We start from the raw sequence: 144,179 nt of genomic DNA on the forward strand, positions 1-144,179 counted from the left end.
ATGGTACATAGGTGGATCCAACCTTTTTCTGAAAAAATGGACTCGGATGATGAAGCTTTCGAAGGAAAAAGCTACTACTGTTCCAGTCTGGGCTAAGTTCTTCAATGTGCCGTTTGAATATTGGGATAGTGATGGGCTGAGCCGGATTGCAAGTGTCGTAGGTACTCCTCTGTTTATGGATCAACTTACTGAACAGGGGAGTAGAGTGTCCTTTGCCAGAGTCTGCGTGGAGGTTGAAGCAACATCCAATCTTCCGTCGATGTTTAAAGTAAATTGTGAAGATGCAGAAGCTGTAGTAAAAGTCGAATATCAGGGTTTACCCCCTAAGTGTGACCACTGTGTTGTTTTTGGGCATGACACTACCAAATGTGTTAAGACCCAAGTGGCTGCCCTGTTAAACCTTCAGAAACAAACAGAAGACAACCCAGACCCGGGATGGGAAACTGTCAAAGCCAAGGGTAAGAGAAAGGTTGATGTACCTGAGACAGATACTCCTGCAACTTCAAAGGAGGATGGCCTACCGAAAACTGATGTAAGACAGAGTATACAGCTAGAGCACATTCAGGAGGAGTTAGTGGAGATCGAAGGGGAAATCGTGGCTCAGGAAACTATCCCAGTACCATCGGCAGTGTCTACTCCAACTGAAGGGGAAATTGAGGTCCAAGAGATAGATGGCTTGAAAGCTTTGAAGAACAGTCTGATGGAGATCACCAGTTTGGTTCTTCCCAATGATGTAGAATTGCGGGCTAAAGTGGAAAATCTACTGGAAACCACCCCTGGTAGTTCGGCCACTAAGAAGGCTCAAGGTGGCACTAAGGCAAAAGGGAGCTCCTCTGGCAAAGGCAACAAGAGCCAGAGGAAGAAACGCAGGTAAATCCCAGTTTATCTGGTTGTGGGTTCATAATTTTTGTGATTTCCTATGTCTTTAAAAATTGCATCTTGGAATGTTAGAGGATTTAATAATCCTCATCGTCTGAAGGAGGTTAAAATTTTTTTGTTAAATGAAGACATTAAAATCTTGGGCATTTTGGAAACGAAAATAAAAGCCTTAAATGAACAGCAGATTTTTTCTGGTGTAAACAATTGGCCCTTTTTGACAAACTCACAACCTACTAAAACTGGGAGGATTTGCGTCTGCTGGGACCCAGATTTTTGTAAAGTTACAATGTTATCAGCTTTTGACCAATATATTTTTTGCGAAGTTCATGAATTTTCGTCTGATAACGTGTTTAAAATCTGTTTTGTTTATGCTGATAATAAGCCTGACATTCGAAAAGAGTTTTTTGAGTTTATGGCTACGACTTCCCATTTGCTGTCCAATACTCCTATCATGTTTCTGGGGGACTTCAATGCTATAAGGTACCCATATGAGAAATCTGGGGGCTCTATTAGCTGGTCTAGGGTCAAAGAGGAGTTTAATACATACATTCTGAAAGCTGAATTGATTGATCTTTCTTACGGGGGTTGCCAATTTACATGGGCCAATAAGAGAACTAGTGGGGATTACATCGCAACCAAAATTGATAGAGTGCTGGTTAATGAGGCTTGGTTGGATACCTTTCCTGCCTCTTTTGCCACATTTTTACCCTCTGGCATATCTGACCACTCTCCTGCTGTGGTTAATGTCTCTGACAAGAAATCTTCTTTTAAGAAACCTTTTAAATATTTTGACTTTTGGGCCAACCATGAGGACTTCAATACTGTGGTCTCTAGAGTTTGGAATCAGTATATTTATGGTGTTCCTATGTATAGGGTGTGCCAAAAATTGAGATATTTGAAGCCTGAACTTAAGGCTCTGAACAAGAGAGACTTTAGTGACATATCTACTAGAGTCCAAACCTCTAAGGGTGAGCTCTTCTCTGCTCAACGTAAGCTGGATAAGGATCCGAGTAATTGTGAGTTGCAGAAAATTGAGCGCACCATCTTTAAGCAGCATGTTGACCTCCTGGCTGTTGAAGAGAGTTTGGCTCTCCAGAAATCTCGGGTCCAGTGGCTTAGCCAAGGGGACAGAAATAGTAGCTTCTTCTGTAAAACCATAAAGGGGAATATCAATAGGGGTAAGATTTTGAATCTGGAGTTGATGGATGGCCAAAAATCTTCTAAAATAGAGGACATCCAGAATGCTTTTACAAATTTTTTTGCTGGCTTGTTTGGTACCCCGTTTGATGACCAGTATAATGGTTCTGCTAGAATTCAGTCCCTGGTTACGACCTGTGTTTCTCCTGATCAATCTATTATGCTTGCGAGCCCGGTTACTGACCAAGAGATCAAGGATACTTTTTGGTCTCTTAAGACCAATAAGGCTCCCGGTCCTGATGGTTTCTCTGCAGGCTTCTTTAAGACATCCTGGGCTATTGTTGGGAAAGATGTTACCCAAGCCATTAGAACGTTCTTTGAGTCTGGCAAACTTCTGAATGAAGTTAATAGCACTATCATAGCTCTCATTCCCAAAGTCCCCAACCCAGCGAAAGTGGGTGACTTCAGGCCTATTTCTTGTTGCAACACCATCTATAAGTGCATTGCAAAGATCATAGCCAATAGGATTAAGTCCGTTCTCCCTGATCTTATTGACCCTGTTCAATCAGCTTTTGTTCAGGGTCGGAGAATTTCTGATAATATTTTCCTGTCTCAAGAGCTTATGAGAGGGTATCACAGGCACTCCCCTACTCCGAAGTGTGCTATGAAGGTGGATATTATGAAAGCTTATGATAGTGTGAGATGGGAGTTTATACTTGATATTCTTAAGGCTATGGCCTTTCCTCCTGTAATGATTTCTTGGATCAAGGCCTGCATTACTAGCCCTTCCTTTTCAATCTGCATCAATGGTAGCCTTCATGGCTACTTTAAAGGTGCTAGAGGCCTCAGACAAGGTGACCCCATGTCCCCTTACTTATTTGTTTTGGCCATGGAAATCCTTGCCAAAATCTTGGCGGAGAAAGCTAAGCACCCTCTTTTTAAGTTTCATTGGAAGTGCGACAAGACTAAAATCATTAATCTTTGCTTCGCTGATGATCTTATGATCTTTAGTAGGGGTGATGCCTCTATTGTTAAGCTCATTATGGAAGGCCTTGAGGAGTTTTCATCCTTATCTGGCCTAATTCCTAATCCCAGCAAAAGTAACATCTACTTTTCTGGCTGTGATTTGGAGTTGAGAGGTTCTATTCTTGAGATTGCTAAGTTTAATGTTGGGACTCTTCCTGTTAGGTACCTTGGAGTCCCCTTAATTACCACTAAGTTGAGGGCTGCTGATTGTGGTTCTCTCATTGATAGGATTACCAAAAGAGTGAAGAGTTGGACCAATAAAGCTTTGTCTTACGCTGGTAGAAGCCAGCTCATTCAATCCATTCTCTTCTCTATGCAAGTGTACTGGTCCTCCCTTTTCATCCTTCCCAAGAAGGTCATCCGGGAGATTGAGAGTATTCTTAGAGCTTTCCTTTGGTCTGGTACTGATCTTAAAACTCATAGTGCCAAAATTGCCTGGGATTCTGTGTGTGCTCCGAAAAACGAGGGAGGTTTGGGCTTTAAATCATTAGAAATTTGGAATCGAGCGGCCATAGCTAAACACATTTGGTTTTTGTTTTCTGGTGGTGAGGGATCGATGTGGTGTCAGTGGGTCAAATCCTATTTATTAAAGGGAAAGAGTTTCTGGATAGTTAAGATTCCAAATGATCCCTCTTGGGTGTGGCGGAAATTATTGTCTCTTAGGAAGTGGGTTTCCCCACTGATTAAGCATAAGATTGGGTGTGGGGACACCACCTTCCTTTGGTTTGATAATTGGCACCCCATTGGTCCTCTGTGGAACAAATTCGGGGACAGAATTATTTACGATTCGGCCCTTAACAGTGATACAAAAGTCAGTAAAATCATTGAGGGGTCTTCTTGGAATTGGCCTTTTCCCAACTCGTGGGAAATTCAGGAGCTAATCTCCTCTACTCCTGAGTGCTTTCATCCTAATCCTTCCAACACTGATCAAGCTATTTGGAATCTTACCACTGATGGTAAGTTTTCCATTCAATCAGCTTGGAACCATTGGAGAAAGAAATTCGATAAAGTGGTTTGGCATAAGCTTGTGTGGGGCCCTCACAGAATCCCTAAAGTCAGCTTCATTGTTTGGGTGGCTCTCCACAATAGACTTTACACTGGTGATAGACTCCGTATGTTTGGCCTGTCTACTTGTTCTAAATGCCCCTTTTGCCTCCACTTGGAGGAAAGCCACTCCCACCTATTCTTTGATTGCATATTCTCTAGTAGAGTTTGGTGTGCCATTGAAGCTGCTTGTAACATTAAGTGGCCTGTCCTTGGCTGGCCTGAAAGTGTTATCTTTGCTTCTAAGGAGACTAGAGGTTACTCTTTGAGGGCGAATATCATTAGAAATGCATTCTTGTGTACTGTTTACATGATCTGGATTGAGAGAAATAACAGAATCTTTAACAAAGAGCTAAAACCTGAAGAGGTGGTCATTAAATCTGTTATCCAAATGGTTAGAAATAGAATGCTGTCACTTAAGAATATTCCTAGATCCAATGGTGACAAATGGTTTCTAGACAAATGGAGTCTGCCGGAGACAATTCTGAAGCCCCATAGCATCAGAAATAGGAGGGCTGCTGAGTGATGTGAGTTCACTAAATGTGGGTCGAGAGATGGTGAGCTTATATGAGAGTTTATGTACTAAAATTTTTTTCTTTTGCCGGTATTCTCGGGTGTCCCAAGTGGATCTATCTATCTTTGAGGGTCGAGTGATGAAAGTTACTTTATATGTTCTCCAATTACTTGTGGGTCGAGTGATGTTAGCCATAAACAGATTTTTACTAATGACTATATATACTGTAAATTTTTATGTGCAGGATAAGGAAGCTTATTTCGAGTGGTGTGAGCCCCTAAACTGTGGGCCGAGTGTTGAGAGATCCTACATTGAGTGTGCTGTTACTATGATTGGTCCTTGGTATCACTGGATATACTCACTTCTGACTTCTTCTACAGGGTCTATTACAATGTTTGAGCAATATGGTGGCTGCCTGGATAGGGATACGTGCTACGCGTCTGAAGGATGTAGCTGTTACGCAACTCCTATGCTGGGCAGATCAGGCTGCTGTGAGTACACTAAAATGTTTGAGTTCTGTTGGGGCTGTATGAACTGTTTTGGGTTCGATGGCACTATGGGTGGTCGTGTTTTCTGGCAAATGTTGATGGCTGCTTATAGCGCCTTTGTGGGTACTTGTCTTTCGTTTACTTTTATTTTATTTGAATGTGTATGGACTATGAGTGTTTTGCTTGGTTGTCACTCCTTTTGGCCTAACCGTGTGGGCTGTACATGGTTTAGCATGAGTGTCTTTCTTTCCTGTTATTTTAACTCATTACGGTTGGACATTATAAATGGTCTGCTGTGTTTAATTCCTTTTGGCCTATCCGTGCGGGATGTGCACGGCATTTCTGGTTTGTTGTTTTGTGGGTTTCGTACTGTGGACTTTGGTATGCCTGGTTGCTGTGCTTGGTATTCTCTCGACAGGTTCCTCTTTTGCATAGGACCAACATCTGTGGATAGCATCCTCGGTTCTCTGATAAATGGGACAGCCACGGGTTGGACTTCTCTTTCTTTGCTTACTGTGACCGCTGGAAATGTCCAGAATGGGAGGAACCTTTTGCTTCTTATTTATTTGACTATTTGGTTGTCAAAGCCTGATGTATGCTTGTTTATTCTTAGGTCTTATGCTTTAACTGCGGGATGTGCATGTTTAAGCTGGTCTGTTTGGTCCCGAACCTGTCTGATTGTGTTCATCTTTCCCATATGTTTATTATGGGACACATGAACATTTTTGTATGTTCGGGTCTGTGTCTTGATAGTTATTCTTATCATGTTTTATTTTGGTTTTGTTTGATGGTTGAGTGTTTTGGTTTCTTTCATTTGTTCTTGTATAGTTTTCGTTAGGTCCTGGGGTATGCCCCTTGTAGCTGTGTAAGTTCTGTTTTTTATTTATGTCTTATTCACCCAAAAAAAAAAAAAAAAACACTTGGACACTTATTCAGACCCTCTTGCATGGTTCGAACACTCGGACACTTATTCCGACCCTCTTCCATGATGGCAGATATGTAATTATGGTGTTTACTTGCCATTTCTTATGCAGTAGGGTATAGACACTCGGGCACGTATTCGGACCCTGTTGCTTGATGGCAGATATGTAATTATTGTGTTTACTTGCCATTTCTCTTGCATTAGGGTTTAAACGCTCGGACACACATTCGGACCCTCTTGCATGATGGCAGATACGAAAATTTGGTGTTGACTTGCCATTTCTCGTGCATTCGGATTCGGACAATCGGACACGTATTCGGACCCTCATGCAAGATGGTAGATATGTAATTACGGTGTTTTCTTGCCATTGCTCATGCAATTGGTTTTAAACACTCGGAAACTTGTTCGGACCGCTTGCATGATGGCAGATATGTAACTATTGCGTTTATTTGCCAATTCTCATGCATTAGAGTTCGACCACTCGGACACTTATTCGGACCCTCTTGCATGATGGCAGATATGCAATTATGGTGTTTGCTTTCCATTTCTCACGCATTTGGGTTTGAACACTCGGACACTTATTCAGACCCTCTTACAGGATGGCAGATATGTAATTATGATGTTTACTTGCCATTTCTCATGCATTAGGGTTTAAACACTCGGACACGTATTCGGACCCTCTGGCATGATGGCCTATATGTAATTATGGTGTTTACTTTCCATTTTTCAGGCACTAGGGCTCGAACACTAGGACACTTATTTAGACCCTCTTGCATGATGGCAGATATGTAATTATGGTGTGTACTTGCCATTTCTCATGCATTAGAGTTCGAACACTCGGACACTTATTCGGACCCTCTTGCATGACGGCAGATATGTAATTACGGTGTTTTACTAGCCATTTCTCATACATTAGGGTTCGAACACTCGGACACTTATTCAGACCCTCTTGCATGATGGAAGATATGAAATTACGGTGCCTACTTGCCATTTCTCATACACTAGGTTTCGAGCACTCGGACACTTACTCAGACCAAATTGCATGATGGCAGATATGTAATTATGGTGTTTATTTGCCATTTCTCATGCATTATGGTTTAAACCCTCATACACCTATTCAGACCCTTTTGCATGATGGTAGATAGGTAGTTATGGTGTTTACTTTCCATTTCTCATGCATTAGGGTTTAAACACTCGGAAATTTATTCGGACCCTCTTGGGTGATGGCAGATATGTAATTATGGTGTTTACTTGCCATTTCGCGTGCATTACGATTCAAACACTCGGACATGTATTCGGACCCTCTTGCATGATGGCAGATATGTAATTATGGTGTTTACTTGCCATTTCGCGTGCATTACAATTCGAACACTCGGACATGTATTTGGACCCTCTTGCATGATGGCATACATGTAATTATGGTATTTACTTGCCATTTCTCGTGCGTTAGTATTCGAACACACGGACACATATTCGGATCCTCTTGCATGATGGCAGATATGTAATTACGGTGTTTACTAGCCATTTCTCATGCGTTAGGGTTCAAACACTCGGACACTTATTCGGACCGTCTTGCATGATGGCTGATATGTAATAATGTTGTTTATTTGCCATTTTTCATGCATTAGGGTTTAAACACTCAAACACTTATTCAGACTCTCTTACATGATGGCAGATAGGCAATTATGGTGTTTACTTTCCATTTCTCATGCATTAGGGTTTAAATACTTAGACACTTATTCGAACCCTCTTTCATGATGGCAGATATGTAATCATGGTGTTTATTTGCCATTTGTCATGCATTAGTGTTTAAACTCTCGGACACTTATTCGGGTCCTCTTGTATGATGGCAGATATGTAATTATGGTGTTTAATTGACATTTCTCTTGCATTAGGGTTTAAACACTTGGACACTTATTCGGACCGTCTTGCACGATGATAGATATGTAATTATGGTGTTTACTTGCCATTTCTCATGCATTTGTGTTCGAACACTCGGACACTTATTCGGACCATCTTGCGTGATGGCAGATATGTAATTATGGCGTTTACTTTCCCTTTTTCAGGCATTACGGTTCGAACACTCGGACACTTATTCAGACCCTCTTCCATTATGGCAGATATGTAATAATGGTGTTTACTTGCCATTTCTTATGCATTAGCGTAGAAACAATCGGGCATGTATTCGGACCCTATTGCATGATGGCAGATATGTAATTATGGTGTTTACTTGCCATTTCTCTTGCATTAGGTTTAAACGCTCGGACACATATTCGGACCCTCTTGCATGATAGCAGATATGAAAATTTGGTGTTGACTTGTCATTTCTCGTGCGTTCGGATTCGGACAATCGGACACGTATTCGGACCCTCACGCGTGATGGTAGATATGTAATTATGGTGTTTTCTTGTCATTGCTCATGCAATTGGGTTTAAACACTCGAAAACTTGTTTGGAGCCTCTTGCATGATGGCAGATATGTAATTATTGTGTTTCTTTGCCATTACTCATGCATTAGAGTTCGAGCAGTCGGACACCTATTCGGACCGTCTTGCATTATGGCAGATATGCAATTATGGTGTTTGCCTTCCATTTCTCATGCATTTGGGGTTGAACACTCGGACACTTATTCAGACCCTCTTGCAGGGTGGCAGATATGTAATTATGGTGTTTACTTGCCATTTCTCATGCATTAGGGTTTAAACACTCGGACACTTATTTGGACTCTCTTGCATGATGACAGATATGTGATTATGGGGTTTACTTGCCATTTCTCATGGATTATGGTTCAAAAAATCAGACACTTATTCGGACCCTCTTGCATGATGGCAAATATGTAGTTATGGTGTTTACTTGCCATGTCTCATGCATTAGGGTTTAAACACTCGGACACGTATTCGGACCCTCTGGCATGATAGCCTATATGTAATTATGGTGTTTACTTTCCATTTTTCAAGCACTAGGGCTCGAACACTAGGACACTTATTTAGACGTTCTTGCACGATGGCAGATATGTAATTATGGTGTTTATTTTCCATTTCTCGTGCGTTAGGTTTCAACACTCGGACACTTATTCGGACCCTCTTCCATGATGGCAGATACGTAATTATGGTGTTTACTTGCCATTTCTCATGCGTTCGGTTCAAACACTCGGACACTTATTCGGACCCTCTTGCATGATGGCAGATATGTAATTATGGTGTTTACTTGGCATTTCTCATGCATTAGCGTTCGAACACTCGGACACTTATTCGGACCCTCTTGCATGACGGTAGATATGTAATTATTGTGTTTTACTAGCCATTTCTCTTACATTAGGGTTCGAACACTCGGACACTTACTCAGACCCTCTTGCATGATGGCAGATATGTAATTACGGTGCCTACTTGCCATTTCTCATGCATTCGGGTTTAAACACTTGGACACTTATTCGGACTCTCTTGCATGATGGCAGATATGTGATTATGGTGTTTACTTGCCATTTCTCATGCGTTAGGTTCGAACACTCGGACACTTATTCGGACCCTCTTGCATGATGGCAGATATGTAATTATGGTGTTTACTTGCCATTTCTCATGCATTAGCGTTCGAACACTCGGACACTTATTCGGACCCTCTTGCATGACGGTAGATATGTAATTATTGTGTTTTACTAGCCATTTCTCTTACATTAGGGTTCGAACACTCGGACACTTACTCAGACCCTCTTGCATGATGGCAGATATGTAATTACGGTGCCTACTTGCCATTTCTCATGCATTCGGGTTTAAACACTTGGACACTTATTCGGACTCTCTTGCATGATGGCAGATATGTGATTATGGTGTTTACATGCCATTTCTCACGCATTAGGGCTTAAACAATCTGACACTTATTCGTACCCTCTTGGAGAATAGCAGATATGCAACTATAGTGTTTATTTGCCATTTCTCATGCATTAGGGTTCGAACACTCTGACACCCATTCGGACCCTCTTGCATGATGGCAGATATGTAATTATGGGGTTTACTTGCCATTTCGCATGCATTACGATTCGAACACTCGGACATGTATTCGGACCCTCTCGCATGATGGCATATATGTAATTATGGTATTTACTTGCCATTTCTCGGGCGTTACGATTCGAACACTCGGACACGTATTCGGACCCTCATGCATGATGGTCGATATGTAATTGTGATGTTTACTTGCCATTTCTCATGCATTAGGGTTTAAACACACGAACACGTATTCGGATCCTCTTGCATGATGGCAGATATGTAATTATAGTGTTTACTAGCCATTTCTCATGCATTAGGGTTCAAACACTCGGACACTTATTCGGACCGTCTAGCATGATGACTGATATGTAATTATGTTGTTTATTTGCCATTTTTCATGCATTAGGGTTTAAACACTCAAACACTTATTCAGACTCACTTACATGATGGCAGATAGGCAATTATGGTGTTTACTTTCCATTTGTCATGCGTTAGGGTTTAAACACTCGGACACTTATTCGGGCCCTCTTGCATGATGGCAAATATGTAATTATTCGGACACTTATTTGGGCTCTCTTGCATGACGACAGAGATGTGATTATGGGGTTTACTTGCCATTTCTCATGCATTATGGTTCGAAAAATCGGACACTTATTCGGACCCTCTTGCATGATGGCAAATATGTAGTTATGGTGTTTACTTGCCATTTCTTATGCATTACGGTTTAAACACACGGACACGTATTCGGACTCTCTGGCATGATGGCCTGTATGTAATTATGGTGTTTACTTTCCATTTTTCAGGCACTAGGGCTCGAACACTAGGACACTTATTTAGACCCTCTTGCATGATGGCAGATATGTAATTATGGTGTTTACTTGCCATTTCTCATGCATTAGAGTTCGAACACTCGGACACTTATTCGGACCCTCTTGCATGACGGCAGATATGTAATTACGGTGTTTTACTAGCCATTTCTCATACATTAGGGTTCGAACACTCGGACACTTATTCAGACCCTCTTGCATGATGGAAGATATGAAATTACGGTGCCTACTTGCCATTTCTCATACACTAGGGTTCGAACACTCGGACACTTACTCAGACCAAATTGCATGATGGCAGATATGTAATTATGGTGTTTATTTGCCATTTCTCATGCATTATGGTTTAAACCCTCATACACCTATTCAGACCCTTTTGCATGATGGTAGATAGGTAGTTATGGTGTTTACTTTCCATTTCTCATGCATTAGGGTTTAAACACTCGGAAATTTATTCGGACCCTCTTGCGTGATGGCAGATATGTAATTATCGTGTTTACTTGCCATTTCGTGTGCATTACGATTCAAACACTCGGACATGTATTCGGATTGCATGATGGCAGATATGTAATTATGGTGTTTACTTGCCATTTCACGTGCATTACGATTCGAACACTCGGACATGTATTCGGACCCTCTTGCATGATGGCATACATGTAATTATGGTATTTACTTGCCATTTCTCGTGCGTTAGGATTCGAACACATGGACACGTATTCGGATCCTCTTGCAAGATGGCAGATATGTAATTACGGTGTTTACTAGCCATTTCTCATGCATTAGGGTTCAAACACTCGGACACTTATTCGGACCGTCTTGCATGATGGCCGATATGTAATAATGTTGTTTATTTGCCATTTTTCATGCATTAGGGTTTAAACACTCAAACACTTATTCAGACTCTCTTACATGATGGCAGATAGGCAATTATGGTGTTTACTTTCCATTTCTCATGCATTAGGGTTTAAATATTTAGACACTTATTCGAACCCTCTTTCATGATGGCAGATATGTAATCATGGTGTTTATTTGCCATTTGTCATGCATTAGTGTTTAAACTCTCGGACACTTATTCGGGTCCTCTTGCATGATGGCAGATATGTAATAATGGTGTTTAATTGACATTTCTCTTGCATTAGGGTTTAAACACTTGGACACTTATTCGGACCGTCTTGCACGATGATAGATATGTAATTATGGTGTTTACTTGCCATTTCTCATGCATTAGTGTTCGAACACTCGGACACTTATTCGGACCATCTTGCGTGATGGCAGATATGTAATTATGGCGTTTACTTTCCCTTTTTCAGGCATTACGGTTCGAACACTCGGACACTTATTCAGACCCTCTTCCATGATGGCAGATATGTAATAATGGTGTTTACTTGCCATTTCTTATGCATTAGGGTAGAAACACTCGGGCACGTATTCGGACCCTATTGCATGATGGCAGAGATGTAATTATGGTGTTTACTTGCCATTTCTCTTGCATTAGGTTTAAACGCTCGGACACATATTCGGACCCTCTTGCATGATAGCAGATATGAAAATTTGGTGTTGACTTGTCATTTCTCGTGCATTTGGATTCGGACAATCGGACACGTATTCAGACCCTCACGCATGATGGTAGATATGTAATTATGGTGTTTTCTTGTCATTGCTCATGCAATTGGGTTTAAACACTCGGAAACTTGTTCGGAGCCTCTTGCATGATGGCAGATATGTAATTATTGTGTTTCTTTGCCATTACTCATGCATTAGAGTTCGAGCAGTCGGACACTTATTCGAACCGTCTTGCATGATGGCAGATATGCAATTATGGTGTTTGCTTTTCATTTCTCATGCATTTTGGTTTGAACACCCGGACACTTATTCAGACCCTCTTGCAGGGTGGCAGATATGTAATTATGGTGTTTACTTGCCATTTCTCATGCATTAGGGTTTAAAAACTCGGACACTTATTTGGACTCTCTTGCATGATGACAGATATATGATTATGGGGTTTACTTGCCATTTCTCATGGATTATGGTTCAAAAAATAAGACACTTATTCGGACCCTCTTGCATGATGGCAAATATGTAGTTATGGTGTTTACTTGCCATTTCTCATGCATTAGGGTTTAAACACTCGGACACGTATTCGGACCCTCTTGCATGATGCCAGATATGTGATTATGGTGTTTACATGCCATTTCTCACGCATTAGGGCTTAAACAATCTGACACTTATTCGTACCCACTTGGAGAATAGCAGATATGCAACTATAGTGTTTATTTACCATTTCTCATGCATTAGGGTTCGAACACTAGGACACCAATTCGGACCCCCTTGCATGATGGCAGATATGTAATTATGGGGTTTATTTGCCATTTCGCATGCATTACGATTCGAACACTCGGACATGTATTCGGACCCTCTTGCATGATGGCATATATGTAATTATGGTGTTTACTTTTCATTTTTCAAGCACTAGGGCTCGAACACTAGGACACTTATTTAGACGTTCTTGCACGATGGCAGATATGTAATTACGGTGTTTATTTTCCATTTCTCATGCGTTAGGTTTGAACACTCGGACACTTATTCGGACCCTCTTCCATGATGGCAGATACGTAATTATGGTGTTTACTTACCATTTCTCATGCGTTAGGTTCGAACACTCGGACACTTATTCGGACCCTCTTGCATGATGGCAGATATGTAATTATGGTGTTTACTTGGCATTTCTCATGCATTAGCGTTCGAACACTCGGAGACTTATTCGGATCCTCTTGCATGACGGTAGATATGTAATTATCGTGTTTTACTAGCCATTTCTCTTACATTAGGGTTCGAACACTCGGACACTTACTCAGACCCTCTTGCATGATGGCAGATATGTAATTACGGTGCCTACTTGCAATTTGTCATGCATTCGGGTTTAAACACTTGGACACTTATTCGGACTCTCTTGCATGATGGCAGATATGTGATTATGGTGTTTACATGCCATTTCTTACGCATTAGGGCTTAAACAATCTGACACTTATTCGTACCCTCTTGGAGAATAGCAGATATGCAACTATAGTATTTATTTTCCATTTCTCATGCATTAGGGTTCGAACACTCGGACACCCATTCGGACCCTCTTGCATGATGGCAGATATGTAATTATGCGGTTTACTTGCCATTTCGCATGCATTACGATTCGAACACTCGGACATGTATTCGGACCCTCTTGCATGATGGCATATATGTAATTGTGGTATTTACTTGCCATTTCTCGTGCGTTACGATTCGAACACTCGGACACGTATTCGGACCCTCATGCATGATGGCCGATATGTAATTGTGATGTTTACTTGCCATTTCTCATGCATTAGGGTTTAAACACACGAACACGTATTCGGATCCTCTTGCATGATGGCAGATATGTAATTATGGTGTTTACTAGCCATTTCTCATGCATTAGGGTTCAAACACTCGGACACTTATTCGGACCGTCTAGCATGATGACTGATATGTAATTATGTTGTTTATTTGCCATTTTTCATGCATTAGGGTTTAAACACTCAAACACTTATTCAGACTCTCTTACATGATGGCAGATAGGCAATTATGGTGTTTACTTTCCATTTCTTATGCGTTAGGGTTTAAATACTCGGACACTTATTCGGACCCTCTTGCATGATGGCAGATATGTAATCATGGTGTTTATTTTCCATTTGTCATGCATTAGTGTTTAAACACTCGGACACTTATTCGGGCCCTCTTGCATGATGGCAAATATGTAATTATGTTGTTTAATTGACATTTCTCATGCATTAGGGTTTAAACACTTGGACACTTATTCAGACCGTCTTGCCCGATGACAGATATGTAATTACGGTGTTTTCTTGCCATTGCTCATGCAATTGGGTTTAAACACTCGGAAACTTGTTCGGACCCACTTGCATGATGGCAGATATGTAATTATCGTGTTTATTTGCCATTTCTCATGCATTAGAGTTCGAGCACTCGGACACTTATTCGGACCCTCTTGCATGATGACAGATATGCAATTATGGTGTTTGCTTTCCATGTCTCATGCATTTGGGTTTGAACACTCGAACACATATTCAGACCCTCTTGCAAGATGGCAGATATGTAATTATGGTGTTTACTTGCCATTTCTCATGCATTAGGGTTTAAACACTCGGACACTTATTTGGGCTCTCTTGCATGACGACAGATATGTGATTATGGGGTTTACTTGCCATTTCTCGTGCATTATGGTTCGAAAAATCGGACAGTTATTCGGACCCTCTTGCATGATGGCAAATATGTAGTTATGGTGTTTACTTGCCATTTCTTATGCATTACAGTTTAAACACACGGACACATATTCGGACTCTCTGCCTGTATGTAATTATGGTGTTTACTTTCCATTTTTCAGGCACTAGGGCTCGAACACTGGGACACTTATTTTGACGTTCTTGCATGATGGCAGATATGTAATTATGGTGTTTATTTGCCATTTCTCATGCATTAGGGTTTAAACACTCAGACACGTATTCGGACCCTGTTGCATGATGGCAGATATGTAATTATGGTGTTTACTTGCCATTTCTCATGCGGTAGGTTCGAACACTCGGACACTTATTCGGAACCTCTTCCATGATGGCAGATACGTAATTATGGTGTTTACTTGCCATTTCTTATGCGTTAGGTTCGAACATTCGGACACTTATTCGGACCGTCTTGCATGATGGCAGATATGTAATTATGGTGTTTACTTGCCATTTCTCATGCATTAGCGTTCGAACACTCGGACACTTATTCGGACCCTCTTGCCTGACGGTAGATATGTAATTATTGTGTTTTACTAGCCATTTCTCTTACATTAGGGTTCGAACACTTGGACACTTATTCAGACCCTCTTGCATGATGGCAGATATGTAATTACGGTGCCTACTTGCCATTTCTCATGCATTCGGGTTTAAACACTTGGACACTTATTCGGACCCTCTCGCATGGTGGCAGATATGTGATTATGGTGTTTACATGCCATTTCTCACGCATTAGGGCTTAAACAATCTAACACTTATTCATACCCTCTTGGAGAATGGCAGATATGTAACTATGGTGTTTATTTGCCATTTCTCATGCATTAGGGTTCGAACACTCGGACACCCATTCGGACCCTCTTGCATGATGGCAGATATGTAATTATGGTGTTTACTTGCCATTTCGCATGCATTACGATTCGAACACTCGGACATGTATTCGGACCCTCTTGCATGATGGCATATATGTAATTATGGTATTTACTTGCCATTTGTTGTGCGTTAGGATTCGAACACTCGGACACGTATTCGGACCCTCATGCATGATGGCCGATATGTAATTGTGATGTTTACTTGCCATTTCTCATGCATTAGGGTTTAAACACACGGATACGTATCCGGATCCTCTTACAAGATGGCAGATATGTAATTATGGTGTTTACTAGCCATTTCTCATCCATTAGGGCTCAAACACTCGGACACTTATTTCGACGTTCTTGCATGATGGCAGATATGTAATTATGTTGTTTATTTGCCATTTTTCATGCATTAGGGTTTAAACACTCAAACCCTTATTCAGACTCTCTTGCATGATGGCAGACAGGCAATTATGGTGTTTACTTTCTATTTCTCATGCGTTACGGTTTAAATACTCGGACACTTATTCAGACCCTCCTGCATGATGGCAGATATGTAATCATGGTGTTTATTTTCCATTTGTCATGCATTAGTGTTTAAACACTCGAACACTTATTCGGGCCCTCTTGCATGATGGCAGATATGTAATTATGGTGTTTAATTGGCATTTCTCATGCATTAGGGTTTAAACACTTGGACACTTATTCAGACCCTCTTGCATGATGATAGATATGTAATTATGGTGTTTACTTGCCATTTCTCATGCATTAGCATTCGAACACTCGGACGCTTATTCCGACCCTCTTCCATGATGGCCGATATGTAATTATGGTTTTTACTTGCCATTTCTAATGCATTAGGGTATAGACACTCGGGCACGTATTCGGACCATGTTCCCTGATGGCAGATATGTAATTATGGTGTTTACTTGCCATTTCTCTTGCATTAGGGTTTAAACGCTCGGACACATATTCGGAAGAGCATGATGGCAGATACGAAAATTTGGTGTTGACTTGCCATTTCTCGTGCATTCGGATTCGGACAATCGGACACGTATTCGGACCCTCATGAAAGATGGTAGATATGTAATTACGGTGTTTTCTTGCCATTGCTCACGCAATTGGTTTTAAACACTCAGAAACTTGTTCGGACCCTCTTGCATGATAGCAGATATGTAACTATTGCGTTTATTTGCCAATTCTCATGCATTAGAGTTCGAGCACTCAGACACTTATTCGTACCCTCTTGCATGATGGCAGATATGCAATTATGGTGTTTGCTTTCCATTTCTCACGCATTTGGGTTTGAACACTCGGACACTTATTCAGACCCTCTTGCAGGATGGCAGATATGTAATTATGGTGTTTACTTGCTATTTCTCATGCATTATGGTTTAAACACTCAGACACGTATTCGGACCCTGTTGCATGATGGCAGATATGTAATTATGGTGTTTACTTGCCATTTCTCACGCGGTAGGTTCGAACACTCGGACACTTATTCGGAACCTCTTCCATAATGGCCGATACGTAATTATGGTGTTTACATACCATTTCTCATCCGTTAGGTTCGAACACTCGAACACTTATTCGGACCCTCTTGCATGATGGCAGATATGTAATTATGGTGTTTACTTGCCATTTCTCATGCATTAGCGTTCGAACACTCGGACACTTATTCGGACCCTCTTGCATGACGGTAGATATGTAATTATTGTGTTTTACTAGCCATTTCTCTTACATTAGGGTTCGAACACTTGGACACTTATTCAGACCCTCTTGCATGATGGCAGATATGTAATTACGGTGCCTACTTGCCATTTCTCATGCATTCGGGTTTAAACACTTGGACACTTATTCGGACCCTCTCGCATGGTGGCAGATATGTGATTATGGTGTTTACATGCCATTTCCCACGCATTAGGGCTTAAACGATCTAACACTTATTCGTACCCTCTTGGAGAATGGCAGATATGTAACTATGGTGTTTATTTGCCATTTCTCATGCATTAGGGTTCGAACACTCGGACACCCATTCGGACCCTCTTGCATGATGGCAGATATGTAATTATGGTGTTTACTTGCCATTTCGTATGCATTACGATTCGAACACTCGGACATGTATTCGGACCCTCTTGCATGATGGCATATATGTAATTATGGTATTTACTTGCCATTTCTCGTGCGTTACGATTCGAACACTCGGACACGTATTCGGACCCTCATGCATGATTGCCGATATGTAATTGTGATGTTTACTTGCCATTTCTCATGCATTAGGGTTTAAACACACGGACATGTAACCGGATCCTCTTACATGATGGCAGATATGTAATTATGGTGTTTACTAGCCATTTCTCATCCATTAGGGCTCAAACACTCGGGCCTTTATTTAGACGTTCTTGCAAGATGGCAGATATGTAATTATGTTGTTTATTTGCCATTTTTCATGCATTAGGGTTTAAACACTCAAACACTTATTTAGACTCTCTTGCATGATGGCAGATAGGCAATTATGGTGTTTACTTTCTATTTCTCATGCGTTAGGGTTTAAATACTCGGACACTTATTCGGACCCTCTTGCATGATGGCAGATATGTAATCATGGTGTTTATTTTCCATTTGTCATGCATTAGTGTTTAAACACTCGAACACTTATTCGGGCCCTCTTGCATGATGGCAGATATGTAATTATGGTGTTTAATTGACATTTCTCATGCATTAGGGTTTAAACACTTGGACACTTATTCAGACCCTCTTGCATGATGATAGATATGTAATTATGGTGTTTACTTGACATTTCTCATGCATTATCGTTCGAACACTCGGACACTTATTCCGACCCTCTTCCATGATGGCCGATATGTAATTATGGTGTTTACTTGCCATTTCTTATGCATTAGGGTATAGACACTCGGGCACGTATTCGGACCTTGTTGCCTGATGGCAGATTTGTAATTATGGTGTTTACTTGCCATTTCTCTTGCATTAGGGTTTAAACGATCGGACACATATTCAGACCCTCTTGCATGATGGCAGATACGAAAATTTTGTGTTGACTTGCCATTTCTCGTGCATTCAGATTCGGACAATCGGACACGTATTCGGACCCTCATGCAAGATGGTAGATATGTAATTACGGTGTTTTCTTGCCACTGCCCACGCAATTGGTTTTAAACACTCAGAAACTTGTTCGGACCCTCTTGCATGATGGCAGATATGTAACTATTGCGTTTATTTGCCAATTCTCATGCATTAGTGTTCGAGCACTCGGACACTTACTCTCGGACCCTCTTGCATGATGGCAGATATGCAATTATGGTGTTTGCTTTCCATTTCTCACGCATTTGGGTTTGAACACTCGGACACTTATTCAGACCCTCTTGCAGGATGGCAGATATGTAATTATGGTGTTTACATGCCATTTCTCATGCATTAGGGTTTAAACACTCGGACACGTATTCGGACCCTCTGGCATGATGGCCTATATGTAATTATGGTGTTTACTTTCCATTTTTCAGGCACTAGGGCTCGAAAACTAGGACACTTATTTAGACCCTCTTGCATGATGGCAGATATGTAATTATGGTGTTTACTTGCCATTTCTCATGCATTAGAGTTTGAACACTCGGACACTTATTCGGACCCTCTTGCATGACGGCAGATATGTAATTACGGTATTTTACTAGCCATTTCTCATACATTAGGGTTCGAACACTCGGACACTTATTCAGACCCTCTTGCATGATGGAAGATATGAAATTACGGTGCCCACTTGCCATTTCTCATACACTAGGGTTCGAACACTCGGACACTTACTCAGACCAAATTGCATGATGGCAGATATGTAATTATGGTGTTTATTTGCCATTTCTCATGCATTATGGTTTAAACCCTCATACACCTATTCAGACCCTTTTGCATGATGGTAGATAGGTAGTTATGGTGTTTACTTTCCATTTCTCATGCATTAGGGTTTAAACACTCGAAAATTTATTCGGACCCTCTTGGGTGATGGCAGAATGTAATTATGGTGTTTACTTGCCATTTCGCGTGCATTACGATTCAAACACTCGGACATGTATTCGGACCCTCTTGCATGATGGCAGATATGTAATTATGGTGTTTACTTGCCATTTCGCGTGGATTACGATTCGAACACTCGGACATGTATTCGGACCCTCTTGCATGATGGCATACATATAATTATGGTATTTACTTGCCATTTCTCGTGCGTTAGGATTCGAACACACGGACACGTATTCGGATCCTCTTGCATGATGGCAGATATGTAATTACGGTGTTTACTAGCCATTTCTCATGCATTAGGGTTCAAACACTCGGACACTTATTCGGACCGTCTTGCATGATGGCTGATATGTAATAATGTTGTTTATTTGCCATTTTTCATGCATTAGGGTTTGAACACTCAAACACTTATTCAGACTCTCTTACATGATGGCAGATAGGCAATTATGGTGTTTACTTTCCATTTCTCATGCATTAGGGTTTAAATACTTAGACACTTATTCGAACCCTCTTTCATGATGGCAGATATGTAATCATGGTGTTTATTTGCCATTTGTCATGCATTAGTGTTTAAACTCTCGGACACTTATTCGGGTCCTCTTGCATGATGGCAGATATGTAATTATGGTGTTTAATTGACATTTCTCTTGCATTAGGGTTTAAACACTTGGACACTTATTCGGACCGTCTTGCACGATGATAGATATGTAATTATGGTGTTTACTTGCCATTTCTCATGCATTAGCGTTCGAATACTCGGACACTTATTCGGACCATCTTGCGTGATGGCAGATATGTAATTATGGCGTTTACTTTCCCTTTTTCCGGCACTACGGTTCGAACACTCGGACAGTTATTCAGACCCTCTTCCATGATGGCAGATATGTAATAATGGTGTTTACTTGCCATTTCTTATGCATTAGGGTATAAACACTCGGGCACGTATTCGGACCCTATTGCATGACGGCAGATATGTAATTATGGTGTTTACTTGCCATTTCTCTTGCATTAGGTTTAAACGCTCGGACACATATTCGGACCCTCTTGCATGATAGAAGATACGAAACTTTGGTGTTGACTTGTCATTTCTCGTGCATCCGGATTCGGACAATCGGACACGTATTCGGACCCTCACGCATGATGGTAGATATGTAATTATGGTGTTTTCTTGTCATTGCTCATGCAATTTTGTTTAAACACTCGAAAACTTGTTCGAAGCCTCTTGCATGATGGCAGATATGTAATTATTGTGTTTCTTTGCCATTACTCATGCATTAGAGTTCGAGCAGTCGGACACTTATTCGGACCGTCTTGCACGATGGCAGATATGCAATTATGGTGTTTGCTTTCCATTTCTCATGCATTTGGGTTTGAACACTCGGACACTTATTCAGACCCTCTTGCAGGGTGGCAGATATGTAATTATGGTGTTTACTTGCCATTTCTCATGCATTAGGGTTTAAACACTCAGACACTTATTTGGACTCTCTTGCATGATGACAGATATGTGATTATGGGGTTTACTTGCCATTTCTCATGGATTATGGTTCAAAAAATCGGACACTTATTCGGACCCTCTTGCATGATGGCAAATATGTAGTTATGGTGTTTACTTGCCATTTCTCGTGCATTAGGGTTTAAACACTCGGACACGTATTCGGACCCTCTGGCATGATAGCCTATATGTAATTATGGTGTTTACTTTCCATTTTTCAAGCACTAGGGCTCGAACACTAGGACACTTATTTAGACGTTCTTGCACGATGGCAGATATGTAGTTATGGTGTTTACTTGCCATTTCTCATGCGTTAGGTTTGAACACTCGGACACTTATTCCGACCCTCTTCCATGATGGCAGATACGTAATTATGGTGTTTACTTGGCATTTCTCATGCATTAGCGTTCGAACACTCAGAGACTTATTCGGACCCTCTTGCATGACGGTAGATATGTAATTATTGTGTTTTACTAGCCATTTCTCTTACATTAGGGTTTGAACACTCGGACACTTACTCAGACCCTCTCGCATGATGGCAGATATGTAATTACGGTGCCTACTTGTCATTTCTCATGCATTCGGGTTTAAACACTTGGACACTTATTCGGACTCTCTTGCATGATGGCAGATATGTGGTTATGGTGTTTACATGCCATTTCTCAAGCATTACGGCTTAAACAATCTGACACTTATTCGTACCCTCTTGGAGAATAGCAGATATGCAACTATAGTGTTTATTTGCCATTTCTCATGCATTAGGGTTCGAACACTCGGACACCCATTCGGACCCTCTTGCATGATGGCAGATATGTAATTATGGGGTTTACTTGCCATTTCGCATGCATTACGATTCGAACACTCGGACATATATTCGGACCCTCTTGCATGATGGCATATATGTAATTATGGTATTTACTTGTCATTTCTCGTGCGTTACGATTCGAACACTCGGACACGTATTCGGACCCTCATGCATGATGGCCGATATGTAATTGTGATGTTTACTTGCCATTTCTCATGCATTAGGGTTTAAACACACGAACACGTATTCGGATCCTCTTGCATGATGGCAGATATGTAATTATGGTGTTTACTAGCCATTTCTCATGCATTAGGGTTCAAACACTCGGACACTTATTCGGACCGTCTAGCATGATGACTGATATGTAATTATGTTGTTTATTTGCCATTTTTCATGCATTAGGGTTTAAACACTCAAACACTTATTCAGACTCTCTTACATGATGGCAGATAGGCAATTATGGTGTTTACTTTCCATTTCTTATGCGTTAGGGTTTAAATACTCGGACACTTATTCGGACCCTCTTGCATGATGGCAGATATGTAATCATGGTGTTTGTTTTCCATTTGTCATGCATTAGTGTTTAAACACTCGGACACTTATTCGGGCCCTCTTGCATGATGGCAAATATGTAATTATGTTGTTTAATTGACATTTCTCATGCATTAGGGTTTAAACACTTGGACACTTATTCAGACCGTCTTGCCCGATGACAGATATGTAATTACGGTGTTTTCTTGCCATTGCTCATGCAATTGGGTTTAAACACTCGGAAACTTGTTCGGACCCACTTGCATGATGGCAGATATGTAATTATCGTGTTTATTTGCCATTTCTCATGCATTAGAGTTCGAGCACTCGGACACTTATTCGGACCCTCTTGCATGATGACAGATATGCAATTATGGTGTTTGCTTTCCATGTCTCATGCATTTGGGTTTGAACACTCGAACACATATTCAGACCCTCTTGCAAGATGGCAGATATGTAATTATGGTGTTTACTTGCCATTTCTCATGCATTAGGGTTTAAACACTCGGACACTTATTTGGGCTCTCTTGCATGACGACAGATATGTGATTATGGGGTTTACTTGCCATTTCTCGTGCATTATGGTTCGAAAAATCGGACAGTTATTCGGACCCTCTTGCATGATGGCAAATATGTAGTTATGGTGTTTACTTGCCATTTCTTATGCATTACAGTTTAAACACACGGACACATATTCGGACTCTCTGCCTGTATGTAATTATGGTGTTTACTTTCCATTTTTCAGGCACTAGGGCTCGAACACTGGGACACTTATTTTGACGTTCTTGCATGATGGCAGATATGTAATTATGGTGTTTATTTGCCATTTCTCATGCATTAGGGTTTAAACACTCAGACACGTATTCGGACCCTGTTGCATGATGGCAGATATGTAATTATGGTGTTTACTTGCCATTTCTCATGCGGTAGGTTCGAACACTCGGACACTTATTCGGAACCTCTTCCATGATGGCAGATACGTAATTATGGTGTTTACTTGCCATTTCTTATGCGTTAGGTTCGAACATTCGGACACTTATTCGGACCGTCTTGCATGATGGCAGATATGTAATTATGGTGTTTACTTGCCATTTCTCATGCATTAGCGTTCGAACACTCGGACACTTATTCGGACCCTCTTGCCTGACGGTAGATATGTAATTATTGTGTTTTACTAGCCATTTCTCTTACATTAGGGTTCGAACACTTGGACACTTATTCAGACCCTCTTGCATGATGGCAGATATGTAATTACGGTGCCTACTTGCCATTTCTCATGCATTCGGGTTTAAACACTTGGACACTTATTCGGACCCTCTCGCATGGTGGCAGATATGTGATTATGGTGTTTACATGCCATTTCTCACGCATTAGGGCTTAAACAATCTAACACTTATTCGTACCCTCTTGGAGAATGGCAGATATGTAACTATGGTGTTTATTTGCCATTTCTCATGCATTAGGGTTCGAACACTCGGACACCCATTCGGACCCTCTTGCATGATGGCAGATATGTAATTATGGTGTTTACTTGCCATTTCGCATGCATTACGATTCGAACACTCGGACATGTATTCGGACCCTCTTGCATGATGGCATATATGTAATTATGGTATTTACTTGCCATTTGTTGTGCGTTAGGATTCGAACACTCGGACACGTATTCGGACCCTCATGCATGATGGCCGATATGTAATTGTGATGTTTACTTGCCATTTCTCATGCATTAGGGTTTAAACACACGGATACGTATCCGGATCCTCTTACAAGATGGCAGATATGTAATTATGGTGTTTACTAGCCATTTCTCATCCATTAGGGCTCAAACACTCGGACACTTATTTCGACGTTCTTGCATGATGGCAGATATGTAATTATGTTGTTTATTTGCCATTTTTCATGCATTAGGGTTTAAACACTCAAACCCTTATTCAGACTCTCTTGCATGATGGCAGACAGGCAATTATGGTGTTTACTTTCTATTTCTCATGCGTTACGGTTTAAATACTCGGACACTTATTCAGACCCTCCTGCATGATGGCAGATATGTAATCATGGTGTTTATTTTCCATTTGTCATGCATTAGTGTTTAAACACTCGAACACTTATTCGGGCCCTCTTGCATGATGGCAGATATGTAATTATGGTGTTTAATTGGCATTTCTCATGCATTAGGGTTTAAACACTTGGACACTTATTCAGACCCTCTTGCATGATGATAGATATGTAATTATGGTGTTTACTTGCCATTTCTCATGCATTAGCATTCGAACACTCGGACGCTTATTCCGACCCTCTTCCATGATGGCCGATATGTAATTATGGTGTTTACTTGCCATTTCTAATGCATTAGGGTATAGACACTCGGGCACGTATTCGGACCATGTTCCCTGATGGCAGATATGTAATTATGGTGTTTACTTGCCATTTCTCTTGCATTAGGGTTTAAACGCTCGGACACATATTCGGAAGAGCATGATGGCAGATACGAAAATTTGGTGTTGACTTGCCATTTCTCGTGCATTCGGATTCGGACAATCGGACACGTATTCGGACCCTCATGAAAGATGGTAGATATGTAATTACGGTGTTTTCTTGCCATTGCTCACGCAATTGGTTTTAAACACTCAGAAACTTGTTCGGACCCTCTTGCATGATAGCAGATATGTAACTATTGCGTTTATTTGCCAATTCTCATGCATTAGAGTTCGAGCACTCAGACACTTATTCGTACCCTCTTGCATGATGGCAGATATGCAATTATGGTGTTTGCTTTCCATTTCTCACGCATTTGGGTTTGAACACTCGGACACTTATTCAGACCCTCTTGCAGGATGGCAGATATGTAATTATGGTGTTTACTTGCTATTTCTCATGCATTATGGTTTAAACACTCAGACACGTATTCGGACCCTGTTGCATGATGGCAGATATGTAATTATGGTGTTTACTTGCCATTTCTCACGCGGTAGGTTCGAACACTCGGACACTTATTCGGAACCTCTTCCATAATGGCCGATACGTAATTATGGTGTTTACATACCATTTCTCATCCGTTAGGTTCGAACACTCGAACACTTATTCGGACCCTCTTGCATGATGGCAGATATGTAATTATGGTGTTTACTTGCCATTTCTCATGCATTAGCGTTCGAACACTCGGACACTTATTCGGACCCTCTTGCATGACGGTAGATATGTAATTATTGTGTTTTACTAGCCATTTCTCTTACATTAGGGTTCGAACACTTGGACACTTATTCAGACCCTCTTGCATGATGGCAGATATGTAATTACGGTGCCTACTTGCCATTTCTCATGCATTCGGGTTTAAACACTTGGACACTTATTCGGACCCTCTCGCATGGTGGCAGATATGTGATTATGGTGTTTACATGCCATTTCCCACGCATTAGGGCTTAAACGATCTAACACTTATTCGTACCCTCTTGGAGAATGGCAGATATGTAACTATGGTGTTTATTTGCCATTTCTCATGCATTAGGGTTCGAACACTCGGACACCCATTCGGACCCTCTTGCATGATGGCAGATATGTAATTATGGTGTTTACTTGCCATTTCGTATGCATTACGATTCGAACACTCGGACATGTATTCGGACCCTCTTGCATGATGGCATATATGTAATTATGGTATTTACTTGCCATTTCTCGTGCGTTACGATTCGAACACTCGGACACGTATTCGGACCCTCATGCATGATTGCCGATATGTAATTGTGATGTTTACTTGCCATTTCTCATGCATTAGGGTTTAAACACACGGACATGTAACCGGATCCTCTTACATGATGGCAGATATGTAATTATGGTGTTTACTAGCCATTTCTCATCCATTAGGGCTCAAACACTCGGGCCTTTATTTAGACGTTCTTGCAAGATGGCAGATATGTAATTATGTTGTTTATTTGCCATTTTTCATGCATTAGGGTTTAAACACTCAAACACTTATTTAGACTCTCTTGCATGATGGCAGATAGGCAATTATGGTGTTTACTTTCTATTTCTCATGCGTTAGGGTTTAAATACTCGGACACTTATTCGGACCCTCTTGCATGATGGCAGATATGTAATCATGGTGTTTATTTTCCATTTGTCATGCATTAGTGTTTAAACACTCGAACACTTATTCGGGCCCTCTTGCATGATGGCAGATATGTAATTATGGTGTTTAATTGACATTTCTCATGCATTAGGGTTTAAACACTTGGACACTTATTCAGACCCTCTTGCATGATGATAGATATGTAATTATGGTGTTTACTTGACATTTCTCATGCATTATCGTTCGAACACTCGGACACTTATTCCGACCCTCTTCCATGATGGCCGATATGTAATTATGGTGTTTACTTGCCATTTCTTATGCATTAGGGTATAGACACTCGGGCACGTATTCGGACCTTGTTGCCTGATGGCAGATTTGTAATTATGGTGTTTACTTGCCATTTCTCTTGCATTAGGGTTTAAACGATCGGACACATATTCAGACCCTCTTGCATGATGGCAGATACGAAAATTTTGTGTTGACTTGCCATTTCTCGTGCATTCAGATTCGGACAATCGGACACGTATTCGGACCCTCATGCAAGATGGTAGATATGTAATTACGGTGTTTTCTTGCCACTGCCCACGCAATTGGTTTTAAACACTCAGAAACTTGTTCGGACCCTCTTGCATGATGGCAGATATGTAACTATTGCGTTTATTTGCCAATTCTCATGCATTAGTGTTCGAGCACTCGGACACTTACTCTCGGACCCTCTTGCATGATGGCAGATATGCAATTATGGTGTTTGCTTTCCATTTCTCACGCATTTGGGTTTGAACACTCGGACACTTATTCAGACCCTCTTGCAGGATGGCAGATATGTAATTATGGTGTTTACATGCCATTTCTCATGCATTAGGGTTTAAACACTCGGACACGTATTCGGACCCTCTGGCATGATGGCCTATATGTAATTATGGTGTTTACTTTCCATTTTTCAGGCACTAGGGCTCGAAAACTAGGACACTTATTTAGACCCTCTTGCATGATGGCAGATATGTAATTATGGTGTTTACTTGCCATTTCTCATGCATTAGAGTTTGAACACTCGGACACTTATTCGGACCCTCTTGCATGACGGCAGATATGTAATTACGGTATTTTACTAGCCATTTCTCATACATTAGGGTTCGAACACTCGGACACTTATTCAGACCCTCTTGCATGATGGAAGATATGAAATTACGGTGCCCACTTGCCATTTCTCATACACTAGGGTTCGAACACTCGGACACTTACTCAGACCAAATTGCATGATGGCAGATATGTAATTATGGTGTTTATTTGCCATTTCTCATGCATTATGGTTTAAACCCTCATACACCTATTCAGACCCTTTTGCATGATGGTAGATAGGTAGTTATGGTGTTTACTTTCCATTTCTCATGCATTAGGGTTTAAACACTCGAAAATTTATTCGGACCCTCTTGGGTGATGGCAGAATGTAATTATGGTGTTTACTTGCCATTTCGCGTGCATTACGATTCAAACACTCGGACATGTATTCGGACCCTCTTGCATGATGGCAGATATGTAATTATGGTGTTTACTTGCCATTTCGCGTGGATTACGATTCGAACACTCGGACATGTATTCGGACCCTCTTGCATGATGGCATACATATAATTATGGTATTTACTTGCCATTTCTCGTGCGTTAGGATTCGAACACACGGACACGTATTCGGATCCTCTTGCATGATGGCAGATATGTAATTACGGTGTTTACTAGCCATTTCTCATGCATTAGGGTTCAAACACTCGGACACTTATTCGGACCGTCTTGCATGATGGCTGATATGTAATAATGTTGTTTATTTGCCATTTTTCATGCATTAGGGTTTGAACACTCAAACACTTATTCAGACTCTCTTACATGATGGCAGATAGGCAATTATGGTGTTTACTTTCCATTTCTCATGCATTAGGGTTTAAATACTTAGACACTTATTCGAACCCTCTTTCATGATGGCAGATATGTAATCATGGTGTTTATTTGCCATTTGTCATGCATTAGTGTTTAAACTCTCGGACACTTATTCGGGTCCTCTTGCATGATGGCAGATATGTAATTATGGTGTTTAATTGACATTTCTCTTGCATTAGGGTTTAAACACTTGGACACTTATTCGGACCGTCTTGCACGATGATAGATATGTAATTATGGTGTTTACTTGCCATTTCTCATGCATTAGCGTTCGAATACTCGGACACTTATTCGGACCATCTTGCGTGATGGCAGATATGTAATTATGGCGTTTACTTTCCCTTTTTCCGGCACTACGGTTCGAACACTCGGACAGTTATTCAGACCCTCTTCCATGATGGCAGATATGTAATAATGGTGTTTACTTGCCATTTCTTATGCATTAGGGTATAAACACTCGGGCACGTATTCGGACCCTATTGCATGACGGCAGATATGTAATTATGGTGTTTACTTGCCATTTCTCTTGCATTAGGTTTAAACGCTCGGACACATATTCGGACCCTCTTGCATGATAGAAGATACGAAACTTTGGTGTTGACTTGTCATTTCTCGTGCATCCGGATTCGGACAATCGGACACGTATTCGGACCCTCACGCATGATGGTAGATATGTAATTATGGTGTTTTCTTGTCATTGCTCATGCAATTTTGTTTAAACACTCGAAAACTTGTTCGAAGCCTCTTGCATGATGGCAGATATGTAATTATTGTGTTTCTTTGCCATTACTCATGCATTAGAGTTCGAGCAGTCGGACACTTATTCGGACCGTCTTGCACGATGGCAGATATGCAATTATGGTGTTTGCTTTCCATTTCTCATGCATTTGGGTTTGAACACTCGGACACTTATTCAGACCCTCTTGCAGGGTGGCAGATATGTAATTATGGTGTTTACTTGCCATTTCTCATGCATTAGGGTTTAAACACTCAGACACTTATTTGGACTCTCTTGCATGATGACAGATATGTGATTATGGGGTTTACTTGCCATTTCTCATGGATTATGGTTCAAAAAATCGGACACTTATTCGGACCCTCTTGCATGATGGCAAATATGTAGTTATGGTGTTTACTTGCCATTTCTCGTGCATTAGGGTTTAAACACTCGGACACGTATTCGGACCCTCTGGCATGATAGCCTATATGTAATTATGGTGTTTACTTTCCATTTTTCAAGCACTAGGGCTCGAACACTAGGACACTTATTTAGACGTTCTTGCACGATGGCAGATATGTAGTTATGGTGTTTACTTGCCATTTCTCATGCGTTAGGTTTGAACACTCGGACACTTATTCCGACCCTCTTCCATGATGGCAGATACGTAATTATGGTGTTTACTTGGCATTTCTCATGCATTAGCGTTCGAACACTCAGAGACTTATTCGGACCCTCTTGCATGACGGTAGATATGTAATTATTGTGTTTTACTAGCCATTTCTCTTACATTAGGGTTTGAACACTCGGACACTTACTCAGACCCTCTCGCATGATGGCAGATATGTAATTACGGTGCCTACTTGTCATTTCTCATGCATTCGGGTTTAAACACTTGGACACTTATTCGGACTCTCTTGCATGATGGCAGATATGTGGTTATGGTGTTTACATGCCATTTCTCAAGCATTACGGCTTAAACAATCTGACACTTATTCGTACCCTCTTGGAGAATAGCAGATATGCAACTATAGTGTTTATTTGCCATTTCTCATGCATTAGGGTTCGAACACTCGGACACCCATTCGGACCCTCTTGCATGATGGCAGATATGTAATTATGGGGTTTACTTGCCATTTCGCATGCATTACGATTCGAACACTCGGACATATATTCGGACCCTCTTGCATGATGGCATATATGTAATTATGGTATTTACTTGTCATTTCTCGTGCGTTACGATTCGAACACTCGGACACGTATTCGGACCCTCATGCATGATGGCCGATATGTAATTGTGATGTTTACTTGCCATTTCTCATGCATTAGGGTTTAAACACACGAACACGTATTCGGATCCTCTTGCATGATGGCAGATATGTAATTATGGTGTTTACTAGCCATTTCTCATGCATTAGGGTTCAAACACTCGGACGCTTATTCGGACCGTCTAGCATGATGACTGATATGTAATTATGTTGTTTATTTGCCATTTTTCATGCATTAGGGTTTAAACACTCAAACACTTATTCAGACTCTCTTACATGATGGCAGATAGGCAATTATGGTGTTTACTTTCCATTTCTCATGCGTTAGTTTAAACACTCGGACACTTATTCGGGCCCTCTTGCATGATGGCAAATATGTAATTATGGTGTTTAATTGACATTTCTCATGCATTAGGGTTAAACACTTGGGCACTTATTCAGACCCTCTTGCATGATGATTGATATGTAATTATGGTGTTTACATGCCATTTCTCATGCATTAGCGTTCGAACACTCGGACACTTATTTCGACCCTCTTCCATGATGGCCGATATGTAATTATGGTGTTTACTTGCCATTTCTTATGCATTAGGGTATAGACACTCGGGCACGTATTCGGACCCTGTTGCCTGATGGTAGATATGTAATGATGGTGTTTACTTGCCATTTCTCTTGCATTAGGGTTTAAACGCTCGGACACATATTCGGACCCTCTTGCATGATGGCAGATACGAAAATTTGGTGTTGACTTGCCATTTCTCGTGCATTCGGATTCGGACAATCGGACACGTATTCGGACCCTCATGCAAGATGGTAGATATGTAATTACGGTGTTTTCTTGCCATTGCTCACGCAATTGGTTTTAAACACTCAGAAACTTGTTCGGACCCTCTTGCATGATGGCAGATATGTAACTATTGCGTTTATTTGCCAATTCTCATGCATCAGAGTTCGAGCACTCGGACACTTATTCGGACCCTCTTGCATGATGGCAGATATGCAATTATGGTGCTTGCTTTCCATTTCTCACGCATTTGGGTTTGAACACTCGGACACTTATTCAGACCCTCTTGCAGGATGGCAGATATGTAATTATGGTGTTTACTTGCCATTTCTCATGCATTAGGGTTTAAACACTCAGACACGTATTCGGACCCTGTTGCATGATGGCAGATATGTAATTATGGTGTTTACTTGCCATTTCTCATGCGGTAGGTTCGAAAACTCGGACACTTATTCGGAACCACTTCCATGATGGCAGATACGTAATTATGGTGTTTACTTGCCATTTCTCATTCGTTAGGTTCGAACACTCGGACACTTTTTCGGACCCTCTTGCATGATGGCAGATATCTAATTATTGTGTTTACTTGCCATTTCTCATGCATTAGCGTTCGAACACTCGGACACTTATTCGGACCCTCTTGCATGACGGTAGATATGTAATTATTGTGTTTTACTAGCCATTTCTCTTACATTAGGGTTCGAACACTTGGACACTTATTCAGACCCTCTTGCATGATGGCAGATATGTAATTACGGTGCCTACTTGCCATTTCTCATGCATTCGGGTTTAAACACTTGGACACTTATTCGGACCCTCTCGCATGGTGGCAGATATGTGATTATGGTGTTTACATGCCATTTCTCACGTATTAGGGCTTAAACAATCTAACACTTATTCGTACCCTCTTGGAGAATGGCAGATATGTAACTATGGTGTTTATTTGCCATTTCTCATGCATTAGGGTTCGAACACTCGGACACCCATTCGGACCCTCTTGCATGATGGCAGATATGTAATTGTGGTGTTTACTTGCCATTTCGCATGCATTACGATTCGAACACTCGGACATGTATTCGGACCCTCTTGCATGATGGCATATATGTAATTATGGTATTTATTTGCCATTTCTCGTGCGTTACGATTCGAACACTCAGACACGTATTCGGACCCTCATGCATGATGGCCGATATGTAATTGTGATGTTTACTTGCCATTTCTCATGCATTAGGGTTTAAACACACGGACACGTAACAGGATCCTCTTACATGATGGCAGATATGTAATTATGGTGTTTACTAGCCATTTCTCATCCATTAGGGCTCAAACACTCGGACACTTATTTAGACGTTCTTGCATGATGGCAGATATGTAATTATGTTTTTTATTTGCCATTTTTCATGCATTAGGGTTTAAACACTCAAACACTTATTCAGGCTCTCTTGCATGATGGCAGATAGGCAATTATGGTGTTTACTTTCTATTTCTCATGCGTTAGGGTTTAAATATTCGGACACTTATTCGGACCCTCTTGCATGATGGCAGATCTGTAATCATGGTGTTTGTTTTCCATTTGTCATGCATTAGTGTTTAAACACTCGAACACTTATTCGGGCCCTCTTGCATGATGGCAGATATGTAATTATGGTGTTTAATTGACATTTCTCATGCATTAGGGTTTAAACACTTGGACACTTATTCAGACCCTCTTGCATGATGATAGATATGTAATTATGGTGTTTACTTGCCATTTCTCATGCATTTGCGTTCGAACACTTGGACACTTATTCCGACCCTGTTCCATGATGGCCGATATGTAATTATGGTGTTTACTTGCTATTTCTTATGCATTAGGGAATAGACACTCGGGCACGTATTCGGACCCTGTTGCCTGATGGCAGATATGTAATTATGGTGTTTACTTGCCATTTCTCTTGCATTAGGGTTTAAACGCTCGGACACATATTCGGACCCTCTTGCATGATGGCAGATACGAAAATTTGGTGTTGACTTGCCATTTCTCGTGCATTCGGATTCGGATAATCGGACACGTATTCGGACCCTCATGCAAGATGGTAGATATGTAATTACGGTGTTTTCTTGCCATTGCTCACGCAATTGGTTTTAAACACTCAGAAACTTGTTCGGACCCTCTTGCATGATGGCAGATATGTAACTATTGCGTTTATTTGCCAATTCTCATGCATTAGAGTTCGAGCACTCGGACACTTATTCGGACCCTCTTGCATGATGGCAGATATGCAATTATGGTGTTTGCTTTCCATTTCTCACGCATTTGGGTTTGAACACTCGGACACTTATTCAGACCCTCTTGCAGGATGGCAGATATGTAATTATGGTGTTTACTTGCCATTTCTCATGCATTAGGGTTTAAACACTCGGACACGTATTCGGCCCCTCTAGCATGATGGCCTATATGTAATTATGGTGTTTACTTTCCATTTTTCAGGCACTAGGGCTCGAACACTAGTACACTTATTTAGACCCTCTTGCATGATGGCAGATATGTAATTATGGTGTTTACTTGCCATTTCTCATGCATTAGAGTTTGAACACTCGGACACTTATTCGGACCCTCTTGCATGACGGCAGATATGTAATTACGGTGTTTTACTAGCCATTTCTCATACATTTGGGTTCGAACACTCGGACACTTATTCAGACCCTCTTGCATGATGGAAGATATGAAATTACGGTGCCCACTTGCCATTTCTCATACACTAGGGTTCGAACACTCGGACACTTACTCAGACCAAATTGCATGATGGCAGATATGTAATTATGGTGTTTATTTGCCATTTCTCATGCATTATGGTTTAAACCCTCATACATCTATTCAGACCCTTTTGCATGATGGTAGATAGGTAGTTATGGTGTTTACTTTCCATTTCTCATGCATTAGGGTTTAAACACTCGGAAATTTATTCGGACCCTCTTGGGTGATGGCAGAAATGTAATTATGGTGTTTACTTGCCATTTCGCGTGCATTACGATTCAAACACTCGGACATGTATTCGGACCCTCTTGCACGATGGCAGATATGTAATTATGGTGTTTACTTGCCATTTCGCGTGCATTACGATTCGAACACTCGGACATGTATTCGGACCCTCTTGCATGATGGCATACATATAATTATGGTATTTACTTGCCATTTCTCGTGCGTAAGGATTCGAACACACGGACACGTATTCGGATCCTCTTGCATGATGGCATATATGTAATTATGGTGTTTACTTTCCATTTTTCAAGCACTAGGGCTCGAACACAAGGACACTTATTTAGACGTTCTTGCACGATGGCAGATATGTAATTATGGTGTTTATTTTCCATTTCTCATGCGTTAGGTTTGAACACTCGGACACTTATTCGGACCCTCTTCCGTGATGGCAGATATGTAATTATGGTGTTTACTTGCCATTTCTCATGCGTTAGGTTCGAACACTCGGACAGTTATTCGGACACTCTTGCATGATGGCAGATATGTAATTATGGTGTTTACTTGGCATTTCTCATGCATTAGCGTTCGAACACTCGGAGACTTATTCGAACCCTCTTGCATGACGGTAGATATGTAATTATTGTGTTTTACTAGCCATTTCTCTTACATTAGGGTTCGAACACTCGGACACTTACTCAGACCCTCTTGCATGATGGCTGATATGTAATTACGGTGCCTACTTGCCATTTCTCATGCATTCGGGTTTAAACAATCTGACACTTATTCGTACCCTCTTGGAGAATAGCACATATGCAACTATAGTGTTTATTTGCCATTTCTCATGCATTAGGGTTCGAACACTCGGACACCCATTCGGACCCTCTTGCATGATGGAAGATATGTAATTATGGGGTTTACTTGCCATTTCGCATGCATTACGATTCGAACACTCGGACATGTATTCGGACCCTCTTGCATGATGGCATATATGTAATTATGGTATTTACTTGCCATTTCTCGTGCGTTACGATTCGAACACTCGGACACGTATTCGGACCCTCATGCATGATGGCCGATATGTAATTGTGATGTTTACTTGTCATTTCTCATGCATTAGGGTTTAAACACACGAACACGTATTCAGATCCTCTTGCATGATGGCAGATATGTAATTATGGTGTTTACTAACCATTTCTCATGCATTAGGGTTCAAACACTCGGACACTTATTCGGACCGTCTAGCATGATGACTGATATGTAATTATGTTGTTTATTTGCCATTTTTCATGCATTAGGGTTTAAACACTCAAACACTTATTCAGACTCTCTTACATGATGGCAGATAGGCAATTATGGTGTTTACTTTCCATTTCTCATGCGTTAGGGTTTAAATACTCGGACACTTATTCGGACCCTCTTGCATGATGGCAGATATGTAATCATGGTGTTTATTTGCCATTTGTCATGCATTAGTGTTTAAACACTCGGACACTTATTCGGGCCCTCTTTTTTTTGGGTAAGTAAGAAATAAATAAAACAAGAAAATTTACACGATTACAAGGGGCATACCCCAGGCCCTACCCCAAACTACAACGGCAACAACCAAACAAACAGCTGGCACCAGAGAGGCAAGCCAACCACACAAAAAAAACAAACTCTAAACAGCCAGAGCAACTAAGCACAAAAGACTTGTTCAAGAACCATATCCCACAAACAGATAGGGAGCTTGCACAAGATCTACACTGTTACAAAGAAGCATCTGAACTAAGATAATACCAAGATCACCGTGAATACCAAAAAAAAAACAGCCCTTATCTTAGGCTTAAACACATCCAGATCTAGAAAACTAAGAACCCAAAAAAAAGGGACAACGTTACAATACACAATAATAAAAGTCCCACCATTCAGATCTATATACAAGCAGAATTTAAAACAGCTTATGAACCCACTGAAGTGCCAAGGTAAGGCGCACCGTGCTGCCATCACCGAAAAGCATCTCCACACAGCATAAAGCTTCCCCGAGGGGCGCAGGTTGCAGCCACCTCCACACCACCAGTCAACACTAAATTCGATAGCAGGCACATCTTGTTGCCAACATCCATGAGCCTTCCCCAACATCATCCAACTTGCAGCCGGAATCCAATAACAGTCCCAATAACAGTACAAAGGAGACTGCCAGTAATAAACCCACCAGACAGTTTTATGTTTCACCTGCCCAAAGTGAACTAGATAGTAAGTGCCAATAATACATGAGACATCATAGAGAAGGAGGAAAATAAATCTGGGAATATGAGACCTCCCATCACTCGGCCCACATCTAATAACAACACTCCACACAGTATATGTCCTCTCTTCACTAGGCCCACATCTCTCAAACTCACTAATTATCTCAACTGATTTGCTGTATAAGGATGCTTCCTCAACCTGCACATAAGAGTTAGTATACAGAATAACAGTTAGAAATATGATGGTGAGTAGCCTCACATCTCTCAACCCACAAGATAAATTGACATTATTTTGGCTCACTCCACTCGGCCCACATATGACTTTAGCCGAACATATTAGAGAGTATGAAGACATCATCAGATTGGGACAAGCATCCATGACATAAATCTGCAAAAGAGTAACCAGTTAGAAATCCCTCAATATATGCTCCCCTCACTCAACCCTCAATATAGGTAACTTGTCCCCTCTCAGTACACTCCCAGCATTGTTGTCCTGGGGCTGCTTCATAATTGTTGCAGGTAGATTCCATTGAGATAGATACCAATCATCACCTGCAGAGTTAGCCAGATTATACATAGAAAGCATCCTACCTCTAACCATTTGGACAATAAGGTTAGTCACAGTTTTTTCAGGTTTAAACTCCTTGCTAAAAATCCTTCTATTCCTTTCAATCCAGATCTGATAGACAGTGCAAAGGAAGGATAGTTTAGTAAGAGAAGACTTCAGGGCTTTGCCTCTGGTAGACTTTGTAGCATAGGCCACGTACTCCAGCCAGGTTAATTGGGGCCAGCTAATGTTACACTTAACCTGAATGGCACCCCAGATCCTAGAAGAATACACACACCTGAAGAACAGATGGGAGTGATTCTCCTCAAGGCCTTGACAGAGGGGGCATTTAGAATTAGGGACAAGGCCGAATAGAAGCAACCTATCCCCCGTGTTTAATCTCTCGTGAATGGCCATCCAGACTACAAAGCTGACTCTAGGAATGGACGGATGCCCCCAAACAAGATTAGTCCAAGGCACTTTAGTACCCTTATCCCTCCAACAATTCCACGCGGATTGTATGGTAAAATTCCCATCCACAGTCAGGTTCCAGACAGGACAATCCTGGATATCATTATTTGGTTTAAGCTCAAGAGGAGTGGAAGAGATCCACTCCTTGATCTCCCAAGAGTTGTCAATAGGCCATCTCCAATCATTATTAGATATGACAGCACTAACTTTAGACTCGAAAGAAAGACCCGTGTCGTACATAATCCTATGCCCAAATCTGTCCCATAAGGAACCCAAAGGATGCCAATTGTCAAACCACAGAAACACCTTCTCCCCATTACCAATTTTAAACTTGATAAGAGGGAAGATGTTTTTCCTAATAGACAGAATTTTCCTCCAGACCCAAGAGGGGTCACTAGGCATCTTAACATGCCAAAAGCTCTTACCCTTAAGTAAGTAAGACTTAACCCATTGGCACCACATAGATCCTTCCCCTCCAGAAAACAAGAACCAAACATGCTTGGTGATAGCCGCCCTATTCCAGACCCCCATCTCCTTGAACCCTAAGCCCCCTTCACCTTTAGGCTTACAGACATTATTCCAAGCAATTTTAGCACTATGCGTCTTCAAATCAACACCCGACCAAAGAAAAGCTCTCAAAATGCTATCAATCTCTCTAATTACCTTCTTAGGGAGGATAAAAAGAGAGGACCAATAGACTTGCATGGAGAAAAGGATAGTCTGGATAAGTTGAGCTCTACCCGCATAGGAAAGAAGTCTATTGGTCCAGCTCTTAATCCTCTTGATGATTCTCTCAACCAGGATCTTACAATCAGTAGCCTTAAGCTTCGTAGTGATCAAAGGCACACCCAAGTATTTCACCGGGAGAGTGCCTTCAGTAAACTTAGAGGTGCGAAGAATGTCATTTTTAAGCTCCCTATTACACCCCGAGAAGAATATATTACTCTTACTAGGACTAGGGGTGAGACCAGATAATTGTCTAAACTCCTCAAGGCCTTGCATGATAAGGTTGACAGTGGCAGTATCACCTTTACTGAAGATCATAAGATCATCAGCAAAGCAAAGATTAACGATTTTGGTCTTATCACACCTCCAATGGAACTTGAAGAGGGGATCACAAGCTTTTTCAGCCAAAATTCTAGCTAAGATTTCCATAGCCAAAACAAACAAGTAGGGTGACATTGGATCACCTTGTCTAAGCCCCCTAGCCCCTTTGAAATACCCATGGAGACTCCCATTAATGCAGATCGAGAAAGAAGGACTCGTCATACAAGCCTTGATCCACATAATCATACAAGGGGGAAAGTTCATAGCTGACAAGATATCAAGAATGAACTCCCACCTAACATTATCATAGGCTTTCATAATGTCCACTTTCATAGCACACTTGGGAATTTTAGAATTTCTATGATAACCCCTCATTATCTCCTGGGACAAGAAGATGTTATCCGAGATCCGTCTACCCTGGACAAAAGCTGATTGCACAGGATCTACCAGATCCGGAAGAACAATCTTAACTCTATTGGCAATGATCTTGGCTATGCACTTATAGATTGTGTTGCAACAGGAGATAGGCCTATAGTCCCCAACCTTCGTGGGGTTAGGGACTTTAGGAATGAGAGCTATAATCGTACTGTTAACCTCCGAGAGAAGTTTACCAGTTTCAAAAAAGGATCTTATAGCAAGGGTGACCTCCTTGCCCACAATATCCCAAGAGCTCTTGAAAAAACCCGCCGAATACCCATCAGGTCCCGGGGCCTTGTTAGGCTTAAGGGACCAAAAAACATCCTTAATCTCAGCATCAGAGATAGGCATAGCAAGCATATCATACTGAGACACAGAAACTCTAGTTTTCACCAAAGAATTGATCCTATCAATGCCATTATACTGGTCCTCAAAGGGAGATCCAAAGAGGTTAGTATAAAACTGAACAAAAGCAGTGTGAATGCCACTGATCTCCGTAATACTATCACCATTCCCCAACTCGACACTCAAGATTTTACCCCTATTAGTATTACTCCTCACCGACCTAAAGAAGAAGCTACTATTCCTGTCCCCCAAATTAAGCCATTGAATCCTGGATTTTTGAAGAGCAAGACTCTCCTCCACCTTGCTAAGGCCCAGATACTTCTTATACTCCTCCCTCTCCTGAATCTGGAGGCCACAATTCAGAGGATCTTTATCAAGCTTGATCTGGATTGATTCCAGAATACCTTTCGAAACTTGAACTCTAACAGAAATGTCACTGTAATCCTTTTTATTCAACAGCTTGAGGGCTGTTTTAAGCTGTTTAAGCTTTTGACAGACCCTAAACATCGGAACACCTCTAATAAATTGATCCCAGGTAGTAGACACACAATTCAGAAAATCAGGATGCTTAGACCAGAAATCAAAAAATTTGAAAGGTTTTTTAAAAGATGTTTTGGTCTCATTTATATTAACAACAGCAGGTGAGTGGTCAGAAATACCAGATGGAAGAAAAGAAGCACTGGATTCAGGGTATTTGACCAGCCAGTCCTCATTAACTAACACCCTATCAATCTTAGTAGCAATATAGTCACCATCAGCTCTTTTATTAGCCCAAGTAAATTGACAACCACCATACGAGAGATCAGTCAAATCAGCTGAGTTAATACAAGTGTTAAATTCTTCATTGTCATTAGACCAAACCGAAGAGCCCCCTATTTTTTCCTGGCGATATCTTATGGCATTGAAATCACCCAGGAAAACACAAGGGGAATTGGACTTTACATGGGAGATGTGAACCATTCTATCAAAAAATGTTTTCCTCACAGTATGTTTATTATCAGCATAAACAAATGTTGCAAAAATACTGGCTTTAGTGGCACGAAGCAGAACTTCACAAAAGATGTGTTGGTTAGACATCGAGCACAGTTTGACATCACAAGTTTCACTGTTCCAACACACCCACACCCTACCAGATTCAGTTGGTTGGGAGTTAGACAAAAAGGACCAATTTTCAAAACAGTTATTAAAAATCTTATTTTCATTATGTTTGCTAATTTTGGTCTCCAAAACACCAATGACTTGGATATCTTCATTAAGCACAAATTTTTTAAGATCTTTATGTTTAGAAGGATCATTCAACCCTCTAACATTCCAAGAAGCAATTTTAAAAGTCATTGGAAACAAAAACAAAAAGTACATCCCATAACCAACTGAAACAGCAGTTACTTCTTCTTTTTCCTCTGACTTTTGCCAGAGGATTTGCTACCTTGAACATGCTGAGTTTTTGGGACTTGAGTAGCCCCTGATGAACGCACCGTAGCTGGCATGGTATCAGCAATCACTGCCTCCAAGAGTCCTGCAGCCTGTGGGAGCACCGTCTTAGTCAACTCCATAACACTATTATGAAACATTTTAGCTTCCTTCACTGGCGTCTCTAACTCCTCCTCTGATGAGCTCACTGCCACTGTTGGGATAGTGTTTTCCACTACTGGAATGGTTGTTGTTGGAACATCAGGCACCAGACTAGGAGCATCCACACTTTCAGGATTCGGATCCCCCACTTTCCTCTTCCCTTTGGCTTGGACAGTAGTCCATTCTTCTTCCGGCACCTCAACAGCTTCCTCAGAGTTCTTTTGGAGGGCAATTAGGTGCGCCACCTGTTTAGATACACACTTCTGAGTATCGTGACCAAAAATTTGGCAGTGTTGGCAGATGGAAGGCAAGCCTTGGTATTCAACACGGATCAGGACTGCTTCATCATCACAGCGAATCTGGAAGTAGGTAGGAAGTTTGGCGGTAGCCTCTATCTCAATGCACACCCTTGCAAAAGCCACCCTGGACCCTCTAGCTGTGAGTTGGTCCATACAAAGAGGACTGCCAATAGCACTAGCAATCCTACTCAGCCCATCCGGGTCCCAGTACTCCAGTGGGATGTTAAAAAACTTAACCCAAATCGGAATCTTGGTGGATTTTTCCTTGGCTAGCTTCATCATCCTTTTCCATTGTTTTAGGATGAGTAAATAACCACCAATATACCAAGGCCCCTCTTCAAGCACCTCTCTGCAACATTCCGGGGAATCAAAAATAAAGAACATAAAACCATCCCCGTTGGTTAAAACTTCCTTAAGGCCTTTGTTTTTCCACAACCCAAAGGCACTGTTACGAAGGTAGTTGTAACCTACACCCTTATCTATGAAATAGCCTACCAAACATGAGTCCCATTTCTCCAGAGGATCTGATCTCCGAGGCATATTAACCACAACAGCATCATCAATCTGAGTAGGGGGAATATACCTTAGTTTGATATTAGATCGCGTTGGTGCCGCAGCCACGTTGGCCCAAGATCTCTGCTGAGGCTGATTAGGCCCCATAACATCAGAGGAGCTCCTGCCTCCATTTCCCCCTCGACCCCCTCTCGCCCCTCGGTAACTTTCTCCGCCCCTTCCTCGACCACCAGACTGGTTGGGAACATTCACAGCTTCCGAATCATTACCCACAGACAAGACATCGAGAGTTGGACGACTCCTCCCTTCACCTCTGATTCTAGCAACCTCAAGGCTATCAGGAAGATTTTGAAATCTGTAGTCTTCATTGTCAACACTTTCTGACCATCTAGGGTTAGAGGTCTGACCCATCGGAGTCGAAGGAAAGACCTCTCCACCTTCCTTCTCTGAAGCTAAGATCATTGGGGCTTTAAGCTTTTCCAAACGATCTGTATTACCCTGAGTAACCTCATCAACACCGATCTGCGTAATCACGGTTCGATCTACCCCTTCGATCCCTTCAGATCGCTCTCGAGCCTTCGCAGCCAAATCGATTTGCCCTGTCACACATGTACCCAACAAATCTGAGTTCCTCAACCCCGATGTATACTCCACTGCAACTCCATGCTCTGCGCTAGCTACAATATTCCCACTAAGAGAGGGTGAACTGACCATTTTTGCTGCAGACGTATCCATGGCTTTGAACACAGATGTTCTTTGTGTTTCCAACTCAGAATCTCCCAAATGAATACTATCTTTATCGATGCCTGATCCTACTGAACAGATGGGATCATTAACTTTTGCATTTAACTCATTAGGGATAGCATTAACTCCGGACATCGTAAATCAATGAGATATTGAACCCTAGAAAACAAGGGTTTTCTAGAGAGATGTCAGAGCTTCTCTCTCTAACCCATTTGCATAAGTTATTCGGGCCCTCTTGCATGATGGCAAATATGTAATTATGGTGTTTAATTGACATTTCTCATGCATTAGGGTTTAAACACTTGGACACTTATTCAGACCGTCTTGCCCGATGACAGATATGTAATTACGGTGTTTTCTTGCCATTGCTAATGCAATTGGGTTTAAACACTCGGAAACTTGTTCGGACCCTCTTGCATGACGGCAGATATGTAATTATTGTGTTTATTTGCCATTTCTCATGCATTACAGTTCAAGCACTCGGACACTTATTCGGACCCTCTTGCATGATGACAGATATGCAATTATGGTGTTTGCTTTCCATGTCTCATGCATTTGGGTTTGAACACTCGAACACATATTCAGACCCTCTTGCAGGATGGCATATATGTAATTATGGTGTTTACTTGCCATTTCTCATGCATTTGGGTTTAAACACTCGGACACTTATTTGGGCTCTCTTGCATGACGACAGATATGTGATTATGGGGTTTACTTGCCATTTCTGGTGCATTATGGTTCGAAAAATCGGACACATATTCGGACCCTCTTGCATGATGGCAAATATGTAGTTATGGTCTTTACTTGCCATTTCTTATGCATTACGGTTTAAACACACGGACATGTATTCGGACTCTCTGGCATGATGGCCTGTATGTAATTATGGTGTTTACTTTCCATTTTTCAGGCACTAGGGCTCGAACACTGGGACACTTATTTTGACGTTCTTGCATGATGGCAGATATGTAATTATGGTGTTTATTTGCCATTTCTCATGCACTAGGGTTTAAACACTCAGACACGTATTCGGACCCTGTTGCATGATGGCAGATATGTAATTATGGTGTTTACTTGCCATTTCTCATGCGGTAGGTTCGAACACTCGGACACTTATTCGAAACCTCTTCCATGATGGCAGATACGTAATTATGGTGTTTACTTTCCATTTCTCATGCGTTAGGTTCGAACACTCGGACACTTATTCGGACCCTCTTGCATGATGGCAGATATGTAATTATGGTGTTTTCTTGCCATTTCTCATGCATTAGCGTTCGAACACTCGGACACTTATTCGGACTCTCTTGCATGATGGTAGATATGTAATTATTGTGTTTTACTAGCCATTTCTCTTACATTAGGGTTCGAACACTTGGACACTTATTCAGACCCTCTTGCATGATGGCAGATATGTAATTACGGTGCCTACTTGCCATTTCTCATGCATTCGGGTTTAAACACTTGGACACTTATTCGGACCCTCTTGCATGGTGGCAGATATGTGATTATGGTGTTTACATGCCATTTCTCACGCATTAGGGCTTAAACAATCTAACACTTATTCATACCCTCTTGGAGAATGGCAAATATGTAACTATGGTGTTTATTTGCCATTTCTCATGCATTAGGGTTCGAACTATCGGACACCCATTCAGACCCTCTTGCATGAGGGCAGATATGTAATTATGGTGTTTACTTGCCATTTCGCATGCATTACGATTCGAACACTCGGACATGTATTCGGACCCTCTTGCATGATGGCATATATGTAATTATGGTATTTACTTGCCATTTCTTATGCGTTAGGATTCGAACACTCGGACACGTATTCGGACCCTCATGCATGATGGCCGATATGTAATTGTGATGTTTACTTGCCATTTCTCATGCATTAGGGTTTAAACACACGGATACGTATCCGGATCCTCTTACATGATGGCAGATATGTAATTATGGTGTTTACTAGCCATTTCTCATCCATTAGGGTTCAAACACTCGGACACTTATGTAGACGTTCTTGCATGATGGTAGATATGTAATTATGTTGTTTATTTGCCATTTTTCATGCATTAGGGTTTAAACACTCAAACACTTATTCAGACTCTCTTGCATGATGGTAGATAGGCAATTATGGTGTTTACTTTCCATTTCTCATGCGTTAGGGTTTAAATACTCGGACACTTATTCGGACCCTCTTGCATGATGGCAAATATGTAATCATGGTGTTTATTTTCCATTTGTCATGCATTAGTGTTTAAACACTCGAACACTTATTCGGGCCCTCTTGCATGATGGCAGATATGTAATTATGGTGTTTAATTGGCATTTCTCATGCATTAGGGTTTAAACACTTGGACACTTATTCAGACCCTCTTGTATGATGATAGATATGTAATTATGGTGTTTACTTGCCATTTCTCATGCATTAGCGTTCGAACACTCGGACACTTATTCCGACCCTCTTCCATGATGGCAGATATGTAATTAAGGTGTTTATTTGCCATTTCTTATGCATTAGGGTATAGACACTCGGGCACGTATTCGGACCCTGTTGCCTAATGGCAGATATGTAATTATGGTGTTTATTTGCCATTTCTCTTGCATTAGGGTTTAAACGCTCGGACACATATTCGGACCCTCTTGCATGATGGCAGATACGAAAATTTGGTGTTGACTTGCCATTTCTCGTGCATTCGGATTCGGACAATCGGACACGTATTCGGACCCTCATGCAAGATGGTAGATATGTAATTACGGTGTTTTCTTGCCATTGCTCATGCAATTGGTTTTAAACACTCGGAAACTTGTTCGGACCCTCTTGCATGATGGCAGATATGTAACTGTTGCGTTTATTTGCCAATTCTCATGCGTTAGAGTTCGAGCACTCGGACACTTATTCTGTCCCTCTTGCATGATGACAGATAAGCAATTATGGTGTTTGCTTTCCATTTCTCACGCATTTAGGTTTGAACACTCGGACACTTATTCAGACCCTCTTGCAGGATGGCAGATATGTAATTATGGTGTTTACTTGTCATTTCTCATGCATTAGGGTTTAAACACTCGGACACGTATTCAGACCCTCTGGCATGATGGCCTATATGTAATTATGGTGTTTACTTTCCATTTTTCAGGCACTAGGGCTCGAACACTAGGACACTTATTTAGACGTTCTTGCATGATGGCAGATATGTAATTATGGTGTTTACTTGCCATTTCTCATGCATTAGGGTTTAAACACTCGGACACGTATTCGGACCCTCTGGCATGTTGGCTGATATATAATTATGGTGTTTACTTTCCATTTTTCAGGCACTAGGGTTCGAACACTAGGACACTTATTCAGACGTTCTTGCATGATGGTAGATATGTAATTATGGTGTTTATTTGCCATTTCTCATGCATTAGGGTTTAAACACTCAGACACGTATTCGGACCCTGTTGCATTATGGCAGATATGTAATTATGGTGTTTACTTGCCATTTCTCCTGCATTAGGCTTTAAACACTCGGACACTTATTCGGACCCTCTTGCATGATGGCAGATACGTAATTATGGTGTTTACTTTCCATTTCTCATGCGTTAGGGTTCGAACACCCGGACACTTATTCAGACCCTCATGCATGATGGCAGATATGTAATTATGGTGTTTACTTGCCATTTCTCATGCATTAGCGTTTGAACACTCGGACACTTATTCGGACCCTCTTGCATGACAGCAGATATGTAATTATGGTGTTTTACTAGCCATTTCTCATACAATAGGGTTCGAACACTTGGACACTTATTCAGACCCTCTTGCATGATGGCAGATATGTAATTACGATGCCTGTTTGCCATTTCTCATGCATTCGGGTGTAAACACTTGGACACTTATTCGGACCCTCTTGCATGATGGCAGATATGTGATTATGGTGTTTACATGCCATTTCTCACGCATTGGGGCTTAAGCAATCTGACACTTATTCGTACGCTCTTGAAGAATGGCAGATGTGTAACTGTGGTGTTTATTTGCCATTTCTCATGCATTAGGGTTCGAACACTCGGACACCCGTTCGGACCCTCTTTGCATGATGGAAGATATGTAATTATGGTGTATACTTGCCATTTCTCGTGCATTAGGATTCGAACACTCGGTCACGTATTCGGACCCCCATGCATGATGGCAGATATGTAATTGTGGTGTTTACTTGCCATTTCTCATGCATTGGGGTTAAACACTCGAAAACTTATTCGGACCATCTTGCATGATGGCCAATATGTAATTATGGTGTTTATTTGCTATTTCTCATGCATTAGAGTTCAAACACTCGGTCACTTATTCGAACCGTCTTGCATGATGGCAGATATATAGTTATGGTGTTAACTTGTCATTTCTCATGCATTAGGGTTTCAACACTCGGACACGTATGCGGACCCTCTTGCATGATGACAGATATGTAATTATGGTACTTATTTGCCATTTCTCATGCATTAGTGTTTAAACACTCGGACACATATTCGGACCCTCTGTCATGATGGCAGATATGTAATTATGGTGTTTACTTTCTATTTTTCTGGCACTTGGGTTCGAACACTAGGACACTTATTCAGACGCTCTTGCATGATGGCCGATATGTAATTATGGTGCTCATTTGTCATTTCTCATGCATTAGGGTTTAAACACTCGGACCCGTATTCGGACCCTGTTGCATGATAGCAGATATGTAATTATGGTGTTTATTTGTCATTTCTCATGCATTAGGGTTTAAACACTCGGACACGTATTCGGACCCTGTTCCATGATGGCAGATATGTAATAACGGTGTTTACTTGCCATTTCTCCTGCATTAGGCTTTAAACTCTCGGACACTTATTCCGACCCTCTTGCATGATGCGAGATACGTAATTATGGTACTTACTTGCCATTTCTCATGCGTTAGGGTTCGAATAGTCAGACACTTATTCAAACCCTCTTGTATGATAGCAGATATGTAATTATGGTGTTTACTTGCCATTTCTCAACCATTCGGGTTTAAACACTCGGACACTTATTCAAACCCTCTTGTATGATGGCAGATATGTAATTATGGTGTTTATTTGCCATTTGTCATGCATTAGGGTTTAAACAATCAGACACTTATTCAGACCCTCTTACATGATGGCAGATAGGATATTATGGTACTTACTTGTCATTTCTCATGCATTAGGTTTTAAACACTCGGACACTTATTCGGACCCACTTGCATGATGGCAGATATGTAATCATGGTGTTTATTTACCATTTGTCATGCATTAGTGTTTAAACAATCGGACATTTATTCAGACCCTCTTGCATGATGGCAGAAATGTAATCATGGTGTTTATTTAACATTTGTCATGAATTAGAGTTTAAACACTCGGACACTTATTCGGACCCTCTTGCATGATGGCAGATATGTCATTATGGTGTTAATTGACATTTCTCATGCATTAGGGTTTAAACACTTGGACACTTATTCGGACCGTCTTGCATGATGACAGATATGCAATTATGTTGTTTACTTGACATTTCTCATGCATTAGCGTTCGAACACTCGGACATATTCGGACCCTCTTGCATGATGGCAGATATGTAATTATGGTGTTTACTTTCCCTTTTTCAGGCACTAGGGTTCGAACACTCGCACAGTTATTCAGACCCTCTTCCAAGGTGGCAGATATGTAATTATGGGATTTACTTGCCATTTCTTGTGCATTAGGGTATAAACACTCGGACACGTATTCGTACCCTGTTGCGTGATGGCAGATATGTAATTATGGTGTTTACTTGTCATTTCTCTTGCATTAGGGTTTAAACGCTCGGACACTTATTCGGACCCTCTTGCAAGATGGTAGATATGTAAATATGGTGTTTACTTGCCATTTCTTGTGCATTCGGATTCGGACAATCGGACACGTATTCGGACCCTCATGCATGATGGCGGATATGTAATTACGGTGCATGCATGCCATTTCTTATGCATTCGGGTTTAAACACTCGGAAACTTATTCAGACCCTCTTGCATGATAGCAGATATGTAATTATTGGGTTTATTTGCCATTTCTCATGCATTAGAGTTCGTGCACTCGGACACTTATTCGGACCCTCTCGCATGATGGCAGATATGTAATTATGGTTTTTACTTTCCATTTCTCTTGCATTAGGGTTAGAACACTCGGACACTTATTCTGACCCTCTTGCATGAGGGCAGATATGTAATTATGGTGTTTACTTGCCATTTCTCGTGCAATAGGGTTTAAACACTCGGACATTTATTTGGACCCTCTTGCATGATGACAGATATGTGATTATGGGGTTTACTTAGGGTTCGAACAATCGGACACTTATTCGGACCCTCTTGCGTGATGGCAAATATGTAGTTATGGTGTTTACTTGCCATTTCTCATGCATTAGGGTTTAAACACTCGGACACGTATTCGGACCCCCTGGCATGATCGCAAATATGTAATTATGGTGTTTACTTTCCATTTATCTGGCACTAGGTCCGAACACTTGGATAATTATCCAGACGCTCTTGCATGATGGTAGATATGTAATTATGGTGTTTGTTTTCCATTTCTCATGCATTAGGGTTTAAACACTCGGACACGTATTCGGACCCTGTTGCATGATGACATACACGTAATTATGGTGTTTACTTGCCATTTCTCATGCGTTAGGGTTTGAACACTCGGGCAATTATTCGGACCCTCTTACATAATGGCAGATATGTAATTATGGTGTTTACTTGCCATTTCTCAGGCATTCGCGTTCGAACACTCGGACACTTATTCGGACCCTCTTGCATGACGACAGATATGTAATTATGGTGTTTACAAGCCATTTCTCATACATTAGGGTTCGAACACTCGGACACTTATTCAGAGCCTCTTGCATGATGGCAGATATGTAATTATGGTGTTTACATGCCATTTCTCACGCATTAGGGCTTAAACAATCTGATACTTATTTGGACCCTCTTGGAGCATGGCAGATACGTAACTATGGTGTTTACTTGCCATTTCTCATACATTAGGGTTCGAACACTCGGTCACGTATTCGGACCCTCATGCATGATGGCATATATGTTATTATGGTGTTTACTTGCCATTTCTCATGCATTGGGGTTTAAACACTCGAAAACTTATTCGGACCCTCTTGCATGATGGCAGATATGTAATTATGGTGTTTATTTGCCATTTCTCATGCATTACGGTTCAAACACTCGGTCATTTATTCGAACCTCTTGCATGATGGCATTTATGTAGTTATGGTGTTTACTTGTCATTTCTCATGCATAAGAGTTTCAACACTTGGACATGTATTCGGACCCTCTTGCATGATGGCAGATATGCAATTATGGTACTTACTTTCCATTTCTCATTTACTAGGGTTTACACACTCGGACACTTATTCGGGCCCTCTTGCATGATGGCAGATATGTAATTATGGTGTTTAATTGACATTTCTCATGCATTAGGGTTTATACACTTGGACACTTATTCGGACCGTCTTGCATGATGACAGATATGTAATTATGGTGTTTACTTGAGATTTCTCATGCATTAGCGTTCGACCACTTGGATACTTATTCGGACCCTCGTCCATGATGGCAGATATGTAATTATGGAGTTTACTTTCCCTTTTTCAGGCATTAGGGTTTGAACACTCGGACACTTATTCAGACCCTCATGCATGATGGCAGATATGTAATTACGGTGTTTACTTGCCCTTTCTCATGCATTAGGGTTTAAACACTTGGACACTCATTTGGACCCTCTTGCATGATGGCAAATATGTAATTATGGTGTTTACATGCCATTTCTCACGTATTAGGGCTTAAACAATCTGACACTTATTCGAACCCTCTTAGAGCATGGCAGATTTTTAACTATGGTGTTTACTTGCCCTTTCTCGTGCATTAGGGTTCAAACACTCGGACACCAATTCGGACACTCTTGCATGATGGCAGATATGTAATTATAGTGTTTACTTTCCATTTCTCGTGCATTAGTATTCGAAGACTCGGTCACATATTCGGACCCTCATGCATGATGGCAGATATGTAATTATGGTGTTTAGTTGCCATTTCTCATGCATTGGGGTGTAAACATTCGAAAACTTATTCGGGCCCTCTTGCATGATGGAAGATACGTAATTATGGTGTTTATTTGCCATTTCTCATGCATTAGGGTTCAAACACTCGGTCACTTATTCGAAACCTCTTGCATGATGGCAGATATGTAGTTATGGGGTATACTTGTCATTTCTCATGCATTAGGGTTTCAACACTCGGACACGTATTCGGACCCTCTTGCATGATGGCAGATATGTAATTAGGGTGCTTACTTTCCATTTCTCATTCACTAGGGTTTAAACATTCGGACACTTATTCGGACCCTCTTGTATCGCGGCAGATATATTTTTATGTTGTTTACCTGCCATTGCTCATGCATTATGGTTTAAACACTCGGACACTTATTTGGACCCTCTTGCATAATGGCAGATATGTATTTACAGTGTTAACATGTCATTTGTCATGCATTAGGGTTTAAACACTAGGACACTTATTCGGACACTCTTGCATGATGGCAGATATGCAATTATGGTGTTTACTTGCCATTTCGCGTGCATTATGATTTGAACACTCAGACACGTATTCGTACCCTCTTGCATGATGACAGATATGTAATTATGGTGTTTACTTGCCATTTCTCCTGCACTAAGGATTAAACACTCGGACACTTATTCGGACCCTCTTGCATGATGGCAGATATGTAATTATGGTGTTTACTTGCCATTTGTCATGCATTAGGGTTTAAACACTAGAACACTTCTTCAAACCCTCTTGCATGATAGCAGATGTGTAATTATGGTGTTTACTTGCCATTTATCCTGCATTACGGATTAAACAATTGGACACTTATTCGGACCCTCTTGCATGACGGCCGATATGTAATTATGGTGTTTACTTGCTATTTCTCATGCATTAGCATTCAAAAACTCGGACACTTATTCGGACTGTCTTGAATGATGAAAGATATGTAATTATGGTGTTTATTTGCCATTTTTCATGCATTAGGCTATAAACACTCAGACACTTATTCAGACTCTCTTGCATGATGACAGATAGGTAATTATGGTGTTTACTTTCCATTTCTCTTGCATTAGGGTTTAAATACTCAGACACTAATTTGGACCCTCTTGCATGATGGCAGATATGTAATCATGGTGTTTATTTGCCATTTGTCATGCACTAGTGTTTAAACACTCGGACACTTATTCGGGCCCTCTTGCATGATGGCAGATATGTAATTATGGTGCTTAATTGACATTTCTCATGCATTACGGTTTAAACACTTGGTCACTTATTCGGACCATCTTGCATTATGACAGATATGTAATTATGGTGTTTACTTGCCATTTCTCATGAACTAGCATTCGAACACTCGGACACTTATTCGGACCCTCTTTCATGATGGCAGATCTGTAATTTATGGTGTTTACTTTCCCTTTTTCAGGCATTAGGGTTCGAACACTCGGACACTTATTCAGACCCTCTTCCATGATGGCAGATATGTAATTATGGTGTTTACTTGTCGTTTCTTATGCATTAAGGTATAAACACTCGGACACGTACTCGGACAATGTTGCATGATGGCAGATATATAATTATGGTGTTTACTTGCCATTTCTCTTGCCTTAGGGTTTAAACGCTCGGACACTTATTCGGACCCTCTTGCATGATGGCAGATATGTAAATATGGTGTTTACTTGCCATTTCTCATGCATTCGGATTCGGACAATCGGACACGTATTTGGACCCTCAACCATGATGGCAGGTACGTAATTACGGTGTTTACCTGCCATTTCTCATGCATTTGGGTTTAAACACTCGGAAACTTATTCGGACCCTCCTGCATGATGGCTGATATGTAATTATTGTGTTTATTTGCCAATTGTCATGCATTAGAGTTCCAGCACTGGGACACTTATTCGGACCATCTTGCATGATGGCGGATATGTAATTATGGTGTTTACTTTCCATTTCTCATGCATTAGAGTTCGAACACTCGGACACTTAATCAGACCGTCTTGCATGATGGCAGATATGTAATTATGGTGTTTACTTGTCATTTCTCATGCATTAGGGTTGAAACACTCGGACACTTATTTGGACCCTCTTGCATGATGACAGATATGTGATTATGTGGTTTACTTGCCATTTCTCATGCATTTGGGTTCGAACAATCAGACACTTATTCGGACCCTCTTGCATGATGGCAAATATGTAGTTATGGTGTTTATTTTCCATTTCTCATGCATTAGGGTTTAAACACTCGGACACGTATTCGAACCCTGTTGCATGATGGCAGATATGGAATTACGGTGTTTACTTGCCATTTCTCCTGCATTAGGCTTTAAACACTCGGACACTTATTCGGACCCTCTTGCGTGATGGCAGATACGTAATTATGGAGTTTACTTGCCATTTCTCATACGTTAGGGTTCGAACACTCGGACACTTATTCAAATGCTCTTGCATGATGGCAGATATGTAATTATGGTGTTTATTTGCCATTTCTCATGCATTAGGGTTTAAACACGAAGGCTCCTATTCAGACCCTCTTACATGAAGACAGATAGGTAATTATGGTGCTTATTGGTCATTTCTCCTGCATCTGGGTTTAAACACTCGGACACGTATTCGGACACCGTTGCATGATGGCAGAGATGTAATTCTGGTGTTTATTTGCCATTTCTCATGCATTAGGGTTTAAACACTCAGACACTTATTCAGACCCACTTGCATGATGGCAGATAGGTAATTATAGTGCTTACTTGTCATTTCTCATGCATTAGGGTTTAAACACTCAAACACTTATTGGACCCTTTTGCATGATGGCAGATATGTAATCATGGTGTTTATTTACCATTTGCCAATCATTAGTGTTTAAACACTCGGACACTTATTTGGACCCTCTTGCATGATGGCAGATATGTAATTATGGGGTTTACTTGACATTTCTCATACATTAGCGTTCGAACACTTGGACACTGATTCGGACCCTCTTACATGATGGCAAATAAGTAATTATGGTGTTTACTTGCCATTTCTCATGCATTAGTGTTCGAACACTTGGACACTTATTCGGACCCTCTTGCATGATGGCAGATATGTACTTCTGGTGTTTACTTGCCATTTCTCATGCATTAGGGTTTAAACACACGGACACGTATTCGGATACTCTTGCATGATGGCAGATATGTAATTATGGTGTTTACAAGCCATTTCTCATATATTAGGGTTCGAACACTCGAACACTTATTCGGACCCTCTTGCATGGTGGCAGATATGTAATTATGGTGTTTATTTGCCATTTCTCATGCATTAGAGTTCGAGCACTCGGACACTTATTCGGACCCTCTTGCGTGATGGCAGATATGTGATTATGGGGTTAACTTGCCATTTCTCATGCGTTAGGGTTCAAACTATCGGACACTTATTCGGACCCTCTTGCGTGATGGCAAATATGTAGTTATGGTGTTTACTTGCCATTTCTTATGCATTAGGATTTAAACACTCGGACACGTATTCGGACCCTCTGGCATGATGGCAGATATGTAATTATGGTGTTTACTTTCCATTTTTCAGGCACTAGGGTTTGAACACTAGGACACTTATTCAGACGCTCTTGTATGATGGCAGATATGTAATTATGGTGTTTATTTGCCATGTCTCATGCATCGGGGTTTAAACACTCGAACACGTATTCGGACACCGTTGCATGATGGCAGATATGTAATTATGTTGTTTACTTGCCATTTCTCCTGCATTAGGCTTTAAACACTGGGACACTTATTCGGACCCTCTTGTATGATGGCAGATACGTAATTATATTGTTTACATTCCATTTCTCATGCGTTAGGGTTAGAACACTCGGACACTTGCTCAGTCGCTCTTGCATGATGGCAGATATGAAGATTGTTAATTTATGCTTTGCTGATGATCTGATGATATTTTGCAAAGGGGATGTGTCTACTGTTCAGTCCATTAAATTGGGATTGGAAGAGTTTAAGAGTTTGTCTGGGCTGTCTCCTAGCCCTAATAAGAGTCACATCTTCTTTTCTGGCTGTGATGTGCAGTTAAGAAATGAGATCCTTGGGGTGTGCAAATTTAGTGAGGGCAAGTTACCTGTGAGATACTTGGGGGTTCCTCTAGTTTCCACTAAACTTAAGGCCATTGACTGTGACCAACTGGTGGAGAGAATTACAAAAAGGGTTAAGAGCTGGACAAATAAGTGCCTCAATTATGCTGGTAGAGCTCAGTTGATCCAATCTGTTTTATTCTCTATGCAAGTTTACTGGACCTCTTTATTCATCCTCCCTAAGAAGGTCATTAGATCCATTGAGAGTGTATTTAGAGCCTTCTTTTGGTCTGGGTGTGAGCTTAAAAAACATGGGGCTAAGGTTTCTTGGGATAGAATTTGCTCCCCCAAGAAGGAAGGGGGGCTGGGTTTTAAGTCCCTCACTGTGTGGAATAAGGCTGCCATTGCTAAACATGTCTGGTTCCTCTTCTCTGGGGGAGAGCAGTCAATGTGGTGTATTTGGGTTAAGTCTTATATTCTGAAAGGTAGGAGTTTTTGGAGAGTTAGGGTGCCAAATGACCATTCTTGGGTTTGGAGGAAGATCCTCTCTCTTAGACCTATCATCTACCCTCTACTCAAACATAGGGTGGGAAATGGCTCTACGGTCTTTCTGTGGTTTGATAATTGGCACCCTATGGGTTCTTTGTGGGACAAATTTGGTGGTAGAATTGTGTATGATTCTGCTCTTGGTATAGATGCTAAGGTTAGTGAGATTGTGGAGGGTAACTCTTGGAGATGGCCCTTTCCCTCTTCATGGGAGCTTAGGGAGCTTATTGATAATACCCCCCCTACTTTCCTCCCCACTGGAGGTTCTGATGATGTTAGTTGGTGTCCTGCTTCCAATAGCCAATTCACTATCCAGTTTACTTGGCACTATTTGAGGAAACATTTTGATCCTGTGAACTGGTCTACTCTCCTTTGGGGCCCTTATAATATCCCGAAGGTGAGCTTTGTGGTGTGGATGGCTATTCTTGGTAGGTTAAATACTGGGGATAGGTTGCAAAATTTTGGTGTAACCCTATCTGTGAATTGTGTTTTCTACCAGCATCTTTGTGAGGACCACAATCACCTCTTCTTTGAGTGTCCATTCTCGGAAAGGGTGTGGTCTTATATCAAAGGTCATATAAATGTGAGCTGGCCTTCTATACCTTGGGATGATTTGGTCCAGCTCATTGCTCAATCTGTGAAAGGCAAATCTCTTGGGGCTATCATCACTAAGCTTGCTTTTACATGTACTGTCTACCAGTTGTGGATTGCAAGGAATAACAGAGTGTTTAATAAGGAAATGGTCCCGGAAGAGGTTGTTATAAAGGGCATTGTGGATATGGTTAGGTTCAGGGTAATGCACATTACCAATCTGAAATCTCACCAAACTGACAGTTGGTTTCTCCAATCATGGAGACTTCCCCATACTATGGTGAAGCCTTCGGTAACTGCTGCAAGGAATGAGAGTTCCTAAATTGTGGGTTGAGTGATGGTTAGCAAATATATTGTGGGGTTTCCTAATTGTTTGCTATTGTTTTAGGTACCTGGGTGGCTGGCAAGTTGTTTGTTGAGTGTTTGCCCCATTATCTGAGGGCCGAGTATAGTGTGAGGAATAGATCACCCACCCCAATATCACTAGCCATATTGAGAGAAACTAACATATTTTTATGCAACACCTGTGACTTCTTTCTTTTTTGCAGGTACAAGGAGCATTATTTTCCGAGTGATGTGAGTTTATAAATTGTGGGTTGAGTGTAGTGAGCATATATATGTGTGGTGTCCTGAGTAATCTGTCATTGATTCTTGTATATTCTCCTGTTGATGAGCTTTTAATTCTGTTGAGTATTTGCTGGTTGACAGGGTCTACTACAATGTCTAGATACGGTTCGGGTTACATGGTTCGGCAGCAATCTATTTAAGAGGATGCTGCGGTATGGAGGTTTGGTCGATTTGGTTATTAGTTCTGATTCATTGTCTGGAGCAGGCTGGATTTTGCGCAGGTGCAAGAAAGAGGCGTCTTTGAGCTACTATGATGGTGTAGATGGCTGCTATATGCGCCTCTCGTGTGTGAAGAGTGACTTCCATTTATGTTTTGTTTCTTTACTGTGTTGATATTTTGCCTTCCCATGTGGGATGTACATGGGTTTATGTTTCCAACTTTTGCTACTTGCTATCGGGTGTGTTCATATTCCTCATCACATTTTTATGCGGCATATGAACACTCTTTTTGCCTGTCTCTTATTATGTATGGTTACATTAGTTTAGTTTCTGTCTTTTCTTTGTATATAGCTAGCTTTTGTTTTCTTTGGGTTTATTGTATAGTGTTTGGGTTAGGGCCTGGGGTATGCCCCTTGTCTTTGGTGTAAGTTTTTTGTCTTTTATTTTATGACTTATCCACCCAAAAAAAATGATGGCAGATATGTAATTATGGTGTTTCTTTGCCTTTTCTCATGCATCAGGATTGAAACACTCGGACACGTATTCGGACACCGTTGCATGATGGCAGAGATGTAATTATGGTGTTTCGTTGCCATTTCTCATGCATTAGGGTTTAAACACTCAGACACTTATTCAGACCCTCTTGCATGATGGCAGATAGGTAATTATGGTACTTACTTGTCAGTTCTCATGCATTAGGGTTTAAATACTCGGACACTTATTCAGACCCTCTTGCATGATGGCAGATATGTAATCATGGTGTTTATTTACCATTTGTCAATCATTAGTGTTTAAACACTCGGACACTTATTCGGACCCTCTTGCATGATGGCAAATATGTAATTATGGGGTTTACTTGACATTTCTCATGCATTAGCGTTCGAACACTTGGACATTGATTCGGACCCTCTTGCATGATGGCAAATAAGTAATTATGGTATTTACTTGCCATTTCTCATGCATTAGCGTTCGAACACTTGGACACTTATTCGGACCCTCTTGCATGATGGCAGATATGTAATTATGGTGTTTACTTGCCATTTCTCATGCATTAGGGTTTAAACACACGGACACGTATTCGGATACTCTTGCATGATGACAGATATGTAATTATGGTGTTTACTAGCCATTTCCCATATATTAGCGTTCGAACACTCGGACACTTATTCGGACCAAATTGCATGAAGGCAGATATGTAATTATGGTGTTTATTTGCCATTTCTCATGCATTAGGGTTTAAGAACTTAGAAACATATTCGGACCCTCTTGCATGATGGCGGATATGTAATTTTTGTGTTTAGCTGCCATTTCTCATGCATTAGGGTATAAACACTCGGACACTTATTCGGGCCCTCTTGCATGACGGTAGATATGTAATTATGGTGTTTACTTCCCATTTCTCGTGAGTTAGGATTCGGACAATCGGACACATATTCGAACCCTCATGCATGATGGCAGATATGTAATTATGGTGTTTACTTGCCATTTCTCATGCATTTGGGTTTAAACACTCAGACACTTATTCGGACCCTCATGCATGATGGCAGATATGTAATTATGGTGTTTACTTGCCATTTGTCATGCATTAGGGTTTAAACACTAGAACACTTCTTCAGACCCTCTTGCATGATGGCAGATATGTAATTATGGTGTTTACTTGCCATTTATCCTGCATTACGGATTAAACAATTGGACACTTATTCGGACCCTCTTGCATGACGGCCGATATGTAATTATGGTGTTTACTTGCTATTTCTCATGCATTAGCATTCAAAAACTCGGACACTTATTCGGACCGTCTTGCATGATGAAAGATATGTAATTATGGTGTTTATTTGCCATTTTTCATGCATTAGGCTATAAACACTCTGACACTTATTCGGACTCTCTTGCATGATGACAGATAGGTAATTATGGTGTTTACTTTCCATTTCGCATGCATTAGGGTTTAAATACTCGGACACTAATTTGGACCCTCTTGCATGATGGCAGATATGTAATCATGGTGTTTATTTGCCATTTGTCATGCATTAGTGTTTAAACACTTGGACACTTATTCGGGCCCTCTTGCATGATGGCAGATATGTAATTATGGTGCTTAATTGACATTTCCATGCATTACGGTTTAAAAACTTGGTCACATATTCGGGCCGTCTTGCATGATGACAGATATGTAATTATGGTGTTTACTTGCCATTTCTCATGCATTAGCATTCGAACACTCGGACACTTATTCGGACCCTCTTTCATGATGGCAGATCTGTAATTATGGTGTTTACTTTCCCTTTTTCAGGCATCAGGGTTCGAACACTCAGACACTTATTCAGACCCTCTTCCATGATGACAGATATGTAATTATGGTGTTTACTTGCCATTTCTTATGCATTAAGGTATAAACACTCGGACACGTACTCGGACAATGTTACATGATGGCAGATATATAATTATGGTGTTTACTTGCCATTTCTCATGCCTTAGGGTTTAAACGCTCGGACACTTATTCGGACCCTCTTGCATGATGGCAGATATGTAAATATGGTGTTTACTTGCCATTTCTCATGCATTCGGATTCGGACAATCGGACACAAATTTGGACCCTCAACCATGATGGCAGATATGTAATTACGGTGTTTACTTGCCATTTCTCATGCATTTGGGTTTAAACACTCGGAAACTTATTCGGACCCTCCTGTATGATGGCTGATATGTAATTATTTTGTTTATTTGCCAATTGTCATGCATTAGAGTTCCAGCACTGGGACACTTATTCGGACCCTCTTGCATGATGGCGGATATGTAATTATGGTGTTTACTTTCCATTTCTCATGCATTAGGGTTCGAACACTCGGACACTTATTCAGACCCTCTTGCATGATGGCATATATGTAATTATGGTGTTTACTTGCCATTTCTCACGCATTAGGGTTGAAACAGTCGGATACTTATTTGGACCCTCTTGCATGATGATAGATATGTGATTACGGGGTTTACTTGCCATTTCTCAAGCATTTGGGTTCGAACAATCAGACACTTATTCGGACCCCCTTGCATGATGGCAAATATGTAGTTATGGTGTTTACTTGCCATTTCTCAAGCATTAGGGTTTAAACACTCGGACACGTATTCGGACCCTCTGTCATGATGGTAGATATGTAATTGTGGTGTTTACTTTCCATTTTTCAGGCACTGGGGTTCGAACACTAGGACACTTATTCAGGCGCTCTTGTATGATGGCAAATATGTAATTATGGTGTTTATTTGCCATTTCTCATGCATTAGGGTTTAAACACTCGGACACGTATTCGAACCCTGTTGTATGATGGCAGATATGTAATTACGGTAATTACTTGCCATTTCTCCTGCATTAGGCTTTAAACACTCGGACACTTTTTCGGACCCTCTTGCGTGATGGCAGATACGTAATTATGGAGTTTACTTGCCATTTCTCATGCGTTAGGGTTCGAACACTCGGACACTTATTCAAATGCTCTTGCATGACGGCAGATACGTAATTATGGTGTTTATTTGCCATTTCTCATGCATTAGGGTTTAAACACGCAGACACTTATTCAGACCATCTTGCATGATGGCAAATAGGTAATTATGGTGCTTACTGGTCATTTCTCATGCATCAGGGTTTAAACACTCGAACACGTATTCGGACACCGTTGCATGATGGCAGAGATGTAACTCTGGCGTTTACTTGCCATTTCTCATGCATTAGGGTTTAAACACTCAGACACTTATTCAGACCCACTTGCATGATGGCAGATAGGTAATTATGGTGTTTACTTGTCATTTCTCATGCATTAGGGTTTAAACACTCGGACACTTATTGGACCCTTTTACATGATGGCAGATATGTAATCATGGTGTTTATTTACCATTTGTCAATCATTAGTGTTTAAACACTCGGACACTTATCTGGACCCTCTTGCATGATGGCAGATACGTAATTATGGGGTTTACTTGACATTTCTCATACATTAGCGTTCGAACACTTGGACACTGATTCGGACCCTCTTGCATGATGGCAAATAAGTAATTATGGTGTTTACTTGCCATTTCTCATGCATTAGTGTTCGAACACTTGGACACTTATTCGGACCCTCTTGCATGATGGCAGATATGTAATTATGGTGTTTACTTGCCATTTCTCCTGCATTAGGGTTTAAACACACGGACACGTATTCAGATACTCTTGCATGATGGCAGATATGTAATTATGGTGTTTACAAGCCATTTCTCATATAATAGGGTTCGAACACTCGGACACTTATTCGGACCCTCTTGCATGGTGGCAGATATGCAATTATGGTGTTTATTTGCCATTTCTCATGCATTAGAGTTCGAGCACTCGGACACTTATTCGGACCCTCTTGCGTGATGGCAGATATGTAATTATGGGGTTAACTTGCCATTTCTCATGCGTTGGGGTTCGAACTATCGGACACTTATTCTGACCCTCTTTTTTTTTTTTGGGTAAGTAAGTCATAAAATAAAGACAGTAAAATGTACAAGTTTACAAGGGGCATACCCCCGGTACGCCCTACAACAAATAATAGACGAACAGATACATCACAAAACTACCACTGGACATCCTACAACATAACCATAAATATATAAAAAAAACAGAACCCCACTTTGCCCATATATCCTTTTTGTCCCCAAGTAACCCCTATCATCAAAGATAATAGATGGAAACTTGGGGTGGATATATGGGCAAATAAACAAACACACACCATATAAGAATAAAACATAACAGAAAACACAATACAAATGTAACTAACTAAAAGCCCAACAAGACCAATCTAAAAATGATAGCCGCCCCCGCTTGCTCCCAGTCTCTACCTCGGATGAATGCATGGAATCCAATAAGCATCTCGCTTCTCATAGCCGTGACATCCAAGTCACTCAACCAAAGCCAAGACGAAGGAAAATATCTATCCCATGAAAGATCCTAGCTGAGTCACATGAAGCCTGCATAGTCAATCACCACAATCCACGGTCTTGAGAGGTTTAGTGGAAAAACAATAGCCCCGCAACAACAAAACCAATACATAGCCAACCAAAACATGAGAGCAATCATCACATCCCCCAGTCCCTTCCTTGGTAGATCACAAGCCTCAAACCCCACGGTAGTGTCCCCATCACTCCATGTCAGGCGTGGCAATATAATCAATTAGGATGGGTCACATGAAGACAAGAAGCGACCAGAAAACCGGTAGCTATCCTCCCGCTCATCTCCCAGTCTCTAACTCGGCTAGTTATCGAACCACTATTCCCCATAGCAGTGACTCCCCAATCACTCTTGGCGGAGATGGCTCGAAACCACCCTCGTATCGAGTCACATGAGGATCACACGATCAATCATCATGAAATAACTGACTATAAAGGATTCCCTGCATTGTGGCTAAACAAAGTACATAGGCTGAAAGTGTGCCGAAAACTGCGGCAAGCACCAACACAAAACACGCCTGCTCAAAATTGTGAACCCGTGGGTCAAACAAGGGGCCCACAAAACATACCCACGGATTGGGCCTTAACAAATCCACCAGCCAAACCCAATAAACCAAATAAATAGTACAACCCACAAAAAAAGAATCACGTGGGCCACAGTGAATTTCCTGATAGATTAACAATATAAATTGAGCCCACTCGTGGCCCACCAACGACATCACCAATTCCCAAACTGGCGGCAAAGCACAAATCAAACTAAATTATATATATATATATATAAATATATATAAAGTTGAATAGCTTTTACCTTCCCCAACACACATCATGCACCGCCTGTCTAAAGCAGACCGGCCAAATCACACGGCACGACATTCAATGCCACTCGCTTAGAAAACTCACGTGTCCAGCTGCACCTAACACGTCAATACCGTGCATGTGAAACACGCTTCTTCACTGCACAATCTATCATAAGCAACCATCGGGCCCCACTTCAACAAACACCCACAGATGGGTTCCACTAAACAAAAAAGGTATATATAAATAGATATATATACCACTCACAACCTGCCCCACGTTGGATATAGCAGGCCAAAATCAACAGCTCACTCACAAACCCCCATTCTGACTCAGCAGTGCACTATCTCAACAAAAAGAATAAACAAAACAAAACCATAAACCAGCCCCCCGTTTTTAAACCAGCTAAAATTTCTGGCGGGAAACAGGAGACAGCACCTTGATACAGACCCATACACGCCACTGAAGACGTGCATTCCACTCGCTTCCACATACCGTTGCTGAAGACCACCAAGACAACCTACCAGCGCCGGAAAAGAAGCTAAACACAGAGACACACGCTGATCCACCACAACCAAAGACCAACGACCAACACAGAACATCCCGACCGACGAGTTTTCTCCATACTCACCACTGGCGAAGGTGCTAAGAAAGACATATTTGCTCGCGGTCTAACCATATCAGCTAGCCGCTGCCACTGTGAAAACCATGGACCACCATAGCACGGCTGCCTGTACACACCAAGAGAACCAGAGCCCACCACTAGAGCAACACCTAGAACCAGAAACCAGAAACTGCACCTCCAGTGGCTCACTATCGCCGACGTCACTTGCTTCCAAACATCAGGCCATACGTGAAAACCACGCACCTTCACATCTATCCTGGATAAAATAACCATTGTAGCCACAAACAATGGTTATGAACCCAAACATCATCCTCAACACAGTAGCTTCGGCGTCTGAAGCCAGCCCAACGCCGAGCCACCAAGCCAACGACGGAGTAGACAGAACCGACTACAACCACACGCTTAAGTGGAGTTCTTCATTCATAACCCACCGTAAGTAGCACATCTACAAAATAATCAAACATTTTGCACCTTTGTAGAACAACATAACCAGCCGGACAAAACTCTGTCCAACACCGGAACAAGCTTCAAACCCCCTAAATCTGGACAAAAAAGAGCCCAGGTTCAGTAACAACACACAGCATCACCCAAACCAGACCAAGAATCTGATAAGGAACCCTCAGGACACCATGGGTAACAACGGAGGGAGCTTTCTCTCTCTAGAATCTAGAATTCAGACCCTCTTGCGTGATGGCAAATATGTAGTTATGGTGTTTACTTGCCATTTCTTATGCATTAGGATTTAAACACTTGGAAACGTATTCGGACCCTCTGGCACGATGGCAGATATGTAATTATGGTGTTTACTTTCCATTTTTCAGGCACTAGGGTTTGAACACTAGGACACTTATTCAGACGCTCTTGCATGATGGCAGATATGTAATTATGGTGTTTATTTGCATTTCTCATGCATCAGGGTTTAAACACTCGGACACGTATTCGGACACCGTTGCATGATGGCAGATATGTAATTATGGTGTTTACTTGCCATTTCTCCTGCATTAGGCTTTAAACACTGGGACACTTATTCGGACCCTCTTGCATGATGGCAGATACGTAATTATATAGTTTACATTCCATTTCTCATGCGTTAGGGTTAGAACACTCGGGCACTTATTCAGTCGCTCTTGCATGATGGCAGATATGTAATTATGGTGTTTATTTGCCATTTCTCATGCATCAAGATTGAAACACTCGGACACGTATTCGGACACCGTTGCATGATGGCAGAGATGTAATTATGGTGTTTCGTTGCCATTTCTCATGCATTAGGGTTTAAACACTCAGACACTTATTCAGACCCTCTTGCATGATGGCAGATAGGTAATTATGGTACTTACTTGTCATTTCTCATGCATTAGGGTTTAAATACTCGGACACTTATTCAGACCCTCTTGCATGATGGCAGATACAATCATGGTGTTTATTTACCATTTGTCAATCATTAGTGTTTAAACACTCGGACACTTGTTCGGACCCTCTTGCATGATGGCAAATATGTAATTATGGGGTTTTTTTTTTGGGTGAATTGTAATTATGGGGTTTACTTGACATTTCTCATGCATTAGCGTTCGAACACTTGGACACTGATTCGTACCCTCTTGCATGATGGCAAATAAGTAATTATGGTATTTACTTGCCATTTCTCATGCATTAGCGTTCGAACACTTGGACACTTATTCGGACCCTCATGCATGATGGCAGATATGTAATTATGTTGTTTGAGAGGGTAATTTTTGGTGAAAATTGGGCCGAGCTATGAAATGGACTTTATGGCCCCAAAGTACGAAGGACCAGGTAAAATGGGCCGAGAAGTTACTCCGGCCCATGAGAAGTAAAGTTACTTCGGTCAAAAGAGGAGAATTTACTTCGGCTCAGGAATTGTAAAGTTACTTCGGTTTGGACAACTTGAGTTAGTCCGGTCTCCGAGTTAGTCCGGTCATGACGTATTCTGGATAGATCGGTCAAGACCTTGCTACTCGGTAGCTCGGTCCCAACATATCATGGTTCATACATGGGAGAACCGAGATGAGGAATGAAAGGAAGAGCCAAACTAAGGATAGTTCGGCCTACCTCGTGGCTTAGCTTAGTCAGTTTACTTCGGTTAAATAGTAGTTCGGCCGTAGTTAGAACCATCCCACTTGGTTTAAGCAGTGGGGGGGGGGGTGTAAAAGGATAAGCATTATCCTTTAGGAGTATGAATCCTAGGAGGACTCTGTATGGAGAAATAACAGTCCTACTAGGATTGTGCCACTCGAAACCTATAAAAGCTCACAAGCATCACCTTGGAGGAGGTAACATAACACAACATACAATTTTGCTTCCTGATTACATTGAGCTTTGTCTATTTGTCAAGTTTTCTGACTTAGGCATCGGAGAGGTTTCCGGCACACACCCGCCGGCCAGCTCACGTTTGTGTTTTCAGGTGACAAAGCGACGTCGTACGGAGAAGCGTGGACCTAGTCAACAGGATTATACGAGGAAAATTATTTCTTCCCCGTACAATTGGCGCCGTCTATGGGAAAGAACAGACAGAACAAAACCTCTTAATTAAAGCTTCTCCCCTTTACATTCAATGGCACACATTGAAGAATTGCCGCAGTCCGCCGTCGACGGACTAACTCCAGAAGGGGGCGCAAGGCGTGAAGGATTACCTTCTGTCCCTCCCATGGCGGACTTGGAGCCCCAAAGACATACCTCCAGGAGGGATGCTAGGGGGAGACGGACTCACAGCCCCTGTCAATCCCATTCTCAAAGTCCCGACAGGCAAAGACGGAGGATTGACCCTCAAGCTCTGGAAGATCGCGTGAAAGAGCAAGATGAATTGATAAAAAAGATGGCGGCGGACATAGAGGCCTTGAAACGCCAGATGAAGAAAAAAGAAGTGGCGACAGGAGAGGGGCGGAAAAACAAGACGCCCCCTCGCCACTCAGAAAATCGTAGTAGGAATACTACACCCTCGCAAGGAGAGAGTAGAAGCCTCAGGACAGGCGACACTCAATCTTGGTCTTCCAGAACTCGTCACTCCAGGTCTGAGAGGACGAGATCTGAAAGGTCATACACTGAAGGAAGCACATATTGGCCCTCGCATTCGCACCAAACCAGATCTAAACAGACGGAATTACCCAGATCGTCCGACTTACGAACCGTGCTCGAAGAGAAAGCACGATGCAAGGAGGATGCCAGGGCAAGGGATCCACATAGAGTTTCAGCCTTGCAGCGGTTGGCTCCTCGGACGCATGGAAGCGTCGAGGTTGGAATGCCAATACCGCGCCCTGCCTATGAACCGACGGACAAGGCATTAGCAAGGCTGCAGACTTCACCGTTTGTTCCAGTGATCGAAAACGCGCCCCTACCATCAGGCTTCCTTCAGCCGAAATTCACTACATATGAAGGGAAGACGGATCCCTACTCACACTTAAGCCATTTTCGCCAAGTCATGGCTGTATACAGGCGAAACGAGGCCTTAATGTGCATACTCTTCCCATCAAGTCTTGGCGACCTCTGCTTGACTTGGTTCGAGAAACTTCCTGAGGGCAGCATAGCCTCTTGGGCGCAATTGGCAGAAGCATTCGTAACAAGGTTCCGAACGAACACTAAAACCCCGGTGGAGATCGACCAGCTTCTCTCCATCGACATGGGTGAAAAAGAGACCCTCAGATGTTACAACAGTCTCTACTGGGAGACATTCAATCAGATTGGGGACTGCCTCACCAATCTCGCCATCGCACAGTATAAAAGAGGCCTTCCAGTTGGGAACAGACTAAGGGACTCGATCACCATGACGCCACCCTTCACTATGGAAGCCCTGATGGAAAGTGTGCATCAGCACATCAGGATAGAAGAGGATGGCGCACGAGCAAAAGCAAAATCTAGTGCGACCGCAGTACCAGAAAAGAAGACCTCAGCGAAGGTCAATACAGTAGATCGTTAAAGAAAAAACGGACGTGGCAGACGAGATAACGGAGAAGACCCGGATAAAAGATGGTTGAGAATCCGCACTGCCATAACCACGGTGTTCAAAAAACCGATATATCGAATTCTTAGCGAAATAAGAGATGAGCCTTTCGTCAAGTGGCCAACCAAGCTAGGAGAAGCCCAGAAGGACTAAGATGAAAGATCGCGGTGCACCTTCCACAAAGAAAAGGGACACCGCACGGAGAATTGCACACCATTGAGACAACACCTGGAAGAGTTAGTAGCAGCGGGCCACTTGGACAAATACATTGAAGGAGGGACGCAACCAGCCCCCCAGGATCACAATAACCCCAACGGAATGCCAATCGACACCCCACCTCAAGGCATTATCAATGTAATACATGGAGTCTTTGAACCTGAGCGTGTATGCGAGCTCAGGGGATCAATCAAGAAGGCTGAGCACTTTAGAGAGGTGTTAAGTGTGACATCCTTGTTCTGTATTATGCTAATTGGTCCTTAAGTTGTTTATGGTTATGTGTTTAGCCTGGTTTTGTATGCCATTATGTGAAAATATGTGATTTTGAATTTCTATCTGTTCACCGTAGGAATATCTGTTTGATTTTACCGCTTCGGGAATTAAATTGAAGGCCTTATTGGCCACAGAACCCGAAATCGATTACGCCATTGTTGTTGGCATAATTTTTAGAGCCTACAGTGAAATTTAATTAGAAATTGATTCGGGTCAGATTAAGTTGATTAAATTGATAATTTAGTGCCCAATTGTTTATTATTATTATTTTGGAATAGTGAGGTTTGATGTAAAAGGGCACTACACCCTCAATTCCTTCCCTTATGTGGCTTTGGCTGATTAAACTCTCTAGAGAGAGTGAGAGACCCGAAATTGAGAGAGAAATGGGGAAATCATCTGAGTTTGCTCTTGAAGCTTTGGAGTCTTGAAGGCTAGCTCAAGAATTAACCATAGATTGAGAGGATCAAGCTCCTAGGTGAGTGATTCTTGGATTATAATTGTAATTTTGTGCATGTCCAAGCTATCTTGATGATCAAGAACAAGATTGTAATGAAGTTGAGTTGTGTTGTTGAATTGAAGCTTAATATGTGCATGCATGTAAGAAATACTTCGAAATTTGCATGTTTGAGCACAAATGTGTATAACCCATGTGAAATATTAAAGGAAACTCATGTCTTGGTCACCATTTGTGTTATCTAAGTTGAGAATATGGCTAATCCATCACATGCATGTACAAATTGAGAAGATATGAGCTTTGAATGCATGAAATGGTTACATTGGTAATGAGTTGGTGGAAAATGAGCCATGCATGTAAATAAATTATGAAATTGAGCTTCAATATGTTGTAATTCTATGTTTGTACCATGTTAATACATGATTATGTGAAGTTTGGGCCGAAATCATGCATTTAGAGCCTTTGAATGTCGAGATGAAGCTCAAGAACTCAATCTGGAAAACCCAGATTTTTTATGTACGCTCGAGCGGGTTGAGTGACGCTCAAGCGAAGAAATCGAGCTCCCAGCATTTTCTGCAGACATGGTTCCCGCTCGAGCGGGGAAGTTGACGCTCGAGCGAGGAGCTATGTAGACAGGCAGTACACTCGAGCGGCCGAGTTCACGCTCGAGCTGGAATTGAAGGCAACCAGTACTTTTGCAGACCTAAGGGTCCGCTCGAGCGGGAAGGTCCATGCTCGAGCGGGGACCCTATTTTCTAAAATCATGTTTTTGCATTTTGTGTTCTGTTTTCCGTTCTCTTTCACTTGCAAGCACTCTTAGGCATATGTTAAGCATTGTAAATGAGTTAATGAGATAATAATAAAGCCTAAAGAGGAATATGTGAATTACAGAACGGATTGAACTGTTAATGACCCTTTTGTGTTCATGAAACGTGTAGGGTCAAGCTCCAGGGCAAATCCACAAGCCGATCACTGTGAGTAATATCGATATTTGAATGCTTGTAAATGTCCAATTGTTTACTCCCTTTGAAGCTTTATGAATTGCTAACTGGGATTGTGGGATTGTGGACGTAAGTCTGATATGAACGCATAAATGGACCCAAGGTCGTTTCGATAAGCATAAATGGGCCAAAGGCCGTTTTGAAATGAATGAGTGGGCCAAAGGCCGTTTTGAAATGAATGAGTGGGCCAAAGGCCGCTTTGAAATGAATGAGTGGACCGAAGGTCGTTTGACATATATGAATGGACCTAAGGTCGTTTCGACGTGAACGAATGGACCGAAGGTCGTTTCGATATGAATAAATGGACCGAAGGTCGTTTTGATAGAAATAAATGGACCTAAGGTCGTTTTGACATGAATGAGTGGGCCGAAGGCCGTTTTGACACGAATGTATGGGCCGAAGGCCGTTTTGACGTAAACGAATCGGCCGAAGGCCATTTTGACATAAATGAACGGGCCGAAGGCCGTTTTGACATAAATGAATGGGCCGAAGGCCGTTTTGACATGAATGGAAATTTAAATGGGCCAAGGGCCAGAATGTTTAGAACTACAGTCACTTGGTTTGAATTTCGTATAGTTATATATCTGTTAAATGGAAATATGAATTGGGCCTAAGGCTGTTTGGAACATGTTGATCTACATCGTTATGTAACTTCTGTATTTGATTTGATATTATTCACTGGGCTTTCGCTCACGCTCATTCATGTGTTTGTAGGTGAGCCAAGAGAAGTCCAGACCCAGCCTCAGAGAAGTCTGTATGGAACCACTAAGGTTTTGAGAGAGTCAGCCCTTGTGTCTCACGCATGAGACCCGCCTTCGCCTTTTTGTTATGTATTTGCATTTTGTCAGGATGGCGAAGTTTTGTATATGTCTGCTTATAGTTTTTATGGGTTGACTTAGTTTTGGATGATCCTGTCTGTACAGAACCTATATCACTATGTTTCTGTTGTGAGTTATTAACGTACATATGTATGGTTTGTTTTGATGTGCCATCTAAGCACAGCTCTATGGACAAAGTTTTAAATTGCTTCCGTTTGGCCCCTATTAACTCTGTTAAAATACGCTTGGTTTGGTTTGAGGCCGTAGGTAATCTTAGGATTACTGGCCGGTTACGTCCTTAACCCATGGGGGCGGGTTCGGGTCGTGACAGAGTGGTATCAGAGCACGAGTTAATAACTCACGCACTTGTCCAAAAGAGCAATAAGCGTCTAGAAAAGATCTAGGATGCATTCATGTGATAAGTATGAATTCAAAAGCATCGAGAATATGCTTAAGTGTTTTGATTTGGGCAATTATGTGCTATAAGTTGTGCTGTACTTGCATTGCAAACTGTTTGGTTACATATGCTCTCTAGTATATGCATATTTGTAGAATCTTTTGTATATTGTATAATGCAAGTTTAATCAGACGGTGAATAAGAATTCCGTAAAGCTATGTTTAACTTTAAATATTTGTTAATGATATGAAATGACATGTACCCTGGAATGCTATGTTTTGTACGAATGATTGTCCAAATTTTCCTGGAACATAATTGTGGTATCCTTAGCGGAGGCCCTCGCCCAGGGGACATAATACTGTGGCTTATGGTCATGAAGCCCTAGCCCGGGGGAAATAATACCGTGGCACAGGCCCTCGCCCGGGGGAAATAATACCGTGGCCTATGTATGAGATATGTTGATATGCTTGACCAACATGATATGTCACGCTAAAAGAAGTACCACACATGATTCGAATATGAGATATAAATTGTTACACTAATGTGTACAATAAGTTTGTTTTGTTATAATGCACATCATGAAAAGTTGTCTATGTGCATTCAATTCTGCTTACGGGTGTCTATGTGAAACATGAACATGATTTGAGTATATAGTTACTTAGTAATTGTTCAGCATGCGATATTTGATAAATATGAAATTATCTGTTATGTAAGTGATTAATTGCGTACGATATGTGAAAGGAGAATATAACAATGTGCCTATGTGCGAATGTACTCATGTGATTTTGTGTTTAAATCTCGTATTGGGCATCCCAGTATTTGGTAAAGTTTGATAAGAATTTGTGTAGAGTTGGAAGGTTCTTCCACAGCCCGACTTGATAGTCCGGAAAGAGTAGTACAAGAATTGGCAAAGATCTTGAGACAGCGGTGTCAGTTGCCGCTACGGCAAGAACCTTTGCCACCACCAGTGTGAGAAACACCGAGGAGTTTGTTATCAGACTTCTGGGGCTCGTTATAGATATGGTAAAATGGACTATACGGCAAGGAACTGTCCCCGGATTGAACGAAACGTGAATGAATCCTCTGCCTTGGCTAAATCCGTACTAGTGGTAGGAATTGCTACTCAGGATGGAGTAATCACACTCATCCCAGAAAGCACTCAGAATGTTGTAACCATTATCCCAGGTATCTATACTGTTTACAAATGAATGCTTATGTGTTGATTGATTCTGAATTAGTACGGTTGTACATCTTCGCTTGGGATATTATTTGATTCGGATCGGCATATATTTCATATCTGCTGCATGTGTATCTAGATTGGTTAGACCCACATGATCGAGACTGTATTCATTGGAGGTATATGCCCCGCTTGGGAAAATTGTGAAATACGTTTTGGGATATTGATTGACTCTGCACATGCACATATATATCTACACCTATGCTCAGGGTGATTTATTATGTTACCGCCTTCAATGACTAAACCATTGGAATTATGATTCTGTAATCGTGTGACCAAGTTGAGCGCCCTAAATGATGAACGCTATAATTGTGAGACCATATATTTTGATTGGTAGAAAGTTGACTGGGTAATGTGACTAATTTGGAACTTTTGCGTAACAATCCCATACTATGTGTGCCCGAGGAACTTTGTATAATGTATTACTGTGCACCATGTTCTTGCATATTAGGCTTATTTGGGAACTGCTATACTGATAAATTTAGGGCAGTTGTGAAACTGTCAGCCATGTGCCTAAACAAACGAAATGAGCTTTACAGAATCAAATGTACCCTATTTGAGAAAACTTCTATCTGACTTGATCCAATAGAACCTTTGTCTGAATTGACCCGATAGAACCCTCATTGGATATAATTTGACGGGACCTTTGTTTGATTTAATCTGACAAGACCTTTGCTTGGGTTGATTGATAAGAACCTCTATCTAAGTTGATTTTGTAAAAAGGGGGCTAAGAATTGTCTATAAATAAATGACCGGATTATTATTGGCAGGGAAACTGATGGACCCAAAACTTGAATCCGTTTGGAGTGCTTGACTTATTTGAAAGACCTTTTGTGGGCTATCAATAGATTGATCTACCTATAAGCACTATTGAGAACCAACCTTCAACTATTGAGGGCATGTGTTATAGATGAACTGAATTGTACGAATCCCGTGATTGGGTGTCTTAAGGAACGATGCTTGTGTATTGTCCCATCCTGGTTGGTTTGATGCTATGGGGACTGATGATGGCAGATTGATTTGACTATAAGTAGTGCCGAACAGTTGTCCTTGACTGATCAGAATATGTTGTGTATGAGAGAGTGGTTGCTTTAGTGTTGTCGGATTTTGGAAGATCAGGTTACGGTGAGTGGTATTATGTTTGTTTTGATGACATTCTTGGGGTGTCCTTTCGTGCTAGGGGACGTCAAGCCCATGTAGCACCTTTGATCGAGATACCTTTTGCCACCGACGGTTTCGTACGGGTGGGTTTGACTAATCGATCTCGAGTCGGCCACCGACGGTTGTGAACGGGTGTGCTTGATTCCGAGACGATTATTCCTTTGTTTTGTCCGGAATGTCATCATTTGGTATTATGCAGATGTTATAGACATCCAAGAAGCTTTGAAAAATCCTGATTATCCATAAGTGTGCGAATTCAGTACACCTTGTGAACGCCTGCCCAGCGCCATTATATTCTGTAATTGGGGCCCTGAGGATGTGTAAATTGTGCTTAACATGTGATTGACTCCTTTGATACTACCTTTGCCATTATGAAGGTTTATATATGAATTGCCTTATGCTTTTGATGACTATCAGATAATGTGGAAAGACTCGATAGAACAGGGAATTGAATATTGAACTGAATCGTGAACTGTGAACTGTTGAATGAATTGAGAACACGTGTATTATGTCAGAAATTGCCTGTTTCGATGTTACTGTACTTTACAATCAGTATTATGGGGATGCCTGGACTATGTGTATTGTGTGGGTAATTACTTCGATGTTACCTTTGTTGTTTCGGGAATCAGTATCTGGATCCACCTTATATTCCTGAAGACTTTTAATTGACCTTGGATAATTGTGATGAGTCACTGGACTAAATACCGAATCAGATCGTGAATTGGGGAATTATTGAAGAATGAATTGAACTTTTGTGACACGGAATAGACCGAACTTCTGTGATAAAGATAGCTGACGTTGAAATAAATAAGTTGGTGACCTACCTTGAAGAGGGCAGTTGGTGAATATGTCTAAATATTTTTCGGTGCCAACAGGTCAAAGTTGAATTTCAGATAATGGCGGGACTACTTCAACCTCCCTCCATTTTGGAATGGAAATGGGAATATGTGGCTACGAATTTCGTTGTGGGGCTACCTTGAGCACCCAAGGTATAAGTCCCATTTGGGCTATTGTAGGTAAATTATTGAAGTTGCCCATTTCTCCCTATAAAATTTTGTATGATGCTTGTAGACTAGCCACTGTTTACATCGATAAGATCGCTCGTTTACATGGAGTCCCAGTATCTATTGTTTAGACATAAATTCTAAATGTGTTTGAATTCTGAAAAGCCTTCAAGAGGCAATGGGGGCTCAGCTTCTGTTCTGTTATGTTACCCGGATCCGGAGGTTCCTTTATGGAACTGGTTATTCGTAACCTCACATGCATATGTTTTGTTCTATTCCGTTCCGTTCTGATCTGTTAATGCTAATGGATGTATCACATAAACTTAATCATAAGGGCTGTTTTTTTTTTTTGGTATTCACGGTGATCTTGGTATTATCTTAGTTCGGATGCTTCTTTGTAACAGTGTAGATCTTGTGCAAGCTCCCTATCTGTTTGTGGGATATGGTTCTTGAACAAGTCTTTTGTGCTTAGTTGCTCTGGCTGTTTAGAGTTCTTTGTTTTTTTTGTGGTTGGCTTGCCTCTCTGGTGCCAGTTGTTTGTTTGGTTGTTGCCGTTGTAGTTTGGGGTAGGGCCTGGGGTATGCCCCTTGTAATCGTGTAAATTTTCTTGTTTTATTTATTTCTTACTTACCCAAAAAAAAAAAAAAAAATCATGACTTATGGTTTCTATGTATGATCTGGACAAATTATGAATTTGTTACGAAACTGAATTATGATTCGGCGCTGTTTTCCATCTGCAAATTGATGTATGATCAGAAAGAACTTGTTAGATTTTTGGGAGGAATGCTCCAAAGATATGCATTAGATTTTTCAGGGGAGTTGGAAAGATCTATCCATCGTGGGAAAACTTTGCTTCCAACAACAGCTCACGCTCTAGTTTTGGCATGGCACCGTACAAGCCTTGTATTGCGGAAAAAGGTAAATCTATGATTGACTGAGAATAAAGCGTTGCTTGATTTTGAGACTAAGTGAATGACTATTAAGAATGATTGGAACCGTTGAATGAAAAGTGTTCCGAATTGTTTCGACTAAAGGTAAATTAAGTTTAGAGGACCAAACTTCCTAAAGGGGGGAAGACTGTGACATCCCTGTTCTGTATTATGCTAATTGGTCCTTAAGTTGTTTATGGTTATGTGTTTAGCCTGGTTTTGTATGCCATTATGTGAAAATATGTGATTTTGAATTTCTATCTGTTCACCGTAGGAATATCTGTTTGATTTTACCGCTTCGGGAATTAAATTGAAGGCCTTATTGGCCACAGAACCCGAAATCGATTACGCCATTGTGGTTGGCATAATTTTTAGAGCCTACAGTGAAATTTAATTAGAAATTGATTCGGGTCAGATTAAGTTGATTAAATTGATAATTTAGTGCTAGCATGATGGCAGACCGTCTTGCATGATGGCAGATATGTAATTGTGGTGTTTACTTGCCATTTTCTAATGCATTAGGGTTTAAACAATTGGACACTTATTCGGACCCTCTTGTATGATGGTAGATATGTAATTATGATGTTTACTCGCCATTTCTCATGCATTAGCGTTCGAACACTAGCATACTTATTCGGACCCTCTTGCATGATGACAGATATGTAATTATGGTGTTTACTTGCCATTTCTCATGCATTAGGGTTTAAACGCGCGGACACGTCTTCGGATCCTCTTGCATGATGGCAGATATGTAATTATGGTGTTTATTAGGCATTTCTCATACATTAGGGCTCGAACACTCGGTCACTTATTCGGACCCTCTTGCATGATGGCAGATATGTAATTATGATGCTTACTTGCCATTTCTCATGCATTAGGGTTTAAACACACGGACACGTATTCGGATCCTCTTACATGATGGCAGATATGTAAATATGGTCTTCACTTGCCATTTCTCATGCATTAGCGATCGAACACTCGGATAGGGGGGAAGACTGTGCCATAACTCTCTAGTATATGCATATTTGTAGAATCTTTTGTATATTGTATAATGCAAGTTTAATCAGACGGTGAATAAGAACTCCGTAAAGCTATGTTTAACTTTAAATATTTGTTAATGATATGAAATGACAAGTACCCTGGAATGCTATGTTTTGTACGAATGATTGTCCAAATTTTCCTGGAACATAATTGTGGTATCCTTAGCGGAGGCCCTCGCCCAGGGGACATAATACTGTGGCTTATGGTCATGAAGCCCTAGCCCGGGGGAAATAATACCGTGGCACAGGCGCCCGGGGGAAATAATACCGTGGCCTATGTGTGAGATATGTTGATATGCTTGACCAACATGATATGTCACGCTAAAAGAAGTACCACACATGATTCGAATATGAGATATAAATTGTTACACTAATGTGTACAATAAGTTTGTTTTGTTATAATGCACATCATGAAAAGTTGTCTATGTGCATTCAATTCTGCTTACGGGTGTCTATGTGAAACATGAACATGATTTGAGTATATAGTTACTTAGTAATTGTTCAGCATGCGATATTTGATAAATATGAAATTATCTGTTATGTAAGTGATTAATTGCGTACGATATGTGAAAGGAGAATATAACAATGTGCCTATGTGCGAATGTACTCATGTGATTTTGTGTTTAAATCTCGTATTGGGCATCCCAGTATTTGGTAAAGTTTGATAAGAATTTGTGTAGAGTATGGGCAAATTAAGGGCATACGGGTTGGAAGGTTCTTCCACAGCCCGACTTGATAGTCCGGAAAGAGTAGTACAAGAATTGGCAGAGATCTTGAGACAGCGGTGTCAGTTGCCGCTACGGCAAGAACCTTTGCCACCACCAGTGTGAGAAACACCGAGGAGTTTGTTATCAAACTTCTGGGGCTCGTTATAGATATGGTAAAATGGACTATACGGCAAGGAACTGTCCCCGGATTGAACGAAACGTGAATGAATCCTCTGCCTTGGCTAAATCCGTACTAGTGGTAGGAATTGCTACTCAAGATGGAGTAATCACACTCATCCCAGAAAGCACTCAGAATGTTGTAACCATTATCCCAGGTATCTATACTGTTTACAAATGAATGCTTATGTGTTGATTGATTCTGAATTAGTACGGTTGTACATCTTCGCTTGGGATATTATTTGATTCGGATCGGCATATATTTCATATCTGCTGCATGTGTATCTAGATTGGTTAGACCCACATGATCGAGACTGTATTCATTGGAGGTATATGCCCCGCTTGGGAAAATTGTGAAATACGTTTTGGGATATTGATTGACTCTGCACATGCACATATATATCTACACCTATGCTCAGGGTGATTTATTATGTTACCGCCTTCAATGACTAAACCATTGGAATTATGATTCTGTAATCGTGTGACCAAGTTGAGCGCCCTAAATGATGAACGCTATAATTGTGAGACCATATATTTTGATTGGTAGAAAGTTGACTGGGTAATGTGACTAATTTGGAACTTTTGCGTAACAATCCCATACTATGTGTGCCCGAGGAACTTTGTATAATGTATTACTGTGCACCATGTTCTTGCATATTAGGCTTATTTGGGAACTGCTATACTGATAAATTTAGGGCAGTTGTGAAACTGTCAGCCATGTGCCTAAACAAACGAAATGAGCTTTACAGAATCAAATGTACCCTATTTGAGAAAACTTCTATCTGACTTGATCCAATAGAACCTTTGTCTGAATTGACCCGATAGAACCCTCATTGGATATAATTTGACGGGACCTTTGTTTGATTTAATCTGACAAGACCTTTGCTTGGGTTGATTGATAAGAACCTCTATCTAAGTTGATTTTGTAAAAAGGGGGCTAAGAATTGTCTATAAATAAATGACCGGATTATTATTGGCAGGAAAACTGATGGACCCAAAACTTGAATCCGTTTGGAGTGCTTGACTTATTTGAAAGACCTTTTGTGGGCTATCAATAGATTGATCTACCTATAAGCACTATTGAGAACCAACCTTCAACTATTGAGGACATGTGTTATAGATGAACTGAATTGTACGAATCCCGTGATTGGGTGTCTTAAGGAACGATGCTTGTGTATTGTCCCATCCTGGTTGGTTTGATGCTATGGGGACTGATGATGGCAGATTGATTTGACTATAAGTAGTGCCGAACAGTTGTCCTTGACTGATCAGAATATGTTGTGTATGAGAGAGTGGTTGCTTTAGTGTTGTCGGATTTTGGAAGATCAGGTTACGGTGAGTGGTATTATGTTTGTTTTGATGACATTCTTGGGGTGTCCTTTCGTGCTAGGGGACGTCAAGCCCATGTAGCACCTTTGATCGAGATACCTTTTGCCACCGACGGTTTCGTACGGGTGGGTTTGACTAATAATCGATCTCGAGTCGGCCACCGACGGTTGTGAACGGGTGTGCTTGATTCCGAGACGATTATTCCTTTGTTTTGTCCGGAATGTCATCATTTGGTATTATGCAGATGTTATAGACATCCAAGAAGCTTTGAAAAATCCTGATTATCCATAAGTGTGCGAATTCAGTACACCTTGTGAACGCCTGCCCAGCGCCATTATATTCTGTAATTGGGGCCCTGAGGATGTGTAAATTGTGCTTAACATGTGATTGACTCCTTTGATACTACCTTTGCCATTATGGAGGTTTATATATGAATTGCCTTATGCTTTTGATGACTATCAGATAATGTGGAAAGACTCGATAGAACAGGGAATTGAATATTGAACTGAATCGTGAACTGTGAACTGTTGAATGAATTGAGAACACGTGTATTATGTCAGAAATTGCCTGTTTCGATGTTACTGTACTTTACAATCAGTATTATGGGGATGCCTGGACTATGTGTATTGTGTGGGTAATTACTTCGATGTTACCTTTGTTGTTTCGGGAATCAGTATCTGGATCCACCTTATATTCCTGAAGACTTTTAATTGACCTTGGATAATTGTGATGAGTCACTGGACTAAATACCGAATCAGATCGTGAATTGGGGAATTATTGAAGAATGAATTGAACTTTTGTGACACGGAATAGACCGAACTTCTGTGATAAAGATAGCTGACGTTGAAATAAATAAGTTGGTGACCTACCTTGAAGAGGGCAGTTGGTGAATATGTCTAAATATTTTTCGGTGCCAACAGGTCAAAGTTGAATTTCAGATAATGGCGGGACTACTTCAACCTCCCTCCATTTTGGAATGGAAATGGGAATATGTGGCTACGAATTTCGTTGTGGGGCTACCTTGAGCACCCAAGGTATAAGTCCCATTTGGGCTATTGTAGGTAAATTATTGAAGTTGCCCATTTCTCCCTATAAAATTTTGTATGATGCTTGTAGACTAGCCACTGTTTACATCGATAAGATCGCTCGTTTACATGGAGTCCCAGTATCTATTGTTTAGACATAAATTCTAAATGTGTTTGAATTCTGAAAAGCCTTCAAGAGGCAATGGGGGCTCAGCTTCTGTTCTGTTATGTTACCCGGATCCGGAGGTTCCTTTATGGAACTGGTTATTCGTAACCTCACATGCATATGTTTTGTTCTATTCCGTTCCGTTCTGATCTGTTAATGCTAATGGATGTATCACATAAACTTAATCATAAGGGCTGTTTTTTTTTTTTTGGTATTCACGGTGATCTTGGTATTATCTTAGTTCGGATGCTTCTTTGTAACAGTGTAGATCTTGTGCAAGCTCCCTATCTGTTTGTGGGATATGGTTCTTGAACAAGTCTTTTGTGCTTAGTTGCTCTGGCTGTTTAGAGTTCTTTGTTTTTTTTGTGGTTGGCTTGCCTCTCTGGTGCCAGTTGTTTGTTTGGTTGTTGCCATTGTAGTTTGGCGTAGGGCCTGGGGTATGCCCCTTGTAATCGTGTAAATTTTCTTGTTTTATTTATTTCTTACTTACCCAAAAAAAAAAAAAAAATCATGACTTATGGTTTCTATGTATGATCTGGACAAATTATGAATTTGTTACGAAACTGAATTATGATTCGGCGCTGTTTTCCATCTGCAAATTGATGTATGATCAGAAAGAACTTGTTAGATTTTTGGGAGGAATGCTCCAAAGATATGCATTAGATTTTTCAGGGGAGTTGGAAAGATCTATCCATCGTGGGAAAACTTTGCTTCCAACAACAGCTCACGCTCTAGTTTTGGCATGGCATCGTACAAGCCTTGTATTGCGGAAAAAGGTAAATCTATGATTGACTGAGAATAAAGCGTTGCTTGATTTTGAGACTAAGTGAATGACTATTAAGAATGATTGGAACCGTTGAATGAAAAGTGTTCCGAATTGTTTCGACTAAAGGTAAATTAAGTTTGGAGGACCAAACTTCCTAAAGGGGGGAAGACTGTGACATCCCTGTTCTGTATTATGCTAATTGGTCCTTAAGTTGTTTATGGTTATGTGTTTAGCCTGGTTTTGTATGCCATTATGTGAAAATATGTGATTTTGAATTTCTATCTGTTCACCGTAGGAATATCTGTTTGATTTTACCGCTTCGGGAATTAAATTGAAGGCCTTATTGGCCACAGAACCCGAAATCGATTACGCCATTGTGGTTGGCATAATTTTTAGAGCCTACAGTGAAATTTAATTAGAAATTGATTCGGGTCAGATTAAGTTGATTAAATTGATAATTTAGTGCTAGCATGATGGCAGACCGTCTTGCATGATGGCAGATATGTAATTGTGGTGTTTACTTGCCATTTTCTAATGCATTAGGGTTTAAACAATTGGACACTTATTCGGACCCTCTTGTATGATGGTAGATATGTAATTATGATGTTTACTCGCCATTTCTCATGCATTAGCGTTCGAACACTAGCATACTTATTCGGACCCTCTTGCATGATGACAGATATGTAATTATGGTGTTTACTTGCCATTTCTCATGCATTAGGGTTTAAACGCGCGGACACGTCTTCGGATCCTCTTGCATGATGGCAGATATGTAATTATGGTGTTTATTAGGCATTTCTCATACATTAGGGCTCGAACACTCGGTCACTTATTCGGACCCTCTTGCATGATGGCAGATATGTAATTATGATGCTTACTTGCCATTTCTCATGCATTAGGGTTTAAACACACGGACACGTATTCGGATCCTCTTACATGATGGCAGATATGCAAATATGGTCTTCACTTGCCATTTCTCATGCATTAGCGATCGAGCACTCGGATAGGGGGGAAGACTGTGCCATAACTCTCTAGTATATGCATATTTGTAGAATCTTTTGTATATTGTATAATGCAAGTTTAATCAGACGGTGAATAAGAACTCCGTAAAGCTATGTTTAACTTTAAATATTTGTTAATGATATGAAATGACAAGTACCCTGGAATGCTATGTTTTGTACGAATGATTGTCCAAATTTTCCTGGAACATAATTGTGGTATCCTTAGCGGAGGCCCTCGCCCAGGGGACATAATACTGTGGCTTATGGTCATGAAGCCCTAGCCCGGGGGAAATAATACCGTGGCACAGGCCCTCGCCCGGGGGAAATAATACCGTGGCCTATGTGTGAGATATGTTGATATGCTTGACCAACATGATATGTCACGCTAAAAGAAGTACCACACATGATTCGAATATGAGATATAAATTGTTACACTAATGTGTACAATAAGTTTGTTTTGTTATAATGCACATCATGAAAAGTTGTCTATGTGCATTCAATTCTGCTTACGGGTGTCTATGTGAAACATGAACATGATTTGAGTATATAGTTACTTAGTAATTGTTCAGCATGCGATATTTGATAAATATGAAATTATCTGTTATGTAAGTGATTAATTGCGTACGATATGTGAAAGGAGAATATAACAATGTGCCTATGTGCGAATGTACTCATGTGATTTTGTGTTTAAATCTCGTATTGGGCATCCCAGTATTTGGTAAAGTTTGATAAGAATTTGTGTAGAGTATGGGCAAATTAAGGGCATACGGGTTGGAAGGTTCTTCCACAGCCCGACTTGATAGTCCGGAAAGAGTAGTACAAGAATTGGCAGAGATCTTGAGACAGCGGTGTCAGTTGCCGCTACGGCAAGAACCTTTGCCACCACCAGTGTGAGAAACACCGAGGAGTTTGTTATCAAACTTCTGGGGCTCGTTATAGATATGGTAAAATGGACTATACGGCAAGGAACTGTCCCCGGATTGAACGAAACGTGAATGAATCCTCTGCCTTGGCTAAATCCGTACTAGTGGTAGGAATTGCTACTCAAGATGGAGTAATCACACTCATCCCAGAAAGCACTCAGAATGTTGTAACCATTATCCCAGGTATCTATACTGTTTACAAATGAATGCTTATGTGTTGATTGATTCTGAATTAGTACGGTTGTACATCTTCGCTTGGGATATTATTTGATTCGGATCGGCATATATTTCATATCTGCTGCATGTGTATCTAGATTGGTTAGACCCACATGATCGAGACTGTATTCATTGGAGGTATATGCCCCGCTTGGGAAAATTGTGAAATACGTTTTGGGATATTGATTGACTCTGCACATGCACATATATATCTACACCTATGCTCAGGGTGATTTATTATGTTACCGCCTTCAATGACTAAACCATTGGAATTATGATTCTGTAATCGTGTGACCAAGTTGAGCGCCCTAAATGATGAACGCTATAATTGTGAGACCATATATTTTGATTGGTAGAAAGTTGACTGGGTAATGTGACTAATTTGGAACTTTTGCGTAACAATCCCATACTATGTGTACCCGAGGAACTTTGTATAATGTATTACTGTGCACCATGTTCTTGCATATTAGGCTTATTTGGGAGCTGCTATACTGATAAATTTAGGGCAGTTGTGAAACTGTCAGCCATGTGCCTAAACAAACGAAATGAGCTTTACAGAATCAAATGTACCCTATTTGAGAAAACTTCTATCTGACTTGATCCAATAGAACCTTTGTCTGAATTGACCCGATAGAACCCTCATTGGATATAATTTGACGGGACCTTTGTTTGATTTAATCTGACAAGACCTTTGCTTGGGTTGATTGATAAGAACCTCTATCTAAGTTGATTTTGTAAAAAGGGGGCTAAGAATTGTCTATAAATAAATGACCGGATTATTATTGGCAGGAAAACTGATGGACCCAAAACTTGAATCCGTTTGGAGTGCTTGACTTATTTGAAAGACCTTTTGTGGGCTATCAATAGATTGATCTACCTATAAGCACTATTGAGAACCAACCTTCAACTATTGAGGACATGTGTTATAGATGAACTGAATTGTACGAATCCCGTGATTGGGTGTCTTAAGGAACGATGCTTGTGTATTGTCCCATCCTGGTTGGTTTGATGCTATGGGGACTGATGATGGCAGATTGATTTGACTATAAGTAGTGCCGAACAGTTGTCCTTGACTGATCAGAATATGTTGTGTATGAGAGAGTGGTTGCTTTAGTGTTGTCGGATTTTGGAAGATCAGGTTACGGTGAGTGGTATTATGTTTGTTTTGATGACATTCTTGGGGTGTCCTTTCGTGCTAGGGGACGTCAAGCCCATGTAGCACCTTTGATCGAGATACCTTTTGCCACCGACGGTTTCGTACGGGTGGGTTTGACTAATAATCGATCTCGAGTCGGCCACCGACGGTTGTGAACGGGTGTGCTTGATTCCGAGACGATTATTCCTTTGTTTTGTCCGGAATGTCATCATTTGGTATTATGCAGATGTTATAGACATCCAAGAAGCTTTGAAAAATCCTGATTATCCATAAGTGTGCGAATTCAGTACACCTTGTGAACGCCTGCCCAGCGCCATTATATTCTGTAATTGGGGCCCTGAGGATGTGTAAATTGTGCTTAACATGTGATTGACTCCTTTGATACTACCTTTGCCATTATGGAGGTTTATATATGAATTGCCTTATGCTTTTGATGACTATCAGATAATGTGGAAAGACTCGATAGAACAGGGAATTGAATATTGAACTGAATCGTGAACTGTGAACTGTTGAATGAATTGAGAACACGTGTATTATGTCAGAAATTGCCTGTTTCGATGTTACTGTACTTTACAATCAGTATTATGGGGATGCCTGGACTATGTGTATTGTGTGGGTAATTACTTCGATGTTACCTTTGTTGTTTCGGGAATCAGTATCTGGATCCACCTTATATTCCTGAAGACTTTTAATTGACCTTGGATAATTGTGATGAGTCACTGGACTAAATACCGAATCAGATCGTGAATTGGGGAATTATTGAAGAATGAATTGAACTTTTGTGACACGGAATAGACCGAACTTCTGTGATAAAGATAGCTGACGTTGAAATAAATAAGTTGGTGACCTACCTTGAAGAGGGCAGTTGGTGAATATGTCTAAATATTTTTCGGTGCCAACAGGTCAAAGTTGAATTTCAGATAGTGGCGGGACTACTTCAACCTCCCTCCATTTTGGAATGGAAATGGGAATATGTGGCTACGAATTTCGTTGTGGGGCTACCTTGAGCACCCAAGGTATAAGTCCCATTTGGGCTATTGTAGGTAAATTATTGAAGTTGCCCATTTCTCCCTATAAAATTTTGTATGATGCTTGTAGACTAGCCACTGTTTACATCGATAAGATCGCTCGTTTACATGGAGTCCCAGTATCTATTGTTTAGACATAAATTCTAAATGTGTTTGAATTCTGAAAAGCCTTCAAGAGGCAATGGGGGCTCAGCTTCTGTTCTGTTATGTTACCCGGATCCGGAGGTTCCTTTATGGAACTGGTTATTCGTAACCTCACATGCATATGTTTTGTTCTATTCCGTTCCGTTCTGATCTGTTAATGCCAATGGATGTATCACGTAAACTTAATCATGACTTATGGTTTCTGTGTATGATCTGGACAAATTATGAATTTGTTACGAAACTGAATTATGATTCGGCGCTGTTTTCCATCTGCAAATTGATGTATGATCAGAAAGAACTTGTTAGATTTTTGGGAGGAACGCTCCAAAGATATGCATTAGATTTTTCAGGGGAGTTGGAAAGATCTATCCATCGTTGGAAAACTTTGCTTCCAACAACAGCTCACGCTCTAGTTTTGGCATGGCACCGTACAAGCCTTGTATTGCGAAAAAGGGTAAATCTATGATTGACTGAGAATAAAGCGTTGCTTGATTTTGAGACTAAGTGAATGACTATTAAGAATGATTGGAACCGTTGAATGAAAAGTGTTCCGAATTGTTTCGACTAAAGGTAAATTAAGTTTGGAGGACCAAACTTCCTAAAGGGGGGAAGACTGTGACATCCCTGTTCTGTATTATGCTAATTGGTCCTTAAGTTGTTTATGGTTATGTGTTTAGCCTGGTTTTGTATGCCATTATGTGAAAATATGTGATTTTGAATTTCTATCTGTTCACCGTAGGAATATCTGTTTGATTTTACCGCTTCGGGAATTAAATTGAAGGCCTTATTGGCCACAGAACCCGAAATCGATTACGCCATTGTGGTTGGCATAATTTTTAGAGCCTACAGTGAAATTTAATTAGAAATTGATTCGGGTCAGATTAAGTTGATTAAATTGATAATTTAGTGCCCAATTGTTTATTATTATTATTTTGGAATAGTGAGGTTTGATGTAAAAGGGCACTACACCCTCAATTCCTTCCCTTATGTGGCTTTGGCTGATTAAACTCTCTAGAGAGAGTGAGAGACCCGAAATTGAGAGAGAAAGGGGGAAATCATCTGAGTTTGCTCTTGAAGCTTTGGAGTCTTGAAGGCTAGCTCAAGAATTAACCATAGATTGTGAGGATCAAGCTCCTAGGTGAGTGATTCTTGGATTATAATTGTAATTTTGTGCATGTCCAAGCTATCTTGATGATCAAGAACAAGATTGTAATGAAGTTGAGTTGTGTTGTTGAATTGAAGCTTAATATGTGCATGCATGTAAGAAATACTTTGAAATTTGCATGTTTGAGCACAAATGTGTATAACCCATGTGAAATATTAAAGGAAACTCATGTCTTGATCACCATTTGTGTTATCTAAGTTGAGAATATGGCTAATCCATCACATGCATGTACAAATTGAGAAGATATGAGCTTTGAATGCATGAAATGGTTACATTGGTAATGAGTTGGTGGAAAATGAGCCATGCATGTAAATAAATTATGAAATTGAGCTTCAATATGTTGTAATTCTATGTTTGTACCATGTTAATACATGATTATGTGAAGTTTGGGCCGAAATCATGCATTTAGAGCCTTTGAATGTCGAGATGAAGCTCAAGAACTCAATCTGGAAAACCCAGATTTTTGATGTACGCTCGAGCGGGTTGAGTGACGCTCAAGCGAAGAAATCGAGCTCCCAGCATTTTCTGCAGACATGGTTCCCGCTCGAGCGGGGAAGTTGACGCTCGAGCGAGGAGCTATGTAGAAAGGCAGTACGCTCGAGCGGCCGAGTTCACGCTCGAGCTGGAATTGAAGGCAACCAGTACTTTTGCAGACCTAAGGGTCCGCTCGAGCGGGAAGGTCCACGCTCGAGCGGGGACCCTATTTTCTGAAATCATGTTTTTGCATTTTGTGTTCTGTTTTCCGTTCTCTTTCACTTGCAAGCACTCTTAGGCATATGTTAAGCATTGTAAATGAGTTAATGAGATAATAATAAAGCCTAAAGAGGAATATGTGAATTACAGAACGGATTGAACTGTTAATGACCCTTTTGTGTTCATGAAACGTGTAGGGTCAAGCTCCAGGGCAAATCCACAAGCCGATCACTGTGAGTAATATCGATATTTGAATGCTTGTAAATGTCCAATTGTTTACTCCCTTTGAAGCTTTATGAATTGCTAACCGGGATTGTGGGATTGTGGACGTAAGTCTGATATGAACGCATAAATGGACCCAAGGTCGTTTCGATAAGCATAAATGGGCCAAAGGCCGTTTTGAAATGAATGAGTGGGCCAAAGGCCGTTTTGAAATGAATGAGTGGGCCAAAGGCCGCTTTGAAACGAATGAGTGGACCGAAGGTCGTTTGACATATATGAATGGACCTAAGGTCGTTTCGACGTGAACGAATGGACCGAAGGTCGTTTCGATATGAATAAATGGACCGAAGGTCGTTTTGATAGAAATAAATGGACCTAAGGTCGTTTTGTCATGAATGAGTGGGCCGAAGGCCGTTTTGACACGAATGTATGGGCCGAAGGCCGTTTTGACGTAAACGAATCGGCCGAAGGCCATTTTGACATAAATGAACGGGCCGAAGGCCGTTTTGACATAAATGAATGGGCCGAAGGCCGTTTTGACATGAATGGAAATTTAAATGGGCCAAGGGCCAGAATGTTTAGAACTACAGTCACTTGGTTTGAATTTCGTATAGTTATATATCTGTTAAATGGAAATATGAATTGGGCCTAAGGCTGTTTGGAACATGTTGATCTACATCGTTATGTAACTTCTGTATTTGATTTGATATTATTCACTGGGCTTTTGCTCACGCTCATTCATGTGTTTGTAGGTGAGCCAAGAGAAGTCCAGACCCAGCCTCAGAGAAGTCTGTATGGAACCACTAAGGTTTTGAGAGAGTCAGCCCTTGTGTCTCACGCATGAGACCCGCCTTCGCCTTTTTGTTGTGTATTTGCATTTTGTCAGGTTGGCGAAGTTTTGTATATGTCTGCTTATAGTTTTTATGGGTTGACTTAGTTTTGGATGATCCTGTCTGTACAGAACCTATATCACTATGTTTCTGTTGTGAGTTATTAACGTACATATGTATGGTTTGTTTTGATGTGCCATGTAAGCACAGCTCTATGGACAAAGTTTTAAATTGCTTCCATTTGGCCCCCATTAACTCTGTTAAAATACGCTTGGTTTGGTTTGAGGCCGTAGGTAATCTTAGGATTACTGGCCGGTTACGTCCTTAACCCATGGGGGCGGGTTCGGGTCGTGACATTAAGTGCCCAACCTGCCATCAAGAAGGGAAAGACAGAGGCAACAAACGTCATGTCCTTTTCGGATAAGGACTTGGATCGAATATACTGTCCTCACAATGATGCTCTGGTCGTCACTCTCCGAGTCAAGGATTTTGACGTCAAGCGGATTCTGATTGACCAGGATAGTTCATGTGAGATCATGTACTACGACACATTTAAACAACTGAAGCTACAAGACAAAGACTTGGCGCCTGCAGTCTCTCCCCTAATTGGATTCAACTCCATGCCAGAGTGGCCCGTCGGCAAAATAATTCTTTCAGTCAGAGCAGGAAGCGTAACAAAACAAGTGGAGTTCTGGGTATTGAAGGTCCCCTGCACTTACAACATCATCCTAGGCAGAACCTGGCTGCACGCCATGCGTTCAGTGGCGTCATCCTACCACCAGGTAATGCGGTTCCCCAATGACACCGGAATAATTGAAGAAGTTTATGGAGATCAGATCATGTCAAAGCAATATTTCGTCACGGTAAACGGCAGCTGCGCTGCCAAAGGATACGTTCATTCGGTGGAGGAACCTGAAAGCAATGAACTATTCGCGGACGTTGGCAAAGAGGCTGATCAAAAAGCAGTGGAGGACTTGGTGGAGGTAAAAATAGATGAGAAGAATCCGGATAAGTTCTTCTTGCTTGGCTCATCGTTGTCCAGCACTGAGAGATCAGAGGTCTTGGAATTCTTGACCTCCAACATTGAAGTGTTTGCCTGGACGCCCTACGACATGCCAAGCATTGATCCAAACTTCATCAGTCACCAACTCAATGTCCACCCATCCGCCAGACCAGTCATTCAGCGCACACGCAGATCGGCACTCCACCACGCCGAAATAGTGGCGGAAGAAGTAGGCAACCTGCTGGAGGCAGGAGCAATTAGAGAAGTGCACTACCCAAGATGGATCTCCAACACAGTCGTAGTGCCAAAGAAAAATGGCAAATGGCGAGTCTGCGTTGACTACAAAACAATCAACAAGGCATGCCCAAAAGACAGCTTTCCTCTACCGCGGATAGATCAACTAGTGGACCTAACGGCGGGGCATAATCGACTTAGCTTTTTGGATGCATACAGAGGCTACCACCAAATCGCCATGCATGAACCAGACCAGGAGGTCACATCCTTTACAACACCAAGAGGATTATACTGCTACAAGGTCATGCCCTTTGGCCTAAAGAACGCAGGGGCGACATTCCAACGGATGGTCACCAAGATGTTTGAACCATTGTTAGGCAGAACAATGGAAGCTTACATCGACGACATGGTGGTCAAAAGCAAGGATGAGAATGACCATCTTAAGGACCTAAGCGAGATGTTCCAGATCCTGAAGAAGCACAAGTTGCGCCTCAATGCGTCCAAGTGTGCATTCGGAGTAGGATCTGGCAAATTCCTGGGCTTCCTCGTGACCAACCGAGGTATAGAGGCAGACCCCTCTCAAATCAAGGCAATCCAAGATCTGGAGAGACCAAACTTAGTAAAAGAAGTGCAGCATCTCACCGGCATGGCAGCTGCACTCAACCGGTTCATAAGCAGTCGTCAGACAGACTACGACCATTTTTTCATGCCTTAAAAACCAAGTTTGAGTGGGATGAAGAATGCGACCAAGCTCTGGAAAGCTTGAAGGAGTATATGTCTTCCCCACCACTGCTCGTTACCCCCGTACCTGGTGAAGAACTCTTCTTGTATCTGGCAGTCTCTCAACACGCAGTTAGCGTAGTGTTGGTTCGTGCACAAGGAATTCAACACTTGCCCATCTATTATGTCAGCAAGACATTGCTGGGAGCCGAAACAAGGTATTTGCCACTGGAAAAACTGGCATTAGCCTTGATGATGGCCTCCAGGAAATTGGCACACTACTTTCACGCCCACACCATAGTCGTCCTCACAGCTTTCCCACTAAAAGCTTTGTTTGAAAGGGTGAACTTTTCTGGGCGAATTTTGAAGTGGGCAGTAGAGTTGGGACAATTCGACATCAAGTTCCAACCCAGGACCGCAATAAAAGCCCAATCTTTGGCAGACTTCGTCGCAGAGTTTGCTCCTGGAAGTCATCATATCTGCCCAGTCGACCTAACTGACACAACCGAACTAGGGACGAAAGTTGATGCCGGAATAGTGCAACCCCTAGTAGAAGGTACTCAATCAAATGCCAAGGCAGACCAGACTAAGGACAACAAGAAAGAGACAAACAAAGGCTCACCAACAGTACAATCAGAGGACGAAGGGCAGACAGCAAGCATGGACCTTGAAGAAAACACCATTCTTGACCCCACGACATCATCTGACCCCTCCACGTGCTGGAAGTTGTTCGTTGGAGAGATGTGGAAGCTCTTTGTGGATGGAGCATCCAACCGGCATGGTGCAGGGCTTGGCATAGTCCTCATCTCCCCAGACAGCCTGGTTGTAGAGCAAGCAATCAACCTTGGCTTCCCAGCATCAAACAACGAAGCGGAGTATGAAGCGCTTCTCACAGGACTCAAATCAGCATGCTACATGAAGGCCACCGAACTAATGGTTTACAGCGACTCACAGCTGGTGGTAAATCAAATTTCTGGCGACTATGAAGCGAAGGATGATAGGATGGCCAAGTACCAAGAGTTGGTCAGAACAGAGATCAAGAAATTTGAAGTAGTGAGGATAGAGCAAATCGGTAGGGAGGAAAACAACAGAGCAGACGAACTAGCAGGCTTCGCCTCAATGGCAGACTCCTCCATACCTCATCCACTACTAATCGACTACCTACCTAGACCAAGCATAGAAGACCCCGAAGCAGAAGAAGTATGTTGCACAGAACTAGGCCCCTCTTGGATGGATCCCATCATCCTGTTCCTTAAAGACGGCATCCTACCAGAAGAGAAAAAAGAAGCCAACAGAATACAAGCGAAGTCGCAGCGATTTTGGCTATCTCCATCTTTGGCATTATACAAGAAGTCATTCTCAGGGCCTTACCTAAAGTGCGTCCATCCCAGCAAAGTGGAAGCATTCTTGTTCGAAATACACGAAGGGGTGTGCGGAAGCCATCAAGGGGGAAGGTCACTAGCTTATAGGGCCATTTCGCAAGGTTATTGGTGGCCATATATGCAGGCAGACTCAGAGAAATATGTGAAAAAGTGTGAAAAATGCCAGAAATTCGCACATCAAATACATCAACCAGCTAGAGAACTCCTACCATTGACTAGCCCATGGCCTTTCGTAATGTGGGGCTTGGACATAGTAGGGCCACTTCCAACAGCACTCGGCGGCAGGAAGTTCTTTCTCGCGGCAACAGACTACTTCACAAAGTGGGTTGAAGCAGAAGCATTGGCATCGATCAAGGAAAAAGATGTGAAGAAGTTCGTCTGGCAAAACATCATCACTCGATTTGGCATACCAAAGGCCCTAATCTCAGACAATGGCACTCAGTTCGACGGCAGAATCTTCAGAAGCTTTTGTGAAGAATACAAGATAGAGTTCTACAATTCTACACCGGCATATCCTCAAGCAAATGGCCAAGCAGAAGCATCAAATAAAGTCGTCTTGGATGGACTTAAGAAAAGACTAGAGAAGGCAAAAGGCAAGTGGGCAGACGAACTTCCTCATGTTTTATGGGCTTACCGCACCACACCTCGACGATCAACAGGAGAGACACCATTCTCCTTAGCCTATGGAATAGAAGTAGTAATCCCACTGGAAGTTGGCCTCCCCACAATCCGAAGCGAAAATTTTGATCCAGACTTAAATGAAGAAGCCATAACATTGGAACTCGACCTTGCAGAAGAAAGAAGAGAAAGGGCACTGGTACACATTGCTTCATACCAACGAGAGTTAATTAGAAAATACAACAAAAAGGTGCATCCAAGACAATTCAAGATCGGCGATTGGGTACTGCGCAAAGTAATGGGAAACACCTTGGTTCTAGGAGATGGCAAGTTGGGGCCAAACTGGGAAGGTCCTTACAAAGTGGTTGGGTTAGCAGGCAAAGGGGCATACCACCTAGAAGACAAGGACGGCAAAGCAATCCCTAGGCCATGGAACACGGCCAATCTCAAGTTGTTTTATTTTTAACTTTTTTTTTTCTTACAAACATGTGTAATTTTTTTCTTTTCTTTAATAAAACAAGCAATTCTTTTCAGCATAAGTTGTTCTCTGAAAAAGTTAGCTTTAGTAAAGATTAGGTACATTGCAAACATTGTTCTAAGTTAGCTGGAAAAACTAACTTAGAGGTTGGCTGGATTAAACCAACACCTTCCTAAGCCCAGGATAAAGGCTACAGGACGTTTGGTCGGAATAACCAAACACTATTCTAAGTTGGCTGGAAAAACTAACTTAGAGGTTGGCTGGAATAAACCAACTCTTTGTTGCTCTTCAGCCGGAGTAAGGGTATGGCTGAAGAGTGGTTGGCTGGAATAAACCAACTCTTAGTACTCTTCAGCCGAAGTAAGGGTATGGTTGAAGAGTGGTTGGTTGGAATAAACCAACTCTTGTTGCTCTTCAGCCGAAGTAAGGGTATGGCTGAAGAGTGGTTGGCTGGAATAAACCAACTCTTAGTACTCTTCAGCCGAAGTAAGGGTGGTTGGCTGGAATAAACCAACTCTTAGTACTCTTCAGCCGAAGTAAGGGTATGGATGAAGAGTGGTTGGCTGGAATAAACCAACTCTTGTTGCTCTTCAGCCGAAGTAAGGGCATGGCTGAAGAGTGGTTGGCTGGAATAAACCAACTCTTAGTACTCTTCAGCCGAAGTATGAGTACGGCTGAAGAGTGGTTGGCTGGAATAAGCCAACTCTTGGTACTCTTCAGCCGAAGTATGGGTATGGCTGAAGAGTGGTTGGCTACAAAACAAACTCTGTATACTCCTCAGCCGAAGTAAATATATCGGCTAAGGAGTGGTTGGTTGGTAAGCATAGTTTAACCAGCTAAAACCGGAATAAGAGTTCAAACAAAATTGTCATTCAAAACATTACAAATGCAAGCACTGGAATCAAAACCGGAATAAGAGTCTAAGCAAAATTTTCATTCATTGAAAAGCAAGTACAAGAGGGGCATAGCCCGGTTACAAAGATAACAGGTAACAAAAAAGAGAAAAAATGCAAAATCAAGAAAAAAGATCTTCAATTTCGGCGTCAAAGGCAGCGTCGACATCAACTTGAAGACCGGTTTCAGGCGGAAGAACGTTTTCAGTCGCAAGAGTGGTTTCGGTCGGAACCACGGTTTCTCCTGGTTGCTCAATAGTTAGATCTTCCACCGTGGGCTCCGACCGAACTACTTGATCTACATTCGCAACCGGAGTATCCTCAGGGGCCGAGTCTTCATCAGAGTCTGAGCCCTCAAGAAACTGCTACTGCATGGCATTTGCATATTCCATGAGGGAGTTCGGTATAAAGTAGGCTGGAGGGTTGAAAACCTCGGTCTGTGGATCATGACCGAGCTTCTCAACGGCTCCCCTCCAGCCGCACTTAAAGAACAGATCCTTGGCCGCCCCACACTGTTTGACATATATATCCTCTGCCTCCTTAAAGCCTTTCTTTTCGGCTTCTTTTGCGCTCTCCTTCGCCTGGGATATTTCGGCATCCTTCTTCCTCTCAAGCTTTACCAGCTCACGCAGGTACTTGTCTTTCAGAGCAATGGCAGCCTTCTGTTTTTCGGCTTCGGCCGAACTAACCAGTCCGGTCAGTCTGCCGATCTCACCTCGTAGCTCGGCCATTTCCTTTCTGGCCTCCTCCAGCTCGGCCGCTTTTGCCTCAGCTTCTGCCGCTGCTTGCCTTGTTACTTTCCTGAGCTCCAGCACTTTCCGATGGGTAATTTGGTTTTTCTGAATGGCCTGACAAAGCAAAGATTTCCCTTTAGCCGAAGTAAAAGTTGAAAAAAGAAAAGTAGACAGAGAGGCGACCGAAGTCACTTACTAGAATCATGGATTTTGTCATTGACCGGATGGCCTTTAGTTCGGTGTTCAGTTGTTTTTGGTGGTGCTCCATGTCTTTGGGGAGGCACACACCCTTGGCCAGATTGATGGCCAACAAGTGGTCTTTCTCAGTAACAACCGAGTCTGTATCTCGGATGTCTCGGTCGTTGAAAGTGAGTTTTGGGGCCCAGCTGCCGGTAGTTCGGTCAGAAAGGATATATTTGTATTGTGTGTTTTCTGTTATGCTTTATACGTCTATGGTATGTGTTTGTTTATTTGCCCATATATCCACCCCAAGTTTCCATCTATTATCTTTGATGATAGGGGTTACTTGGGGACAAAAAGGATATATGGGCAAAGTGGGGTTCTGTTTTTTTTTATGTTATGTTTATGTTGTAGGATGTCTAGTGGGAGTTTTGTGATGTATTCGTTTGTCTATTATTTGTTGTAGGGCGTACCTGGGGTATGCCCCTTGTAAACTTGTACATTTTACTGTCTTTATTTTATGACTTACTTACCCAAAAAAAGTTCGGTCAGAAGGTTCCGGTTGGGGGCTCCGTGGCAAGCTCGGTGGAAGTGCGGGTTCTGCTTCATCAACCAAAATTTGTTCGGTTTCAGCAGTCCGGGCGCGCTTGGTTCGGCGGGAAGTGGATGGCTGTTGAGAAGGGAGGGCCATAACAGCAGGTTGCGACTGGCTGGGTGGCGTTACTTCGGGCCTGGTTTTCTCGGTTAAAAGTGCCCTGACTCTGCTCCTTTTCGCCATCTCTTCTTCGGCTGTCAGTGGGATCAGTCTGATCTCAGGCAAGGAGGGGTCCGGTTTTGAGGCGTCTTCAAGAAGAAAGTCAGTTACTCTGGCTTTCCGGCGACCGCTATATCGGTAGGTCGGCTCGAATTGCAGCAAATTGGCCCAGCTACGTCCTGGATATCGTAGTACGGCTCGCAAAGTTGCAAGGTTTGGATAACCGTATAAGGAATAAAGGTGGGCAGAATCTGCAAAAGAAGAACTGTTAGTTCGGTTGATACACTAACAAATCGAAATAAAAAAAAATGCAAGGAAGAAGACCGAAGTTAAATTACCGGGCTCTCCTTTTTTCCAATTTATAGGTCGGCCAGGAATTTGGGCTTGAAAATCCTCAAAGTTCCCAGAGACCCAGAAAAAGTCGTCGTCATTTAGGTCTTTGTCCGGTGTATACTTTATTATCTTTTCTCGGCGGCGACGTATTCTAAGCTAGTAAACCCACCCATCCTCTTTGGAGCCAATGGAATATTGATGAAAAATTTCGGCTAGGCCAAGGTTTAGTCCGGCTTGGCGGTTCAGTTCGGCAATCCCCATAATGATACGGTAGGAGTTGGTGGACAGTTGGGTAGGGCATAATCTAGTCTGCCTAAGAAATTCACAGATCAACGGTTGAACTGGGAACCGTAGTCCGGTTTCTATTATGGATAGAAGGGTAAAAGGGACGAAGCCTTCGTTATCCCAGGGAATGACATCTTTTTCGGCCAAAACCAAGTGGACATCATCAGGTATGTTATAGTCCTTCCTAAATTCGGCTAAGCCGCCTGGAGTGTCTACTAAGTACCTATACTTCCCCATTTAAGGAATAAATTATGAATAAGTTATGTCGGTGCAAGAGCTGCGCTCAGAAGCTCGGTTGAGCGCACGGAGTCTCTGGGCAACCTAAGTCTGCAAAGTAGAAAGCAAAGGGGTTAAGCACAGATCATTGGACTGTGCTACAAATTAAAAGCGACGTTAAAAAGTCCTACTTCGGCTTTATGGACGGGTTCTATCTCGGTTCAGCAAAATACTTGGTATCTCGGTTTGAGCAAGGTTCTTATGAGCCAAATCTTGGCGGCATCTCGGCATACTGGCCTTGGATACAATTTTGTTAGACCGGTTCATAGTCTAGGGGGCAGCTTTCTGAGTTCGGTCTAAAAAACTAAGAAAGCTGGCTCAGCCCCAAAGGCCTAAATCGGTTGAAATTGGAGTTTTGTTATTTCGGTTGAGCCTCTAGGGGCAGCTTTCTGAGTTTTGTTTAGAAACTAGGAAAGCTGGCTTAGCCCCAAAAGCTTAGCTCGGTTGAAGACCGAGGTTCCTTATTTATTAAAGTCAAACTTTGTTCGGTGGGATTATCTCGGCTAGAGTTACTCAGGAGTTGTTAACCTACTGAAACTACTCATCTCTACAAGTTCTAGTTCGGTTATTGTCTAAGGGGATCTACCTATATAGGACAAACAGTATCCTAGTTCGGTTGCTACATGATTTTGGATCCAAGACTGGTTTTCTACAGGATAATTCATACACACATGAGTTCTACTGATTTTTTCATGAAAATACAGAAGCAAAGCAGAAAATAGACAAACATGTTTCGCAAAAACATGAAAAGCAAAATATGAAAACAAACGAAGCAAGAAGGTTAGATTTGCTTACCAGAGTAAAAAGGAAGAAGTTAGAAGATGGAGGCAATAGCAGTAATGGAGGGCGCGAACACAGCAAGCTCAAACTCAGGGCTCAGGAACAAGGGAGAGAAGAAGGAAGGAGTAGAGTAAATGATTCAAAAGTGAAAGGATGGTTTTGTGAAAAAGGAGAGAGAAAAAACGGATAAAAGGGGCGGGACTGTTCAAAAATTTCGTGGTACGAGGGCGGCGTGATAATAGCTCACAGCCTATCAGAGCCTGCCACGTGTCATTGGAAAGTGAAGCGTTACAGTCAGTGATTGAAGAGACGTTTTGACCGAACGCGTAGAGCCGACGTAAAATAAGCCCGGTTGGAGAGGCTAAGTGATTTTTTAGTTCGGTTGGAAAAGCTTATAGACGTTAGCTCGGCTGGTCACTAGGTAATCCCAATCATGCCGTGCAGATGGAATTAAGGGGCAATTGAGAGGGTAATTTTTGGTGAAAATTGGGCCGAGCTATGAAATGGACTTTGTGGCCCCAAAGTACGAAGGACCAGGTAAAATGGGCCGAGAAGTTACTCCGGCCCATGAGAAGTAAAGTTACTTCGGTCAAAATAGGAGAAGTTACTTCGGCTCAGGAATTGTAAAGTTACTTCGGTTTTGACAACTTGAGTTAGTCCGGTCTCCGAGTTAGTCCGGTCATGACGTATTCTGGATAGATCGGTCAAGACCTTGCTACTCGGTAGCTCGGTCCCAACATATCATGGTTCATGCATGGGAGAACCGAGATGAGGAATGAAAGGAAGAGCCGAACTAAGGATAGTTCGGCCTACCTCGTGGCTTAGCTTAGTCAGTTTACTTCGGTTAAATAGTAGTTCGGCCGTAGTTAGAACCATCCCACTTGGTTTAAGCAGTGGGGGGTGTAAAAGGATAAGCATTATCCTTTAGGAGTATGAATCCTAGGAGGACTCTGCATGGAGAAATAACAGTCCTACTAGGATTGTGCCACTCGAAACCTATAAAAGCTCACAAGCATCACCTTGGAGGAGGTAACATAACACAACATACAATTTTGTTTCCTGATTACATTGAGCTTTGTCTATTTGTCAAGTTTTCTGACTTAGGCATCGGAGAGATTTCCGGCACACACCCGCCGGCCAGCTCACGTTTGTGTTTTCAGGTGACAAAGCGACGTCGTACGGAGAAGCGTGGACCTAGTCAACAGGATTATACGAGGCAAAAAAGTAAGGGGAAGAAAGCAGAGCTTCTCTCTCTAGATTCTAGAGAGAGAATGCTCCCCCCGGTGGTCATGGCTTCCTGGTGCTGTTCTGGCCAGTTTGTTTAGCTCCTATATTAATTTATATGAGTGTGAGTGATTGTCGTTCCAGGTGTGTTATCCCTGGCTGTGAGGTGTGGAGTTTTATTGCTCTCTATCTTTGTATCAATGTTCGGTTTTCATGGAAGTTCAACATTTCTGTGTTCCCAATCCGGCTGTTCTCATGGCTGGTTTGGGGTGTCCACGTTTTGGGTCGCTGAAGGTGTTGGGGTTTCTATGTCCGGGTGTTGCTCTGTTATTCAGTAAGCTCAGGTGACCTCTCTATCCATGTGCTGGTTGCTAGTTCAGTCCGTGTGCTGGGTGAGCTGTGTTTCCGGTGGGTGACGGGTCACGTCGAGATTTATTGTTAAATGCTTACGAAGGTGTGCTGGATTCGGTTTGCTTCAGCACCGATGGTCTAGCTCTGTCCTTCATGGTACTTTTCTGGGTGGTTTGTTGGTTTGGAGCTTGCCCTTGTCATGGCTTCTGCCATGACCATGTTTACTGGGTTTGCTCCTTCTCCGACGGTGGGTGTCGTTGCTAAGATAGTGAGGAAGATGGGTCTGGTTTGGGTCTGGTTCACATCGGTGAAGGGTAGTCTGGTTTCATTCCAGAGGTTTGCTGGATGCTAATCACACTGGTCGTCTCCAGCGTGCCGTGGTTAGTGGTTTCTGCCGGTGCTGGGTTTGTATCCAACTCAGTTGCTGGTGGTGGTTCTGGTTTCTGCAATTACACCGGTGATCTTGGTGTGTGTAGCCGTATTTGGGTCTGGTTGGTGTTGTTGTCGGCATGATACAGCGTGATACAGCTACCGTGACGAGATGTGTGGAGGAGCTACATGAATGCACGATCGAGTGGTCACGTGGTGTAGCTGTCCGTAGGCCTGCAGAGCTTGACCATTCGTGATGTGTACGCATGCAAGGTGATGAGTGATGTCCCTGGTATTGCAGGTCCATCACGTGTAGGGGCGTCTGGTTATTTTTTACGGACAAATGGTCTTGATTGGTTTTCAATTGGTTTCACAAAACCAGAAAGAGTGGCCCACGGTTTTCTCTGTGGGGCCCATGGTGCAAGAGTTGGTATGGAATTGGTGGTTTTGAAATTCAACCGTTGGGCTCATTTTGTTTTGAATTTTGGGGCTTTTTGAGCCGAAATTTGGAGTGCATGGCGTGGGTTATTGGGGCCCACTAGGTAATTTTTTATAATTGGGTTAGTTTGGAATTTTTTGTTTAATCTCTTCGCAGTGGATCTTTTATAGTTGATAATTTTATGGTGATTGATCGTGTGATCCTCATGTGACTCGATATGAGGGTGGTTTTGAATCATCTCCGCCAAGAGTGATTGGGGAGTCACTGCTATGGGGAATAGTGGTTCAATAACCAGCCGAGTTAGAGACTGGGAGATGAGCGGGAGGATAGCTACCGGTTTCTGGTCGCTTCTTGTCTTCATGTGACCCGTCCTAATTGATCGTATTGCCACGCCTGACATGGAGTGCTGGTCACACTACCGTGGGGTTTGAGGCCTGTGATCTACCAAGGAAGGGACTGGGGGATGTGATGATTGATTTCATGATTTTGTTGGCTGTGTATTGGTACTGAGGGGTTATTGTCTTTTACTTCAACTCCCTAGTCCGTGGCATATGGTTTTTGATCGTGCTAGCTTCATGTGACTTTGCTGGGATTTCTCTTGGGGTATATCTTTTCCTCCGTCCCGGCTTTGGTTAAGTGGCTTGGATGTCACGGCTGTGAGGAGTGGGACGCTTATTGGATTCCATGTTTTATCTACAGTAGAGACTGGGGGCTTGTGGGGTTGATCATCATCTTTGTTTTCGGCTTGTGGGTTGTTGTTGTTTTGTCAGTATGGGTGTTTTGTTTCTTTACTTTATGTTGTTTTTGTATTTCTTTGCCCATATATCCACCTCAAGTTCCCTTCTATTATCTCTGATGGTAGGGGTTACTTGAGGACAAAAAGGATATATGGGCAAAGTTGGGTTATTGTGTTTTCAGTTTCTTGTTTACCCCCTTTTTAGGGGGTGTAGTGGTAGTTTGTTGGTTATATATGTTTTTTATTTGTTGTTTGGGCGTGCCTGGGGTATGCCCCTTGTAAACTTGTAAATTTCATTGTTTTATTTTATGACTTACTTACCCAAAAAAAAAAAAAAAAAAAAAGGATTATACGAGGAAAATTATTTCTTCCCCGTACAGTGTTTACTTGCCATTTCTCATGCATTAGGGTTTAAACACACGGACACATATTCGAATACTCTTGCATGATGGCAGATATGTAATTATGGTGTTTACTAGCCATTTCTCATATATTAGCGTTCGAACACTCGGACACTTATTCAGACCAAATTGCATGAAGGCAGATATGTAATTATGGTGTTTATTTGCCATTTCTCATGCATTAGGGTTTAAGCACTTAGAAACATATTCGGACCCTCTTGCATGATGGCAGATATGTAATTTTTGTGTTTAGCTGCCATTTCTCATGCATTAGGGTATAAACACTCGGACACTTATTCGGGCCCTCTTGCATGACGGCAGATATGTAATTATGGTGTTTACTTCCCATTTCTCGTGAGTTAGGATTCGGACAATCGGACACATATTCGAACCCTCATGCATGATGACAGATATGTAATTATGGTGTTTACTTGCCATTTCTCATGCATTTGGGTTTAAACACTCAGACACTTATTCGGACCCTCATGCATGATGGCAGATATGTAATTATGGTGTTTACTTGCCATTTCTCATGCATTTGGATTTAAACACTCGGAAACTTATTCGGACCCTCTTGCATGTTGGCATATATGTAATTATGGTGTTTATTTGCCATTTCTCATGCATTAGAGTTCGAGCACTCGGACACTTATTCGGACCGTCTTGTATGATGGCAGATATGTAATTATGGTGTTTACTTTCCATTTCTCATGCGTTAGGGTTCGAACACTCGGACACTTATTCAGACCCTCTTGCATGATGGCAAATATGTAATTATGGAGTTTACTTGCCATTTCTCATGCATTAGGGTTCGAACAATCAGCCACTTATTCGGACCCTCTTGCATGATGGCAAATATGTAGTTATGGTGTTTACTTGCCAATTCTCATGCATTAGGGTTTAAAAACTCGGACACGTATTCGGACCCTCTGGCATGATTGCAGATATGTATTTATCGTGTTTACTTTCCATTTTTCAGGCACTAGGGTTCGAGCACTAGGACACTTATTTAGACGCTCTTGCATGATGGCAGATATGTAATTATGGTGTTTATTTGCCATTTCTCATGTATTAGGGTTGAAACACTCGGACACGTATTCGGACCCCGTTGCATGATGGCAGATATGTAATTATGGTGTTTACTTGCCATTTCTCCTGCATTAGGCTTTAAACACTAGGACACTTATTCGAACCCTCTTACATGATGGCAGATACGTAATTATGGTGTTTACATGCCATTTCTCATGCGTTACGGTTCGAGCACTCGTACACTTATTCGGACCCTCTTGCATGACGGCAGATATGTAATTATTGTACTTACTTGCCATTTCTCATGCATTAGGGTTTAAACACTCGGACACTTATTTGGACCCTCTTGCATGATGACAGATACGTGATTATGGTGTTTACTTGCCATTTCTCATGCATTAGGGTTTGCACAATCGGACACTTATTCGGACCCTATTGCATGATGGCAAATATGTAGTTATGGTGTTTACTTCACATTTCTAATGCATTAGGGTTTAAACACTCGGACACGTATTCGGACCCTCTTGCATGATGGCAGATATGTAATTATGGTGTTTACTTTCCATTTTTCAGGCACTAGGGTCCGAGCACTAGGACACTTATTCAGACAATCTTGGATGATGGCGAATATGTAATTATGGTGTTTATTTGCCAATTCTCACGAATTAGGGTTTAAACACTCGGACGCGTATTCGGACCTTGTTGCATGATGGCAGATATGTAATTATGGTGTTTACTTGCCATTTCTCATGCATTAGGGTTTAAACACTCGGTCCTTTATTCAGAACCTCTTGCATGATGGCAGATACGTAATTATATTGTTTACTTGCCATTTCTCAAGCATTTGGGTTTAAACACTCGGAAACTTATTCGGACCCTCTTGCATGTTAGCATATATGCAATTATGGTGTTTATTTTCCATTTCTCATGCATTAGAGTTCGAGCACTCAGACACTTATTTGGACCGTCTTGCATGATGGCAGATATGTAATTATGGTGTTTACTTTCCATTTCTCATGCGTTAGGGTTCGAACACTCGGACACTTATTCAGACCCTCTTGCATGATGGCAAATATGTAATTATGGGGTTTACTTGCCATTTCTCCTGCATTAGGGTTCGAACAATCGGACACTTATTCGGACCCTCTTGCATGATGGCAGATATGTAATTATGATGTTTACTTGCCATTTGTCATGCATTACCTTTCGAACACTCGTACACTTATTCGGACCCTCTTGCATGATGGCAGTTATGTATTTATGGTGTTTACTTGCCATTTCTCCTCCATTAGGGATTAAACAATCGGACACTTATTCGGACTCTCTTGCATGATGGCAGATATGTAATTGTGGTGTTTACTTGCTATTTCTCATGCATTAAGGATTAAACACTCGGACACTTATTCGGTCCCCTTTGCATGATGGCAGATATGTAATTATGGTGTTTATTTTCCATTTTTCATGCGTTTGGGTTTAAACATTCAGACACTTCTTCAGACCCTGTTGCATGATGGCAGATAGGTAATTATTGTGTTTACTTGCCATTTCGCGTGGATTACGATTCGAACACTCAGACACGCATTCGGACCCTCCTGCATGATGGCATATATGTAATTACGGTGTGTACTTGCCATTTTTCACGCATTAGGGTCCGAACACTCAGACACCTATACGGACCCTCTTGCATGATGCCAAATATGTAATTATAGTGTTTACTTGCCATTTTTCGTGCATTAGAATTCGAACACTCGGACACGTATTCGGAACCTCATGCATGATGGCCGATATGTAATTATGGTGTTTACTTGCCATTTCTCATGCATTATCGTTCGAGCACTCGTAAACTTATTCGGGCCCTCTTGCACGATGGCAGATATGTAATTTTGGTGTTTACTTGCCATTTCTCATGCATTAGGGTTTAAACACACGGACACGTATTCGGATCCTCTTGCATGATGGCAGATATGTAATTACGGTGTTTACTAGCCATTTCTCATACATTAGGTTTCGGACACTCGAATACTTATTCAGACCCTCTTGCATGATGGCGGATATGTAATTACGGTGTTTACTTGCCATTTCTCATGTATTAGGGTTTAAACACTCGGACACCTATTCGGACCCTCTTGCATGATGGCAGATATGTAATTATGGTGCTTACATGCCATTTCTCATGCATTAGGATTTAAACAATCAGACACTTATTGTGACCATCTTGGAGCATGGCAGATATGTAATTATGGTGTTTACTTGCCGTTTCTCATGCATTAGGGTTCGAACACAAGGACACCCATTCGGACCCTCTTGCAAGATGGCAGATATGTAATTACGGTGTTTTCTTGCCATTCCTTGTGCATTAGGATTCGAACACTCGGACACGTATTCGCACCCTCATGCATGATGGCAGATATGTAATTAAGGTGTTTACTTGCTATTTCTCATGCATTAGGGTTTAAACACTCGGACACTTATTCGGACCCTCTTGCATGATGGCAGATATGTAATTGTGGTGTTTATTTGCCATTTTTCATGCATTAGGTTTAAAACACGCAGACACTTATTAAGACCCTCTTGCATGATGGCAGATAGGTAATTATGGTGTGTACTTGCTATTTCTCATGTATTAGGGTTTAAACACTCGAATACTTATTCGAACCCTCTTGCGTGATGGCAGATATGTAATCATGGTATTTATTTGCCATTTGTCATGCATTAGTGTTTAAACACTCGGACACTTATTCGGGCCCTCTTGCATGATGGCAAATATGTAATTATGGTGTTTAATTGACTTTTCTCATCCATTAGGGTTTAAACACTCGGACACTTATTCGGATAGTCTTGCATGATGGCATATATGTAATTATGGTGTTTAGCTGCCATTTCTCATGCATTAGCATTCGAACACTCGGACACTTATTCGGACCTCTTGCATGATGGCAAATATGTAATTATGGTGTTTAATTGACATTTCTCATGCATTAGGGTTTAAACACTCAGACACTTATTCAGACCCTCTTGCATGACGGCAAATATGTAATTATGGTGTTTAATTGACATTTCTCATGCATTAGGGTTTCAACACTCAGACACTTATTCAGATCGTCTTGCATGATGGCAGATATGTAATTATGGTGTTTAGCTGCCATTTCTCATGCATTAGCATTTGAACACTCTGACACTTATTCGGACCTCTTGCATGATGGCAAATATGTAACTATGGTGTTTACTTGCCATTTCTCATGCATTAGGGTTCGAACACTCGGACACCTATGCAGACCCTCTTGCTTGATGGCAGATATGTAATTATGGTGTTTACTTGCCATTTCTCATGCATTAGGATTCGAACACTCGAAAACGTATACGGACCCTCATGCATGATGGCAGATATGTAATTATGGTGTTTATTTGCCATTTCTCATGCATTAGGGTTTTTTTTTTTTTTTTTTTTTTGGGTGAATAAGAAATAATATAAAACAGAAGATTTACAAAAATACAAGGGGCATACCCCAGGCCCTAACCAACAGAAGACAACACAAGCCACAGCCCACAAGCACCGAGGCCCAAAGAAACACTAACAAAAAAACTAAATCAAACCTAAGAGCTACATCCGAAAATAGAGCCAAAAGAAAAAACGTTGCCAGGCAGATTTGTACAAAGGCCATGTCCTATGATGGATAGGGACCTTGTACAAGGACAAACCAGCAACCAAAAAGCACCATTACAATAGTTCAAAAACTCCCTACACAATCCGTAGGGATGGGCACCAATACACCCACACGCCTCCCTACACAGCCCGTAGGGATAGGCACCTGTAACCAATATATGTAATACAAAATTGTAACTCAAACAAGCCGAAGAGATATACCAAGAGGGGCTCCTCCTACCGAGTTGCTCAAGAAACCTGTTACACAAGATACCCAAGTACACATAAAACCTTGTACTCAGCCCGTAGAAATAGGCAAGCTGCAAATTACAAACTGTGACCAAATAAAAATAAAAGTAAAGACCACTGATTTGCTCTCCTTTGTAGCATAGCAAGGCGCTTGAAGCAGCCATCGCTATGGAACTTACACACCCTGCCAACTGCCATCCAAATCTGAATAACAATCAGCCACCACTCCTTCACAGCAGGAAGGAGATAAAAGAAATGAAGATAGCTAATAAACCCATTGAAATGCCTAGGCAAGGCGCTGCTAGCAGCCATCACCGAAGGGTAAATCCACATAGCATATAGGCCCAAAGATGTGCGCTGATTGCAACCATCTTCACACCACCAGACAAACCCCAACACAGTTAGCTGCCAGAGCACAATAACCAGCGGCAGACAACTTGCATCCAACGTCCAAATCCAATGACCATCCGAGATAAGCTGCCAGAAGCAATCCCACCTTACAAGCTGCTGCTGCATTAGGGTTTAAACACAAGGACACGTATTCGGATCCTCTTGTATGATGGCAGATATGTAATTATGGTGTTTGCTAGCCATTTCTCATACATTAGCGTTCGAACTCCCAGACACTTATTCAAACCCACTTGCATGATGGCAGATATGTAATTATGGTGTTTACTTGACATTTCTCATGCATTAGGGTTTTAACACTTGGACATTTGTTCGGACCCTCTTGCATGATGGCAGATATGTAATTATGGGGTTTACTTGCCATTTCTCATGCATTAGCGTTCGAACACTCGTACACTTATTCGGACCTTCTTGTATGATGGCTGATATGTAATTATGGTGTTTACTTGCCGTTTCTCGTGCATTACGATTCGAACACTCGGACCCGTATTCGGACCCTTTTGCATGATGGCAGATATGTAATTATGGTATTTACTTGTCATTTCTCCTACGTTACTGATTAAACCATCGGACACTTATTCGGGCCCTCTTGCATGATGGCCGATATGTAATTATGGTGTTTACTAGCTATTTCTCATGCATTAGGTTTAAGCACTCGGACACTTATTCGGACTCTCTTGCATGATGGCAGATATGTAATTATAGTGTTTATTTGCCATTTTTCATGCATTAGGGTTTAAACGCACAGACACTTATTCAGACCCTCTTGCATGATGGCAGATTGGTAATTATGGTGTTCATTTGCCATTTCTCATGCATTAGGGTTTAAACACTCGGACACTTATTCGTACCCTCTTGCATGATGGCAGATATGTAATCATGGTGTTTATTTGCCATTTGTTATGCATTAGTGTTTTAACACTCGGACACTTATTCGGACCCTCTTCCATGATAGCAAATTTGTAATTATGGTGTTTAATTGACATTTCTCGTGCATTAGGGTTTAAACACTTGGGCACTTATTCAGACCATCTTGCATGATGGCAGATATGAAATTCTCATGTTTACTTGTCATTTCTCAAGCATTAGCGTTCGAACTCTCAGACACTTATTCGGACCCTCATGCATGATGGCAGATATGTAATTATGGTGTTTACTGCCCATTTCTCATACATTAGGGTTCGAATACTCGGACACTTACTCAGACCCTCTTGCATGATGACAGATATGTAATTATGGTGTTTACTTGTCATTTCTCAAGCATTATGGTTTAAACACTTGGACACTTATTCGGACCCTCTTGCATGATGGCAGATATGTATTTATGGTGTTTACATGTCATTTCTCATGCATTAGGGCTTAAACAATCGGACACTTATTCGGACACTCTTGGAGCATGGCAGATATGTAACTACGACGTTTAGTTGCCATTTCTCATACACTAGGCTTTCAACACTTGCACACCCATTCGGACCCTCTTGTATGATGGCAGATATGTAATTATGGTGTTCACTTGCCATTTCTCGTGCATTAGGATTCGAACACTCGGTCATGTATTCGAACCCACATGCATGATGGCAGATATCTAATTATGGTGTTTACTTGCCATTTCTCATGCATTGGGGTTTAAACACTCGAAAACTTATTCGGACCCTCTTGCATGATAGCAGATATGTAATTATGGTGTTTATTTGCCATTTCTCTTGCATTAGGGTTCAAATACTCGGCCACTTATTCGAACCCTCTTGCATAATGGCAGACATGTAGTTATGGTATTTACTTGTCATTTCTCATGCATTAGGGTTTAAACACTCGGACACGTATTCGAACCCTCTTGTATGATGGCAGATATGTAATTATGGTGCTTACTTTCCATTTCTCATTCATTAGGGTTTAAACCCTCGGACACTTATTCGGACCCTCTTGCAGGATGGCAGATATATCATTATGTTGTTTACTTGCCATTTCTCATGCATTAGGGTTTAAACACTTGGACACTTATTCGGACCCTCTTGCATGATGGCAGATATGTATTTACAGTGTTAACGTGCCATTCATCATGCATTAGGGTTTAAACACTAAGACACTTATTCGGACACTCTTGCATAATGGCAGATACGAAACTATGGTGTTTACTTTCCATTTCGCGTGCATTACGATTCGAACACTCGGACACGTATTCGGACCCTCTTGCATGATGGCAGATATGTAATTATGGTGTTTACTTGCCGTTTCTCCTGCACTAGGGATTAAACACTCGGACACTTATTCGGACCCTCTTGCATGATGGCAGATATGTAATTATGGTGTTTACTTGCCATGCGTTAGGGTTTAAACACTCGAACACTTATTCAGACCCTCTTGCAAGATGGCAGATACGTAATTATGGGGTTTACTTGCCATTTCTCCGGCATTAGGGATTAAACAATCAGACACTTATTCGGACCATCTTCCATGATGGCCGATATGTAATTATGGTATTTACTAGCCATTTCTCACACATTAGGGTTCGAACACTTGGACACTTACTCAGACCCTCTTGCATGATGACAGATATGTAATTACGGTGTTTACTTGCCATTTCTCAAGCATTATGGTTTAAACACTTGGACACTTATTCGGACCCTCTTGCATGATGGCAGATATGTAATTATGGTGTTTACGTGCCATTTCTCATGCATTAGGGCTTAACAATTGGACACTTATTCGGACACTCTTGGAGCATGGCAGATATGTAACTATCGTGTTTAGTAGCCATTTCTCCTACACTAGGCTTTCAACCCTCGGACACCCATTCGGACCCTCTTGCATGATGGCAGATATGTAATTATGGTGTTCACTTGCCATTTCTCGTGCATTAGGATTCGAACACTCGGTCATGTATTCGAACCCACATGCATGATGGCAGATATCTAATTATGGTGTTTACTTGCCATTTCTCATGCATTGGGGTTTAAACACTCGAAAACTTATTCGGACCCTCTTGCATGATAGCAGATATGTAATTATGGTGTTTATTTTCCATTTCTCTTGCATTAGGGTTCAAACACTCGGCCACTTATTCGAACCCTCTTGCATGATGGCAGACATGTAGTTATGGTATTTACTTGTCATTTCTCATGCATTAGGGTTTAAACACTCGGACACATATTCGGACCCTCTTGCATGATGGCAAATATGTAATTATGGTGCTTACTTTCCATTTCTCATTCATTAGGGTTTAAACCCTCGGACACTTATTCGGACCCTCTTGCAGGATGGCAGATATATCATTATGTTGTTTACTTGCCATTTCTCATGCATTAGGGTTTAAACACTTGGACACTTATTCGGACCCTCTTGCATGATGGCAGATATGTATTTACAGTGTTAACGTGCCATTTGTCATGCATTAGGGTTTAAACACTAAGACACTTATTCGGACACTCTTGCATGATGGCAGATATACAATTGTGGTGTTTACATGCCATTTCGCGTGCATTACGATTCGAACACTCGGACACGTATTCAGACCCTCTTGCATGATGGCAGATATGTAATTATGGTGTTTATTTTTCCGTTTCTCCTGCACTAGGGATTAAACACTCGGACACTTATTCGGACCCTCTTGCATGATGGCAGATATGTATTTACAGTGTTAACGTGCCATTTGTGATGCATTAGGATTTAAACACTATGACACTTATTCGGACACTCTTGCATGATGGCAGATATACAATTCTGGTGTTTACATGCCATTTTGCGTGCATTACGATTCGAACACTCGGACACGTATTCAGACCCTCTTGCATGATGGCAGATATGTAATTATGGTGTTTATTTTGCCGTTTCTCCTGCACTAGGGATTAAACACTCGGACACTTATTCGGACCCTTTTGCATGATGGCAGATATGTAATTATGGTGTTTACTTGCCAGGCATTAGGGTTTAAACACTCGAACACTTATTCAGACCCTCTTGCATGATGGCATATATGTAATTATGGTGTTTTTACTTGGCATTTCTCCGGCATTAGGGATTAAACAATCAGACACTTATTCGGACCGTCTTGCATGATGGCCGATATGTAATTATGGTGTTTACTTGCTATTTCTCATGCATTAGGGTTCAAACACTGGGACACTTATTCGAAGCGTCTTGCATGATGGCAAATATGTAATTATGGTGTTTATTTGCCATTTTTCATGCATTAGGGTTTAAACACTCAGACACTTATTCAGACCCTCTTGCATGATGGCAGATAGGTAATTACAGTGTTTACTTTCCATTTCTCATGCATTAGTGTTTAAATACTCGGACGCTTATTCGAACCCTCTTGCATGATGGCTGATATGTAATTATGGTGCGTACTTTCCATTTCTCCTTCATTAGGGTACGAACACTCGGACACTTATTCGGACCCTCTTGCGTGATGGCAGATATATCATTATGTTGTTTACCTGCCATTTCTCATGCATTAGGGTTTAAACACTTGGACACTTATTCGGACCCCCTTGCATGATGGCAGATATGTATTTACGGTGCTAACGTGCCATTTGTCATGCATTAGGTTCAAAAACTAAGACACTTATTCGGACACTCTTCCAAGATGGCAGATATGTCATTATGGTGTTTACTTGCCATTTCTCCTGCATTAACGATTAAACAATCGGACACTTATTCGGTTCCTCTTGCATGATGGCCGATATGTAATTATGGTGTTTACTTGCTATTTCTCATGCATTAGGGATCAAACACTCAGACACTTATTCAGACCGTCTTGCATGATGGCAGATATGTAATTATGGTGTTTGTATGCCATTTTTCATGCATTAAGGTTTAAACACTCAGACACTTATTCAGACCCTCTTGCATGATGGCAGATAGGTAACTATGGTTTTTACTTTCCATTTTTCGTGCATTAGTGTTTAAATACTCGGACACTTATTCGGACCCTCTTGCATGATGGCAGATATGTAATTATGGTGTTTATTTGCCATTTTTCATGCATTAGGGTTTAAACACTCAGACACTTATTCAGACCCTCTTGCATGATGGCAGATAGGTAATTATGGTGTTTACTTTACATTTCTCATGCATTTGTGTTTAAATACTCGGACGCTTATTCGAACCCTCTTGCATGATGGCTGATATGTAATCATGGTGCTCACTTTCCATTTCTCTTTCATTAGGGTTCGAACACTCGGACACTTATTCGGACCCTTTTGCATGATGACAGATATATCATTATGTTGTTTACCTGCCATTTCTCATGCATTAGGGTTTAAACACTTGAAAAACTTATTCGGACCCTCTTGCATGATGGCAGATATGTATTTACGGTGTTAACGTGCCATTTGTCATGCATTAGGTTTAAACACTAAGACACTTATTCGGACACTCCTGCATGATGGCAGATATGCAATTATGGTGTTAACTTGCCATTTGACGTGTATTACGATTTGAACACTCGGACACGTATTCGAAACCTCTTGCATGATGGCAGATATGTAATTATGGTATTTACTTGCCATTTCTCCAGCACTGGGGATTAAACACTCGGACACTTATTCGGACCCTCTTGCATGATGGCAGACATGTAATTATGGTGTTTACTTGCCATTTCTCCTGCGTTAGGGATTAAACAATTGGACACTTATTCGGTCCCTCTTGCATGATGGCCGATATGTAATTATGGTGTTTACTTGCTATTTCTCATGCATTAGGGTTCAAACACTCAGACACTTATTCGGACCGTCTTGCATGATGGCAGATCTGTAATTATGGTGTTTGTTTGCCATTTTTCATGCATTAGGGTTTGAACACTCAGACACTTATTCAGACCCTCTTGCATGATGGCAGATAGGTAATTGTGGTGTTTACTTTCCATTTCTCATGCATTAGTATTTAAATACTCGGACACTTATTCGGACCCTCTTGCATGAGGGCAGATATGTAATTATGGTGTTTACTTGCCATTTCTCATTCATTAGTGTTCGAACACTCGGACAGTTATTCGAACCCTCTTGCATGATGGCAAATATGTAGTTATGGTGTTTACTTGCCATTTCTCATGCTTTAGGGTCACTCGGACACGTATTCGGACCCTCTTGCATGATGGCAGATGTGTAATTATGGTGTTTACTTTCCCTTTTTCAGGCATTAGGGTTTGAACACTCTGGCACTTATTCAGACCCTCTTCCATGATGGCAGATATGTAATTATGGCGTTTACTTGCCGTTTCATATGCATTACGGTTTAAACACTCGAACACTTATTCGGACCCTCTTGCATGATAGCAGATATATAATTATGTTGTTTACCTGCCATTTCTCATGGATTAGGGGTTAAACACTTGGAAAGAAGAGGAACTAATTAGCTTTGGTATGTAAACGATGGAGGGGATTAGGTTGAGAGCTTCTCTCTCTAGATTCTAGAGAGAGAAAGCTCCCTCCGTTGTTACCCATGGAGTCTTGAGGGTTCCTTATCAGATTTTGATCTGGTTTGGATGGTGCTGTGTGTTGTTACTGATTATGGGCTTTTTTGTCCAGATTTAGGGGGATTTGAAGTTTGTTCCGGTGTAGGACAGAGTTTTGTCCGGCTGGTTGTGTTGTTCTATAGAGGAGAAGAATGTTTGATTATTTTGTAGATGTGCTGCTTGCAGTGGGTTATGAATGAAGAACTCCATTTAAGCGTGTGGATATAGTCGGTTTTGTCTGCTCCGTCGTTGGCTTGGTGGCTTGGTGTTGGGATGGTTTCAGACGTCGTAGCTACTGTGTTGAGGATGATGTTGGTTGTTTGGAGGCAAGTGTTCTACCTCAGTAAGTGCAAAGTGCTGCTGCTGGAGTCCATGTTCTAAGCACCGTGCTGGTAACTCGTGGAGCAAGGGGTTAGTGGGTTTCTTTCTGTTATTGATTCTTAGCTCATTGTTGTTCTGTGGGAACTTCTATGTTCACGTCGGAGTGACGTGTCATGCTCTGAATTTTTGAGTTGTGTGGTTGGATATGGTGGTAACGCCGTTGTGGTTCCTTTTGATCTGCTACGGTTTGCAGCTTCGGTAATGGCTGGTTATGGAGCTAACTCAAGAAAATTGATGGAGGTGTGGGGACGCGCTTCTGGTGCGTGTTGGTGCTATTGGTTTGCTCATCATATGGACAGCTAGGGACGGCTGTTAGTGTGTTGGGGTGATAAAAAGCTAAGTTTGTCTCTTGTTATAAATATATATAATATGTATATTGTATATGTTTTGTGTGCAATGCCTGTTGATGTTCTGCTATCACGTGGGGTAGTTGTTGGTGGGATTTTCTTTTCCGAGATGGTGCACTGCAGTGTGTGTGGTATATATAATATTTATATATGCCTTTTGCTTAGTGGAATCCACGTGTGTAACTTGCATGGGCTCATTTCCGATCGGCCTGTATATGTTGTTCCGGCATGGGCTCATTTCCGACGCTAGTCTTTACCGATGCTGGTTTTGGACTTGCCGAAGGTTATACGCCGATGATGGGTGCTGCTAGTTGTAGCTGCTGCAATGGGTCCGTCGGCGTTATCTGCAAGTTTTTCTGGGTGCGTTGCTAGGTTTCTGAGTTCTTGAGATGTGTCGTTTGGCTGCCGGAGTTTGAATGCTGGCGTCTAGCTATTGGAATTCTTGCTGGTGTGTTTTCTGGTTGGTTTGCAACTCCGGCTGTGGTGATTTACCGGTTTCATTGGTCTTCTGCCGAGGATGAAGCTTGGTGAGTTGCACGCTCTTTTTGGCGAGTGGCTTTGTATGTTGTGCCGTGATATGGCCTGTCTGCTTCATACAGGCTGTGCATGATGTGTGTGGGGAAGGTAAAGCAATATCAGAATTATATATATTTATATATATATTTTGGTTTGAGTTATGCTTTGCCGCTATTTTGGAAATTGGTGATGTTGGTGGGCCCGTGTGGACTCAATTTATATTTGTATATCTATTAGGTAATTCACAGTGGCCCACTTGCTTGGTGATGCCGTTTTTGATTATGGGTCTTTGATGACCACGTGTGGGCTCATTTATATTATTATTTTGTGGCCCAAGTTTTTGGCTGGACTCACCAACACATGCGTATTATATAAATTTGTTAGTGTGGGGGGCCAATTTTGGGCCGTTTGGCTGATGGTGCTGTTGTTTTAATTCTGCTGGGGGAGTGGTTTTATTTTGGCAATAGGTGGGCCTTTATTCTTTTGGATTAGCCACATTGCAGCGGACCTTTTGTAGTCAGTTATTTCATGTTGATTGATCGTGTGATCCTCATGTGACTCGATATGAGGGTGGTTTTGAGCCATCTCCACCAAGAGTGATTGGGGAGTCACTGCTTTGGGGAATAGTGGTTCGATAACTAGCCGAGTTAGAGACTGGGAGATGAGCGGGAGGATAGCTACCGGTTTCTGGTCGCTTCTTGTCTTCATGTGACCCATCCTAATTGATTGTATTGCCACGCCTGACATGGAGTGAAGGGGACACTACCGTGGGGTTTGAGGCTTGTGATCTACCACGGAAGGGACTGGGGGATGTGATGATTGCTCCCATGTTTTGTTGGCTATGTATTGGTTTGTTGCAGTGGGACTATTGTTTTTAGTCCTTCAATTCTGTTGTCTACTATATTTGGCTTCTTCGTTATTTGGTTGATGACTTGTACATGTTCATGTGATTCGGCTTAGAGCAGTTCTCTGACCTCTTCTGGTGTGGAGTGAGGGGGATACTGCCATGGGGAATTGAGGTGTGGAACTTGCCATTGCTGGAACTGGGAGATGTGTGGTGAGTTAATTGGATTTTGATGGCTCTTTTGTGTGGACAACATTTTCTGCATGGGCTAATGCTTCTTTGTAGTTGATAAATCCAAGTGGTTGAGTGGTTTTTGTTTGGAAATTGGTGGGCCGTTATGCATTCTGGTGTCTACTATACTTGGCTTTTCTGTTATTTGGTTGATGATCCGTACATATTCATGTGATTCGGCTTAGTGCAGTTCTCTGACCTCTTCTGGTGTGGAGTGAGGGGGACACTGCCATGGGGAATTGAGGTGTGGAATTTGTCATTGCTGGACCTGGGAGATGTGTGGTGAGTTAATTGGATTTTGATTGGCTCTTTTGTGTGGACACCACTTTTGCATGGGCTATGCTTCTTGGTTTGTTGATAAACCCTAGTGGGTGAGTGATTTTTGTTTGGAAATTGGGGGGCCTTTATGCATTCTGCTATCTACTATACTTGGCTTTTCCGCTATTTGGTTGATGATCTGTACATATTCATGTGATTCGGCTTAGTGCAGTTCTCTGACCTCTTCTGGTGTGGAGTGAGGGGGACACTGCCATGGGGAATTGAGGTGTGGAATTTGCCATGGCTGGAACTGGGAGATGGGTGGTGAGTTAATTGGATGTTGATTGGCTTTTTTGTGTGGACATCTGTTTTGCATGGGCTATGTTTCTCTGTTTGGTCTTGTTGGGTATTTAGTTAGTTACATTGTATTGTGTGTTTTTTCTGTTTTGTTCTCGAGTCTGTGGTGTGTTTTGTTTATTTGCCCATATATCCATCCCAAGTTCCCATCTATTATCTTTGATGGTAGGGGTTACTTGGGGACAAAAAGGATATATGGGCAAAGTGGGGTTCTGTTCTTCTTTTCTTTTCTGTTGATCTTTCGCTTTTGCGAGTGTGGTAATATGTTGTCGTATGTCCTGTGGTAGTTTGTGATGTTTTTTTTGTTCTTCATTATTGGTTGTAGGGCGTACCTGGGGTATGCCCCTTGTAAACTTGTACATTTTACTGTCTTTATATTATGACTTACTTACCCAAAAAAAAAAAACACTTGGACACTTATTCGGACCCTCTTGCATGGTGGCAGATATGTAATTATGGTGCTTACTTGCCATTTGTCATGCATTAGGGTTTCAAAGCTCGAACACTTATTCGGACCCTCATACATGGTGGCAGATATGTAATTATGGTGTTTACTTGCTATTTCTCATGTGTTTGGGATTAAACACTCGGACACTTATTCAGACCCTCTTGCATGATGGCAGATATGTAATTACGGTGTTTACTTGTCATTTCTCAAGCATTAGGGTTCGAACACTCGAACACCCATTCGGACCCTCTTGCATGATGGCAGATATGTAATTATGTTGTTTACTTGCCATTTCACGTGCATTACGATTTGAACACTCGGACACGTATTCGGACCCTCTTGTATAATGGTAGATATGTAATTATGGTGTTTATTTTCCATTTCCCATGCAGTAGGGTTCGTACACAAGGACACCCATTTGGACCCTCTTCCCTAATGGCAAATATGTAATTATGGTGTTTACTTTCCGTTTCTCATGCATTTGGGTTTCAACACTCGAAAACTTATTCGGACCCTCTTGCATGATCGCAGATATGTAATTATGGTGTTTACTTGCCATTTCTCATGCATTGGGGTTCGAACACTCGGACAATTATTCGGACCCTCTTGCACGATAGCAGATATGTTGTTATGGTGTTTACATGCCATTTCTCATGCATTAGGGTTTAAACACTTGGACACGTATTCGGACCCTCTTGTATGATGGCAGATATGTAATTATGATGGTTACTTTCTATTTCTCATGCATTAAGGTTTAAACAATCAGACCCTTATTCGAACTCTCTTGCATGATGGCAGATATTTAATTATGTTGTTTACCTGCCATTTCTCATGCATTAGGATTTAAACACTCAGACACTTATTCAGACCCTCTTGCATGATGGAAGATATGTAATTATGATGTTACTTTCCATTTCTCTTGCATTACAGTCGGGCACTTATTCGGACCCGCTTGCATGGTGGCAGATATGTAATTATGGTATTTACTTGCCATTTCGCGTGCATTCTGAGTTGAACACTCGGACACGTATTCGGACCCTCTTGCATGATGACAGATATGTAATTATGGTGTTTACTTGCCATTTCTCATGCATTAGGGTTTAAGAACTCGAAAACTTATACGGACCCTCTTGCATAATGGCAGATATGTAATTATGGTGTTTACTTGCCATTTCTCAGGCATGAGGGTTCAAACACTCGGGCAATTATTCGAACCATCTTGCATGATGGTAGATATGTGGTTATGTTGTTTACTTGCCATTTCTCATGCATTAGGGTTTAAACACTCGGACATGTATTCGGACCCTCTTGCATGATAGCAGATATGTAATTATGGTGTTTACTTGCCATTTCTTATGCATTAGGGTTTAAACACTGGGACACTTATGCGGACCCTCTGGCATGATGGCGGATACGTAATTGTGGTGTATATTTCTCATTTCTCACGCATTAGGGTTTAAACACTCAGACACTTATTCAGACCCTCTTGCATGATGGCAAATAGGTAATTATGGTGTTTAATTGCCATTTCTAATACATTAGGGTTTAAACACTCAGATACTTATTCGGGCCCTCTTGCATGATGGCAGATATGTAATTATGGTGTTTATTTGCCATTTTCTCATGCATTTGCGTTTAAACACTCAGACACTTATTCAGACCCTCTTGCATGAAGGCAGATATATAATTATGTTGTTCACCTGCCATTTCTCATGCATTAGGGTTTAAACACTCGGACACTTATTCGGACCCTATTGCATTGTGACAGATATGTAATTACGGTGTTAACGTGCCATTTCTCATGCCTTAGGGTTTAAACACTCGGACACTTATTTGGATCCTCTTGCATGATGGCAAATATGCAATTATGGTGTTTATTTGCCATTTCGCGTGCATTACGATTCAAACACTCGGATACGCATTCGGACCATCTTGCATGATGGCAGATATGTAATTATGGTGTTTACTTGCCATTTCTCCTGCACCTGGGATTAAACACTCGGACACTTATTCGGACCCTCTTGCATGATGACAGATATGTAATTGTGGTGTTTACTTGCCATTTCTCGTGCATTAGGGTTTAAACACTCAGACACTTATTCGGACCCTCTTGCATGACGGTAGATATGTAATTATGGTGTTTACTTGCCATTTCTCATGCGTTAGGTTTTAAACACTCGGACACTTATTCGAACCCTCTTGCATGATGGCAGATATGTAACGATGGTGTTTATTTTCCATTTCTCATGCATCAGGGTTTAAACACTCAGACACTTATTCGGACCCTCTTGTATGATGGCAGATTTGTAATTATGGTGTTTACTTGCCATTTCTCGTGCATTAGGATTCGGACAATTGGACACGTATGCGAACCCTCATGCATGATGGCAGATATGTAATTACGGTGTTTATTTGGCATTTCTAATGCATTAGGGTTTGAATACATGGACACTTATTCGGAACCTTTTGCATGATGGTAGATATGTAATTATGGTGTTTACTTGTCATTTCTCATGCATTAGGGTTTAAACACTTCGACACTTATTCAGACCCTCTTGCATGATGGCCGATATGTAATTATGGTGTTTACTTGCCATTTCCCAAGCATTAGGGTTTAAACACTTGGACACTTATTCAGACCCTCTTGCATGATGGCTGATATGTAATTATGGTGTTTACTTGCCATTTCTCATGCATTAGGTTTTAAACACTTGGACAGTTATTCAGACCCTCTTGCATTATGGTAGATATGTAATTATGGTGTTTACTTGCCAGTTGTCATCCATTAGCTTTCGAACACTAGTACCCTTATTCGGACCCTTTTGCACGATGGCAGATATGTAATTATGGTGTTTACTTGCTATTTCTCATGCGTTGGGGTTCAAACACACGGACACGTATTTGGATCCTCTTGCATGATGGCAGATATGTAATTATGATGTTTACTAGCCAATTCTCATACATTAGGGTTCGAACACTCGGTCACTTATTCGGACCCCCTTGCATGATGGCAGATATGTAATTATGGTGTTTACTTGCCATTTCTCATGCGTTAGCGTTCGACCACTCGGAAGTTATTCGGACCGTCTTGTATGATGGCAGATATGTAACTGTGGTGTTTACTTGCAATTTCACATGCATTAGGGTTTAAACAAACGGACACGTATTCGGATCATCTTGCACGATGGCAGATATGTAATTATGGTGTTTACTAGCTATTTCTCATAAATTAGGGTTCGAACACTCGGATACTTATTCAGACCCTCTTGAATGATGACAGATATGTAATTATGGTGTTTATTTGCCGTTTCTCATGATTAGGTTTAAACACTCGGACACTTATTCGGACTCTCTTGCATGATGGCAGATATGCAATTATGGTGTTTACTTGCCATTTCTCATACATTAGGGTTCGAACACTCGGGCACTTATTTAGACCCTCTTGCTTGATGGCAGATATGTAATTATGGTGTTTACATGCAATTTCTCATGTATTAGGGGTTAAGCGCTTGGACACTTACTCGAACGCTTTTGCATGAAGGCCAATATGGAATTATGGTGTTTACTTGCCATTTCTCATGCATTAGCGTTCGAACACTCGAACATTTATTCGGACCATCTTGTATGATGACAGATATGTAATTATGGTGTTTAATTACCATTTCTCATGCATTAGGGTTTAAACAAACGGACACGTATTCGGATCCTCTTGCATGATGGCAGATATGTAATTATGGTGTTTACTAGCCATTTCTTATACATTAGGGTTCGAACAATCAGTCACTTATTCGGACCCTCTTGCATGATGACAGATGTGTAATTATGGTGTTTACTTGCCATTTCTCATGCATTAGGGTTTAAACACACCGAGATGTATTCGGATCATCTTGCATTGTGGCAGATATGTAATTATGGTGTTTACTTGCCATTTCTCATACATTAGGGTTCGAACACTCGGACACTTAATCAGACTCTCTTGCATGATGGCAGATATGTAATTATGGTGTTTACTCGCCAATTCTAATGCATTAGGGTTTAAACACATGGACACTTATTCGGATCCTCTTGCACGATGGTAGATATGTAATTATGGTGTTTACTTGCCATTTCTCATGCATTAGGGTTTAAAGACACGGACACGTATTCGGATCATCTTGCATGATCGCAGATATGTAATTACGGTGTTTACTTGCCATTTTTCAAACATTAGGGCTCAAACACTCGGACACTTAATCCGACCCTCTTGCATGATGGGAGAAATGTAATTGTGGTGTTTACTTGCCATTTCCAATGCATTAGGGTTTAAACACTTGGACACTTATTCGGACCCTCTTGCACGATGGCCGATATGTAATTATGGTGTTTACGTGCCATTTCTCATGCATTAGGGTTTAAACACACGGACACGTATTCGGATCATCTTGCATGATGGCAGATATGTAATTACGGTGTTTACTTGCCATTTTTCAAACATTAGGGCTCAAACACTCGGACACTTAATCCGACCCTCTTGCATGATGGGAGAAATGTAATTGTGGTGTTTACTTGCCATTTCCAATGCATTAGGGTTTAAACACTTGGACACTTATTCGGACACTCTTGCATGATTGTAGATATGTAATTATGGTGTTTTTTGGGTGGATAAGTCATAAAAAAAAAGACAAAAAACTTACACCCCGACAAGGGGCATACCCCAGGCCCTAACCAAGCACTATACAAGAACCAAAGAAAACAAAACCTAAGCCATTCCAGAAATTACCCAGAAAGACTTACACCGAACCATTATCAAACTAGACAAATTAACAAAAAGCAGAAACTAAAATAAAGCAGACATACAAAATAGGAAGGAACCAAAGTGTGTTCATGTGCCGCATGAAAAGGCAATGAGGGACATGAACACACCCGATATCTAAGTAGCCAAAAAGTCGGAAGGAAACATAGAACATCCGTGTACACCCCACACGGGTAAGCAAAGTACCAAACATACTCTTAAAGAAGACAAACATAAAAGAAATTAAATCTTCACACACGAGGCGCATCTTGCAACCATCAACACAGTCATATCCAGCAACCCATGCAGCACCGTCCAAACAATGCATAACAGGCAATTCCACAGCTTTCTTCAAACACAGAGGCGCCTTCAGCAGCCATCAACACGATCATAGACACTTCCGCAGCTTTCACTAACCCAGGTTGATCACCGACACAGGCAGCATCAATACGGGTACATTGATGCCACTCCATACACCGAAAACAGTGGTTAGACATTATAATAAACCTTGTCAAAATCAAATACCAAGACAGGATTAGCCAATCCCCAAACCGATAGCACTCATAAGACAGGGGCATATTACTTGTAACAACACACATATATATGCTCTCATCACTCAACCCACAAATATATATACTCTCATCACTCAAGAACAATGCTCCACACACCTGCAAAATAGATATACAGAGAATATTCAAAATAAACATGTTAGCTCCTCTCAATATGGCTAGTGATTGTGGGTTAGGATTAAATTTGTTCCTCACACTATACTCAACCCTCATAAAAATGGCACACACTCAAGTTGCTCCTTCCCAATGAGCCGCAAACCTATATCAATAACAAACATTAGGAAACCCCACAATGTATTTGCTTACTTTCACTCAACCCACATTTTGTGAACTCACATCCCTCACAGCATGTTCGGCATGTTTCAGCACAGTATGAGGAATCTTCCACAAAGTCAAGTACCATCTATCAGTATGGTGAGGCTTCAGATTGTTTATGTACATAACCCTGAATCTAACCATGTCCATAATATGCTTTATGACCACTTCTTCAGGGACCATATCCTTACCAAAGACTCTATTATTCCTAGCAATCCATAACTGGTACACAGTACATGTGAATGCAAGCTTGGTAATAATAGTCCCTAGAGATTTCCCTTTGACAGATGTTGCAATAAGCTGAACCAAGTCACCCCAAGGAATTGATGGCCAATTAACATTCACCTTCCCTTTTATGCAGGTCCACACTCTATCAGAGAATGGACACTCAAAGAAAAGATGATTGTGATCTTCACAAAAGTGCTGGCAGAAAACACACTCACTAGTCTAGGTCACACCAAAAAATTTTAACCTATCCCCAGTGTTCAATCTGCAAAGGATAGCCATCCACACCACAAAACTCACTTTGGGGATATTATGAGGGCCCCAAAGGAGCTTAGACCAGTTCACAGGAACAAAATGGGTCCTCAAAACATGCCACGTGGACTGAATAGTGAACTTACCATTAGCAGTAGGGCTCCAGCTCACATCATCAGGCCCACCCGAAGGGAGGAGAGTGGGAGGAGTACTAGAAATGAGGTCCATTATCTCCCACGAAGATGGGAAAGGCCATTTCCAAGTAGTACCTGCCACAATCTCGCTAACCTTAGCATCAATACCCAAAGCAGAATCATGGGCAATTCTGGGCCCAAAACTATCCCACAAAGAACCCATAGGGTGCCAATTATCAAACCATAGAAAGACCCTAGAACCATCACCCACCCTATGTTTGATTAAAGGGTAAATAATGGGCCTAAGAGAAAGAATTTTCCTCCAAACCCAGGAGGGGTCATTTGGCACCCTAACCCTCTAAAAACTTCTACCCTTGAGGATATACGATCTAATCCAGAGACACCACATAGATTGGTCACCCCCAGAAAAAAGGAACCAGACATGTTTAGCAATAGCAGCTTTGTTCCACACTTGGAGAGATTTAAACCCCAAGCCCCCTTCATTTTTAGGGGAGCACATTCTATCCCAAGACACCTTAGCCCCATACTTCTTCAGATCACAACCGGACCAGAAAAAAGCTCTAAAAAGACTCTCTAAAGAACGGATGACCTTCTTAGGAAGAATAAACAGCGAAGTCCAGTACACTTGCATAGAAAAAAGGACAGATTGGATCAACTGGCCTCTACCAGCATAGGTAAGGCACTTATTAGTCCAACTTTTAATTCTCTTAGTGATACGCTCCACAAGCTGATCACAATCAGCAGCTTTGAGTTTAGTAGAGACTAAAGGAACCCCTAAGTACCTCACAGGCAAAGCACCTTCGCTAAAATTACAAACCCGAAGGACCTCATCCCTCATTTTCGTTTCACAGCCCGAGAAGAAGATGTGGCTCTTATTAGGGCTAGGGGACAACCCAGATAAGCTTTCAAATTCCTCTAAGCCCATTTTGATAGACTGAACAGTGAACACATCCCCCTTACAGAAGATCATCAAATCATCTGCAAAGCACAAATTAACAATCTTTGTTTTCTCACACCGCCAATGAAATTTGAAGTCAGGGTGAGAGGCCTTCTCAGCCAAAATCCTAGAGAGGATCTCCATAACAATGACAAAAAGATACGGAGACATGGGGTCTCCTTGCCTCCCCCCTGAAATAACCATGCAGACTCCCATTAATACAAATGGAATATGTAGGGCTAGTCATGCAAGCTTTTATCCAAAGAATGATATTTGGGGGGAACCCCATAGCACTAAGAACATCTAGAACAAACTCCCATCTAACATTATCATAGGCTTTCATAATATCCACTTTCATGGCACACCTGGGAGAAGGAGAAGACCTATGATAGCCCCTCATAAGTTCTTGTGAAAGAAAGATATTATCAGAAATTCTCCTCCCAGGAACAAAAGCTGATTGCACAGGATCAATAAGATCATGGAGAACAACTTTAATTCTGTCAGCAATGATCTTAGAGATACACTTATACAAAGTATTACAACAGGAGATAGGACGAAAATCTCCCACTCTTTCAGCATTGGGGATCTTAGGAATAAGAGCAACGGTGGTACTATTCATTTCCTGAAGGAGTTCCCCCGAAGTAAAAAAAGATTGGATAGCTTCAACAACCTCTCTCCCCACAATATCCCAAGCTTTCAGAAAGAAGCCAGCAGAATACCCATCAGGGCCGGGGCCTTGTTTGCTTTAAGGGAACGAAAAGCATCAGTGATTTCTTTCACAGTAACTTCCCGAGAAAGGATATGATACTGAGCTTCAGACACTTTTTTGGTGTTTAATTGCCATTTCTCAAGCATGAGCGTTCGAATGATAGTACACTTATTAGGACCCTCTTGCACGATGGCATATATGTAATTATAGTGTTTACAAGCCATTTCTCATGCATTAGGGTTTAAACACACGGACATGTATTCGGATCATCTTGCACGATGGCAGATATGTAATTATGGTGTTTACTAGCCATTTCTCATACATTAGGGTTCGAACACTCGGTCACTTATTCGGACCAACTTGCATGATGGCAGATATGTAATTATGGTGTTTACTTGCCATTTCTCATACATTACGGTTCGCACACTCGGACATTTATTCAGACCCTCTTGCATGATGGCAGATATGTAATTATGGTGTTTAATTGCCATTTCTCACGCATTGGGGTTTAAACACTCGGACACTTATTCGGACCCTCTTGCGTGATGGCAGATATGTAATTATGGTGTTTACTTGCCATTTCCCATGCATTAGGGTTTAAATACACGGACTCGTATTCGGATCATCTTGCATGATGGCAGATATGTAATTATGGTGTTTACATGCAATTTCTCATGCATTAGGGGTTAAACGCTTGGACACTTATTCGAACGCTTTTGCATGAAGGCCAATATGGAATTATGGTGTTTACTTGCCATTTCTCATGCATTAGCGTTCGAACACTCGAACATTTATTCGGACCATCTTGTATGATGACAGATATGTAATTATGGTGTTTAATTACCATTTCTCATGCATTAGGGTTTAAACAAACGGACACGTATTCGGATCCTCTTGCATGATGGCAGATATGTAATTATGGTGTTTACAAGCCATTTCTTATACATTAGGGTTCGAACACTCAGTCACTTATTCGGACCCTCTTGCATGATGGCAGATATGTAATTATGGTGTTTACTTGCCATTTCTCATGCATTAGGGTTTAAACACACCGAGACGTATTCGGATCATCTTGCATTATGGCAGATATGTGATTATGGTGTTTACTTGCCATTTCTCATACATTAGGGTTCGAACACTCGGACACTTAATCAGACCCTCTTGCATGATGGCAAATATGTAATTATGGTGTTTACTCGCCAATTCTAATGCATTAGGGTTTAAACACATGGACACTTATTCGGATCCTCTTGCACGATGGTAGATATGTAATTATGGTGTTTACTTGCCATTTCTCATGCATTAGGGTTTAAAGACACGGACATGTATTCGGATCATCTTGCATGATGGCAGATATGTAATTACGGTGTTTACTTGCCATTTTTCAAACATTAGGGCTCGAACACTCGGACACTTAATCCGACCCTCTTGCATGATGGGAGAAATGTAATTGTGGCGTTTACTTGCCATTTCCAATGCATTAGGGTTTAAACACTTGGACACTTATTCGGACACTCTTGCATGATTGTAGATATGTAATTATGGTGTTTAATTGCCATTTCTCAAGCATGAGCGTTCGAATGCTAGTACACTTATTCGGACCCTCTTGCACGATGGCCGATATGTAATTATGCTGTTTACGTGCCATTTCTCATGCATTAGGGTTTAAACACACGGACACGTATTCGGATCATCTTGCACGTTGGTAGATATGTAATTATGGTGTTTACTAGCCATTTCACTCGGTTACTTATTCAACTTGCATGATGGCAGATATGTAATTATGGTATTTACTTGCCATTTCTCATACATTACGGTTCGCACACTCGGACATTTATTCAGACCCTCTTGCATGATGCCAAATATGTAATTATGGTGTTTAATTGCCATTTCTCACGCATTGGGGTTTAAACACTCGGACACTTATTCGGACCCTCTTGCGTGATGGCAGATATGTAATTATGGTGTTTACTTGCCATTTCCCATGCATTAGGGTTTAAATACACGGACACGTATTCGGATCATCTTGCATGATGGCAGATATGTAATTATGGTGTTTACTAGTCATTTCTCATACATTAGGGTTCGAACACTCGGACACTTAATCTGACCCTCTTGCATGATGGGAGATATGTAATTATGGTGTTTACTTGCCATTTCCAATTCATTAGGGTTTAAACACTTGGACACTTATTCGGACCCTCTTGAATGATGGTAGATATGTAATTATGGTGTTTACTTGCCATTTCTCATGCATTAGCGTTCAAACACTTGTACACTTATTCGGACCCCTTTGCACGATGGCAGATATGTAATTATGGTGTTTACATGCCATTTCTCATGCATTAGGGTTTAAACACACGGACACGTATTCGGATCCTCTTGCATGATGGCATATATGTAATTATGGTGTTTACTGGCCATTTCTCATACATTAGGGCTCGAACACTCGGTCACTTATTCGGACCCTCTTGCATGATGGCAGATATGTAATTATGGTGTTTACTTGCCATTTCTCATGCATCAGGGTTTAAACACACGGACACATATTCGGATCCTCTTGCATGATGGCAGATATGTAATTATGGTGTTTACTTTGCATTTCTCATGCATTAGCGATCGAACACTCGGACACTTATTCGGACCGTCTTGTATCATGGCAGATATGTAATTATGGTGTTTACTCGCCATTTCTCACGTATTAGGGTTTAAACAAAGGACCCATATTCGGATCCTCTTGCATGATGTCAGATATGTAATTATGGTGTTTAATAGCCATTTCTCATACATTAGGGTTCGAACACTCGGACACTAATTCAGACCCTCTTGCATGATGGCAGATATGTAATTATGGTGCTTACTTGCCATTTCTCACGCATTGGGGTTGAAACACTCCGACACTTGATCGGACCTTCTTACGTGATGGTAGATATGTAATTATCGTGTTTACTTGCCCTTTTTTTTTGGTGAATAAGTCATAAATTAAAAACACAAAAAATTACACATATACAAGGGGCATGCCCAAGCCCTAACCAAGAGAACAAGAAAACAGCCTAGATCAACAAGCTAAGAAACTGAAAACGAGCCAAAATTCCAAAAAAAACATACAAAGCCTAATGAATTGTCCACACAAACCGACACAGACCCGAACATACAAAAATGTTCATGTATCCCATAATAAACAAATGGGAAAGATGAACACAATCAAACAGGTTCGGGACCATACAGACCAGCTTAAACATGCACATCCCGCAGGTAAAGCAAGAGACCAAGAAATAAAACAAGCATTCATCAGGCTTTAAAAACCAAATAATAAAATAAATAAAAAAACAAATATCCATCACATCATGGGCATTTCCAGCAGCCATAGTCAACAAAAACTCTGAAGTCCATCCCGCTGCTGGCCCATATAGCAGATGACCTAGGATGCTATCCACAGATATTGCTCCTTTACAAAAGAGGAACATGTCGAATAAAATGCACTTCTCACATGCGTACCATAAACCACAGTTCGAAACCCAAAAACAAAAAAAAAACAGAAATGCCATGCACATCCCGCACGGATAGGCCAAAAGGAATTAAACACAGCAAACCATCTATAATGTCCAACCATAAGAAATTAAAATAACGGAAAAGAAAGACAATCTTCCCACCAGAGGCGCTACAAGCAGCCATAACCACGCGCCAAGAAACTCTTAAACCTGAAACATTTGTACCAGCAAACCAGCAATGACCATGGAGACGCAGCTGACCTCCCATGCAACCCATGCCATGCTTACACTCTGTAGTAAACCTTGCATTGTGTAACTTGAAGACATTTTTTTTGGGTAAGTAAAAATATTTTTGGGTAAGTAACTTAACTTGAAGACATTACAACCAAATGAAGGAAGAAGACCATACTTCAGGAACATAATAACAAAGCCCACAATATAGGACCTCACATCACTCAACCCACAGTATAAGAAACTCACACCACTCAATAACAGTATCCTTAGCCTACATATAAAAATTACTATATATGTAAACATTAGTACAAACAATTTGAGGTCTAAATTCACTCAACCCACAATAAGCTACAGAAAATGTTTGTTTCTCACAGCACTCAACTCTCAAGAGATGTCTATAAGCACAACATCTGCAAAAATGAGCAAACAATTAGGAAACATAATTTTGCTCTCCTTCACTCAACCCTCATGTAGAGAAACTCACATCACTCAGCAGCCCTCCCATTCCTGACAGAGGAAAGGGGCTTCAAAACATTTTCGGGCAAGAGGGTCTAAATAAGTGCCCGAGTGTTCGAACCCTAATGTGTGAGAAATGGCTAGTAAACACCATAATTACATATCTGCCATCGTGCAAGATGATCCGAATACGTGTCCGTGTGTTTTAACCCTAATGTATGAGAAAGGGCAGTAAATAAAAAGGAGATTTAGGAATGGGTTAGAGTGAGAAGCTCCTACCTCTCTCTAGAAACTCTGTGTTTCTAGGGTTTCAATTCCTCATTGAATGTGATGGTAGAAGTAAATGCAATGGCTAGTTCTGGGGGCCCATCTTTTGTGATTTGTGTCACGGTTCTTAATCTGAACCAAAGAGTCCAAATCTGGCAAATCGTTTTGAGAAACATATTTTTTGAAAAGAAGTGCCAAACATGGACTGCTTTGCCGGATACAGAGTCGCCACCTAAATATTTTTTATGGGGGAATTTAGGAAACCCTGACTCGGTGCCGAAGGCCACATGTCCGTCATCACCAGAGTTGCCTCGGCTCGGGAGCTAGGGTACGATTGGGGAAGGTCAGCTATGAGCACCCCCTCTCGCCCGTTCCGAAGATCGGCCTCTACTAACCGTGATATCCATTTTGGAAAACGTTATGTATTCTTATTCCATTTATTTAGCATAGAATTACTATGTTATGCGCGCAGCAAACAAGTATAGACTAGATTGCCTAATTTGGAAATAAATATATCCGTTTGTTTTGGAAAAATGTTTTGAAATTTGCTACCCGCAAGTAGGCTAAGACACGGATTTCAACGAGTGTTTCCAACTCAGACAATCCAACCTTCACCGACAGGCATTCAAACAGTTTATCACATAAGCATCTAGCCACATAGTAAGCATGCTGTCATAATAGCATTCACACGCATGCGATATGCTAAAGCATAAAATACTTACATCGTACTCCGTGCCAAAACAATAAACTAGTTAGCCAACATGCATGGTCCTAGTTCATGTCAAATTGACTAATGCAACACATACAGGATGCAATTAGAGTAGGCTCGGCTAACCTAAACATGGCATGTGAAATGTAATCAATTGATGCACGTATTCAATTTGGAATTGAAGTACAAATGCAGTTAGCATGATGTACCGAGCCTGGTGCATGCAAGACATATGGATGCACGCATGCATAGCATAAGGTATGCTAATTTAAACATGCCCTAATCTACCTTCAAAAGCAGGTAAATAAAAGGGAGAAAGAAGTGGGGGTTGGAAGACATGCACACACTCACCCACACTTATTACAAGTTTACTCTCGCTCTGAGGGACCAAATAAATATTACAGATAATTAACCTACAAGCTAATTAATTATTACAAATTACCTAATTAGTTAACAAACTAACTAAGCTTAGGAAAAACAGTAAACCGCCTCGGGAAGAGACCTCAATGCAATGCATGCTCGGTCCTGCTCGGAAGTACACTGCCATACATGAGCTGCCTCTGTTTTCCCTGCTATACTCCTCTGAAGTCTGTCAAAGTCTCAGAATTGCTTCTCTAGACACTGGGAGACACCACCGGCTGAGTAGAATATCCACCGGCAGTGGTATATGATCACCGGCTGTTGGTGAAGATATCGGCCTAGGAGGGATTGCCGGTCGGCACTGAACACTGTCGGTTGGCAGAGAATGCCTGCAGAACCTGCAATCGACAGCAGCAGAGGACAAGGCAGAGTATGGCAATGCAATTCAGACAATGTATGCACCAATCATGTCCCTTATCATGTTGGTGACTCAAAGGGACATGTTCCTTGGTTCTCGAACCATCAGTTGCGCATTTCCATGCGTGATGGCCCAAGGGACCAAGTGTGCACATTTTGATGTCAAATGCAATGCAAACCAACAAACCAAAGCCCAATTCCTATCACTAGATCAAGGAACAAGACATGCGTGCTAGATGCAATGCAACCTAGGCATGTAAGCTAAGGATGCAACATGGGAATGCAAGATGTACATGCAAGCATGCAAACAAACATGCAAGGGAAGCATGCAAGAAAGCAAAGGATGGACTTAAGCATGATTTAGGCAGCTCTAATTAGGCCCAAAACAGTGGCTAAAGTGCCCAAAATGAAGGACTAAACACACATACACACATGCACATGTTAAAGGGCTAACACTCAAGCACAAAAGGGCAACTCTCAAGCACACTTGAAAGAGGCATAACATGGACTAATGGCATGCAAGGTAAGCATTGAAAATCATGCAAGAACATGGTGTCAAACCAAGCAAACAAGATAGGCTAAACATTAGCATGCAAATGGTCCAAGTACTTGAAGCAAGTCAAGGGGACTTAAACCATGACTAAGCCAACCAAGCCTCACAAGGCTAAGAGGACTTAAAATAGGTCTAAGGCAGGCCTAGACAACTCCCAAGGTACACCTAGATGGCATCTAAGTGGCTCGAATTCAAAAGCATGCACAATGACCAAAACATGGAGCATGCAAGACAAGCTTTCAAAGCTTCAAAGAGGCATCCAAGGAAAGCATACAAGCATGTTAAAGGGACTGAAATAACATGGAAAATGGTCCCAACCCACTAAATTAAGGCAAGGATGCATGCTACACACTCACACACTTAAGGCCAACAAACCAAAAATGCAAAGAGGCTATACTAAGCATACCAAAGTCGACCCAAACCACTATGGACAGACCTTAAACATGGCAAAATAAGCATGAAAGATTCACAAGGCTAAGCCTAAAACATGCTGGAACAAGGGTTTACAACCTAAGGCATGTTAAGGCAACAAAGTGGCATTACAAGGTAGGTATGCTAAGCATGCATGGTGTATCAAAACCAACCAAAAACAGAGGCATATTATGACATAATAAGCACAAAAATCAGCTAAGGCATGGTCAACATGAAGCTTAGCTAGGTGCTCCCTCAAGAGGCCAAAAATGGTCCATTTCAAGGATAACAAGGAGAAGGGGTGGCCCTCTCCTTCTTAGGACCTCAAGGCACCCTCCTCACCTCTGAAATTCCTCAAGATTTCAGTGGTGAGGAGGCCCAAACACCAAGGTCCCGGAGCTCACTCAAAATAGCACAAAATGGGGCCTCTCAAGGCCTAAGAGGGGTCAAACACCTCCAAACCACAAAACACTCTAAACAAACTATTTAGAGAGCCTAAAAATAGAACTTTTTTATATTATACACTAAGATCAAAAATAGTTCTAAGATAGGCAAAAATGCAATGCAAAAATGGGGAATAAAGGAGTAAAATTGTTACCCTTGTAGACCCTCTTCAAAGATGAAGCTCCAGCTGGTTCTTCAAGCTCAAAACCACCCAAGAACCTCAAGAACAACCTCTGGTCCTTCAAGAAACCAAAGAAAGGTGTAACACTATGTATTTGTGTACAATAGTAAGACACAAACACACTTAAACACACACACACAAACACACACAATGAACAGTAAAGGGGATTAGGTTGAGAGCTTCTCTCTCTAGAATCTAGAGAGAGAATAGCTCCCTCCGTTGTTACCCATGGAGTTTCTTTGATGTTCTTTATCAGATTCTTTGTCTGGATGTTGAACTAGTTAGTTCCTCTCCCGTTTGTTTGAGTGAGAGTGAACATGAGTGATGTTCTCTGTATCAGTAACCCATTCCGTATGGAATATGAGACTGCGCAAGATAGAGGTTCTGTATCTATTGGGTATTGTGACATATTCAGTGGGTTTGTATTTTAGTGGTGATTATGCTTTAGGTGGAGTTTTCTTCTTGTTATGGTTCGAGTGGCCATTGCTGAAGATGGTTTTAATCGGTTCTCCGGTAGTGGATGGTACTGCCGCTGGGTTTCTAGCGCAGGTGCTGGCTTCTTGATCCTTGCTTGGAGTGGTTGCCGTTGTGGTGATTGGGTTTCACTGGTTATGGAGGTGGCTTCTTGTCACCATGTTATCGTAATCAGTGGTTTGGTATCGGATTGTTCTCAGCTCCAACGTCGTTGCTACGGTGATGAGTGCTGTAGAATGGTGTAGTTAGCTCGAGGATCTCGTGAGCTACGGGTGGTGGTGATATATAGATGACCCGTGGGTTTATGTTCTGCGTGAGCTACGGGTCGTTCATGGCTTCAAGCGTGTACTATGGTCGGTGCCTGAGCTAGGGGTGCTTAGTCTCGCTCCAGCAGATTCGGCAATGGAGTCCTCTACTCCCGTGCTGGTTTTGGGGTTGATTGAGCTGGATGTGTACAGGAGCTCCGGCGTCTGGTTTGTGAGGAGCTCCAGCGTCTGGTTTGTGAGCTTTGCGAGCTTCGCCGTTAGGTGGTCTAGTCTTCCGTCGTGTTTCTGGGTGGACAGGGGTGGTGGCGGTCTGCTGCGATACACAGTCGCTGGTCTGTAAAGCGTTGGTGATATGTTTGTCCATGTTACCGGCGTCGCATGGAGGAGGTAGACTGGTGCAAATGTCTGAGCTTCACGCTCGTTGGTGCGAGTGACCACGGTTGTTGGTGCCGTGTGATTTTGCAGATTGATACATGGGGAAGACAAACTTACCTTTGCGTGTGTGGGACAACCTTCCCACGTGGGATGATTTTGCAATTGTGGCTGCTAGTCGTGGTTTCCGAAACGGCTTGTTTTGTGGTAAGGCTGGTTTTGTGTTTTACTATATCTATATATAGTACGTCATATATGATATTGCCTATAGTGTAGGCACATGGGTTATAAAGGACAAGTTGCTTTTCTTTGATGTGGGTCCCGCCACCTTCAAATTGTGGGCATTTTGTTCTATTATTCAAATACGATTTTTGAGCTGTTGTGGGGCAATAGGAGTTTGGGTATATATTTTATATATATTCTTTAATTAACTTGGTGGGTTCTGGTTTATTGGGTTTGTGGTGGGGCCTGCCACAACGTTTTGTTTGGTATTATTTTGAGGTTCAAGCTCTTGTGATGGGCCCGCCATAACTTGTAGATTTGAGCCGAAATCTGAATGTGCTTGGCGTGGGTTATTGGGGCTCATTTTTTGGGCCGTTTGGCGGGACTCACCAACACAGGCGTATTATATAAATTTGTTTGGGTGGTGGGCCAATTTTGGGCTGTTGTTTTAATTCTGCTGGGTGAGTAGTTTTTTCTTTTGGAATAGCCACATTGCAGCAGACCTTTTGTAGTCGGTTATTTCATGTTGATTGATCGTGTGATCCTCATGTGACTCGATATGAGGGTGGTTTTGAGCCATCTCCACCAAGAGTGATTGGGGAGTCACTGCTTTGGGGAATAGTGGTTCGATAACTAGCCGAGTTAGAGACTGGGAGATGAGCGGGAGGATAGCTACCGGTTTTCTGGTCGCTTCTTGTCTTCATGTGACCCATCCTAATTGATTGTATTGCCACGCCTGACATGGAGTGAAGGGGACACTACCGTGGGGTTTGAGGCTTGTGATCTACCACGGAAGGGACTGGGGGGTGTGATGATTGCTCTCATGTTTTGTTGGCTATGTATTGGTTTGTTGCAGCGGGGCTATTGTTTTTAGTCATTCAATTCTGCTGTCTACTATATTTGGCTTCTTCGTTATTTGGTTGATGACCTGTACATGTTCATGTGATTCGGCTTAGAGCAGTTCTCTGACCTCTTCTGGTGTGGAGTGAGGGGGACACTGCCATGGGGAATTGAGGTGTGGAACTTGCCATTGCTGGAACTGGGAGATGTGTGGTGAGTTAATTGGATTTTGATTGGCTCTTTTGTGTGGACAACATTTTGCATGGGCTATGTTTCTTTGTTGATAAATCTAAGTGGTTAAGTGGTTTTTGTTTGGATATTGGTGGGCCTGTATGCATTTCTGCTGTCTACTATACTTGGCTTTTCTATTAGTTGGTTGATGATTCGTACATATTCATGTGATTCGGCTTAGTGCAGTTCTCTGACCTCTTCTGGTGTGGAGTGAGGGGGACACTGCCATGGGGAATTGAGGTGTGGAATTTGTCACTGCTGGACCTGGGAGATGTGTGGTGAGTTAATTGGATTTTGATTGGCTCTTTTGTGTGGACAACATTTTTGCATGGGCTATGCTTCTTGGTTTGGTGATAAACCCAAGTGGGTGAGTGGTTTTTGTTTGGAAATTGGGGGGCCTTTATGCATTCTGCTGTCTACTATACTTGGCTTTTTCGCTATTTGGTTGATGATCTGTACATATTCATGTGTTTCGGCCTAGTGCAGTTCTCTGACCTCTTCTGGTGTGGAGTGAGAGGGACACTGCCATGGGGAATTGAGGTGTGGAATTTGCCATGGCTGGAACTGGGAGATGGGTGGTGAGTTAATTGGATGTTGATTGGTTTTTTGTGTGGACTACTGTTTTGCATGGGCTTTGCTTCTCTGTTTGGTCTTGTTGGGTGTTTAGTTAGTTACATTGTATTGTGTGTTTTGTCTGTTTTGTTCTCGAGTCTGTGGTGTGTTTTGTTTATTTGCCCATATATCCATCCCAAGTTCCCATCTATTAGCTTTGATGGTAGGGGTTACTTGGGGACAAAAAGGATATATGGGCAAAGTGGGGTTCTGTTCTTCTTTTCTTTTCTGTTGTTCTTTCACTTTTGCGAGTGTGGTTATGTGTTGTCGTATGTCCTGTGGTAGTTTGAGATGTTTTTTGTTCTTCATTATTGGTTGTAGGGCGTACCTGGGGTATGCCCCTGTAAACTTGTACATTTTACTGTCTTTATTTTATGACTTACTTACCCAAAAAAAAAAAAAAAAAAAAACACACACAAAGCCAAATGAGAGAGAGGTATAGAGATAGAATATGTATGAAACCCTAAACCTAAAACCAGAGCTCTCACACAACTTTTCTCTACAAAATGTCTAACCTAGAGCCAAGAGAGGAGGGCTCCTCTTATAGAGGAGCCAATCTTGTAAAGCTTACAAGGTAAGCTAACAAGGAAGCCATCCCTCCATACACGTGTATGGAGGGGAGCAAAATGCCATACAGCTGTATTAAAATATCTGCAAAAGCAGATGAACAGTAGTCGGCTGCTCAAAATTGCCATCTTGACAAAATATACTGCCGACCGGCAACAAATAATGCCGACCGGCAATATACATTGCCGATGGAAACAAAACACCAGCCGGTGGCCTCTGGACATGGCCGGTGATGTGTGAGGATGCCTCACAAGGCATTCCCTGCCCCTCCAAGGCAAAACACAAGTGTTTGGTACGAAACCAGACACTGAACAGTTGAGTTCGGAGATCCTGAGGCTAGGCGCGTAGCCCAGACCTCCGGGAACTCCAAACGGACACAAACATGGATGATCACCGGGTGTTCAAACGGTGACGTCCAAGTCTTGAGGACGGTCAAAAATGGGGTGTCTACAGTTGCCCCTCTTTGACAGAACTCAAAAGTCATAACAATGACGGGAGTGAATGTCAAAGCCCAGAGACGACCCATTTTTGACAAGGCCGAAGACTTAGACAAACATGCAGGACAAACAAGGTATGCGCCCGATGGCGGGGGCAAAATGCAAGACAATGCACGAAGCCGAGCATAACTTATGATCATGCAAAGAAAAGCTGTAACAGAGCACACATGCAACAGTTTTAAGCTAGCATACGCCAAACTACACTACAATGTAGAAAGGATGTAAGAGAATTATGCAATTCTCGATACGTCTCACTCGGAGGATACAATACCTGTGCGGCTCGTCTGGTTGCACCAGCCTCAAATGAAGCGTACATACAATATCGTGCCTGTAAAGAAAACAACTCAATAGGTACGATGTTGTTAGCAACATGCATGACAATGCAAAAATGGATGCAAAATGATATGCAGTATATACAAAACAATGTATAAACAATGCAAATGAAGATGCAATGTAATTGAAACAATGCAAACTATATGCAAAGCAATTGAATCATGATCCAATCGTGAGCGGTTCGAAACCACGCCTATGTCAAATAGATTGATGGAGGTAACAAGTCCGTCTACCATAGAACGGTCTATTGAACTATGAGTAATGTAGACGGACACAAGAACAAGTATTGGGAGGGAATGACAAAGGTGGGGAAAGGACCCGCTGGGGAAAGGATAACGATCCTAATGCTGGGTGCAACAATTACACTACAATGTAATATATAATGAAAATGCTGGGGAAATGGCAATGGATATGGCATGCAGGCCAAACCAAATCTTGCCTAGGTTATTCACCCAAAAAAAAAAATCTTGCCTAGGCAAAGCATGTACGCATACAAGCCACGTCTAACATAGAACGGTCCGCTGAACTATGTTTCGACACGAGAAGTATGGGCACATACCAGACCAAGCTCAACATGGAAAGGCGCAAGCCATAGACCGGGGGGGGGGCGATGCAGTGAATGCATGCAAACTACAATGCAATATATACAAATATGCAATGGAATGGAAATGCAATATAATGGATATGGCCTGCGGGCCAAGCCAAATCTTGCCTAGGAAAGGCATGTACACGTACAAGCCAGGTCTAACATAGAACGGTCCACTGAACTATGTTTCGACGTGAAAAGTATGGGCACATACCAGACCAAGCTCAATCATGGAAAAGCGCAAGCCATAAATGGAAGGTGATGCAATGAATGCATGCGAGCTATAATGCAGTGGATATGGCATGCGGGCCAAACCAAATCTTGCCTAGGAAAGGCATGTACACAAACAAGCCATGGCTAACATAGAACGGTCCACTGAACTATGCTTTGACACGAGAAGTATGGGCACATACCAGACCAAGCTCAATCATGGAAAGGCGCAAGCCATAGATGGAAGGTGACGCAGTGAATGCATGCGACCTACAATGCAATATCTACAAATATGCAATGGAATGGATATTTACACATATGCATGACAATGCAGTATGCACTATGTTCTAATGATGCATGACAATGCAACTATTTACGATGATGCGTGACAATGCATGTGTTTTTTTGTTTTTGAAGTGCAAATGATGTATAAAATGCATGTTGCATGGAATGCGCGACAACACGTGGCTTTAAAATACATGTATAATGTAAATGGACTGTGCACATTAATGCACTAAAGGTCTTGCACCTTCCGAGGATTTAAGGTCTCCTAGACCGTGGATATACAATACCTGTGCGGCTCATCTGGTTGCACCATCCTTAAATGAACCGTACATACAATATCGTGCCTGCAAAGAAAACAAACTTAACAGGTACAATGTGATTAAACAATATGCGTATTAATGCACTTGAAAATGCGTGACAGCGCAAAGCAAGTGGGAAGCATGACAATGCTGTGAAGGCACAGACGTGTAAGTGGAGCATGCGGTCTACGCAGACAAAAAATTGATCATGAGCCTGCGGTCTACGCAAGTAATGAAATTGAACATAAGCATGCGGTCTACGCAAGCAGAACATGCGGTCTACGCAAGTCATGGAATTGATTACAAATATGCGGTCTACGCAAGCAGGACATGCGGTCTACGCAGGTAACGAAATTGAACAATTATGCGGTCTACGCAAGCAAAACATGCGGTCTACGCAGGTAATGAATTTGAACAAATATGCGGTCTACGCAAGCAAAACATGCGGTCTACGCAGGTAATGAATTTGAACAAATATGCGGTCTACGCAAGCAAAACATGCGGTCTACGCAGGTAATGAAATTTGAACAAACATGCGGTCTACGCAAACAAAACATGCGGTCTACGCAGGTAAATTTGAACAAACGTGCGGTCTACGCAAACAAAACATGCGGTCTACGCAGGTAATGAAATTTGAACAAACGTGCGGTCTACGCGAGCAAAACATGCGGTCTACGCGGGTAATGAAATTTGAACAAACATGCGGTCTACGCAAGCAGAACATGCGGTCTACGCAGGTAATGAAATTTGAACAAACATGCGGTCTACGCAAGCAAAACATGCGGTCTATGCAGGTAATGAAATTGAACAAATATGCGGTCTACGCAAGCAGAACATGCGGTCTACGCAGGTAATGAAATTGAACAAACATGCGGTCTACGCAAGCACAACATGCGGTCTACGCAGGTAATGAAATTTGAACAAACATGCGGTCTACGCAAGCAAAACATGCGGTCTACGCAGGTAATGAAATTGAACAAACATGCGGTCTACGCAAGCAAAACATGCGGTCTACGCAGGTAATGAAATTTGAACAAACATGCGGTCTACGCAAGCAAAACATACAGTCTACGCAGGTAATGAAATTGAACAAACATGCGGTCTACGCAAGCAAAACATGCGGTCTACGCAGGTAATGAAATTTGAACAAACATGCGGTCTACGCAAGCAAAACATGCGGTCTACGCAGGTAATGAAATTTGAACAAACATGCGGTCTACGCAAGCAAAACATGCGGTCTACATAGGTAATGAAATTGAACAAACATGCGGTCTACGCAAGCAAAACATGCGGTCTACGCATGTAATGAAATTGAACAAACATGCAAAATGCAATAAGATGTGCGAAGCCACGCGATGCGTTTCAGACAACGCGGACGCGCAAGACAGTGCGATTGATATGCGATACGCATGGGGCAACTTTTGAGTTTTGTAAAAGCCAAAAGGATACGAAAAGGATACACCTTGCACGAATTCGAGTGCCACGCACAGAAAACACGACCCGAGGTCAAAACGAAGGCCGGTTTGAGCGTCGGAAATGCACTGTTTTGCACTGTTTTGAGCAATGAAGGCCCTGAACCCCACAAATAACTCAAACAAGGGTGTAGGAGGCTCCAAAATCACTGTAGGAGACCACTGGATGTCCACCGGCCATCAAAATGCATCACCGGCCGTCCACCGGCCATCATGCAATTCCATCGGCACAATATTTTGCCGACCGGCAAAGAATGTGGCCGACCGGCAAAGAGTTCCTGTATTGGGGCAGTTTTGTCAATTGGCCACGGGTCTTTTAAAATAGGGTTTCTAACCCTATTTTCTTCACTTCTCTTTGGTCGAAAATCCTTCCCCCTCCCCTCTAGGGCATTTTCCTCCCTTGATTCTCTCATTTTCTTGCGTTCTAGCTCTCATTTCGTTGTTTGATTCGCGATCTCCTTCGCGTTTCGGACATTTTCAACCGAACGAAGCTTTGTTTCGGTGTTTCTTTCTTGATTTTCGCCACTCGGGGCTTGTTTCCCTCGAGTTTTTCTCGATACCCGTGCCTTTTCCGCACTTCGGCTTTTCCGGCCTTTTCCGACCCTCTCGGGGTTTGACTTTTTGTTGACTTTTCGCCTTTTTGCTCAGTTCTTCGTCTTCCGGCCATTTTCACATTCTCTTCGAGATGGCGGACGATCTTCCACAGGGCGAGGCTCCTCTAGAGCTCGAGATGGATCCCGAGGCCGACCCCTTGCCACTTCATATCCAGCCGTTCGATCCGGAGACCTACAGGCCCGCGGTTCACGTGATGCTTCCTGACAAACTACGCTAGTTTCGGAGCTTCGAGAGGGGCGCGGCACGTGAGCTCCTCCTGCGTGAGCCTACTTCCCATCTGTCCTTCGGCGCTTCCGAGGTAACTTTTCTTCTCTGCTTTACTTTCTGCAATGTAGGATGCAAAACTGCTGTAGCCGGTTATGCTCTTTAACTGCTTAATTCTGATATACTGTATACTGTAGTTGATTGTAAACATACGTGCAACTGATATCTGTTTGAGACTGACACATGCACACACACTACACTAGCTTCGAATCACCCAAACACACGGCGCACACTGTATTTCACTGCATGCACACTGGTACCTGGTATTGGCTTGAGTCTGAAAATATGCACGCATGCTATACTGTACTGAACTACCCAAACACGCTGACACATCACACGTTGTAGTTCACTATAAGCACACCGGCACTCGGTATTTGTTTGAATCTGTTAAAACTTGCACGCATGCTACATCTGCCCTGAACCATCCAAACACGCTGACACATCATACGTTGTAGTTCGTTGTATGCTTCTTGGAATTGCATTTTGAATATTGCCTTGCAATTGTTGTTTTTTATTACAGGGGGATTCCCATACCATCCGCGGGTATGGGAACACCGTTGCTCGGGACTGGTACCTCGAGCTGCCAGATGCAGTTCATGTCATCATCGACGAGGCCGGCTTTGGCGTCTTCTGCAGGGGGCTCTCTCGACTAACTACCTGCAGGCCCTTGCTTACTGCTCTAGCGGAGAGGTGGTGGGATACCACCGACTCCTTCCACTTCTCCGTCACAGGGGATATGACGATGACCCCTTACGACTTCTCGATGCTTACTAGCATTGGTGTAGGGGGTGATCCGATCCCTTTCGACAGGATATGGACGAGTGGGACGTTGCCCAGCTGTACCTGCTCGGTACGCAGCCTCCCCTCGCTCGAGCGGGGTTCGTCAGGTATTCGTGGTTTGAGAGCCACTTTCGGGTCCAGTCGGCCTTGGCAGAGGAGGCGCAGATGTCCCCAAAGGAGTTGGACCAGTATGCGCGGGGCTTCATCATGTTCCTCTTCGGGATGACTCTCTTCGCCGATCGGGCGAACACCGTGCCCTTATGCCTGTTGAGCGCGCTGGTGGACGTCAGGCAGATCCGCCATTATGACTGGGGTGGCGCCGCCCTGGCTACTTTGTATGGTTACATGAGCTCTTCTTCCGCCTCGGCGGATAGCTTCTCGGTGGCTACTGGCGAGCCTGGGAGGTACGTCCTCTTCCCTTTTTACATTTCTGCTTCCTGCTTTCTGTATTCTGCACACTACACATATACTGTACACTGCCCCACACTGACTGTACACTGCACACCCAGCACACATATACTCTGCTTTACACTGACTGTATACCGTGCACACTGTACAATCAGCACAATACACTGCACAACACACGGTTCTGCTATTTCTACTTTATTCTGTATTCTGCCTTATCTGATCGTCATACTGATATTTGTTTTGCAGTTGTGGGTGTATGCCTACTTTCCTAGGCTTGCCCCAGGACCCGATGAGGAGATCCCACTCAGTGTCCCCTTCTCTCATCGCTTCGATGTGCGATGCGTGCGGAGACCACGGGAGTCTCTTATTTTCTTCCGCCGATACTTCGACACCATCACCGTCGCGGAGGTATGTTCAACTTTAGAGTTTATTATTATTTTGGCTTTGCTTCGCACCGTATATTTTCAATAACGGTAGATAATAAATTGCATATTATTTTCAGATCACCTGGCAGCCTTGGGCTCCGTTACCGGCTGTGGTGAGGGATCACTATGAGGGCGCGGAGGAGACTGCCCGTTGCTGGATTCTGTTGGAGGGCCCGGTCTGTCGGGCTTGGTACCTGGGCGAGCGTTTCTTGCGTCAGACCCTGGGTTTACCGGAGCAGATAGTTCCGAGTCTGCCTCCTACGCATATGAGGCATACAGAGGGGTTCTCTCTTGAGCAGATGAGGGACTTCACCGTCGGCTGGGGTGAGGAGCATCATAGAGGCGAGGGCAACTACGCAGAGTACGTCTGGACCTATATTATGCGACCCTTGAGCGGTGGTCGCCGAGCTGAGGCGGAGAGGCCAGCGGCGCCAGTAGTTGGAGCGCGAGCTGGGGCTGGAGTAGGCACATCGAGGAGGGCTCGAGGGCATGGCAGGAGCGGAGCTCGGGGGGGATGGGGGACTGGCTGGCCCGCCCTGCCCACTGTACTGTCATATAGAGGGCAGGATGGGGCGACCTACCAGATCCCCTTTGCTCCTCCCCCGACTGGTCATAAGTTAGCCGGTATCCCCGACTTGCCTCCGGTATGCATTACTTCATTTTGCATCTTGCATTTGCGTTTCATTTCAGTTTATTTGATATTCCGCGGAATACTGATATATCTTATACTCTTGCAGGCGTCCTCCGAGTACACCCGGCAGTCCATGGAGTTGAATGCCTCCATGATGGGGATGCTACAGTGGACCTTTGACCTCCTGGCCCTCTACAGTATTCCGGTATGTTTTTCTGACAATGGCCTCAAACCATTCATACACTGCTTCACATAATCTGATGTACGACACAACACCTGCCACACTGATCTCACAGCAGATGATATACTGCATACACTACATTTATACACTGACAAACTGCTCACGGCGTTCACACACTGTATACTGCATTCTGCACTGATACACTGCTCACGGCGTTCACACTGTACCCATACACTGCATTCTGCACTGATACACTGCTCACATTATTCTGATGTATTTGCCCTTTGTGATTTTTCAGCCTCCCTTCCAGATTCCTCCGGTGGGCGGCGCTCTAGCTGGGCCTTCTATTCCTGCTCGATGAGGGCGTGGAGACACTGCACGTCCCCGTACCAGGGGAGGGCGTACTCATGTCGGGAGTAGTTCTCGGGCGCCGACCCCTGATGACGATGATGATGATGACGATGATGAGTCCGAGGTAGTGGCAGAGGCCGGGTCATCTGAGGAGGCTGGAGATGACTCAGACTCAGGCTCAGATGATGATGCTCCTGGACCTTCGTCCAGGAAGAGGACTAGGACAGACTGATAGCCCTCGGAGCCGCTTGACATGGATGTAGATTTTTGTTGTTTTTCTTCTTTCTTGTACTTTTCCCTTTTGTTGGTAGTTAGGATACTTTGTACTGCCGCAGGCAGATTTTGTTTTCCTCAAAACTTTGTACTTGAAAAAGATTATGAAATGAAACGAACTTTTTATCTCAAAAAAAAAAAGTGTTACATTTACACATCTCATGTATTGCATTATGTTACACCTCAATGTAAATGAAATTGATCTGTGGTCTGAATGTTGAACACTTGCATTATAATAACAAGATAACCAAACCAAGTAACAGCAAAGCAACCCATACAAACCACTGCTTAACCTGAACACACGGTCCATACTCTGTTGAGGATTAATCTGCATACAGCCCATAACCCAACACTTGGTTTATTCTGCACACGGCAAACTTTAAACAAAACAGCCCAATCTGACAAGACGGCCTTCAAAGACGGGACCAGTTGAAGTTGAAGCACACTCAGATGCCCCAATTTTTTTGTTCTTTTACTTCGCACAGATGTAGAGAATGGCACAGCACTCTGGGCATAAATGATTTTCGAAATAAAATGAATTTTCAAACCGGGGTATCGAGCCTACAACTAAACACAGTGGGAAGGACTCAAAAGGGTACACGACCTAAACACATCGAGACACGCTCGGGAAAGACTCAAAACAAAGGTTGAGGTAAACAAAACAAAAGACACGACATACAGACGCGTTAGCGGGGACGGGGGACCTCAGATCACGAGGAGCGAGCTTCTCTGGGTATTGTTTCCCACCCTTTTCTCATTTGTGATTCTCACATCACTCTGGCACTCAAGCTCAGTTTTTTTCTCTCAAAACCCTTTGGCTCGCTTTTTCTCTCAACTCACACCTCTCTATTCTTTATTCTCTCATTTTTATCCCTCCCCGGGGTGTTTAATGGATGAATAGGGAGTTGCGGGTTCATGCCCAACGTCGTTAGCTCACAGCTATTTCTTCTGGTGGGTAGAGTGCCCTCCTGGCAAGTATGTTGACGACGGGGGAAAGACTGAACACCTGACTCAACTGTGCCCCTAGTTCATCATTTTGGCCATTTTTTGTTTTTGCTTTCTACTAAAACAGTTTTGATCAAAATGAGAGTTAGATTAACACACTTGTTCGATTTTGATTTGAAGACCACGCAAGTCAGGCTGTGGGCACTGAAAGTTTTCCTTCTTTGGGTCCAAGAAAATGGTCCAATTTTGGAAAATGGAATAGTTTTCGAGAAAATAGTCAACCTCGGTAAAAATTTTCAAAAACTATTTTGCAAACAGTCAATGTTTAACGAGCATGGAACTTACTCTTTGAGATGTGCAACCTCGGACCGGAGGCAATGGAAAATTGCCCCTGGTTTGAAAGGGGGGGGATGGCAACGGAAAGTTGCCCCTAGTTTGAATGGCGACTCGCGATGACTCGTGGCAACGGAAAGTTGCCCCTTGTTTGGATGGTGTCGCAACAGTAGACTTTACACTGGTGATAGACTCCGTATGTTTGGCCTGTCCACTAGTTCTCAATGCCCCTTTTGCCTCCACCTGGAGAAAAGCCACTCTCATCTATTCTTTGATTGCATCTTCTCTAGCAGAGTCTGGAGTGCCATTGAAGCTGCTTGTAACATTAAGTGGCCTGTCCTTGGCTGGCCTGAGAGTGTTATCTTTGCTTCTAAGGAGACTAGAGGTTACTCTTTGAGGGCGAATATCATTAGTAATGCATTCTTGTGTTCTGTTTACATGATCTGGATTGAGAGAAATAACAGAATCTTTAACAAAGAGCTAAAACCTGAAGAGGTGGTCATTAAATCTGTTATCCAAATGGTTAGAAATAGAATGCTGTCACTTAAGAATATTCCTAGATCCAATGGTGACAAATGGTTTCTAGATAAATGGAGTTTGCCGGAGACAATTCTGAAGCCCCATAGCATCAGAAATGGGAGGGCTGCTGAGTGATGTGAGTTCACTAAATGAGGGTCGAGAGATGGTGAGCTTATATGAGGGTTTATGTACTCAAGTTTTTTTTTCTTTTGCAGGCATTCTCGGGTATACCAAGTGGATCTATCTATCTTTGAGGGTCGAGTGATGAAAGTTACTTTATATGTTCTCCAATTATTTGTGGGTCGAGTGATGTTAGCCATAAACAAATTTTTACTAATGACTATATATACTGTAAATTTTTATGTGCAGGATACGGAAGCTAATTTTGAGTGGTGTGAGCCCCTAAACTGTGGGCCGAGTGTTGAGAGTTCCTACATTGAGTGTGCTGCTGCTATGTTTGGTCCTTGGTATCACTGGATATACTCACTTCTGATTTCTTCTACAGGGTCTATTACAATGTTTGAGCAATATGGTGGATGCCTGGATAGGGATACGTGCTACGCGTCTGAAGGATGTGGCTGTTATGCAATTCCTATGCTGGGCAGATCAGGCTGCTGGGGGTCCACTAAAATGTTTGAGTTCTGTTGGGGTTGTATGAACTGCTTTGGGTTCGATGGCACTATGGGTGGTCGTGTTTCCTGGCAAATGATGATGGCTGCTTGTAGCGCCTTTGTGGATACTTGTCTTTCTTTTATTTTTATTTTATTTGACTGTGTATGGACTATGAGTGTTTTGCTTGGTTGTCACTCCTTTTGGCCTAGCCGTGTGGGATGTACATGGTTTATCATGAGTGTCTTTCTTTCCTGTTATTTTAGTTCCCTTGGGTTGGACATTATAAATGGCTTGCTGTGTTTAATTCCTTTTGGCCTATCCGTGCGGGATGTGCACGGCATTTCTGGTTTGTTGTTTTTTGGGTTTCGTACTGTGGACTTTGGTACGCCTGGTTGCTGTGCTTGGTCTTCTCTCGACAGGTTCCTCTTTTGCATAGGAGCAATATCTGTGGATAGCATCCTAGGTTCTCTGATAAATGGGACAGCCACGGGATGGACTTCTGTTTTGTTGCTTACTGTGACCGCTGGAAATGT

General features: G+C 41.9%; 4 protein-coding genes across 4 annotated transcripts in view; 2 read left to right on the forward strand and 2 right to left on the reverse strand.

Moving 5' to 3' along the window:
• Positions 1-4,612, forward strand: part of LOC145802457 (uncharacterized) — a 5,592-nt gene extending 980 nt beyond the window's left edge. The window contains exons 1-2 of the mRNA XM_082895179.1: positions 1-870; positions 952-4,612. The exon at positions 1-870 is cut by the window's left edge and continues 980 nt beyond it. Of these exons, the coding sequence (XP_082751305.1) occupies positions 1-870; positions 952-4,612 (4,531 nt within the window). The remainder of the gene's footprint in view (positions 871-951) is intronic.
• Positions 4,613-36,257: 31,645 nt separating this feature from the next.
• Positions 36,258-42,879, reverse strand: LOC145802458 (uncharacterized). The gene is made up of 5 exons (XM_082895180.1): positions 41,003-42,879; positions 37,265-40,919; positions 37,091-37,177; positions 36,537-36,988; positions 36,258-36,306 (listed from the first exon to the last, which is right to left on the reverse strand). Exons 1-5 carry the CDS (start codon positions 42,877-42,879, stop codon positions 36,258-36,260), a joined length of 6,120 nt encoding a protein of 2,039 aa, XP_082751306.1.
• An 11,842-nt stretch (positions 42,880-54,721) lies between these two features.
• Positions 54,722-98,100, forward strand: LOC145802459 (uncharacterized). Its single transcript, XM_082895181.1, has 7 exons — positions 54,722-56,320; positions 56,417-56,424; positions 56,577-56,604; positions 56,737-56,876; positions 97,268-97,385; positions 97,662-97,796; positions 97,951-98,100. The coding sequence occupies exons 1-7, from the start codon at positions 54,722-54,724 to the stop codon at positions 98,098-98,100; spliced, it is 2,178 nt and encodes a 725-aa protein (XP_082751307.1).
• A 21,545-nt stretch (positions 98,101-119,645) lies between these two features.
• Positions 119,646-122,430, reverse strand: LOC145802460 (uncharacterized). The gene is made up of 5 exons (XM_082895182.1): positions 122,106-122,430; positions 121,240-122,002; positions 120,715-121,125; positions 120,264-120,612; positions 119,646-120,026 (listed from the first exon to the last, which is right to left on the reverse strand). Exons 1-5 carry the CDS (start codon positions 122,428-122,430, stop codon positions 119,646-119,648), a joined length of 2,229 nt encoding a protein of 742 aa, XP_082751308.1.
• Between the last annotated feature and the right edge of the window lie 21,749 nt (positions 122,431-144,179).

Source organism: Camellia sinensis, chromosome 11 (genome assembly GCF_055761805.1).
Source record: "Camellia sinensis isolate YWXY chromosome 11, ASM5576180v1, whole genome shotgun sequence".
In the NCBI taxonomy this organism is placed as follows: domain Eukaryota; kingdom Viridiplantae; phylum Streptophyta; class Magnoliopsida; order Ericales; family Theaceae; genus Camellia; species Camellia sinensis.

Coding starts and splice junctions, on each gene's coding strand:
- LOC145802460 (XM_082895182.1), bottom strand. CDS start 122,430: ATGAATAGTACCACCGTTGCTCTTATTCCTAAGATCCCCAATGCTGAA. Junction 122,003..122,105: donor GTTTGTTCTAGATGTTCTTA/GTGCTATGGGGT, acceptor TGGTTATTTCAG/GGGGGAGGCAAGGAGACCCC. Junction 121,126..121,239: donor TGGTGTCTCTGGATTAGATC/GTATATCCTCAA, acceptor AATCAAACATAG/GGTGGGTGATGGTTCTAGGG.
- LOC145802459 (XM_082895181.1), top strand. CDS start 54,722: ATGAAGATTGTTAATTTATGCTTTGCTGATGATCTGATGATATTTTGC. Junction 56,605..56,736: donor AGCATTATTTTCCGAGTGAT/GTGAGTTTATAA, acceptor GCTGGTTGACAG/GGTCTACTACAATGTCTAGA. Junction 97,386..97,661: donor TCCGGCTGTTCTCATGGCTG/GTTTGGGGTGTC, acceptor GTTGGTTTGGAG/CTTGCCCTTGTCATGGCTTC.
- LOC145802458 (XM_082895180.1), bottom strand. CDS start 42,879: ATGTCCGGAGTTAATGCTATCCCTAATGAGTTAAATGCAAAAGTTAAT. Junction 40,920..41,002: donor AGTCAGAGGAAAAAGAAGAA/GTAACTGCTGTT, acceptor TTGGAATGTTAG/AGGGTTGAATGATCCTTCTA. Junction 37,178..37,264: donor AGGACAACAATGCTGGGAGT/GTACTGAGAGGG, acceptor ACTCTTTTGCAG/ATTTATGTCATGGATGCTTG.